The sequence below is a fragment of the Bos indicus x Bos taurus genome, chromosome 12, assembly GCF_003369695.1.
Source record: "Bos indicus x Bos taurus breed Angus x Brahman F1 hybrid chromosome 12, Bos_hybrid_MaternalHap_v2.0, whole genome shotgun sequence".
In the NCBI taxonomy this organism is placed as follows: domain Eukaryota; kingdom Metazoa; phylum Chordata; class Mammalia; order Artiodactyla; family Bovidae; genus Bos; species Bos indicus x Bos taurus.
The window spans coordinates 68,683,443-68,827,621 of NC_040087.1; the positions used below are offsets into that span (position 1 = coordinate 68,683,443).

Here is a 144,179-nt window from a genome sequence, read left to right on the forward strand (position 1 = left end):
AACTAGCCATGTGGATTTTGCACGATGCCTTAAAGGCCAGAGAACTTGGACTCCAGAGCTTGAGTTTCAGAGGCTTGGCCATGCTTTAAATAATTGTCGGCTTGTCTTGTCTCCTTTCTTGATGAACTGGGCCAGCCTCCCACCTGCGTCCCTGCTCCATCTCCCTACTCCACCCTATTCAGCGATTAAGGAATAAGACCTGGTTATTCACCCAAAGAAATAAGGCAGAATAAACAAGTCAGGACTTCCCTAAATCCCTTGTTTAAAAAAAAAGAAAGAAAGAAAGCCAGAAACAATAAATAAATCTGTCTCTTCCTTTGCCCCACTGAAGATGCACGAAGTGAAAGCGTTTGTTGCTCAGTCGTGGATGGTAGCAGACCAGGCTCCTCCGTCTATGGTATTCTCTAGGCAGAATACTGGAGTAGGTTGTCATTCCTTTCTTCAAGGGATCTTCCCAGCCCGGGGATCAAACCCAGATCTCCTGAATGGCAGGCAGATTCTTTACCATCTGAGCCACGAGGGAAGCTAAGGATGCACAAGGCAGTGTTAAATGACCAGAGGCTCAGAAAAGGAGGACACAGAAACACCTGTGCTATTTGGTCCTGATGCTTCTCCAGCCTCCCAGGTGCCCAGCACTCTTGACTCTCCCCTCTGCTTTCATCCACCACTCTAGCTCTGTCTGTTGCATCCTTACACCCTCAACTCTGTGTCCCTCCACTGGCCACTTCCTGACCCACCTCACTTTTCCTTGGGACTCTTGGTGACAAGTCAGTGCTTCTCTACCCTTCCTCCCTGTCCCCCTTGCACACACAGGCCAGAGTTCCTCTGGAGGACATTTTTGCTTGGAGGGATGGGGTGAGACGGACTGCAGAGCTAGCTTTGCTGCTTGCTGTGCTCAGGATCTGCAGTGGGAGGCAGAAGCCTCCTGGAACGTGGTCTCCTCTGTCCTGCAGGGGGAGTTGTCAGGGCAGGTGTCCAGGGCGCTCCTAGGTTATTCAGAAGGTAAAGATCTGCCTGCAATGCAAGAGACCAGGGATCCCTGGGGCAGGAAGATCCCCTGGAGAAGGGAATGGCTACTCACTCCAGTATTCTTGCCTGGAGAGTCCCATGTACAGAGGAGCCTGGAGGGCCGCAGTCCACGGAATCTCGAAGAGTAAGACACAACTGAGCGACTAACATTTTCACTTTTTTCGGGTTACAGGGACAGTAAGCAGAGCCCTGATCCCAGACTCTCCCACTCAGCTATCCAGCACCTTCCCTTCATTAGCAGTTGGGAAACATTACACTCAGTTTTCTCCAGCCACCAAAGGCTGCATAGGGTTCAGAAAGGGCTGCAGCTCCACGCATTTTCCCATAGATGGTTGGGTGTCCAGAGCTTCCTCGAGGGACAGGAAGGAAGCCATCATCACATCACAGATGGAAGTGTTCAGACGGTTAATTTATTGCCCTCTTGATGATTGGGTGGTTGGAAAAAGGAGAATGCTTCAACTTGGGAATGACTGGGGCTTCCCTGCTGCCCCATAAGGAATGGGAGGCGTAAAATCAAAGTATTTTTTCCTGTCTCCGTGAGACGTAAATACAATCACATGTGAGAGACATGCAATCACACCGGTGCTTGTGTAATATTTACAGGTGATCTCACATTGATCAGCTGGGACAGTGGCCTCTGCTTTGTGAGTGAGTCAATAAAAGCCCCAGAGGTTAATGATTCCGTGAGTCATACAGTCCTTTGGTGACAGAGCTGGGACCAGAACTCAGTTCTGAGCCCCAGGCCAGGGTGATCACACTGCACAATGTCTGTCCCTGTATTAGACCAGCTTTACTGAAATATAGCAGTGGATTTAAATCTATAGTCCACATGCACATTGGGGGCATTAGGTTTTGAGGCAAGCGGTCTTCTTGACCTTAGCGAGGAATCTTGCTGTTTACATGAACCTGGCTCATTTCCCCAAGCACAGGAGCAAAGTTTATGCTGATGTTGCTCTGAGAATCTTGAGGCCTAATTGCTTTCGATTCACAGTGCTCTGATGAAACTCTGGACTCAGAAAAGGACCTGCTAGGAATCGTTTATACCTCAGTGTAAATGGAAGTCCTTCAGCCCATTGTTATGGGCTTCCTAATCCTGCAATATAATCGTGCCTAGGCATCACCTATGAAGTTCATTTCAGTTCAGTCACTCAGTCGTGTCCGACGCTTTGCGATCCCATGGATGACCTATGAAGGCTTCTTGCCGAGAAATGTTTGACCCGAAACTACTCAGGTCTCTAGGTAGACCTAACTTTCAGTTTGTAAGAAATTCAGAAAATGGAGAAATAAGTAAGATGACACATGAAAAAAAAAAACTAGACAAATCCGGAGAATAAGACATTCTCTAAGACTTCTGGTTTGCTGTCTTCAAGATACCAGCGTTATGAAAAAACAAAACATCAAAAAGATGGGGATAGAGTTCTATATGAGATTATTAATAAAAGGACATAACCCACAGTAATGTGTGGACTTTTTTTGGAGCCTGGAACAGAATATATACATAAATAAAGAGAATTTGGGGGATAGAGAGGGAAAAAATGTTTTCTTTCTACTCATTTTAGGTTTCCTAGATGGAGTCCTGTAAATGTTTCTGACAAAAGGTAGATTAACAAGAGAAAAACATTTTGTTTCTTAACCTGTGCATTGCACATACTCATGGAAGCCCCCAGTGATGAGTAACTAAAAAAAGTGATCAGAGGGACTTCCCTGGTGGTCCAACGGCTAAGACTCTGCGTGCCCAGCACAGGAGGCCTGGGGTTTGATCCCTGGTCAGGGAACTAGATCCCACACGCCACAAGTAAAGATACAATGTGCCACAACTAAAGCCAAATAAATAAATAAATATTTTAAAAAGAAAAGAGTGGTTAAAAAAATGGTATTGTCATTATGCAGGAGAGTGCTATGGTTTTAGGAGATTTATGCTGAGGTATTTAGGGTTTAAATATCACCAATGTCTATACCTTACTTTTATGTCTCAAAAATACACATATATAGATAAAATCAAATGGCAAAATGTTAATGATTGTTGAATTCTAAGTGGAGAAATTTATCTCTCAATTTTTCTGTATGTTTTACATTTTTCATAGTGAAATTTTGAAAAAGATAAATATTAGTCTTATAGATCCTAGAAATTTCCAAATTCTAATGCTATTTTTTACTAAAGATGTAAGAACCTGTTAATGGAATCTTAGGCATCAGAATATAGCTAAAAATCTATTTTGTGAGAACAGAGAAGCCCTTTCCAAAATCCATGATTAGTCTAAGTAGCCCCTTAGTCCATCTAGTGCTGGTGCTTGTCCTATATATTTCTGGAACATATTTTTAGAGTCACCAAATTGGGACATATGGTCTTACAAAGAATATTTCCCTCCCCCCACTTCTGCTTTTACACACATAAAAGCCTCGCTGCTGCTGCTGCTAAGTCACTTCAGTTGTGTCCAAATCTCTGTGACCCCGTAGACAGCAGCCCGCCAGGCTCCGCCATCCATGGGATTTTCCAGGCAAGAGTACTGGAGTGGGTTGCCATTGCCTTCTCCAATGAAAGCCTTACAAAGCTGTAAAAATCAAAACATGTGTAGAAGTGATTTTGTTTATTGAATGTATAGTGAATCTCCTTTCTGGAAAAAGAAAAATAGCACAGTTAAGTGAAATTATGCTGTTTCAAGACTTGGAAAACAGTTGCATACCTTGTAGTCAACTCCAATGTGATTTACAGCAAAATCTTTAACTTTACAAGGTCAACTTAATAATTTATCATGACATATGTTGGGGATTAAAATGTCTTCCTTGTCTTTTATTCTTAACTTTTAATTTCCTTTTTGAATCAGGCTTTCAGTTTTGACCTTCATAATTACTAAGGAAAATCAGATTGCAGTAATTAGAATATTGCAGAAACATCATCTAAAACTATGGTTTGATTAGTCCATTAACTTCCGCAACCACAATTTCAGCTCCTAAGAATTTTAAACTGATTTAATTTTAGCTATGTAGTATATTCTTCTTTTTTTTTTTTTTTTTTTTGATAGCTGAAATATTTGTAGAGTAAGTCTAAGGTAGCACACTTACTTATAAAGTTAGGAGGGCAAAAGGAAAACCTGCAGAATAGCTGATTAGGTAAAGGGAAATGTGTAGTTTCTAAACAGTAGTACATAGAATTTTCGCTTGATATGTAACACTCAAATAGCTAACATAATTTTACTTTGGAAGCTTTTTTCTGGACAAAGAAAAATTGCTTCACTTAGGTTTATTCTGTTGAAAAATATGTGAAGGGCTGAGCTCCAGAGCCATTAATCAAAGTTTAAAAATTTGCTAGAAATAGGAAGATGCTTCTCAAGAGGCTTATTTGGCCTCTCTTATTTTAAAAAATTTCTTTTATCTGTATATTCTAGTCAGCATTTTACCCTGAAAATGTGCTTTCCCTTCTGTTCTTCCCCTATAGCAGCTAATTCTCACAACTGTTGCTAGAAAGGGAGTAGTGTTTTCATTCCAAGTCAGTAGATGAGGGGCCAAGCAAAATATAGAACTGTCATTAGACTTTTTTTTTTTTTGGCTGCCGCTTGGCATATGGTATTTTAGCTCCCTGACCAGGGGTGGAACCCATGACCCTTGCAGTGGAAGCACAGTCCCAGAACTGTTGTTATCAGACTTTTGATTGGAGGGTTTTCCATCAGTTTGGAGTCAAGAATTGCTTCCTTTGCACCTCAAACTTGACCTAATTAAGTCAAGATGATGAAAAGGAACTTTCCTACTTTCTGCATGTGGGATAGAAGGATTCCACTGGTAAAGTAGAATATTTTCTGCCCTTGGGTAAAACTCGTCTTTTTAGGAGTGTGTCAATTTAAACATAATGAGTTTGGTTATAAACACAACAATATTAGCAAGACTGGCTAGTAAAGCTAAGAGATCAAAGAAGAATTAGTCAAAGAATTAGTCACTGTAAGTTTCTACAGTGAAGGACCAAAGTGAGGATTAAAGAGCAGTCCTTCTAGACAACAACAAAGTATAAGTGAAATCTGTAGCAGCTGCAAGACGCAAAACTGGCTTACCACTTAAAGTGTGAGGTTTCAAGGAAAATGTGAGCTTTAGGTGGTAAGTGGCATGTGAAAAAGCAAGGGGTTCTGAGTGGAGTGGGGATATGTGTGTGGAGAGAGAGGCAGATAGAGTCCAAGAAAGACAGAGACAGCGATGAAGAGCCTGCTCCTTTAAAACGCCCGCAATTGAATAGAGATGCTGCATGTCCAGGTCATGGAATACAGAAACAATTGCACCACCAGGAACCACAGATCTAGCGGGGCACACGAACACAAACCTATAAACAGATGTATCAACCAAGTAATATGTGATGGTAATACAGAGGACAGAACCTCACCCTCTGCAGGTGAGGCCAACTTTGGTGAGTGGCTGACATTTAAATAAGGTTTTCAGGGTTGACCAGAAGTTCTTCAGATGGAGAGGCGGTTGCATTCTGGCAGCATGGACAACTATGCTAAGGCACAGGGCCTGAAAGGGCCTTGCATCCAAAGGAGACCAGCATGGCCAAGTGTGAGGGCAGCTGTGGATGGACCTGAAAGGCAGGAGGCAGCCTGGGGATGGGCCACTCTTTGGAGATTCATGCATTGGGCAACAGGGAACCCAAACATATTTTCTGCATCAGGGACTGGTTTGATTGATATCCTCTTTTCCAGTAGGTCAGTGGGCAGGGCTGAAAGATCCCAGTCTCTAACCATGCGGCCTTTCTAGGGACCCGCCCCATCCCTGGACTAAAAGCGCCACCCTAAGTCACTCAAGTAGCATAAACAACTATGATCAAAAGTTGATCAAAAGCTCCTTAAGAAAAACAAAGACACTCCTGTCATTCAAGAAATACCAAGGGTTTTTGGAGCCTGCCAGGAGCCTGGGACAAAGACCAGATATATTTATTTATTTTTTCAAATATATTCCTTATTTTACCATTTAAGGCTTCCTGGACCTGGGTCATCCTTACGCAAGTATGTGAAAGTCACTCAGTCATATCCAACTCTTTGGGACCCCATGGACTGTAGCCTGCCAGGCTCCTCTGTCCATTGGATTTTTCTAGGCAAGAATACTGGAGTAGGTAGCTATTTCCTTCTCCAGGGGAGTCTTCCTGATCCAGGGATTGAACCCAGGTCTCCTGCATTGCAGGCAGACTCTTTATTATCTGAGATACCAGGGGCCCAGATGGTCCTTAGGGTTGGCCCTAACCTACCTTTACTCAGCTCCTTGGAAAACTGGTCTGGAATTCCATTTCTCTATTTCTCCAAACTTAATAACTACTCAATTCTTTATTATCCTCATGCTCTCATTCTCCCTCAACCCCACACTCCACTAAAATGACTAGAAAATTTGCCTGTACAAGGCTGAAGCCAGTGGGCCCTTTTTAAGTCTTTGCTTTACTGAACTTCAACTTGCCACCTGCTTGTTATTATATATCTGTCCCCTTGGTGTCTGTGGTATAATTTCCTCTTGTTCTCTTCCACTTTTCATTTTTATTTTTTTTTTAACCACTCCTTCTTAATCTCCCTGGCTTTCCTGCCTGCAGTTAAAACCTTGGTATTTCTTATGGCTTGTCTGTGAATCACCCATCAACTTTGTTATTTTGTATATTCTCCTTGTGGAGATTTACCATTTAACTCCTAAATACGTTTCTGTAGATCTCAAACCCTGCCCACCAGTTCAAACATCAGGTTCATGTTTGACTGTTTGCTAGATATCCCCAACTCAGGGTGGCTCAGGCCATAAAGAATCTGCCTGCCATGCAGGAGACCTGGGTTTGATCCCTGGGTGAGGAAGATCCCCTGGAGAAGGGAATGGCTATCCACTCCTATATTCTTGCCTGGAGAATTCCACGGACAGAGGAGCCTGGAGGGCTGGAGTCCGTGTCCTTGGATATCCCACAGATCCCTAAAACTCATACACATGTGCTCAGTCATGTCCGACTCTCTTGCAACCCCATGGACTGTAGCCTGACAGGCTCCTCTGTCCATGAGATTCTTCAGTCAAGAATACTAGAGTGGGCAGCCATTTCCTCCTCCAGGGGATCTACCCGACCCAGGGATCAAACCCATGTCTCTTTCATCTCCTTCATTGCAGGGGGATTCTTTACCTCTGAGTCACCTTGGCTTCCCTAAAGCTCACCATCTGTGAAATAGAATTTACCATTCTCCACTCTTTCCAATTCAACATTCAAAACCTTAAAATACCACCTAAGAAAGTGCACCTCCCACGTATAATCAATCAATGAGTTTTTTAATCTAAAGAGTTCTCACTGCTGTCACCAGTGCAATGTGTTTGGGGTGTGGTACTTCAGGCCTTATCATCACCGGCCTGATTTACTGCCACGGCTTCATAACTTGGATCCCTGCAGGAGCTCAATCTTGCTTTCCTTTAAATTCATCTTTCATCCTGTTGCCAGAATGAGCTATCAAAAAAGTAATTTTTCAGTCAATAAAAATGGCAAAAGATCTCATAATATGTAAAAATGTTCATGATACATTGCTTAATGAAAAAAAAAAGCAGGCTCCTAAACAGTAAGTTCATTCGAATCCCATTTTGGTCTTTTAAAATGTGTATATACGTTCCAAGAAATGAAATGGAGAACATACATCTGAATATTAGCCAGAGTCTTTGTCCAGTGGTAGACCCTGAGTGGTTTGTGTTTTTTATTGATTTAGTTTTCCGAGTGTTCTGCAACGAGCACGTTAGTTTGAAATTAAGAATTAGATAAATCTCACAAATCCAATGATGTTGATTTCTTCCTTAAAATCCTGAATTAACTCTCTGCTGGTGCTGGAATAATGAGGTATGAGTGAGTACTCAGTCATATCTGATTCTTTGCGATCCCATAGAATGTAGCCCACGAGGCTCCTCTGTCCATAGAATTGTCCAGGCAAGAATACTGGAATGAGTTGCCATTTCCTTCTCCAGGGAATCTGCCTTTCCAGGGATTGAACCTCCATCTCCTGAGAGGCCTCCTGCATTGCAGGCAGATCCTTCACTGCTGAGCCACCAGGGAAACCCGGAAAAATGAAGTAAAAGCACTTTTTTCATGGCAGACAAGCCCCTCCACGGCCCAATCATGTTGCTGTCTGGCCTCCTCTCCCAGTTGTCTCAAATCATAGAGCAGAGGTTCTGAAACATTAGTGATCAGAATCACTGGGCCCCATCCCCAAAGTTTCAGATTCTGTAAGTTTGGGATGGAGCCCAGGAATTTGCAGGTCTAACAACAGATAAAAATGCTGTTGGTCTGGGTACATATTAAAAAGATTTTTATTATTGTGCTAAAATTTACATAGCAAAAGATTTACTATGTTAATTATTGTTAAGTGTACAATTCAGTGGCATTAAGTACATTCAGGATGCAACCATCATCCACATTCAGAACTTTTTCATCATACCAAATAGTAACTCCGCACCCATTAAGCAATTATTCCCCTCTTCTCTCAGCCTCTGCTCAATCTCTGCTCTACTTTCTATGTCTATGAATTTGCCTACTTTAGGTACTTCAATTAAGTGGAATCATACCATTCCATTGTTTGTATTGACCACATCTTTTCATTCATTTATAGATGTATATTTGGGTAGGTTCCAGCTTCTGGAATGTTCTTTAGAACATTGGTATACAAGCACCTGTTTGAGATCCTGTTTTCAATTCTTTGGGAAATATACCTAAATTGTTGGATCATATGATAATTCTATGTTTAAGTTTTTGAGCCCTTAATCAAATTTATTTCAAACTGGAGATCAGTTCAGTTCAGTGACTCAGTCACGTCCAACTCTTTGTAACCTCATGGACTGCAGCATGCCAGGCCTCCCTGGCCATCACCAACTCCCAGAGTTTACCCAAACTCATATCCATTGAGTCGGTGATGCCATCCAACCCTCTCATCCTCTGCCTTCAATCTTTTCCAGCATCAGAGTCTTTTCAAATGTGTTGGCTTTTCGCATCAGCTGCCCAAAGTATTGGAGCTTCAGCTTCAACATCAGTCCTTCCAATGAATATTCAGGACTGATTTCCTTGAGGATGGACTGGTTGGATCTCCTTGCAGTCCAAGGGACTCTCAAGAGTCTTCTCCAACACCACAGTTCAAAAGTATCAATTCTTCAGTGCTCTGCTTTCTTTATAGTCCAACTCTCACATCCATACATGACTACTGGAAAAACCATAGCCTTGACTAGACGGACATTTGTTGGCAAAGTAACGTCTCTGCCTTTTTTTTTTTTTTTTTGTCTCTGCTTTTTAACATGCTGTGTAGGTTGGTCATAACTTTCCTTCCAAGGAGTAAGTGTCTTTTAATTTCATGGTTGCAGTCACCATCTGCAGTGATTTTGGACCCCCAAAAAATAAAGTCTGACACTGTTTCCCCATCTATTTGCCATGAAGTGATGGGACTGGATGCCATGATCTTAGTTTTCTGAATGTTGAGCTTTAAGCCAACTTTTTCACTCTCCTCTTTCACTTTCATCAAGAGGCTCTTTAGTTCTTCTTCACTTTCTGCCATAAGGGTGGTGTCATCTGCCTATCTGAGGTTATTGATATTTCTCCCAGCAATCTTGATTCCAGCTTGTGCCTTATCCAGCCCAGCATTTCTCATGATGTATTCCTCATATAAGTTAAATAAGCAGGGTGACAATATACAGCCTTGACGTACTCCTTTTCCTATTTAGAACCAGTCTGTTGTTCCATGTCCAGTTCTAACTGTTGCTTCCTGACCTGCATACAAATTTCTTAAGAGGCAGGTCAGGTGGTCTGGTATTTCCATTTCTTTCAGAATTTTCCACAGTGTACTGTGATCCACACAGTCAAAGGCTTTGGCATAGTCAATAAAGCAGAAATAGATGTTTTTCTGGAACTCTCTTGCTTTTTCCATGATCCAGCAGATGTTGGCCATTTGATCTCTGGTTCCTCTGCCTTTTCTAAAACCAACTTGAACATTTGGAAGTTCATGGTTCACAGTGAAGCCTGGCTTGGAGAATTTTGAGCATTACTTTACTAGCATGTGAGATAAGTGCAATTGTGCGGTAGTCTGAGCATTCTTTGGCATTGCCTTTCTTTGGGCTTGGAATGAAAACTGACCTTTTCCAGTTCTGTGGCCACTGCTGAGTGTTCCAAATTTGCTGGCATATTGAGTGCAGCACTTTCACAGCATCATCTTTTAGGATTTGAAATAGCTCAACTGGAATCCCATCACCTCCACTAGCTTTGCTCATAGTGGTGCTTCCTAAGGCCCACTTGATTTCACATTCCAGGATGTCTGGCTGTAGGTGACTGGAGATCAGAAGCTCAGAAGAGATCTTGGGTAGGGATAAGGAACTGGAAAAAAAAAAAAAAGATAGTAATTAAAGCAGTGAGAGTAGATGCTATTTCCCAGATTTTTAAAAGTATTTCTCAGTTTACTGGCTACATTCATGGCATCTGGGACCTTAGTTCCTCACCCAGGGATTAAACCTGTGCCCCCTTCATTATTGGAAGTGCAGTCTTGACCAGTTGACCACCAGGGAAGCCCCTTTCAGCAAGATTTTCGAGGCTGATGACCCAAAGGAGAATTCCTGCCATGGAGGCAAAATGAAAGTCAGCAGTAAGTTGAATACACAGCAAGGGGAAAAGGGAGGCAGATTTTAAAGGGCTCTTGGAGACAAAAAGTTTTCATGTTGATTCTTTTCTAAAGTTGTTCTTTTTTGTTTGTTTTTAAATATTTTACCTATTTAGGTTGCTGCTGGCTCTTCGTTGCAGTGCACAGGCTTCTATTGTGGTGGCTTCTCTTGTTGCAGAGCACAGGCTGTAGGGCACAGGGGCTTCAGTAGTCGTGGTACACGTGCTTGGTTGCCCCGTGGCATGTGGGATCTTCCCTGATCAGGGATTGAACCCAGGCCTCCTGCATTGGCAGGCAGATTCGTAACCATCGGACCACCAGAGAAGTCCCAAAGTTGTTTTTTTTAAGATGATTTTTTAGAGCAGTTTTTGGTTTACCACAAAACTGAAAGGGAGGAATAAAGATTTCTCATATACTCCCTGAGCCTACATATGTATAGCTCCCTTATTATCAACATGATTCATCAGAATGGTGCTTCTATTTTTTTTTAACCAAGGATGAATCCAAATAGTTTATCTTAAGGTTCACTCTGGCTCTTACACATTCTCTGGCTTTGAAAGTGAAAGTCGATCTGTCGAGTCCAGCTCTCTGTGACGCCAGGGACTATACAGTCCATGGAATTCTCCTGGCCAGAATACTGGAGCGGGTAGCCTTTCCCTTCTCCAGGGGATCTTCCCAACCCAGGGATCGAACCCAGGTCTCCTGCATGGCAGGCAGATTCTTTACCAACTGAGCTACAAGGGAAGCCCTTGGATAGATATAAATTGACATATGGACATCATACCATCATACAGGGTATTTTCACTGAACGAAAAGATCAGAAACATACATGCAAGAACAAAGGACACGGAATAAGTGTTTTTATTTTGTCATCCACCCTTAATGACCAAACTCCATCGAAGACAATTTGCTCTCAATTTGTTCCATTTTCTGCCTGGAACTTCCTACAGCCACTTCCCTGAGCTCTTACCCCAACTCCATTTTCTCCAGAGCTCCAAGAAGCACTCCTTCCCTACACAACTAAGACCAGAGGACCACCATGTCGGTTGTTCTCACTCAACTCTCTGGTCCTTATGCCTCAGACTATGCCCAACTCTGGCTCAGTCTATTCTTACAGCTCTAAGAATTCTGAAATGACAGTGTTTTAACTTCAGGTCATGTTTCGTTCTTGTTTGGCAAGTGAAAGTGAAAAGTGAAAGTGAAAGTCACTCAGTTGTGTCTGACTCTTTGCGACCCCATGGGTTTAGTCCATGTAATTCTCCAGGTCAGAATACTGGAGTGGGTAGCCTTTTCCTTCTCCAGGGGATCTTCCCAACCCAGGGATTGAACCCAGGTTTCCCTCATTGCAGGTGGATTCTTTACTTGCTGAGCCACAAGGGGAGCTGTTTGGCAAGTCCCCTAACTAATTTTGGATCTGCTTACTACTCTTTTCCCCAGCTTCATGTTCTACACTCCTATTACCCATCCTCGACCACTTCTGAGTTAATAACCTCACTTTCACTCCACAGAGGAAATAAGCCACCACTCATACACTGAAGCCAGAAAGTTGGGCATAGCCTTTGACTCTTCCTTTTCTCGGTGTGATATCCAATCAGTTACCTTTTCCAATCATCTTAAAGACTTTAGGGGAGAGAGGAATTAAAAATACATGATAATCAAGTACTTTTAAAAATTCTGTACAGCAAAACGAAGACATACTTTTAAAAAAGCCACATGATACATTAAATACATGAAAATATTGATAATTTTATAAATAAAATCATTTTAAACAGTTAATACATGGTAAAATTTCTCTGATACAAGATGACTTATATAATTCCATGATCGATTTTGAAACTATAAAAACTACCTCTTTTATAACTTAATTTTATAAAAATTATCAAAAGTTAAAAAGTGCTAGATATGCTTCCATTTGTTCCATTTTTAAAGCAATTGTAGCACAACATCTGACCTTAAAAAGATAAATTAGGGCATAAGGTTCATCCTATATTGCCTAAAAGACTTTAGAGACTTTCTAGGCAGTGAGAAAAGCTGGAGAGTTCAATGTCAGCAAAGGCTGTCATCTGCCCAGAGCTACCTGTCCTTGTTCTCAGAAACAGGAAATTCATCCTTCCCGACCCACATCTACCAAGGAGTCTTTCTATGCATACTGGTTCCTAATTTTCAGGATAAAATGTTTCTGAGAGAATTATGATTATTTAAATCCTATGCTGATACTGAACCTCTTCTAAAGATTGAGGCATTTTACATTTGAATTTTATACACAAAGTCATAATCTAATTCCAAATGAAAAAGAAGATGCTTCATTTGGTCACTTGATTTCATACTACTTGTCGAGGTAGGTAGGATAATTTCCTTCTTTCTCTGAAAACTGTCCCGGCTATACAAATGGTGGTTGTACCGGAAAGGGTTCTAATGCTTTTTCTGCATTCTTCCAGTTGTGAAAATTCTCTCTGTACCACTCAACTGATAAGACAAAAGACAAAACAAATAAAAAAAACTAAACATCAGTTAACCATATTTACTGAGTTCCTACTAAATAAGAAAAGTCTTGCCCATCAGCTAATGTGTAGGCAAAGATTGCCTAATGATGAAAACAATTCAATTTTGAACCAATGATGTTAATCAGGAGATGTTTCATCACCTGGAAACTTAGATTTAAGAATCAACAATTTTGGGGGGAGAATGGATACATGAATATGTATGGCTGAGTCCCTTCGCTGTTCACCTGAAACTTTCACAACATGGTCAATTGGCTGTACCATACAAAATAAAAAGTTTAAATAAAAGAAAAAAAAAAGAATCAACATTTCTTTTTCTCTTTAACTTCAAAAGTCCTTCAATGCTGAATTTGCTGGTTAAAACATTCTGAATTTAGACAATTCAGGGGAAAAGGTAGCTAAGTCACTTGTGCTGGTTTTAAAGTCACAGGAAAAAAGTGTAGTGTTTTGTTCATGTAAATAAATGTCACAATATTGCATGATAGGCATAGTGAGATGACATGAACTTCCTTCTGTTAATATGCAAAATTACTTTATGCTGCTATCTATAACTTTATTAATAAAGTTTTTCAGTTGAAAAAAATGATAAATTATCTTTGAATTTGCTTTTTAGAACTCAATATAAGTATTTTCTATGTCCAGTTCTGAACCAAGACTTTTTTCCTACACTTGGGTATCTTTTTTCATGAGTTCATTTCTAAACAGAATTTAACAGATATACATACATATACACAGATTTTATATAGACTTATTTTAATATATTTCTGCTGCACACATTAAATTTGTTTCCTATTTGTTTGTTTCAGTATAAAAAGACTCAAGAGACTCAAAGACTGCAACTGTCTCTATTTTACCAAATCTCAGATGCCTGATCTTAAGATGAACCATTACTTTACAGATTAGTAAGAAAGAAAAAAAGTTGAAACAAGAATTATCAGACACTGCTGCTGCTGCTGCTGCTAAGTCACGTCAGTTGTGTCCAACTCTGTGCGACCCCATAGACGGCAGCCCACCAGGCTCCCCCGTCCCTGGGGTTCTCCAGGCAAGAACACTGGAGTGGGTTGCCATTTCCTTCTCCAATGCATGAAACTGAAAAGTGAAAGTGAAGTCGCTCAGTCGTGTCTGACTCTTAGCGACCCCATGGACTGCAGCCCACCAGGCTCCTCCATCCATGGGATTTTCCAGGCAAGAGTACTGGAGTGGGGTGCCATTGCCTTCTCCGTTATCAGACACTAGTGACTGTAAAACACATACCTCTGAAGGAGGTGAAAAAAGTGAAAAATGTGCATCTGAGAATCAATGAAATAGGTATCTGACAAATGCTAATAAGAAGCCTGATCAGAAGTTAGTCTGTGAAGTTCAAGACACTTAATTACTAATGTTAGAAATACATTAAATGCAAAAATTTGAAAAGCGAAAGTGATTTACCATAACATTCTGCCAAATTTGTAGTGTCCTAAAAAACAAATTATTGTGCCTTAAAATTTTTCTGAATCTCCCCCTACCCTCAAAGGATCAATTTATAACATACTTGTTTTTTTTATTCCTTCTTTCCAAGGTACTTTAGGTCTCCATCCCAAGCCATGTATTTTTTCTGACTTCATTGGATATCTCATGTCATTGGTAGGTCTTAGAAAACAAAACAGATTTAAAATGACACTGTGGATATATATTTACAAATCTAAATACTTAAGAGAAATGAGTCCATAATTTAAATTTTTTTCTCAAAAATTTTCCCCTGATGACCCCATTATAGAAAATTTATAAAATAAAGTATATGTTAAAAACCATCTATAATTCAGATGCCTAACCCTCTGTGGCTTATCCTTTACTTATTTCAACCACATATAAACTTGTTAGGACTCTTTATGTTACATGTCCTGGGTCTGGTAGTTTATAGACATTAGAAATTATATTTTAAAATACTGACATAGCAAGATGTTATTATCCCTATGTCACATTCAAAGAAATCTCAGAGTTGGAAAGGGTCAATAAACTTTAAGTCATACCAGTAATAACGTTATACTTTATTCTTATTACATTTATAGTTAGGAAAAAATATTTTAGCAGAAAACTGAAGAGGAAAACTTTTCTGGGTAAGGACATACATTTATAATCTTATAAGTACCTAAGACTTGAAAACTTTCCCCCAATTTTTTAACTTGTTACTCACCTATCATCAACATAATCAACCCAGTTTTCCATTTCAGACTCTGAATTGGTCTCTTTGATCTGTCAAAAAGGAGAAGACGTTTAAGTCAAATTATAAAATGAGATCAGTGAATAAAAATGGTATTCAACTGATTCAAACTACAAGAAAAACAGCCTCCTCCAAGTGGGGAAGGCAGCTAAGGTGAATAACATTTTTATTAACACTTTCTATACTTTATAATCTAAATTCTAGCTGAAGCTCAGAAAGATTACACTTTATAAAAACTATAGGAAAAAATGAATTTTTTGGCTTTTGATTATTACTGAGTGTGATATTATGATTTAAAATCAGAAACGTCTATTTGATGTTCATCCCTGTTCCTGGCACAGAGCTCCTAAAAATACCTAAGTGATGAAAGATAAAGGTGTTGTTTGCTATTTATAACAAGTCCCTTTCAACTACATCCAGTTTATGTTAATGAGTGATTTTTGGAAAGCCCCTAAGAATGAAGACTGGTTGCCAAGGGAACCAACCCAGCAATTAGAGGATGGAACTCAGCTTCCCTGCTCCCACCTCCGGGAAGGAGAGGAGACTAGAAGTTGAACTAATCATCAGTGGCCATGATTAAATCCATCATGCCTACTTAATGAAGCCTCCATAAAGACCCCAAGAGGAAAGCTTCCAGGTGCTGGGAGGGCGGCACACACGGAGAGGGTAGGAAGCTCCATCTCCTTTCCCTCGTATCGTGTGCCCTATCAGATCAGATCAGTCGCTCAGTCATGTCTGACTCTTTGCGACCCCATGAATCGCAGCACGCCAGACCTCCCTGTCCATCACCAACTCCCGGAGTTCACTCAGACTCACGTCCATCGAGTCAGTGATGCCATCCAGCCATCTCATCCTCTGTCGTTCCCTTCTCCTCCTGCCCCCAATCTCTCCCAGCATCAGAGTCTTTTCCAATGAGTCAACTCTTCACATGAGGTGGCCAAAGTACTGGAGTTTCAGCTTTAGCATCATGCCTTCCAAAGAAATCCCAGGGCTGATCTCCTTCAGAATGGACTGGTTGGATCTCCTTGCAGTCCAAGGGACTCTCAAGAGTCTTCTCCAACACCACAGTTCAAAAGCATCAATTCTTCGGCGCTCAGCCTTCTTCACAGTCCAACTCTCACATCCATACATGACCACTGGAAAAACCATAGCCTTGACTAGATGAACCTTTGTTGGCAAAGTAATGTCTCTGCTTTTCAATATGCTATCTAGGTTGGTCATAACTTTCCTTCCAAGGAGTAAGCGTCTTTTAATTTCATGGCTGCAGTCACCATCTGCAGTGATCTTGGAGCCCAGAAAAATAAAGTCTGACACTGCTTCCACTGTTTCCCCATCCACTTCCCATGAAGAGATGGGACCGGATGCCATGATCTTCGTTTTCTGAATGTTGGGCTTTAAGCCAACTTTTTCACTCTCCACTTTCACTTTCATCAAGAGGCTTTTTAGTTCCTCTTCACTTTCTGCCATAAGGGTGGTATCATCTGCATATCTGAGGTTATTGATATTTCTCCCCACAATCTCGATTCCAGCTTGTGTTTCTTCATGCGCCCTAAGGATCTCCTCTATTCTTTGTAATAAACCGGTAATCCAGTGGGCAAACTCTTTTCCTGAGTTCTGTGACTTCCTCTAACAGATTATCTCAGACTTATACCTGGCTGATCAGAAGCACAGGTGAGTCAGGTCTCGGAACTGACGTGTAAAGTGAGGGCAGTCTTGTGGGACTGAACCCTTAACCTATGGGATCTGACACCATCTACAGGTAGATAATGTCAGAATTGAGTTAAACTGTAGGACCCTACTAAGCTGGTGTCTGAGAATTGCTGGGTGTGGAAAACCCACACATTTGGAGTATAGAAATGTTCTGTGAGTAGTGCAAAGGAAAACACGCTTTTCCATTTGCTCAGTCACTCTTTCTACTGCATCTTGAGATTTATAATTGATGCTCACTAATACATACAGAACTATTATTTATATATCGTTGTTTCTTGATTCTAGGGCACACGATTTAACATTTGATTTCTTGAACTTGATTATGTCTTATAATGCATATGTACATTTAATATAGTGGAATTTTTTTTCCTGGAAAGCTGTGATTGAATAAGTGATACACTTTCCAAAAATGACACATCTCAGCACATAATTATGAAGTTCTTTCTCTTACCTTTCACTTTTCCAGTGAGTAAATGGTAAACTGCTGATTTTGACAAAATTTGTGATTATTGTCACTAATTCGGTGACTTTTGAAAATATTACCCTTTTATAATATATACATACCAGCTGTATTAGTTCTTTGGCAAGCTGGAGAACTGACATTTCAAAATTGGTTCCAATGTTATAAATTTCACCTGGTTTTCCCTTCTTGAGGACAGTGAGAAATGCTTCTACTACATCAGTAGCATAAAGGAAATTTCTTGTTTGAAGCCCTGTCCCATGAATGCAGCTAAAAAGATGAAATGAAAAAGAGAATCATAAAGTGTAAAAAAGTAAGCTCTCCCAAATCCGGGTAATGCAATGACAGTACAATTTCAGAGAAGCCAATTCCCATAAAGATCCTAGATATCTCTTACTGAAAATACAAATTCTCATGACTTCTAAATTTTATCCATGATTCTTAACACATCTCCAAATTGTCTGTGGGTACTCATTAGGAAAGTGGCAAACACCTAAGTGACCCCTGCAGAAATAGTTATTCATCAATTCTATACCTTAAGTTCATTTTGAAGTCTATCTATAGTTCTAGGAATTAAATACATCTTTTGAAAAAAATAAAATTACATAAAGATAGATGACAAATTGTTTAATGCCATAACTCAAACTTTTAAGGTAGATTATTTAAGGATTAAAATTATTTTAGTAACCAAATTATAAAGATGAATTAACCATTATAATTATTTTAAAAACTAAAACTATTACTACTAGTTGTAGAAGGCATTGTTAAATTTGTTGTGACACTAAACTCTAAGGCCTCCAACTCTACCGCTCTATGATTTTCAAGAAAGACTGACACTAAATACTCTAACATACCAGAAAAACATACATATAAAGGTAAATAACATACCATTTCCTGTTGTGTTGTAGTAAAGATATAAATTTTGGAATAACCTAAAAGAATATTTAAATATCATTTCAGACTTTGGAAATTCATTCATAATTATAAACTTGAACTCATCATAACATTAAAAGAATATTATTGTTAAGAAACACACGTAAGGATAAATTTTAATTATCAGTTCACAAAATACCTATTGTAATTTTGATAAGTAAAAGAACTCTAAGATCATTTCCTATTTCATAAAACCAGTTATCGCTAGATTAAAATGAAGATAAAATGATATAAATAGTGAAAAAGAGTTCAGGTAAAGTCTTCACGAACAGTTTATTCTCACTGTAAGCTCACTTTTGTGTTGGTTTTCTATCGGCATGAATCATAGCTTACTTTTTACTTTATATACAGTATCTACACAATAAGTTATTGTGAAATTAATATAAAGCAATTCCAGTGCCACTGTATACAAAGAAAATTCATGTTAAACATGGTGAGACAAGAAATTATTAAATTAATAATATGCATGTTAAGAATATTCTAAAAATTAAGCCAATTATATATTAATATCAGCAGATTATGATATGGCCCTTTTCTTTGGGCACACAGATCAATGCAATAGCTAAGAAGTAAGAAAATCCAGTTCAAATGTTTAGCAGTAAGACTAGTAGTTACTTAACATTGAGCTTTATGTTACAGAATCAACCATATATACATTTTCAGCCTTTTAACAACACGTTGTATTTGCTAAACTATTTTCTGGAAGACTCAGGCCTGCATAGTACAGAGGAGTTGGGGAACAGTTTATCAGTGGACTATAAGACAAATTTATGTACAAGCTTCCTGCATCACTCTCTAACTAGTGTCTACCTTTCTTTACAGCCTGACATATGGCCTGACTGCAGACTAGGAAGGAGTCTTCACCGGCAAGATGTTAATGATGGGAGTATTCTATAGTGCTTTAGAATCCTGCAACGTACAAGGCATGTTCACACACATCATCTCACTGGATCTTTCAAAATTCTTCCTAAATATTATCATTACCCATCAAGTTAAAGATGATGCTCAAAGGGCCTAACTGAGGCCATTCCAGCTTGTAAGTATCAAGCTGAGACTTAAATCAAGTTGTCAAACTCCAAACCTACTGAGATTTGCATGTGGCCTATATAGCATTTATAATTATGGTTAATTACAACATAAATTATTTTGTACAAATCACTGAAGTGAGATTATTTTAAATCAGGAGAAGTTAAAATCACTAAAACACAACGTGAATTCAAAGTAAAATGTACCTTTTCTGGATATTGATGTGGTCCATAAACGTTACTGCTTCGTGTGATGACAACTGGAAACTTAAAGAGTATTTGACATTAAGGTCACGGAAAGGTCCAATAATTGATTATCTAAAGACAAGTAGTTTTCTCTTTAGATAAAACTAAAAATATGGGCACTTTTGGCTAAATAATTCCACACACCTTTAGGACAGAAGCGAAGGGATTTTTTTCTAATGTAAGGTTCCTAAAAAGACAGGAGAGGATGAGATTCAGAAAAAGACAGAGGCTCCAAAAGAAAGTAGAAGTCTCTTTACTGGGACAAGGGAAGGATGAAAATAGATGGAGGCGGGTTTGTAGGTCTGATTGCAGGAAACTAAAGACATTTCCACCTGATTATTTCAAAGACCACCTGAGATGTTAAACTTCCAAGCTGGCTTTCTCTGTGGGACCAGCCCTTACAAATGAAAAGAGCTACAAGACCAACACTACTGGACCATAGGAGGCTAGAGAACCTGAAGTAATTCCTCGCTTCTCCTGTCTGACCCAGTCCCGAATAACTGGAAGATCAGTGGGAAGTGAAGTGCAGGGATTCGAGCTGTTGATTCATAGTAGGCAAGGCTCCAGCAGGGACACTAACGCAGCCAAGGGGACAAATCCAGCTCCATTCATGAGGGGCCAAGAGGAGCAGTGGCAGGTAAGGGAATCTCCTCTGCCTCTGTCTCCCTTCACTCTGAGGACTCCTTGGAATCAGGATTTTCCAACAGGGCTTTTCACTCTAGCTGTCACACTCTACCTATTAGCGAAGTAGAAACAACATATATATGAATTGCTCCTTTATTTTTTTATTTGCTGTTTTGGCCATACTGTGTGGCTTGCAGGATCTTGGTTCCCAGACCAGGGACTGAACCAAGGCCCATGGCAGTGAAAGCGCCAAGTCCTAACCACTGGACTGCCAGGGAAATCCCTAGAAATTGTTCCTTTAAATGATAGACTGGCTAAGAAGAAAGGTCAATGCTTTGTCCACAAAATGTTGAAAATTAGTTTTTTAGATTCCTTAATATATAACTTTTCTCAGTCTATGTCTTCTCATCTTAATTTTATTTTATTGTACTGGTTTTGCCATATATCAAAATGAATCTGCCACAGGTATACATGTGTTCCCCATCCTGAGCCCTCCTCTCTCCTCCCTCCCCATACCATCCCTCTGGGTCGTCCCAGTGCACCAGCCCCAACCATCCAGTATCGTGCATCGAACCTGGAGTGGCAACTCGTTTCATATATGATATTATACATATTTCAATGCCATTCTCCCAAATCATCCCACCCTCTCCCTCTCCTACTATGTCTTCTACTCTAAAAATAAAATGCTGGCTAATGATAACCTGGAGTTTTAATACCGAAGTCCAAAAAAACAAAAATGATTCCAGTTTCTGAAGCCAATTCTTACCTTATACTGTTCCCAATAAGACTGTACAAAACACTCAGCAGCTGCTTTAGATGATGCATAAGGATTTGTAGGTTGTTTGGGTGAAGATTCATCAAATTCCTAATTTTAAAGATATATTAAAAACTAAGTATTATGTACACTTGCTAAGTTGAAAAATCAGAGAACATATTACAAACTTGAAATGTTAACCACTTACATTTAAAAGACATTTATTGAAACCCAGCTATGTGCCTGGCACTTTTCTAAGCACTTTCTTTACATGTAATAACTTCTTTATAGTTCACAACAACCCTACAAGGAGGACAGGACAGCAAGTGCAAAGTCCCTGAGACAGAACTGAGTCCAGTGGAACTACAAGGAGGCTGGTGTTGGGGAAGAGAAATGTGAGATAAGGTTGGAAAGCTAGAGGCCAGAGCATGTGGAACCCTGAAGGCCTCTGTCAAAACACTGACGGGTTTTTGATCAGAATAACATCAAGATCTGACTTAGGTTTTAAAAAACATCCTGGCTACTGTGTCATATCTGATGTAGGTCGATGAGAGTATAAGAAGGAAGAAGCTTGCTGATAAAAATTGCAGAGAGATTTTGCAAATGGTTGATTCTCAGAAGTGGGATGGGGCATTAAAGAGAAACGGTCAGGTCTGCTTTTTTTCACTATAAGTCTTTTCAAGCTACTTTTTTTTTTTTTCCATTCTATATGTGTTTTGGTAAATAAATATATTTTAAAAATAAAATGAGGTCACTGTAAACACTATGAAAAATAAAGACTGAACAATGGAGCCACTTGTTGTGTAAAGTATAATGTTTACAAATGATTAACAGAGAACAGATTCCAGCTTCTATAACAATTTCACACTCACTCCTTGACAGTGCAATGTGCTTTTCTGAGCAGAAGATAAGGAAGACAGGCCTTACGTTGCAGCCTAACTTATACATGTGCTGGCCCATGGGAATGACATTCACGATGTAAGACTGGGTGGGCAGTAAGAGCTCACTTTCAAAAGACTATCAAATTATATAAAATCTGTACCAGACTAGGCTGTTGTTTCCTATGTGGGCTGGTATTACTTGATTTAAACAATGGAATAACAGTCTGAAGAGTCCCACAAGTGTGTAAAATCAGAGGATTAAAAAAAAGTCTAGAGTATTTTCATCAGACAAGTTTGTATGGTGGTACAGGGTACGTAGTTGAAACAGACATCTTCTAAGCTCACCTTATCAAGACTGCCTCCATAGACCTCATCCGTGCTGACGTAAATAAACTTCTCCACTCTGGCTTCATGAGCAGCACTTACCAACACATGAGTACCGTAAACATTAACATAGGTAAACTCAAAGGCACGGACAAATGAAAGGTCTAAAAAAAAGAAGAAAAATCCGGAACAGTTCCTTTCAAAGGACAAAGGAAATAGCAACCAGTAGACTCAGGCGTGGGCTTCCCTGGTGGCTCAGATGGTAAAGAATCCACCTGCAATGCGGGAGACTTGGGTTCAATCCTTGGGTTGGGAAGATCCCCTGGAGGAGGGCATGGCAACACACTCCAGTATTCTTGCCTGGAGAATCCCATAGACAGAGGAGCCTGGGGGGCTATAGTCCATGGGGTCTCAAAGAAGAGCTCTATTTACGTTTTTTCATTTACCATAACTGCAACAGTGGTAAAACTAACATAAAGGTGAAATGCTATTTATGACTTCTTCAAGCTTAAATTACATACTACATGTACATTCTTAGAACCTAGAAAACTATCAGTGCTATTTTTATAGGAAAACCTTTTTGTTTTTAATTTTAAAAAGAAAAAGAAGACATGATACAGCTAAAATCTTAAGTGCTCCTAAATTTTAAAGGTTTTGGACCAACTAAAAGGTAGCAGGGTTTGCTTTGCTGGTATCAAGAATTATTATAAAGTTACAGTACTTAGAGTGTGGTAATGGCATAAGGATAGACAAAGACCAGTGAAACAGAACAGGAGCCCAGAAACAGAACCATGTGTATATGGGTACTTGAAGCTGGTTTTAGAAAAGGCAGAGGAACCAGAGATCAAATTGCCAACATCTGCTGGATCATCAAAAAAGGAAGAGAGTTCCAGAAAAACATCTATTTCTGCTTTCTTGACTATGCCAAAGCCTTTGACTGTGTGGACCACAATAAACTGTGGAAAATTCTGAAAGAGATGTTCATACCAGACCACCTGATCTGTCTCTTGATAAACCTGTATACAGGTCAGGAAACAACAGTTAGAACTGAACATGGAACAACAGACTGGTTCCAAATAGGAAAAGGAGTATGTTAAGGCTGTCTATTGTCACCCTGCTTATTTAACTTATATGCAGAGTATAGCATGAGAAACGCTGGGCTGGAAGAAGCACAAGCTGGAATCAAGATTGAGGGGTGAAATATCAATAACCTTGGATAAGCAGATGACACCACCCTTATGGCAGAAAGTGAAGAACTAAAGAGCCTCTTTATGAAAGTGAAAAAGGAGAGTGAAAAATCTGGCTTAAAGCTCAACATTCAGAAAACTAAGATCGTGGCATTTGGTCCCATCACTTCATGGGAAATAGATGGGGAAACAGTGGAAACAGTGTCAGACTTTATTTTTTGGGGGCTCCAAAATCACTGCAGATGGTGATTGCAGCCATGAAATTAAAAGATGCTTACTCCTTGGAAGGAAATTTATGACCAACCTAGACATATTAAAAAGCAGAGACATTACTTTGCCAACAAAGGTCCATCTAGTTAAGGCTATGGTTTTTCCAGTGGTCATGTATGGATTTGAGAGTTGGACTATAAAGAAAGCCGAGCGCAGAAGAATTGATGCTTTTGAACTGTGATGTTGGAGGAGACTCTTGAGAGTCCCTTGGATTGCAAGGAGATCCAACCAGTCCATCCTAAAGGAGATCAGTCCTGGGTGTTCACTGGAAGGACTGATGTTGAAGCTGAAACTCCAATACTTTGGCCACCTGATACAAAGAGATGACTCATTTGAAAAGACCTGATGCTGGGAAACATTGAGGGCAGGAGGAGAAGGGGACGACAGAGGATGAGATGGTTGGATGGCTCAATGGACATGGGTTTGGGTGGACTCCGGGAGTTGGTGATGGACAGGGAGGCCTGGAGTGCTGCAGTTCATGGGGTCGCAAAGAGTCAGACATGATTGAGTGACTGAACTGAACTGATCTCCAATAAAGGGGCAGTGGGAAAAGGCTGAGTCTTTTCAATAAACTGTGTTGGGTCAAACCAATATTGACATGCGGGAAAAAATCTGAATGTAGAAGGCAAAACAATGACTTTTATGAATAGAATATAAGAGAATATCTCCATGACCTTGGAGGTACGAAAAGAATTCTTACACAGATAACAAAGTGAACTAACCCTATAGGAAAAGGTAGACAAATGGACTACACTGAAGTGAAGAATTTCAACTGGTCAAAAGATACCTTTAAGAAAATGAAAAGGCCAATCACAGACTGAAAAACAGTAGTGGCAAAAGGCTTGAATTCAGAGTACATAAAGGACTTATAGAGGAATTCCCTTGTGGTACAGTGGTTAGCAGTAGGTGTTTTCACTGCTGTGGCCCCAGGATTCGATCTCTGGTCAGGGAACTAAGATTCCATAAGCCATGTGGTGAGGTCAGAAGTAAATAAATAAATATATGACTAATAAAAATCTTTAGTGGAAAAAACTGATAATTCTTTAGAAAATGGTATAGAGACTTACACAGAAACTTTCTAAAGACATATACGAATAGGAAAGGGAGGAGAATATTCCAATAAACAAATGCAAAGGTTTTAACCTCATTCATAATCAAGGAAACATATAATAAAGTCACCAAACGCTGACAAGAGGAAGTAATGGTAAGCATCTCATAAACTGCTGGAAGGAAAACTGCTTTGTCATTAATCAAGTAAAAGAATTTGTTCTAACAGATATGAAAGATTAGTCAATATATTGTGTAATCAGCACAGGCACAGACAAATAGACAAATGGGGAGTTGAGAAACAGTTCCTTATATAAAGATACTTGATATATGACAGGGCAGTGAAAACTGATGAACTTTCCCATAAACAGAAGAGGTCCAATTAGTATTCAAAAATAAAACCGGATTCTCATCTTACACTGCATATAAAAATCTATTTCAGATGGATTACAAATCGAAATGTGAAAGGCGAAACTGCAAACCTTTTCAAAAATAATACAGGAGAATATATTCAAGACCTTGGGGTGAAAGAGAATTTCTTAAGACCCCCAAAACATTAACAATAACATAAAAGATACATAAATTAATTAAGAATTTATGTAAGAATATCTGTTCATCAAAACACACTAGCAAAAACATGGAAAGAAAAAAAAACATGGAAAGATAAGCCACAGAGTGGGAGAAGATATCTGTAGTACATCCAACAAAGGACTAGCATCCCATCTATACATGTGTGTGTGTGTGTGTGTGTGTGTGTGTGTGTGTATACATACATATATGTATGAACAAACGTGAACGCGAACGTGAAGTCGCTCAGTTGTGTCTGACTCTTTGCGACCCCATGGACTGTAGCCTCCTACAGTCCAGGCTCCTCTGTCCATGGGATTTTCCAGGCAATAGTACTGGAGTGGATTGCCATTTCCTTCTCCAAGGGATCTTCCCAACCCAGGGATTGAACCCGGGTCTTCCGCATCGTAGACAGACGCTTTACCATCTGTGCCACCAGGGAATATATATGTATATACTCCTACAAATCAGTGAGAAAAAGGCAACTAACCCAATTTAAAAATAGGCAAAAGATTTCAATAGGATTTCACAAAACAAGAAATTTAAATTATTAAGAAACCTATAAAAGGTACACAGCTTCATTAGTAATCCGGGAAATACAAATTAAAACCATAATGAGATATCACTCTGCACACTACTCAGATCAACAAAAATGGAAAAAACTAACAAAACTAAGATTTGGTGACATCTGGAATAACAGGAGGTTTCCTATACTCCTGGAGAAGAAGAAATTCGTACAGTTTCTTTGGGAACTAACTGGAAATTATCTCTACGTTGAAGTGTGCAGATCTTATGATGCCAGTGCTATACTGAGAGAAATGTGTATTAATGTGTACCCAGATGCATGTGTAAGAATGTTTTAATGGTAGTACTGTTCAAAATTCCCCCAAGTGCAAATAATCCAAATGACCAACAAGAGTAAAACAGACACAGGAAGTGTTATATACTTAAAGAGATGAATACTGTATGTCACTGACAGTGAAGAAATTATACCTCCACCTAACTGCAGGGATGAATCTACCAGAATGGAATATCAAGACCAAACACACCTCCATGTTATTTTATGTATGCCTTTTTATAAAATCTAAAAACAGGCAAAACTAACCTAAACTCTGTAGAGATAAATACAGAGATATTTAGAGATAAATAGAGATAGTAAAGCTGCAGAGAACACCAAGGGAGATTGTAACTTAAAAATCAAGTACTAAGGCAGTAGGAATACTACTCCCAAAGAGGGCTCGGCAACATTCCACCTTTTGTTTAGGTGATGGCTACCTGGGTATTTTATGATCATCATTTATTTAACCTTACTTCTAAATTCTTCTGAATATACGTTATATTTCACAATATAAAATACTAGACAAATTATTAGAAGATATCTCAGGACAAAACAGTATGGATAAAAATATAAGGTATCAACCATCCACCTTAAGAAAAACAATATAAAAATACAGCTGAAGGCCCATTTCCCCAGAAGGAATCACTGTTCTGGATTTGGTTAAACTCAGTTTTCAGATAGTGCTCAAGGTTACATTTTACCCTACACTAACACAGGTAATCTGGAAAGCACCAAGTATCCTGATGACAGAGTGACCATGGGCTTTTCTGATAAACACGGTATATGTTCCTTCACGTACGCTGAGTACCTATTTGTTGGACCCCATTACTGGACCTTGATTTTGGCTAGACACTGGAAAAAACTTCGCCTAACATAGCTGCAACATAAAACAGTGCTTACCTACATGTGTTTGTGCGGCAAAATGTAGTACTATGTCTATTTTCTCTGTTTCAAAAAGTAGTTTCACGAAGTGAGAATCACATATGTCACCCTATATTAAAAAGCAAACATGAAAAAACTAAGTTTCATCGAGCACTCTCCATCATAATAACCATTTTATTTCATGAACAAAAAAAATGATAAAAAAAAAAAGGTAATCCCCACCCCAGGCGTAGAAAAGAATATCTTGAAAATTCAATTGAAGGGTGAAGTACAGTAATGGGGTATTTCTCCTGCATTTTAGTATACAAGATATTCAATGCAAAATATGTTTTTGTAAGTAAGCATCTAAAACAGTATTTTTTTGAGCACCAACTACTACTATGGACTGTGGTAGTTTTTTTTCCTTAATATTCTTGCCAACCTGAGGTAACTATGTTAGCAGGAAAAAATGTAAACATATTTTTAAAAGTTTGAGATAACCATTATTGAAGTATATTTAAAGTAAGTGTAACAACTGGAATTATGGATTTCACCATAAGTAAGTAAGTAAGATTTCACCATAACTAAGTAAATATTTTTAATGTTATATGTACATACTAGTTCTTCTAAAAATATGTATTCTTAACAATTCTTCAGTAACTGAAGGAAACAGTTTCACACAGGAGAAAAAAATTATGAAATGTTTGCCTAGTATAATCTTTATGATCTGCTGTTAAAAAGAGAGTTTGTACAATTACTTAAAAAACATAAATCACAAGGCAGTTCCATTTGACATTAAAATTTCCCTTTCTGAATTAGTGACGGGGTTTATTCTTTGGACTCTTCGAAGAGCGGCTAATAAGAATCAGCCTTCCAGGGCCAATTCATCAACTTCATGGGAAAAAACTACCATGGGCTGTAAGCTGGGCTTTTGATGACTCACTGACCTAAGTAACACCCTACTTTGTATCAATCTCTTTAAGTCCTAGCAAGGCCTTATTTAGAAGGCTAGTGAGGACCTAAAAATTACATACCATGGAAGTTCAATCAGCTACTCATAGATCTGCCAAGGCACCAAAAATCAAATGTAACTATAATGCAGTATCAGTCTACAAGTATCAGTAATATTCTCTATAGCACATGTGCTTCTGAAATTAAAAAGGTCATTAATAACATGCTTTCCAAGCCTATATCACACAGGTTTATAAAGTATAAAGCTATAGTAATGTCTGAATGACTAAGAGGCACAGTACAAAATAATTATATAATTATAAGAACACTTTCATACCTGTATAAATTTATAATTTTGTTTATTAGAAATGGTTTCAAGATTCTTCAAGCTTGCACAGTAATCCAACTTAAAATAAGTAAGGGGGGCAAAAACAACACAAAAAGTGATAATAAATAGCTTTTCTTATAAAATATCAATTTATTTTAAATACTATAGATCTTCTAACCATAACATTATTAGCAAATCAGTGTATACCAATGGGGGAAAACTTACTGTCTGTGGTAGGCAGGCAAAAATAATTAAGACTTAAAGATTATTTTTTGTCTTTATATTTTTTTACTATTATGCTTTACGAAATTATAGTAACTAATTGTATCTTGTGCTTAAAGTCAACAATGCAATGATTATGAATCGTGGCTTTCAGAATCTCCAGGGAGATTACAATTATTACAGAAATATTCTCAAAACTAAATTAACTACACTTTAGTTTTTAAAATAAATATACAATTTTCAGGAGGTGGCAGTTATAAAACCATATAATAAAATAAAATAATCAGAATACCTTAATGCCAAAAAAGGTTAACAACCACAAGATTACACTAAATATTACACCAAATGTTGAATTTAGAGTGAAGACTTTCTTACAGTAAAAACACCATAGTTAAAACCTTTACATTATGGGCTATGATAACAAATTTAAAAGTATCAAGACTTTATGTAAGATTAAAAACTTGTATGCTCACATGACTAGGTAGGCTAAGTTGCTAAAAATGACTAAATACAAAACTAAAGTATCAGCATGACAGGATTCTAATACTTTTTAAAAATATAAATAAGTTTCAGTACACAGAGTTCATTTTCTTTTTACATGGAGCTCATTTTTGTCAAACTTACCTTATCTAGATTTATGATCATATAATTTGGATAATCTTCTACTAAAGAGACAATCATATGTGACGCTCTATAGAAAAAAGCATATCTTGTTAGTAGAAATTTAACCTTTTCCTTAAATTTTCAAATGTTACCCTAAGCTATTGAGTATGAGGAAACTATTCAAAGATGCCATCAAATTATTGCAAGATAACAGAAAGAATAACGATGCTGAATATATGATCCACACTTTTCATTAATCTTCTCAACAGTATTGACATACAAGGTCTTACCTTCCCTTTTACACTATGGTGAAGAGAGAATTCATTGGTCCTGGATATAAAAAAATAATTAGCCAAAAGATGCTACCATGCATGCTTTGAGTATGGGAGTAAAGCACTATCATAAATACAACAGGTGATGGTCAGTTTGTCCATGTTTAATGTAATCTTATTGCAATTTCTGCATGTCTACAGAAATCCTATTTCTTGATATAAGAATTTGATGGTGTAAAGTAGAATCCTGGGGGTGGGGAGAGAGGAAGGTCCTAGAGAAGTTCTAGGGTAAACCTTGGTTTCCAAGGCTAAGAACTGCTGAAACCATCCTGAGGTGAATATCCATAGTGGCATTATGGGTATCAGAGGACCCTGAAGTGGAGACAGAGGCATCTGTGAGATAATCCACCAGATTTTATCATATGCACCAAAACGTTGGGCTCCTAGGAACAAATTATGAATTCAGAGTTTGTACATGACAGCTCTTTCACATAATTTTCTAGGATGTACCTTTCCTGGGCCAGCACTTTACCACCCTTTTATGCCCACGCTTCCCTTTCACTAAAGAAAACTTGCCTAGTACCCTCCTCCAAGTCACTGACCCATTAGAAGAGGTGATCTAATGTACTAATGCAGTGGGAGCATTCTGCCAGGTGTTGAGGGAACCATAGTCTCTGCCTTCACCAGTTTACATCCTAGGATGCGAATGCAGACACTAAGTAAACACAAATATGCAATATTATTTCAGGTAGTGGTAAGTGTGTTAGTTGGGAGAAGGGCTACTTAGATAGGGTGGGCCAGGTGGAGGTGATGTCTGAGCAAATATCTAAACTGAGTTATGCAAAAACAAAGAGCATCAGCAAAGAGGAAGCAAGGACCAACGCCTCAAAAGAGCTAGCCTTCCATGTTTCAGGGGGTAAGGGTGGCAGGCACAGAAAAGCAAGAGGAAGAAAGACAGGAGATCAGGTTCCAGCTTGGGCCCCTGAGAGTCTTCTAGATGTAACTAAGAGTCTGGATATTATTTTAAGCCTGAAATGAACCTTTGGAGTGAAATGAGACACCTGTTTACTTAACAAACACAGACTCTGTGCGTGAGAACAAATTCTAAGGGAAAAGGGTGAAAGTGATATGACTAATCAGGAGGTTACAGTAGTAGTCCAGGCAAAAGCGGACAGTAACAGGGTTTAGGGTCAAATGGGGAGGAAGGTGAGATGTGGTCGCTTAGGAAGTAGAGAGAGGACTTGCTGATTAAATACGGGTGTGAGACGGAAAGAGGCTTTCAGACGACTGCTGCTGCTGCCAAGTCACTTCAGTCGTGTCTGACTCTGTGCGACCCCATAGACGGCAGCCCAGCAGCCTCCCTCGTCCCTGGGATTCTCCAGGCAAGAACACTGGAGTGGGTTGCCATTGACTAGTATAGGTCAAAACACCGGCAGAGGATTTTTAAGTCGGCTGCATAAATGAAACCTCCCTCACAATCCAAAAACCGTTTCATGAAGCCTACACGTACAAGGCCTGTGTTTCGAGGGGATGAAGGTAGGGTGGGAACCGGACCGGGCTTGGAGCAGTTGATGAGAAGCTTTCTGCAAAGCGGGAGTGCTCAAAAGAGAGACAGGTACATCTCCGGCCAGGTAGAAAGGGGGACAGTACCACGGCACTTCTGCTTTGATTGGGAGACATTTAAAAGAAGTCGTAGTTTCAAAGGAGCCACGTCTTCGCAGGCCAGGAAAGGAGGAGAAGGTGGAATGATCCAGGTCGTGCGTTAAGACCCTCCCCCTGTCAATCAGATCCCCAAAGCTGGTCCCAAGTTGCCAAGTGCAAGCAGAGGCGCAGGAAAGGCTGGGGTTTCTGGGGAGCCACTATTCGGCCAGCGGCGCCGTTACCTACATGAAACCAGCACCCCCGGTCACCAGGACCCGCTTCGCAAAGCTGTCGGGAGGACCCAAGGACTCGGCGCGGCCCGCAACCGACATCTCCCAGCTCAGCAGGGATTGGCACCGTAAAGTGCCAGGTCTGTAGATCGTAGGGAAGTTCCACCGCGACTTTTTGCGACGCGTCCCACTCCCCGCGACACGTTAAAGGAGCAGACAGCTGCCGCTTCCGGAGCTTAGACCGACTTGTCCCCGCCCACCGAGGGCTGGGCGGGGCCCTCCTGTGTGCGCGCCCAGGCACAGCGGAGAATCCTAGGACCGAGGAGCCTGGCAGTCTGCAGTCCATAGGGTCGCACAGAGTCAGACAGGACTGAAGCGACTTAGCACGCACGCAAGAAGAATGGGAATACTCAGTATACGTGGAAGGGTCTTTTTGTTACAGCCTTTTGGAGGGAAACAAGTAGTAATATATATGAAAATTTCAAACGCAGAGACGACTCTCAGTTCAGTTCAGTAGATCAGTCGTGTCCGACTCTTTGCTGCTGGACTGCCAGGCTTCCCTGTCCATCACCAACTCCCGGAGCTTACTCAAACTCATGTCCATCCAGTCGGTGATGCCATCCAACCATCTCATCCTTCGTCGTCCCCTCCTCCGCCCGCCTTCAATCTTGCCCGGCATCAGGGTCTTTTCCAATGAGTCAGTTCTTCATATCAGGTCGCCAAAGTATTGGAGTTTCAGCTTCAGCATCAGTCCTTCCAATGAATATTCTGGATTGATTTCCTTTAGGAAGGACTGGTTGGATCTCCTTACAGTCCAAGGGACTCTCAAGAGTCTTTTCCAACACCACAGTTCAAAAGCATCAATTCTTCTACACTCAGCCTTCTTTACAGTCCAACTCTCACATCCAAACATGACTACTGGAAAAACCATAGCTTTGACAGACCACTCTATGATCCCCAAATTTCATGATGTATAATATAGATATTGCAAAAAAAATATGTTCACTTCTATATTGCTTACAGTAACAAAAATATGGATACAATGTATATACCTACAAGTATTGTCTCACTTTTTAAATGTAATGGGCTGATACAATTTAATGCAATGGGCTCATAAAATTTAATGTAATGCAATTGAATGACACTGCTGCTGCTGCTAAGTCACTTCAGTCGTGTCCGACTCTGTGCGACCCCATGAACTGCAGCCCACCAGGCTCCTCCGTCCATGGGATTTGCCAGGCAAGAGTACTGGAGTGGGGTGCCATTGCCTTCTCCAAATTGAATGATAATGGCCTTTAAAAAGGATGTTCCAACATGGAATGAATGCCAAAATACATTGCAGTGAACACTTATGGTTTTATCTGACCAGACTTCCCTACCTTTTATCATCTTCCCAAGTTACTCACCCAGGCAGCCCATAGAATGTGCATCTGACTCATCATACGCTAACTGAATCCTCTTCCTGGGATTTGGAATTGGGCTAAGGTTTTAGCATAGTCTGGTTGCTCTTATTGAACTCTGATGACCTATAAAAATTTGCGACTTGTTAGCTATACTCATTCAAATGAAATGAGGAAGCAAGAAGCCTGTCTTCAATGAGAGAAATGAAGTTGATCATGAAGATTAGAAAAAGAAGAAATCTCGCAGTATTCAAGGCCCATGTTCAGATTTTTTTCAGGACCAATTTTATTCCTCTCCTTGGTTTACCAACACCACCAATTTGTAAATGTAAGTCTTAAAGGATCCACCCTGAACTATTAACAAGGAGTTACATTTGGTATCAGTATGAGCAGGGAAATGAGGAAGTGAGAACTTCCATTTTTATCTTATACTTTTTGACTGAATTTTTTCTAAGCTGCATGAATTACTTTTACAATTAAAAATAATGTTATTTTTTAAAACCTCATAATATTAATATCTCCAGTTTATTCCTAGTCGGCCAGAGTTCTAGAAAATGCCGGATACATGACATGAAATTTTCCCTCAAGGTTTCCTTTTCTAAATTATGAGATCTGTTGTGAGAACTTGCTTATATGTAATAAAAGCTTGCTGTCAAATGAAAATAATTTATATATCTTTATTCATGAAATGATTTTGAGCTTCTACTCTAAAGATATAGTCTCTGACCAGCTGGAGCTTACAATATATTAAGGTATTCAGATAAATCAGTAGATATTTACAATATAGTGTGGTTAAGCATCCAGGTAGGGTAGTAAGAGATTCTGGTTCTTGGGGTATCTAACACAGATCTGAAGGCTTGAGAATGGCTTCTTACTTCTTAACGTGCCTTGGGAAAGTAGAGTAGGAAAATGAGATCAAGTGGGGGTTAAATGGTAGAATATGTGAAGTATTGCAGCCAGAGGGATCTGCAAATGCTATAGGCCCAGAGGGGAGTATTTGGAGTGTGCCTGGCAATCTGACAGTGGCTCCGTATAAGGATGGACCTCAAACATTGAGAGGTGGAAATATGAGAGGCTTGAAAGTCATATTCTGAAGAGTTTGAGTTGTGTGCTAAGGAGAGCGCCTCTGAAGCAAGTGATGCAGTCATACAGTGTTTCCCAAAGCTTTCTCTGCTTCTAGGGTAGAGATGGACTGTGTGTAAGCACTTGAAGAAAACTGTTCTCAGATCAGTTGTCATAGACCAAGTAAATGATGGTAAGGTGGTGGCCTGGGTAGTACAGTGTCTAGTACTTCTTAACCTAATCGTCTGGAAGAGGCGCTAATAAACTGTTTCTTTGAACTGATTGGATGCAGGGAGCTTAGGGATGGAGGTTAGGGTTGGGGTGAGGGGTTGTTACAATTCTCAGCTGTCTGGCCTGCTGGATAATGGCATAACACAAGAAGACAGGAAACCTAGGAGGGAAAAGTCGGTTGGAGGTGCCGAGTGGCCAGGCATGAAGCTGTGGACAGGGACAGTTTCCTGCCTTTGAGACATCAAATTGGGCACATAGGACTTTCTTGGGTGAAGCATTCCTCACCTCACCAGAAATGGTGTTGTTGTGTGTTTCTTCTTTCCGAAACCCACACATCACGGGAAAACCTTGCCGGCCGATGCCACGGGCAGGCGCATGCGCAGTGGCACCACGCGCGCGGCGAAGACAATGGCACCCGACTCCAGTACTCTTGCCTGGCAAATCCCAGGGACGGGGGAGCCTGGTGGGCTGCCGTCTATGGGGTCTCACAGAGTCGGACACAACTGAAGCGATGCAGCAGCAGCAGCAGCAGCAGCAGCAGCAGCCACGCGCAGGCGCATGCGCAGTGGCACCACGCGCGCGGCGGAGAGGAGGGCAATAATTTTTCCGTAACCAGAAGCAACATCCCCCTGAGATTCCATAAAAAAGGCGGGAACTAGCCAACAGGCCAGGGAGTGATGGGACTCCCGTATCTGCAGTCCCGCCCATGTTAGCCTCTGATTGGTGAATATCCTAGGCTCGTGGCGGAAGGGCCCACCTCATTTGCTGCTAGTTTCCTGGGGGCGGGCCCGCGATGCCGGTCCTTCTCCCATCATCCCCCTTCCCCCCATCTCAAGCTGTCGACGTGGGGCCGCGGCCGCGGGCGGTTAGGGGTTGGGGTGTGGGTACCTAGCAGGAGGCGGGGATGCGGGGGCTGCGGCTGCTGGCAGTGGCCCTCACCTGCTGCTGGTGGCCACCAGGCAGCCAGGGTAAGACGCTGCGGGGCAGCTTCAGTAGCGCCGCAGCCCGAGACGCTCAGGGCCAGAGCATCGGCCACTTCGAGTTCCACGGTAGGTTCGGGGCCGGGGAGAGGGATGAAGGCGCGTGGGCCATCCCGCGGGCCCTTCTCTCCCCGCCTCCCTTGGGGAGCCTGGAGCTGGCAGCGGCAAGGCTGGGGACTTTAGCCAGCTTACCTGCGCTTCCCCTGTCGCCGGTTGTCTCCCCTACCGCGGCTTCCCGGAATCGTGGGATGCGTTTATAGCCAACCCCTCTGTTGCAGCTCCCCAGATCCTCGTCAGCTCCCTCCCCCATGAGGGATTGTATCCTGCACCTAAAAGACCGTTTCCCCAATCCTCTCTTGCTGACGAATGTGCTGTTCTCTATCCTGCTGCAAGTTTCGAGATCCATCGTTCAAAGAAGCATCGTTTATTCACTCCTGTCAGTTTGATTGTGTACACTAAGACACCGTAATTACATGTGAACATAAGTTTCAGAACTGAGATTTTCTGGGTTTTGTCCTTTTTGTTTTAGTATAAATTTGCTAAAACCTGCTTGCAGCACAGAAATTTAGGATTCCCCTCCTCAACACGTCTTACAATTGTCACAATTGTGGGAATAGTTTGGTTACTCCCCTAGCTTTACTGTGGACCACGAGGCCTAGAATGAACTTGACAGAAATACGCACAAGTGCGTCCTGGAAGCTTCTTAATTTGTATCCTATGTGACCCTTCTAAAATGAGATTGCATTTGATTCTTCACTAAGGGTCTCCCTCAAAAATCCATAGTTATTAAATGAATGAATCTGCTTTCATTCTAATTTTTGCTTCATTTGCACCCTCAAAGTTTGAGTGTTTTTCTTGATACTTACTCTTAGTACTCTTAATTTGACTACTACTTTATTTTAAAAAATTATTTGCTTTGGTGAGGTTAGGACCCTTGGCTGTGCCGTGTGCAGCATGCTCAAGTGATAGTAATGTCACTACAATAAATGGCACAATCTGGACAGTGTCGGAAAATCTGGCATGAATGGAAGGTATGACATGGCTTATTCATGATTTGCAAATAGGCTTAGACAGCCCAGATATTTCACTGACGGTTACCTGATAGATACAGAGGAGAAACAAATAATAAATCCAGATTTCTGAGAAAAGATTGAGGAATAGAGTGTTCCAAGTATATTAACATACACACTTTCTCTTTTTGTTTGTGTTTTTACTATTATCAGTTTTCAGTGAATTCGAATTCAGTAAAATAATAGTACCAAGACCATACTTAGGAATTGTAATTCAGAACATGATTCAAAATGTTAATAGGGGATAGAATCACTTTTAAGGCTGTTGATAATTTATAATGTGATGAGTTTATGTCAGAGACTTAAATGATTTTTTGATACACACTATACATATAAATTTGTTTAAAATGTTTTGTCAAAGTGATAATAGTATAAAACAATAACAAGAGAATTAAAAGATCTTAAGATGAAAAAATTGTCCCTTGCTTCGCTTTTCCTTACTCAGAGTCCCTTTCCCTAACTCAGAGTCTTTCCTTAGAGGGACCTACTTTTTGCCTTTTTACCTACTTTTTGCCTCTTCTAGGCCTTAAATGTAGTTGCGGTGTGCAACGCAAGGCTCATTGTATAGTTGTCTTACAACATATATTGTTCTGAAAATTCCTATGTAAAAGTGGCAGATGTCAAATGTATCTGAAATTCATTTATTTAAACTTTCTTGCTATATTATATATGTTTGCTTTTTATAGTAAAATAATAATTAAATATTAGCATCCATGTTATATTAAAAACCAAAAGAAACTGGCAGGACATTTCTATAGATAATTTATAAACAAGTGTTACAGATTTGGAGTGGTTGTAAAATGAAGCGAAATTCTATTACAGTGCATGTCTATGTACAGCAGATGTTGCTGTTTATTCAGTGAAATGCAATCAGTTATCAGCTGAAGTGTAAGGAAACACAACACATTGTTTTGCATAATTAATGTGAATAATCACTTGACTTGTGTCTGAATGGGATGGTCATTCTAATATGAAGTACCTAGTTAAAATGAGATTTAAGAAAAATTGTGCTCTTTCAATTGCCATTTTGATAAATAGAGTTATTGAGTTGTCCTACCATTTCAGTTCCATATAAGATCAAACAAGTTGATAATTTTTGTTTTAATGTCCCAGGTGACCACGCTCTTTTGTGTGTCAGAATCAACAACATAGCAGTAGCTGTTGGAAAGGAAGCTAAACTCTACCTGTTCCAAGCCCAGGAATGGCTGAAGCTGCAGGAAGGAGGTCCTGAGTATAGCTGTAGTGAAAAATTATCCAAAGCTCAGTTGACAAGTGAGTATTTCCCCTTTTCTTTGATCATTTTTTTTTTTTCCTCAATGTTAGGAGTATTTACATATCAAGATGTTTCATGGCACAGTATACACCACACTCTGCCTAATACATTTTAAGCTAAATTTTAAGGAAACTAATCTCTTTGGTCAAAAGATAGAATGCTTTTTTTCCCTCTTACTCAAAATCTTTGAAAAAAATATGCAGATAATTTATAAAGGTATACTTTCATTCATTCAGACTTCTTACAGGCCACATAATTCCTACCAATATGGCAGATGTATTTTGACCCAGTGGCAGCATGGAGTGAATGATTATATTTGTTGAATGCTTATTATCTGGTAGCTCTGAGCTAAAAACTAAGCATGCGTTATCTCAGTTAATTGTATAATTTACCCCAAGTGATGCTGTTTTGCAGTATGCTGTTGGCACACTTGGGACCTAGTCACACGGTGCCACAGTGTGTCATTTTGGACTATCCCAGGACCACATCATTTGTAAACCGCTGGAGAAGGCAATGGCACCCCACTCTAGTACTCTTGCCTGGCAAATCCCATGGATGGAGGAGCCTGGTGGGCTGCAGTCCATGGGGTCGCTGGGAGTCAGACACAACTGAACGACTTTACTTTCACTTTTCACTTTCATGTGTCGGAGAAGGCAATGGCAACCCACTCCAGTGTTCTTGCCTGGAGAATCCCAGGGATGGGGGAGCCTGGTGGGCTGCCGTCTATGGGGCTGCACAGAGTCGGACACGACTGAAGCGACTTAGCAGCAGCAGCAGCAGCAGGTTCACCTCTGGAGAGGCTCTGCTTTTATTGTTCTGGTTACCTGAATCCTTGATCTCTTCTGTTGTCATCAACATTGTCCTGTGGGTTAGGGTGTTTGCCATCCAGAGTGAGTACAGGTATTTTTAATGCAGAAATGAAGAGTCTATGCCATGCTACCCATCCTACCCCTTGGACGTTAACTGGTTATTAATTAGGAATGTGAAATATCCATGAGAAAAACTGGGAATTATCTTTCTCCCCTTTTGCCCTGTATTTCCTCTACCATGTTCTACATATTGATGAGCTTCTTTTAGTCTAGTCAGTCAAGAACTTCTATTTCTAAACATCCGTTCTTTATTAGATAACAAGGTCTTATTACACGTTACTAACAGTGATTCTCAGTTTAGCGGCCAGTCAGCAGATATGTGGTTCCCTCGTAGCCTGAGTAGGGATGAGAGTACAAGTCCCATATCATCGCTGCCTATTGTGGGGATCTCTTGTCTAGGTTTCTGAGACGACATTGATAGTCTGCTGAAGAAGCCTGAACGACTAGATTCAGATATCAAAGACACAGTTACTTATTTACCCCAACCCTGAATTATAGAACTTATCTGGGAAGTTCATACAAAAGGTCATTGTCAGTTTTCTTTGCCTTTCTACACCAATTTGCTCAGCTAAGTGTTCCTCACAAGTATAAGAAGTTCTGACCCTCAGTTCCCAGTTCTCGTAATGTCTGCCACCATGCCATCCAAACCTGGTCCTCTTCCAGTGTTCCCTGTTTGAGACACTGGCATCACCCTCTATCTAGTGAGTAAGCTAGAAACCAAGGAGTCTTCCAACACTCCTCTCTTTAACCTCTCTATCCCCTTCCTGTCTAGTAAGTTTCCTCTAAATATCCCCTTCCTGTCTAGTAAGTTTCCTCTAAATATCTCTTGAATTCATCTACTTTTCTTCATCTTAACCCCATCATATTATTCCAGGAGGCCGTAGTCTCTTGCCTGGCCACTGCAGCTATGTTGCTCCCCCTCTGTAACCAGAGTTACAGAATAGCAGGTTTGATCGTCTCACCTTTACACCCTCACCACACCCTTAAATACTGTAGAAGGTTCCTACTGCTCAAGGAGAGATGACCCTCCTAACCTGATCAGGAAAGCCATCTGAGTCTGGCTGATGACAACCCCACTACCCCCCAGCTTCATCTCACAGTATTGCCCACTTTGGCCTCATTTTCTTTGTAGTGCTGGTTTTGTTTCAGAGCTCCCCTGGGCCTTTGCACCGGCTTTTCCTCTGTTTGCTCTTCTTCTTTGACTCTTCCATCCACTAAGTTAACACTTGAGGTTTTATAGCCTATTTTTTTCCACAGCACTTGTTATAGTTACAAGTTTATATTTATTTGATATAAAATCAATCAGTGAGAGCAGAAGGACTCTTTTGCCTATTCATTCATTCATTCACAATACTTCCCATACTATGCTAGGCACTAGTGATAAATCAAAGGACCAAAATCCTGACACTCTCCACAGCGCTTAAGGCTGCTTAAGGGTATGGATCAGGTCACTGTGAGTAAATGCGAAACTGAGGTTGTGATAAGAAGTATGAGTGTTAGTTACTTTTATGATTGAGAGAGGGTAAGAATTTATAATCACCATAGGCTCAGTTAAGCATTGGCTAAGTATTTGTAGGGTGAATTGTCACGCAGCTTAGTGCTTGAGGGGTTTTTGGTTAGTAGGTCATTTCCTTTGTATTTGGCACCTTAAAGTCTTTTTGCTTGTCTGTTAAAAATTGATCGGACAGTTTAAAGCTTTGAGCTGTAGGAATCGATTTATTTTCTTATATTACGTGGTCAATGTTATACCATATTGTATATACACTTGCAAAAACATAATTTTTATATCAGTCAAATACCTTCAGTCACAGAACTTACGTATATGGAGAGACTTGGTGCACTGGAAAGACCGCTAAACTGAGAATCACTGTTAGTAACTTGTGATAAGATCTGGTTATCTTTCACCTGCACTTTACCTGTCTGGTCAACAAGGAAGTTGGACTAGTTTTCTCCAAGGTTCCTAAAAGTCTAAAATGCTGTGATTCTAATTATGACCCTTTAGGTGGAGTTGCATGTGTAGAGAGCTATAATTTATAAAACCTCTTGCTGTTGTTTCTTTTTCTATTCTCCCTTCCTCTTCCTTCTCTGTTATGTGAACGGTATTCTTTGAAATTGCTGGAACGAAAGATCTCAGGAAACAGGAATTTTTGAAGAATGAAGATTGTTTTGTTAAATTTGAAGGTCTGAAATAAATTAAGTACTGATGGCATATATATTCCTTTCTACATATTTAATCAGTTCTTTTTCCAGTAACGAAAGCCAAGTCTTAACAAAATCTGTATTCTCTTTCGCGTATTATTTTCATATTTATAGTATGTTGTTATCTAGAAGCTTTGATGTATTGAAACAAAAAGCATATCCTTAAATTCATGACAGTGTAGTAGTATCACATATTTGAAGATAATTCCTTGTAAAAAAAATTCTTATTTCCTGACCATTAATGAGACTTTTAAGTATTAATAGCCTTTCACCTGCTTGGTGATGAGCTCATTAACTGTGCCTGATTCCTATGTAAAACCTTATTGCTGCCATGAACTATGAAAAGATTAGTAGATTTGAAAAATCTCAGTGTTGAATGTTGCTTTGATTATACGTTTTCCCCAAATTAATGTTTGAAGAATTATTTTTCAGTCTTCCTTTTTTCTCTTTCAGTAATGACATAAACCATCAGATTTTTTTAAATGGTGAAAAGTATTTTGTAGGGTTTTTTTTTTTAGAGCAACCAAATAAGATATTTAAAGCACAGAAAATGAGTTTTATGCGAAAGAAATTTGCTGTCAGATAAGAATTAAATGTAATTTTGTATATAAAACATTTTCAGTATTGTCTTTTTATATCATATGCATATATTTCCTTTTGTACATTTGATATATTTTATTAATTGCTTAAAAGTGTTAGTATCTTATTATTTTGAGTAATTTTGTGAACAGTATTCATTTCATTTTATAATTCTATTGGGCAATTAGCCATTCAACACCATTCTCTGCAATTCAAGTTTTGTTAATATTTGAGGTACTAATTGCATCAGCATACAATAAGCGTGCTGTGCTGTAGTCTTTTGTTTCAAAAACAATGAACATGCAGTTTTGTCAAGAGGCTTATTTCCTAGGCTTACTGAAAAAGGCAGCAAGACAAAAACTCAAGCCAGTATCTGTTTATGATGTGATAATTTTAAATGAACACATAATTTAAAATGAAGCATCAAAAAGTATATTGATGAAAATATAATGGTTAAATTCTTATATTATTTTATCTAAGAGAAAAAATGGAAGTGATAAAACCTCAACACAGCAGAGCTTTTATATAATAAGCCCAGATTATATAATGGCAAGCTGCACATTTCAAAAGCCTTATTTCTGAACTGCTTATTGATCGTGTATTGAATTCTTATTAAAGGTCTTCAAATATTTAACAGAAATTTGAGTCCTTGCTACTTTTCCCCAGAAGCTGTGCCTTAAGAAAAACAGTATATATGTCAGCTAAATTAAGACAGCAAAAAAAAAACAAAACCAATGCTATGGTATTCTTAACAAAATCATCTTGTCCCTTTTAACTACTATTAGTGAAATTCCCAAATGTAAAGTTTTAAGTCCTCCAAATTTGAATCCTGTCTAGATAAGTCCCTGTCTCAGTGATAAAGACAACTTACAAATAATGTTTTTCCAACTTTTTATTAGGAAAATTTTCAGTTATACATACAAATTGAAAACAGTACAACCAGCATCTGAATATTCTTGGCTTAGGTTTAATAATGTTAATATTTTGTTACATTTGCTTTATGTTTGTGTGTGTGTGTGATTTTTGTTTTGAACCGAAATGAAAATAAGCTGTGGGTGTGTTGAGCAATTCACCATATTTCAGCAGACATCTCATAAGAGTAAGGACATTCTTCTCCATAAACATTACCATAACAATACCATCACTGCATCTAAGAAAATGAACGATTTCATAGTATCCTCTAAAATCTTTTCCATATGCAAATTTCCACAGTTATCTCAAGAAATGTCTTTTATTTATTAAGAAGTTTTGTGTTTTCACTTGAGGAAAAGATCAAGACTAGCTGGCATGCAGTGAGGGCAGTCTGGACTTGGGAATTGGGCCCATCATATATTTTCTATATTTTATGAACATACATATGTTCTATATTTTAAGAACACTTTGTGTAGAATCAGACTCTTCACTTAGGATTTTCATATACCATCTCCTTTGCTCCTCCCAAGGATTCTGAGTCAGACAGGGCAAGTGTCTTTAAGTTTTCTACTGAAGAAACACATGTAGAGAGGTTAAGTGTTGTATTTATATGATGAGTCCCAAGGTTATAAGACTGCTCCTCTAACTCTCCTACTGTCTTTATTACACATGGTGTTTGAGACTTCACTCTCCTACCACACTTACGGTGGTACTGAGTTTCTCTTAGGTCAGAATCATAGTTTTAGATCGAGAAGGGATCTCAGACATCATTTAGTGTTTCTCAAAGGGAGTGCTATTGGCATTTTGGGTAGGAACAAGTCTTTATCATGGGAGACTATGTTGGGTTGCATGAGATTTAGCACTGCCCTGCTTCAAGTACGTTCTCAACTGCTATGACAGCGAAACTGTCCCTATACATTTTCAAATGCTCTACAAGAGAGTACAAGAGTTAGGCACTCAGTCGTGTCCGACTCTTTCCGACCCCATGGACTGTAGCCCTCCAGGCTCCTCTGTCCATGGGATTCTCCAGGCAAGAACACTGGAGTGGGTTGTCATTCCCTTCTCCACAAATGCTCTACAGGGGAATAGAATTACCCTGGATTGAGAACCATTGATTAGTGTAATCACTTTATTTTAAAGAAAGGAAAAGGACAACTTGTATTCAGCAACCATGCTAAGTGTATAACTTAGTGCTTGCATTGGCTCTTTGCTCTAAGTATTATCTTCATTTTATGGATGGAGAAAGTGAGTGTCATTGCTTATGTAACTTGCCCAAAGTCATATAGAAGGTAAATATTGGAGGCAAGATTCAAGCACAGGTCTGTGTGAGGCCAACATTATGTAGATCTGACCCAGTGTAACAACTCTTATATTCCTGTAATTTCTATTTTTCTGCTTTGAGTACCTTTTAAAGAAATAACCAAACAGGAAGAGATTTTGGACAATCTTTTGAAGGTGTTTGTTGGCCATAGTTTTTCGATATAATAGTTTGCAAAGTTTAATGCTCCATATTTAAATATAACTCAAGTAATTTTCAGAAATGTCACCATGATGGTTCACACAGCATTGTGAATGTACTTAACACAGAGCCGTACACCTAAAAATGATTAAAATGATAACTTTTGTGTTGTACACATTTTACCACTGCAACAAAAAAATTTTTAGTATTGCTCACTGACTTGAAAACTTTGGAAATATTTAATAGAAATTCAGGATTTCAATGAAAGCTTCCTAGTCAGTTGTGGTATTTCATAGAACGTTTTGCTTTGGAGTATAGCCGATTAACAGTGTTGTGATAGTTTCAGGTGCACAGCAGAGTGACTCAGTGTACATATTTTCATATAACTTGTATAGTGATTCTTTTGGTTGGTTAAATACAATATTTTAACCTGCTTTTTGACTTACAGAATTTATTCCAGTACTACATCAGGGTTTGGATTGCTGAGGCGATCAGAACTAAACAAAAGAATTCTAATTTCAAATTGATTGTGTGACTAAAACAATGAATACATTTGAGAGTTTTGCTTTGAAAGTGCTATTTTTTTTTTCTTTGAAGTGGCCGTGAATCAGACGGAACATAACCTGACAGTGTCCCAGATTCCGTATCCGCAAAAGTGGCACGTGTTCTATGCAGACAAGTACACGTGCAGAGAGGGCGGTGAGGAGTCTCAGATGGAAGATGTCCCATTTGAAATGATGTTACTAAACCCGGATGCTGAAGGGAACCCATTTGATCATTTCAGTGCTGGAGAATCTGGTAAGAATATGTATTTAGATATCCTAAGTGTAGAAAAAGATTTATGCCCAAGAATCTTCATGTTGTGTTATTTGAATACCAAAAAATTAAAAACAACTTGTGTCCAACAGTAGAGAAATGGTTAAATAAACCTTCTTATGGAATTGTAACAGCTGTACTATTAAGTTTAAAAGCAGAACTGGAAATTTTATGTTGTATGATTTCAATTATGTTACAAAATGCAGAGAACAACAGAAAGAAGTACAAAAATATGAACAGATTGTTTCCATACTTTGGCTGGTAGGATTATGGATAGTTTATAGGTTCTGCATTCTAAAATCTGTTTTTATGATAAGCTAGCTTAATTTTTATAAACAGAAGAATGTTGATAAACTGAGCAGTCTAAATTGGCAACCCAGTGATTAAGTAGGATAGAAACTCCATCACTTCATATAGCTGTCCTTCACTAAGGTATTTGAATATTTTTAGGAGTTGCCTTCATTGGAGCTTGCATTCATTTTAGGAATGATCAAAATTGATGGAGTTTTCTGAAGTAAAATCTACTCCCATAAAATATTTCGTCAGAATTTTAGGTTGACAGAATTTGAAGTTCTGACTCAGTCCTTACTTAGTCCTGACTCCTTCTGATCTATCTTCTCCTGTGACTGATTTTGATTTGATACTTACAGTGTGTTTAAAATCTGTCTTTCTTTTGCTCAAGTGGGGAATGTTACTTTGGTCATGTCACCAAGACTATTTAAATGAAGGGGAAAAAAATCTCACTGTAATACGGATTTCCATTAAGCATGGGATTCTTTGCAAGGCTATTATGTGGGGATTGATTTTTAAAAAGTGCCGTAAGTACTCAAAAGTATTCATTGCTAGGTAGCTGGTGTAACTTCCAAGGATCTCATCATTTCTTTCTTTAAATACCTAGATACCTTAAAATCTGAATAATTCTACATTGAGGGATTAATTCATTAATTCTCAACCCACCGCTTGGGTTGTATCTGGAGAGCTTAAGGAAAAATATAGATGTCCGCCCCCAGAGACTGAGATAGACTTGATTTTGGAGTGGAAGTGAGGCATTTAGCTAATTCTACTGTGTAGACCCACTTATCTAGAAGTCCATAGTCCGTGTTGTTTTAGAAATGTGTTGGTTTTAACATAAAGCCTGCAGAAGGATTCTTCCTAGTCTGTAGCCTCAGGTATGGAATTTGTTTCCAGGGAATAATTCCCAATTAGTTCGGTTTAGAAACTTTTCCTCATTTGACTAATTTTCTGCCCTGAGTAGAGAAAATTGATTTGCTATGCTTTTTACTCAGAATAGACTGTTAAACCATGTATCTTAGAGGTTCAAATTAGAATACCCTGGTGCAAAAAGTGACAATTAATGTTACATGTTACTCTGATTAAATTTTATAGTTTCCTTTCAAATCAATTAGGTATTTTATATATCTACCAGACTTCAGTTACTCCTATATTTTACAGACATAGGAACTTAGGGGTTTTTTTTTTAATATTGACTGAGGCAAGTTTGATGCTATTTGACAAAACACTACGTAGGAATATCATGCCTCAAGGTAGAATAGAATAAAATCGCCTCTTAAAAAATTAGAATCCTTGTTAATTACTTGTAGTTGGTAGAGACCAAAAGAAGTGCACAGAGTCCTGAGAGTTAAATCATCATTGTCTAAAGTAGACTTGATTTTTCTTGGAATAATATTATAGGCTCTTCCACATCTGCCATCTCACTGTCTTTAAGACTTCAGATATGTTTATTTTCTCTTGTTCCTTTTTTTCTCTCTGTTATCGATCTTACTTTTAGCTCTGTAACTTTAATGGAAAACTCTACTGCAAGTAGTATAGACAGTGCTGCTAAGTCGCTTCAGACTCTGTGTGACCCCATAGACGGCAGCCCACCAGGCTCCCCCGTCCCTGGGATTCTCTAGGCAAGAACACTGGAGTGGGTTGCCATTTCCTTTTCCAATGCATGAAAGTGAAAAGTGAAAGTGAAGTCGCTCAGTCGTGTTTGACTGATCGTGACCCCATGGACTGCAGCCCACCAGACTCCTCCGTCCATGGGATTTTCCAGGCAAGAGTACTGGAGTGGGGTGTCATTGCCTTCTCCAAGTATAGACAGTAAGGAAATTAATTCTCTTACATAACAATAACATCTGAGATTTCTTCAAAGCAGTTTATATAGCATTTCTCTACCCTCATATCCCCTGACTGTCAGCTTTGTTAGCTCCCTCATATTCACGGTTAACTGCAGTTATCTGGTCCTTGTATCTAGACAATGGCCAAATTTAGTGTCTCTTTGTTAAGAGCAAGGAAACTTTTCCCAGAAGGTCCCTCATCACATTTCATTGGCCAGAACTCTACACATGACCTTGTTATAACATGGTAAGAGAAATGTTAAGTGAAGGTATCAGAAAGGAGATAAAGGTAAACCAACAAGTCAAAGTAAAGGGTTAGGGTTAGGCGTACATATTTGGGCAAAGAGAGTATTGAAATTTCTCTAATTGGTTTACACTCATCAGGAGGTATCTTGAGACCCTGCGGGTGGGATGGACCTTGGGTTCTGAGACCGCAGACATCACTGGTAGGCCAGACTGTTCCAGGGGCTGCCCCGTGACCCACTGACTCTCTCCTTCTCTTACCCTCTTTTTTCCCATCTCCCATCATTTAGCCGGAGGTGAATTTTTTTAAAGCTGTCCTAAAAGTTTTCTTCCCACTGAATTTTACTAATGCTTCTTCCCATTAAGTTTGCCTTAAAAGCTACTCATTCTCTTATAAGTCTTTGTCACCCATTGCATGGTGATTTAAGAGTATTTTTCTTCTTTTGTGTATAGGCAAGACTTAATACCTAGTATCCACCTGTTTTAAAATTAGATTTTAGTTTCAAGGTGAACATAAATTGCTCTCCTCTGAGGGATGTTGGCAGAACAAAGTAAAGTTGAAGAGGAAAGAAACAGACTTTTTTCCTCGAGGTGGTTTGTTTAAAAGAAGCCTGAGTGCAAAAGCAGAGTTTTGTCTTTAAAGAATTAAAGTCAAGGTAAATAATTTATGCAAAATGCAATGAGCAAAGTATAGGACAAATGTCCTTGTTCAAGTTACTTAATATATTATCTCAATGAAGTAATTTGTTGGTTACAGTGTTAGCTTTTTATGGAAAATACATTTAGTCTTGAATAATCTGAAAACATTTTTTGCTAGTGACATGTCTTATTTTTAAAAGTCCTTTCCTCTATTATTCTGGTCGCAGTTGTTGTTTAGTCTCTGAGTCGTGTCCAACTCTTTTGTGACCCCATGGACTGTAGCCCACCAGTCCATGTTTCTCAGGCAAGATTTCCCATTCTTGCCTGGGAAACCCCATCGGATTCTCCAGGCAAGACTGCTGGAGTGGGTTGCCATTTCCTTCTCCAGGGATCTTCCCGACCCAGGGATTGAACTTGTGTCTCCTGCTTGGCAGGCAGAGTCTTTGCCACAGAGCCACCTGGGAGGCTCACTGTTCTGGTTACTCAATAAATAGTCTGAGAATGTTCTTTTTCTAGTGCATTTCTAACCTAACAGAGCCTGGAACCTTAACTTGTAATGAACATTCTGTAAAGTATTATAAATAAATAAAAATTTAAGTAGAATACCATATTTAATTCTTTATACTAAGAAGGAAAGACAAAAGCAGATTCAGAACACAGGATAGCATCAAGACTTTTACTGACCCACAGTTATAATGCTGTGCTTAGTTGCTCAGTCGTGTCTGACTATTTGCAACCCCATTGACTGTAGCCCACCAGGCTCCTCTGTCCATGGGGATTCTCCAGGCAAGAACACTGGATGGGTTGCCATGCCCTCCAGGGGATCGTCCCAACCCAGGGATCGAATCCAGGTCTCCCTCATTGCAAGTGGATTCTTTACCAACTGAGCTACCAGGGAAGCCCACAGTTATATGTTTAGCTTATTTTCTGCCTTGTTCTATCTATTAGTCTAACAATCGCAGGCTTATGGTCCTATTATTTCTAAAACTAGAATACTCTACTTCTCTATGTCAGGAATCTTAAAAGAACATACACCCATTCTGTTATTTGATATTCTCTTGCTGAAGTCTGAATGTGCTTTCTCACCTGGACTAGCGACGTGGACGATCAGCATTTATGTACGAAGAGCAGGAGAGACACCCAGTGGCTGAAAGACTTTCTGTTTTCTCCTAACCATGCCTAAAACATGATTGAGATTGAACTGTTTATTGAGTATTTTTCCTACTATTTGTATCTCCTGAATTACTTTTCCAAAATGATTTTCCATATAATGGAAACATTTCCTTCTGTTGTTTCAAGTTTATCCCACATGGGAAATTGGAGCATGTTCAGGGGTCATAGCTGGGTAAAAGTGAGTGCAGTTTAGACTGTTCATTCACAGATTCAATAGAGACAGCTGTCTTCATAGCCACTGTCACGGTGTCCAGTGTTATTTAGATAGAATATAAAAGCCCTAATGTTAGGGACTAACTTTCAGTGTAACCGAGTAAATGTAAACTGTTAAACTCAGAGCTTGCCCTGGTTTGGTATAGAAATTTTCTGAAAGTTCTGAAAAACGAAGACACAGTCAAAAGATTCCACGTAACGCAGAAAAGGGGGGTGTTTATCTTGAGAATGTGTGAAGACCGTCCTGAAAAGTTGCTGGTAGAAACTAGAGGTCGCTAAATGCCTAGCACCTGTAAAAAATTCTGCACATTTACTTTGTTCTTGTCTTTACCAGCCAACTCCCTTTGCTCATTCAAAATTTCTGCTCACTGAGAATTTTTATTTCAGTGTGGCCTGGCTTGACTCCTGTGACCTGCCCTAGCATCAGTTCTTTCCAACTTCAGTTTTTCTTGCTTCATCCTTTCTGTGTTTTGTGGTTTGATGTCCCAGGAGAACGTGCTTAGCCTCTTTGAGAACCAAGTGGTGCTGTTGGCCAGTGACCAGTCTTTGGACCGGTAGCCCTTTGGTCAGGTGCTTTAGTCTCAGTCGCCTGTGGAGTGGAATCACGTGGTCTCCACAGGTTTTTCTCTTTGACAGAACGAAAGCTCTTTGCTTCAGAAGGAGGCTCTGGTCATGACACATATTGTGACACTTTGTCCTAGTAGGAATTTAAGGCTTCCATCCATACCAGAGCTGTGGCTCTCAGGCTTTAGCTGCATCAGAGTCACTGAAGGACTTTTTCAAACCCAGAGTGCTGGTCCCCACTCTCAGGGTCTCTGAGACCTAGATACAGGATGAGTCCCAAATGTGCATTTCTAACTAGGTCCCTAGCGCTGGTGCTGCTCCTGGCCCAGGGCTCACACTTCGAGAGGCATTGTCAGGGAATGTAAACTATTATTGACTGACTAAGTCTATTTTTAAACGTCTTATAGAAGAAACCCATTTTGGGGGTAAGAAACATATGTAACTGAATGTTGAAATCATTGTTTTTTCGAACAAAACTATTATTTTGTGGTTAGCCTGTGGGCTTATTTCCTGACAAATATTTTTTTTTTTTAATAGATTGACCTTAGTTTAAGCTGTGCTCTTACAGTTAAGGCTTTATTCCAGAGTAGAAGATTATTTGAGTTTCAATGGGTTTTTCTTTTTTTCTCTTGCAAAAGTAAATAAAGGCTATGACTCCAATTAAAAGACAAGTTCTGCAAATATATTGATGGGAAGATTTGAAAGCAACCCAACACTGTAACTGGCTTGTTCCTTTCTTCTCTTCACAGGGTTACATGAGTTCTTTTTCCTCCTAGTCCTAGTGTACTTTGTGATTGCTTGCATTTATGCTCAATCATTGTGGCAGGCTATTAAGAAAGGAGGACCCATGCACATGGTTTTAAAGGTTCTGACAACTGCATTGCTGTTACAAGCTGGTTCAGCTTTCGCTAATTACATTCATTTCTCCAGGTAACTCAAAACCATTAAAACTGTGTTCATCATTATGTCTAATTAATCCTAATTAATCCACCAAAGTTATGTTTGCTTTGATTATGAATAATTTTGTTCACATTTGTAATTTATGCTAATATTCTCCTCTTCAATTCCTCAGTTACTCCAAAGATGGAATAGGGGTACCTTTTATGGGAAGTTTGGCAGAATGTGAGTATCTTACTAAGCATTTCTTTAAAACATAAACTTACTATCTGCTTCTTGTATGTTTTCCTTTTTCATCACTTATTTTCTGTCATAATACAGTTTTTTTAATCTGAGGTTGATTAGATTTGGCTCAACTAAAAATAAGATTACAGATTTAGTTTCCACATATCCTGTTTAGTTTCTGTAGGGATAGATAATGTGTTTAGCTATTCATTGTCTTTAGAGCATATTTATGCCCTTTCTGTCATTTTTATCCTCAATAAAGACTCAGTGAAGTAGATATGCTTATCCCTATTTTGCAGATAAAGAATCTGGGCTCAGTGACAGGAAATACATTTCCAAATGTCAGTCGTCTGGTAGATGGTAGAGCCAAGACTTAGACCTAATTTTCTGACCACAAAGCTAAAGATTTTTTTTTTTCCCTTTTATCATCCCCTTTTTGACTTTTTCTCTATGTTTCTAACCTGGAGCCATAGAATAAACCTATAATTGAGCTGACTTCTCAGCTTTGTTCTTTGATTTATAAGAGGAACTCTTATGAGGTAATTATTCAATTAAACATGATGGTGAAAAAATAAAATTTCCTATAATCATAACTTTTAAAAGAGAACTTAAGAGGTACATCAGGTCATATGCCATTCTCAGTTCTGAAAAACAAGTTAAGATTTGCTCTAAAAAAGCAGGTCCTGAATACACAGCCATTCTAGGATTTACTTTCCTTATATTTTCCATGTTTCTCTTCTAGTCTCCTCACTCTTTAATAGGGTGTCTTACAGTAATCTCTGTAATCATCTCAGGACCCGCTTATCCTGATGCTGCCTATTTTAAGATTCTAAAACTTCTGTAGCCTCTCCTTTTCCTTGTGAAGAGGATGTGTATACTGTTCACCTCTTGGGCATGAGCAAAAGTTGACTCTCTTTCTTTTGACACTACCAGAACCCTTCTTTGTCCCCCTGTTTTCTCTTAGATGACTCAGGATGTTTATAATAGAGTCCTAGAGTTTTAAAGCTGGACAGAACATAGAAATAATTTAGCTCATGCATTTTAGATGAGGAAATTGTGGTCCAGAGAGGCAAAGCATACAGAGGCCCATCAGTAGCAAAGCTATTACTAAAATCAAGGACTTTTGAAGTTTTGTGAGTATCTACTGTATACAAAACAGTTTCAGGTTGTCTGGCATCTTCATGGTAGGTTAAAAGCAAAAGTCTTTTTTAAAAAAACTACAGTAAATCAACATTGATCATTTTTGGTAGTTCTGACAACAGGTTTATTAAATGATAAAATTTCTTTTTAAAAAAAATTTTGGCTGCCTTACATGGCATGTGGGATCTAATTAACAGTTCCCAGACCAGGGATCAAACCTCTGCCCTTTGCAGTGGAAGTGCGGAGTCTTAACCACAGGACCACCAGAGAAGCCCCTAAAATTTCAAGATTTTTAATTAAATTCCACAGGATGGGGTTTTTGTGTAATCTGTGTACTTTGTCTATAATTAGTTACTTTTCCAAGAACAGATAAGCTGTGTTCTGCCTGTCGTCACAGTTACAGTATATTATATCAATATGTGCATTAGTTAGTACACATATAAATGAACCAGAAAATCTATGTACCCCCCCACACCCTGTATTTGTAAAAACAAATAGCAAAAGCTAAGTAGCAACTTATGTAGGTATATTCCTTTGGCTGACTTCTTTAAGTAACTGAATATGTATTTGTAAAATGTTTAATAAAAATAATTAGCATCACAGTCTAAATCTCTGGTGAAAGTAAAAAAGTTTATACTTTGTATAAAAACAGTAAAAGAAGACATAAAAGTCATACATGGCAATTGAAAGGAAGTTTTATTTTGTTAAATTGTGATCAAACGTTTATTCCAAAATCCACATAGAAATATACTTTGATGAAAGGTTATATTTTTTAAAATCAAAAAATAGGACTTCCGAAAAAAATACACGTGTAAGTGGAGGTAAACGACTGATGGTTGTTTACCAGTAGCGCTGAACTAGACGCCGGGCGGTTTTGTTGTGTCCTTTCCACAGCAGCGGACCTCCCTGAAGTGTGAGTGATGGCCGCCTGGTGGCGCTTCACACCAATGCATGGAGCACTTCGTCTGACTTCAGGACTCACACTAAGGCCAGCATAATTGGATGCTACAGTAGCTCTGTGTTTCTTTATTGTCATGCTATTTCTTACTAATAGTTTCAGCAACTTTTCTTCACATTGTGATTCAGCCATCAAAAAACATTAACAACCCAGAAATATGTAGTGTTCTCCACACTGCAGAAGTTATATTTAAAATGGTTTTCGTAAGTGGTGAGTTATAGATTGTAGTTAGAAAAACTAAGAAAAATAAGGAACACAGATTTAAAGCTGGCCTTAAAAATATGTACAGGTATATATATATTTTTAAAAATAGGAGTTTTGCCATTATGTTAGCTATTTTCAGAAATGTTTACAAATTTAATGGCAGAATTCTTTAGATTTATTATTGAATTTCTGTAGTTTCTTTTTGAAAGTGCCTGTCTTTTGTGCTTAATAAGATAATTATGTTCTCAATGCAAAAAGGATAAAATTTGGGAATTCCCTGGTGGTCCTGTGGTTAGGACTCTGAGCTTTCACTGCCCAGAGCGCGGGTTCATTCTTCAGTTGGGGAACTAAGATCCCACAAACTGTGTGGCATGGCCACAAAAAAAAAGGAGATTTGTTGTATTGCAAAAGCTCAGCTGACTTTGGTTTTCATTTCCCATTAGTTTTTGACATCGCTTCCCAAATTCAAATGCTATATCTACTTCTGAGTCTGTGCATGGGTTGGACAATAGTCAGAATGAAGAAGTCTCAGAGCAGACCTCTCCAGTGGGACTCTACTCCTGCATCTACTGGTATTGCTGTATTCATGGTCATAACACAGGTGTGTAGTGAAACCAAATATTTCTGTTCTATACTATTCAAAAATGCAGACTTGACAACATCTCCTGTCAAAATTGAACCCCAGGACCCATGAGAAATTTGTGTCGTTTTAAACTATGAGTTTAAAGTGTGATAGATCATAAGTGAAGTAAATCAGAAAGAGAAAGACAGATACTATACGGTATCACTTACATGTGGAACCTAAAATATGACACAAGTGAAATTATCTATGAAGCAGAGTTTATTCTCAGACATAGAAAACAAATTTATGGTTACCAAAGGGAAAAGAGGGTGGAGGAGGGATAAATTAGGAGCTTGGGATTAGCAGATACACACTGCTATGTATTAAATAAACAGCAAGGTCCTACTGTATAGCACTGGGAACTATATTCACAATCCTGTAATAAACCACAATGGAAAAGAATATGAGAAAGAGTATGTATATATGTGTAACTGAATCACTTTGTTGTACATCAGAAACTAAGACAACATTGTAAATCACTTATAGTTCAATTTTTTAAAAACACAGAAAAAAAGAGTGATGGATCAAATAACCTGTTAATTTTCTGAGTGCTAGTATATGTAAATTGTAAAATTTCATTGTAATTTACCTGAATCTGAGCTTCCTATCAGCTTATTTAAGCACAGTATGTTTAATATTCAGTTAGATTCTCATTTTCTAATTAAGAGCTTTCTTTCATATTTTCTAACACTTTGTAAGTACTCAGTATTAAATCAGTCAATGAATGAAGATTCATTCATTGGCAGGAATCTACTTTATACATGAAAGAATTCAAGTGAATATCAGATTAAAGAAAAAAACAAAATGTAAAATAAAAAAGAAGGGGATCTTGTTTTTGAAATCAAATACACCCATGGCAACCCACTCCAGTGTTCTTGCCTGGAGAATCCCAGGGACAGGGGAGCCTGGTGGGCTGCCGTCTGTGGGGTCACACAGTCGGACACGACTGAAGCGACTTAGCAGCAGCAGCAGCAGCACACCCAAAACAAATTTGGTCTTTTAGAAGGGTCCTCTCTGCTCTTGTTTTGTTTTCCTCTGTTGTAATATGTAGACATTCTAGACTCTCTGTGTACTTATATGCAATGGATTTATAAAAATTTAGATGAAAGATATAAACATAAAAATCTGTACTGAATTTGTGACCAGTATAAGTTACAGATGAAAATGAAATATACACTTGGGTTCTATGTAGGACATCATAATTTGTTTTAATGCATTAAATAAATGGAAAAACTCAGTAGTGGAGGGTAAAGCCTGTGCTTTATTCATCTCTGTACCTCTAGTACTTATTTAGGACTGTAAGTGCCGAGTGACGGTCTATTGAATTTACATGATTGATTTAGAAAGGGGCCATATCATAGGTATTTATATTTAAAAAGAAAATAATGCCAGGAAGGGAGAGCTAATGAGAAAGAACTGAATTGGAGGTGATTAAAATAAGGACAAGATCCTACCAACTTAACATTTCTGATCCAGGGTTTAGGGAGAATAATGTTACATCAAGTTCAAGTCTCATTTCTCAGTAGCCTTTTTTAAAAACTGAATTTTCATTATTTCACTATAATTTAAATTCATTATCATAAACATACAAATTGAGATTATAACTACATTAGACTTTCTGTGAACATTTGTGACGACTGTGTTAGACATGGCACTGATCCTCAGCAACAACCAGACTAGGAGGACGAGACAGGCAAACAGAGATCATGTAAATATGTACACTGTATTCCACAGGTCACACATTAGCATATGTATGTGAAAATATGGGAGTGCTGTGCTTAGTTGCTTCAGTTGTGTCTGACTCTTTGCTACCCCATGGACTGTAGCCCAGCAGGCTTCTCTGTCCATGGGGATTCCAGGCAAGAATTCTGGAGTGGGTTGCCATGCCCTCCTCCAGGGCATCTTCGCAACCCAGAGATTGAACTCAGGTCTCCCACATTGCAGGCGGATTCTTTACTACCTAAGCCACCAGGAAAGCATTTGTGAACAATGTGTTAGACATGGCACTGATCCTCAGCAACAACCAGACGAGGTGGATGAGACAGGCAAAGAGAGATCATGTAAATATGTACACTGTATTCCACAGATCACGCCTTAGCATACATATGTGAAAATATGGGCGTATGAATATGTAAAAATGTGAATCATGGGAAATGGTTATTTTTTTCTGCTTTGTTGGATTATAATTGAAAACCAGAAATTGTATAGATTCAAGCTACATAAGTTGATGTTTTGGTATATATACATTTTGAAATGATCACCAAAACCTAGCCAGTTAATATCTATCACCTCATGTAGCAGGAGATAATAGTTCTATGATAGCACTTTTTTGTGGTAAAAAGTCAAGTTTAGAAATGCATGTTGAGGAATCAGATGGGTATAATTTGGTGGGGTAGAAGAATAACTTTAAGTGAAAAAAAGATCGAATATTTGGTCCAAGAAGGAAATTCATCTGTGCAAGAGGAGAACAGAGTTCACCTAGCAAGAATGTAGCAGGAGTAAAATTAGGGTGGAAGATTCAAGAATGAGGAAAGGAGGTGGTTGCTGGTAAACCCCATAAAGCCTAAAATTAGATTTAGTAATGGAGTTTTCATCTAAATCTTTTGGAAGCCACTGAAGACTCAATTCTGAGGGCTGAGTTGGTAAATGAAGGGAGAACAGAGGACCAATGACTTGTGTGATGGTAAAAATTATCATAATTTAAGTGATTGATGTTTAGTAAAGATGGAGAGTATGTGGGCACTGATTTCTACTGAATAGCAATAAACAACAGCTTAATCAGGAACTTGCTGAGCTTTTCACTGGTGTAGTAATCATGGGGGAGAAAAGGTGAACAAACACATAAGGAAAGTAACTCTGCCCTGGGTGCCATAATGAAGATTAAAAATCCACTCTCCTTGGAACTTCCTTGGTGGTCCAGTGGTTAGCACTTACCTTCCAATGCAAGGAGTAGGCCTTCAATCCCTGGTCAGAGAGCTAAGATCCCACCAGAAGCAATATTGTAACAAATTGAGTAAAGACTTTAAAAATGGTCAACATCAAAAAAAAAAAAAAAAAGAAAATCTTAAAAAAATCTACTCTCCTTTAACCAGAGAGGTTAACATGGGAAAAAAGAGTGCAATCAACAATTCAGACTTGCTAGTTTGTGGATTATAAAAGATACTGAGATATTTGAAACTTTATCCTGAGATAACAGGCTTGAATACAGAACAGTTTGATTCATAGTAAGGTGTTGAAGTAAGAAAGAGATTGATTTAGAAGAAACTTTGTGCTTATTCTGTGCCTCTTTTCAACTTATTTTCATCATAAGAGATGTGTTACTTGAATTGTGGTAGCAGTAGTATTTTTTATCTCTGATACATAGTCTCATTTGATAGCAAGCCCCTTCCTCCAGCTTCTGGGTGTCAGTGAGGGGAAAAACTGCCCATATTTTATCAACACCTTATATAGTTTGATAAATCTTAGAACCTCTTAGGAATGAATGTACTGTTTAGGGGGATATATAAAAGAGTTGAATAAAGTACTTTATTGTAAGTAGATAAGACTTTTTTCTCTAAAAATATGTATTTATTATTATTATTAATTTTTTTTTTGCAGAGTATTTTGCTACTTTGGGAACAGTTTGAAGAAACCAGTTCTCACAGCCACCATTCGCACCACAGCTTAGCAGGGATCCTTCTTATCGTTTTAAGAATTTGCCTAGCGTTGTCCTTAGGCTGTGGACTCTACCAAATCATCACAGTGGAGAGAAGTACACTCAAAAGGGAGTTCTACATCACCTTTGCCAAAGTATGGGTTTGCTTAGAAAATGACTTCTTTGCATTGTCAACTTCATTCTGCATTACTGGGAAGTTAGTATGCAACCCTACGCTTATACTTCATAAACTTTTATTATGTGCCAGGCACCACTCTTAAGCCCATTATGTGCTTCAGCTCATTTAATCTTCACAATTTATGAGCTGCAGATGATACTATCCCCATGTTACAAAGCCCATGGAACAGTAGTTTCCATGTAATCTTTGGCAGGACAGAATTGTAATTTCTCGATCAATAGGGATTTTACATTCTTTTCTATATTATCAGAACTTTTTAATAAAAAAATAGATTACTGTTTGCATTTCTCAAAAAAGCAGTTTGTAATTGACTATGAACTGGTTACTCCCAGAATTATGCAATGTTTTATAACGAATCATGAAGAGCCATCCTTCAGCGTAAGCAGAGGGAGCCAGGAGACTGAGTACACGCCACACTTCAGCCATTTCATGGCATCCATACGAGATCGCGTTGACTTCATTCCCCCTTTCCATGTCCTTCCTATGCCAGTGAGAGCCAAAGGCAGATGGATTTTTTTTTTTTCTGTACCCATTTAATAAAGGAAAAGATCAGGAGAGAGGTTGGGGCAGTCACATTACAGAAGCCTCCCTCCCTGGAAGGTAATACTTTTGGTATACAGGTGGAGAGAATCCATAACCTATCCTCTTGGCAACTCTAAACCGCATTCTGACAAGCTGTGTGGTCACTCACCCTAGTCCACAGTCTCAGAAGAGTGAGGCTGCTATGGACAGAGGGCCATGATTCCTTCTTTATTCCTGAGGTGGAGCTTTGTCAAGCTGCTGCCACAGGCCTCTCGTGTATCAAACAGGCAAGGATATGCCTTTCACTTTGGAATTCTTCACAGATACAGTAGTGCCTGTTGTCTGAAACGTTAGTGTATACTTCAGTTGTATGAAAACTAAATTTTTTCTTTTCAATGTTATAAACAGTACCAAAATTTTTCTTAAAGTGAAATTTTTATATGTTTTCCTATAACTATTTGAATAGGTTCAGACATCCAGAAGCATTTAAAGAGTAGCAAACACATTCTCACCTCTCTCCCATCTATGCAGTTATCACCTCCTTACATATTCACAACTATTAATTCCTAATTTATTTTTCAGAGAATTAAAAATATATATTATTAAATATTTTATATTTCCTTTTGCATTTATACAGATAGTAACATACTAAACACATATTTATACATCTTGTTTATTTTTCTTACAACATCAAGGTACTAACCCTGTCAAGAGCTAGTAGTATTAACCTATTATTTTATTTCAAATTTAATTTTGGAAAAGGATATTTTGCCATGTTCTAGGAAAAATAGAAAATATATATTTGAAAATATAAGTGTTAAAAAGTTTCCCATTCCTACTTAACTAATTCCAGTGTCTTTTGTACTAAATCTCAAACAAGTAGCCACTGTTAATCAGTTTTTTGTGTTATTCTTATAGAATTTCTTTGTGTATCTGTATGAAACTATAAATGAATATTCTTATGTCTTTTACAGAAATATTGCACATTTGTACCTCGATTTTCTCAATTATCAATTTGTTACTTGTTTAAACATGTTCTGCTGCTGCTGCCAAGTCGCTTCAGTCATGTCCGACTCTGTGCGACCCATAGACAGCAGCCCACCAGGCTTCCCGTCCCTGGGATTCTCCAGGCAAGAACACTGGAGTGGGTTGCCATTTCCTTCTCCAATGCATGAAAGTGAAAAGTGAAAGTGAAGTCGCTCAGTCGTGTCCGACTCTAGCGACCCCATGGACTGCAGCCTACAAGGCTCCTCCATCCATGGGATTTTCTAGGCAAAAGTACTGGAGTGGGGTGCCATTGCCTTCTCCGTTAAACATGTTCATAGTGTATCAAAATGTGTATATGTGAAAGATGAAGATTTTAAATACTCCTAAAAAACCCATTTGATTAGAAACGAAGTATCATTGTCACAACAATAGCAAACTTATTTCTATTTTTTATTGCAGTTTCTACTGTACAGGCCAATTGAGATCAATCAAGACCTCCTAAATAGGCTAGTAATGTTTTCTCTCTGGTACATTATGAAAACAGAGCTTTCACAACTGCGCTTATTCAACATATTTTTCATTTGTTTCAGGGCTGCATCTTGTGGTTTTTGTGCCATCCAGGTCTTGCGTGCATTTCTGTCATTTTTGATGACTACCAAAGAGATAAGGTAAATAATATATGTGATCAAATAGTTTTATTTGTAGTCTTTATTGGGAAATTAAGTAGGAAAAACCTATTTATCCACTCAGTAGTTTCTTTGGATTCTGTGAAATAAAACTTGGAAACAAAATATTAAACCAGTGAGTATTTCAATTTAGTTTATAAGCAAAATGATGGAAAAATAGCTTTTGTTATTCCTATTTTAACCTATCTTATAGTACTATTTTATAAATTAACTTTTAGAATGTATAAACACAGCTTTGTTAAGAAAAAATGATTAAAAATGTTCACTACATAATGTTAAATATCAAGATTGCTTTAAAAAAAAATCAGTCTGGTTGCTTTAACACCCTGCAGACTGGAGTGCCATGCTCACGTATGTCACATTTTGGTTGCATTGATACCTACCATCTTAGGTGAATGACTCCATCATTTCAAAGTGGAGTTCTGCCAGGAGCTGTTTACAAGCAATGCCATATGTGCTTGAACACAGAAGTGTGTCTTGAACCTGAGGTATTTACAGAGGGTAAATAGATAGGAAGGTAGTCTACAAAGACAGAGAAGCGACCTGAGAATTTCTGAAAGGGCTTTTAGAGTACTCGTCAAGATTCAGGTAGGGGCACTCTTTATTCCTATTACTAGATTAGCCAGGAGCCTGATTTTTCTTATTACTTTCTTATCACTTATAACTTTTGTCAGTACATGCACCCTGAGGAGAGAATGGTTTCGTAAATTATTCTTTTGTGTCTTGTGGCATCTATAAACTGCTAAAAGAATTTTACTTTTGAACAATTACAGTCCTGAACATTAGTTGTATTTTTCTATTGAAAATTTCTTTTTAAAAATTTACCCTCAGTAAAGATGGGGAAGATATAATTTTTTATTTATATATATTAAAGTATATATAAGTTTATGTATGATGTTTATGTATGTATAAAGCATATATAGGTTCATGATAAATTGAATACAATTTCTCTGTTTTTGCATGCAGTAAAGCATTCCCTTTCTTTTGTTTTCAGGTCATTACAATAGGTGTTATCCTTTGCCAGTCTGTTGCCATGGTCATTCTCTACAGACTCTTTCTATCCCACAGTCTGTACTGGGAAGTTTCTTCACTTTCCTCAGTAACACTACCACTGACCATATCATCTGGACACAAAACTCGGCCTCACTTCTGATACTTGCTTTTCTCTAAGGAAAAGTGAATTGATTCACCAGAGTGCAATAAGGATCCAAATACAGTGACTTTTTTTTCATACTTGTGGTATGAAAAATTGAACAGAGAAGGCAGAGCATGTTATATATATATAACTGCATTTAAGCAGTACCAAACTGAAAACTGAAAAAAAGGTAACAAATGTTTTGAAATATACTTAATAAACTTTCAAGAAAGAGCATTGTTATAAGGTGATTTATACAATTTCCATATGGAAATAAAGCTGAAAAGAATTGTATAATATTTTTATAAGAGACTCACCACTTACAATGCCTCATCCTACATCAGTAGTTAACTCAGGTTTGATAGTCCAAAAAAAGTGATCAGTTAAATGATTACTTACTTATATGTATCTAAACTAAGTCCAGTTATGAAATCAGTATAATACACTGGTTAAAAACTGCTTCTTTTTATGCTTTAAGGAAAATGCATTTCATATTGGAGTTTAAAGATATTGAAAATTAAGTTACTTAAGAAAATTAATATAAAATATATTTGTAGTTAAGTGAATAAGCTTTTGTTTATTTGTGGATGGGGTTATTCTCCATTTTCTTCTATTACTTTTCGCTCTCTAGTTAGGATTTAGCTTGATTAGCAAAGGGTTTTTGGCAGATAATTTATGAAAACTTAGATACATTGCAGCGGTTATACAAAGGATTTTAAAATCTGAGCACTTAGGTGAAGGGACAAGCAGGTTAACATGTTTAAAAAGAAAGAAGGAAAAAGTACTCTATGATATGGTTACTAAAATTTTAATCCTGATATAATTCATTTCTCTTACATTGAATCCCCAATCATAATTAAGCTGTATACACAGATTAAATTAACAGAAGCATTTCACATAAATGTTGGTTTCAGTCATCAACTACCCATGAATTCCTGCCCAAGGATACTTAATCAGGATTAAATTTTCTATGAATAATTGGAAAACAAAATACTCACTGGATTTGTTATAATCCGTGTTGGCACTGGATTCTAAGTGGTTGCCATCTTGAATCCTTTGTAATAAAGCCATATTTTTTGCGAATGATGCCCTGGTATTGAGTATTCAAATACTCTATCAAGTGCCTGTTAAAAAAATTGCTACATTGTTGTTGGTACTTGCAGTCTAAAATGACTATTCCCATTAAGAGTCACTGATCACAGATTATTCTGTCTTGCAAGTCCTTCAGGCCTTTTCATTTTTACCTCTGGCTTATTTTAAAGATTTTTCTTTTTTAATCTACTTTCAAAGGTGTTATGTTTTTAAGCAAGAAATAGTGCACTGATCTGGTAATTTACCTTTTTTAATTAAATGTAGTTAAAGTAACATAGCAGAACTTTAAAAATATCTATTTTGTCTTTGTTTTTCCTTTGCATCTAGTCTCATTGAAAGTGAATAGTATTCTGCTTCATTTTAAAGGCAAAACACATGTGTTCGTGACTAGCAAAATGGCAGAATGACAAAGTTCAACCTGCTCATTAAATCATCAACAGCTCTTTGTAAATTATTTAATAAATGAGAGCTACAGGTTGAGACTAGAAAGTCGACAGTATGTTTTAGATTTATGTGATCTTCTGAGTGGTCATGACCTTTTATTTTACTACATCTCACATCTAATAACCCCAGTTATTGTCTGTTGTATTCAACTGAAGTGCAGTTAATTGAGCTGAAAAAAAAGACTGAAGCCTTTTCAAAAGTTTTGTTAACTTGCAACAATGGGAAGAGAATAATCTTTGTGTTACCTACACAAAGAACATGGAAACTGTAATCAACATGTATGAAATATATTACTGTGCTTGCATTTATGAGGCTTGAGCAATTTATTTTTTACTTTTATTTTTTAATTTATGGTTGAATTTACTGATAATTTATTTTGTTATTCAAGAGCCATTGTTAAATGAAGGAAGACAGTTTGTTAATAAATGTATAAAACAGCTGTGAATAATTAGTAATCCAAGTTCAGAATTCATAGTTTGTAAGTCATGACATGGTATCCTCTGTTTTTTCTCTTCCTGAGTGTTTACATGGAGATTTGTTACCACAGATTACAGAAAGATAACTGTATACTGCAAACTCTAATTAAAGATCAGAACTTTGCTACTTTCTTTATTTGTCAGATAATGCGTTTTGTTTTTTTTTTTAATCTATTTTACATTTTTTCTTGGAGAAGTTGAATGGTCTTTCCACAGCTTTTTTTTTTTTTCCAGAAGCATTTTTTTTCTTCATGTACTAAGGTATGTGTGCTCAGATGCTCAGTTGTACCTGACTCTTTGTGACCCCATGGACTGTAGCCCGCCAGGCTCCTCTGTCCATGGGGATTCTCCAGGCAAGAATAGTGGAGTGGGTTGCCATTTCCTTCTCCTGGGGCTCTTCCTAACTTACAGATCGAAACTGTGTCTCCAGTCTCCTGCATTGGCAGGCAGATTCTTTTCCTCTAGCACCACTTGGGAAGCGCTATATAGGAAGGTATATGAAGGTGTTTTTATTGATATGTATAATCAGTACATATCACTCTAAGTGCTAGTGTGATAATCATGCTCCCCTGTAACTTGAGTATGAAACAGAGAATAAATGATTCCCCATAGTCACCTGACTTCTCTTTCACTTTTCTACTTTACCCTCATGATTTAATGAGCACCTATTATGTATTGTGTTAAATTTTAGTGAGAAAGAATGGCTAGCCATAGTTAACTTTCACTGTTGGTTTTTAACAGTAAACCTGAAATTGTGCTGAAAGTTAGAAATGAGCTTGAATATCTCTGTGTACCTCAGCTCACTTCAATATTTGAACCTTGGCTTTCAGCCAGATAGTGTTGCTAGCAGGGAGAGATAATCCAGGCAGAAGAACTTGCTTTAGGAAAAAAAATTTTCATGATCTCAAGTAAAGTAAGCCATGTCTGATGAAAATGGGAGATATACGAGTCTAAGGCCGATTCTAACATAAGGAAACTAGAATCTATATATCAGCATGAACATTGGCCCCTTCAACGTTTCCCTCAGGAGGCTGTGCATGTTCTCTGAAAATTCTTTGGAAATCTGGAATTATTTGTGAAACATTCATTTTAAATAGCTTCAGTGGTGTCAAATCTTTGAGGTTCTTTGTTTTTGAGAAGTGAAATGATACAGCCAATCAGTTTGAGACTAGATCTGAAGGGGTAGCAACTGATTTTTGTTTCAACGTGTATTTATAAATTGAGACTAAAATAATGACATTGGTTTTCCCATGAGATCTGAAAATTAGTGCATGAACTCATGCAGTGGTTTTCTAATAGTGCTGCTTCCACACTTGGGCACCTTCTCTGCACAACTCCAAGGGCATTGTGCTATAGGAGTGATATGAGTCCCTTCAGTTGTGTTTGGCTCTGTGCGACCTTATGGACCATAGCCCGCCAGGCTCCTCTGTCCATGGGATTCTCCAGGCAAGAATACTGGAGTGGGTTGCTATGCCCTCCAGGGGATCTTTTCAACCCAGGAATCAAACCTGCATCTCTTACGACTCCTGCATTGGCAGGCGGGTTCTTTTCCACTATAGCCACCTGGAAAGTACCCTAGGGATGACAGTTACATAAGAATAGCAGGAAGCCTGGAGTTGCAGAAGGAGTGATCCTGCTCTCTACAGCCCGGTCTCCACATAGCAAAGGGAAATCAGCTGGATGATGGAATTCTTCATGCTAACTGTATGCCTTTTGTATATTTGAAATTATTTTAAAATTTAGAAATGTAAATGAGCTCAAAGTGACTGTCTTATTAAAACTCTATTTGCTTCCCATTGCACTTGGGAAAAAGTGACTCATGCTCATGACTATGTTTTACAAGGCCCCACGTAATCAGGGCCTTTTCTTTATGTCTAATCTCATTTCTAATCTCTTCTCACCATGCCCCGGCCTTATCCTCCCAAAATACCTCATTTACGTCACTGCCTCAGAGCCTTTGCATTAGCTATTTCTTCTGCCTGCAATATTCTCTTCCAAATCTTGATGTGGTTCATGGTTGAATTCTCATCATTCAAGTTCTCAGAGAAAATATCTTTCAGAGACCTCTGACCATCTGTGGTGAATTTATACGGGGCCAATATAGCTAAGCTGCTCATAGGTTCCTCTGAATTACATCTGCATAATTCCAGAATAGTGTGGGTCAAAGAGATGTTTGGCATGAGACTTAGAGGACTAAGGGAAAGTAACCAGATCCAGATTCTTTTGATAATTGAAAGGTGAAAGCAAGGCATGCACTGTTGTTGCCCACCTGGTTTTTTGCTTATGTGCTGGTTCACCTTCTTGGCTTGAGGACCAACAGGCAGGCCCACAGAACACCAGCTCCAGGTGGGTCACCTCCTTCAGCTTCTTTAACTCCTGGGCCAGATGTGTGTATTGTTCTGTGACAAAGGGTGCTGGGTTCTGCAGGACAACCCCGTCATCGAGGTTGGAGACTTGAAGGCAATGAGACTGGCCTGGGTTCCGGTGCACCCTCATGAGTTCCACTCACTTCTTGTGGGTCTCCTCATCCTGGCAGGTCCCAGTGCATCATTGCTTTCCCCACTTCACATCCATCTTCCCTTCTCAATTCAGTTCAGTCGCTCAGTTGTGTCCGACTTTTTGTGACCCCATGTACTGCAGCATACCAGGCTTCCCTTTCCTTTACTATCTCCCAGTTTGCTCAAACTCATGTCCATTGAGTCAGTGATGCCATCCAAACATCTCATCCTCTGTCGTCCCCTTCCCCTCCCACCTTCAATCTTTCCAAGCATCAGGGTCTTTTCGAATGAGTCAGTTCTTCGCATCAGGTTGCCAAAGTATTGGAGTTTCAGTTTCAGCATCAGTCCTTCCAGTGAATATTCTGGACTGATTTCCTTTAGAATGGACTGATTGGATCTCCTTGCAGTCCAAGGGACTCTGAAGAGTCTTCTCCAACACCACAGTTCAAAAGCATCAATTCTTCTCCGCTGAGCTTTCTTTATAGTCCAACTCTCACATCCATACATGACTACTGGAAAAACCACAGCCTCGACTAGACGGACATTTGTTGGCAGACTAATGTCTCTACTTTTTAATAGGCTGTCTAGGTTGGTCATAACTTTTCTTCCAAGGAGTAAGTATCTTTTAATTTCATGGCTTCAGTCACCATCTGCAGTGATTTTGAAGCCCCCCAAAATAAAGTCTCTCACTGTTTCCACTGTTTCCCCATCTATTTGCCATGAAGTGATGGGACCAGGTGCCATGATCTTCGTTTTCTGAATGTTGGGTTTTAAGCCAACTTTTTCACTCTCTTCTTTCACTTTCATTAAGAGGCTCCTTAGTTCTTTGTCGCTTTCGGGCCATAAAGGTGGTGTCATCTGCATATTTGAGGTTATTGATATTTCTCCCAGCAATCTGCATTCCAGCTTGTGCTTCATCCAGCCCAGCGTTTCTCATGATGTACTCTGCATATAAGTTAAATAAGCAGGGTGACAATATACAGCCTTGACATACTCCTTTTCCTATTTGGAACCAGTCTGTTGTTCTATGTCCAGTTCTAACTTGCTTCCTGACCTGCATACAGATTTCTCAAGAAGCCAGTCAGGTGGTCTAGTATTCCCATCTCTTCCAGAATTTTTCACAGTTTATTGTGATCCACACAGTCAAAGGCTTTGGCATAGTCAGTAAAGCAGAAATAGATGTTTTTCTGGAACTTTCTTGCCTTTTCCATGATCCAGTGGATGTTGGCAATTTGATCTCTGGTTCCTCTACCTTTTCTAAAACCAGTTTGAACATCTGAAAGTTCACAGTTCACATACTGTTGAAGCCTGGCTTGGGGAATTTTGAGCATTACTTTACTAGCATGTGAGATGAGTGCAATTGTGCGGTAGTTTGAGCATTCTTTGGCATTGCCTTTCTTTGGGATTGGGATGGCCTCCTATAAGAAAATCCCTATAATAAATACCTTATTTTGTATATTAAAAATGGAATGTGTGTGTTGAGGGGGGATGTCCTAGTGGTATTCGTTTTGTGACTAGACCCTACAGATACACCATCCTATTTAATGCTGTTCCCCATCCTAATATCTATTACATTATTTTCTTTTTATAGTACTGCTTTCTCTTTGCCATCGCCTCTCTCCTCAATTAGATTGTAAATTCTGAGGGAGTTTGGCCCATTGTATTGTTTATTGCTGTATCCCTAGGACCTAGAACATTCTTTGATTGGTGTACTCTAGATGCTCAAAAATACTTTTGAATCAATGGATAAAAGAAATTCTGAAAAAGTTTTAAACATATATTTAGCAATTGTGCTATTCTTTGAAAGTGAAAGTAAAAGCCCCTCAGTTGTGTCCAACTCTGTGACCCCATGGACTATACAGTCTATGGGCTTCTTCAGGCCAGAATACTGGAGTGGGTAGCCTATCCCTTCTCCAGCAGATCTTCCTGACCCAGGAATCGAACCAGGGTCTTCTGCATTGCAGGCAGATTCTTTACCAGCTGAGCTACCAGGGAAGCCAACATGCTATTCTTTAATAAGTTACTAAAATATGGAACTGAGAATGTGTAAAAATCTTGAGTAGTCAAGTAGTTATTAATAAAGTCTAATCTCTAAAATTCATCAATTGTAAAAGGATTTTTCAAGTTATCAGAAAACCAGTTTCTCCCTCTTTTAAATAGAGAGACCATGTGACCCGCATCTTAGTCCACCACAACTAAAAGCATCGATTTAAAAGATGTTTAAGTTAACTAGGGGAAGGAATGTTGACAGTAGTCTGAAGCATCTGGGAGAAGACAGAAAAAGTATAAATGACCCTAACACTCAAATTCCAGCAGCCTGGGGTCATTTAGTGTGGGTGAAAACAGCCCTGCATGCCTTGACAGACACTTAGAGCTTTGTTGTTCAATATAGCTCATGACAGGAATTCCCTGGTGGTCCAGTGGTTAGGACTCTGTGTTGTCACTGCCAAGGGCCTTCTCTTGATCCCTGGTCAAGGAGCTAAGATGCCACGAGTTGTGCAGCCTGGCCTATATATAAATATATATATATACATACACACATATATCATGGTAATAATCCTTAATATTCAAAGATTAAATAATGTTCAGTATTCTCATAGAAATGTTCAAGTACACTGTTAATGTTTTATCCTTGTTAAATTGGTAATACATGTACACTTATTGTACAAAAATTAAAAGTTTGAAAAGAGTAAAAAATTAAGAAATTAAGTCCCTATGGCCACTTATTTCCCTCCCCTGGATTCAGCCTCTACTACCAGTTTCTTGTGTATTTTTCTAGAGATGGCCCCATGTATATGTAAACATATGTGAAACGTAAATTGGAGCATCCCATACAGATTGTTACGCACATTCAGCAGTTTGTTTTATATCCCTACTTACTGCATCACCCCATCTTTTCACTGATTGCTTAGAATTTCATTATATGAATGAATCTTTTTTAAATTAGTGATTCAATTAGTGATTTTGAATTAAATGAATTTTTAAAAATAATCCTCCGTTACTGGAATCTGTTGGTTTCAAGCCTTTTGCTATTACAGGTAGCCCCCTAAACTTTTGGAATAAAAAATTTGCCTGGCACTCTTCCCCTATTCCCAGACCCTCCCTGCCCTCCCTGTCTCACTTTCCAGGATCTAAATCATTGAAATTTCCAGAGTGATAGAAGTGTTTTTGTTATTCATGGTGGAAACTGATATTTTGTGCTAATGAGATGACTCAGTATGAGGGTTGACCACACCAGAAAGGCCAAACATGTGATTAGAGGGCTGGGGCTTTGAGTCACGAAAACTTCAGCCTGATCTCCAAGGAGGGAAGAGGCAATGAGGATTAAGTTCAGCCTTGTGGCCAGTGAGCCAATCTATCATGCCCATGTAGTGAAATCCCAACAAAAACTTTGCACACTGAAGTTCAGATGAGCTTATAGATTTTTTAAAATACAGGTAGAATTAAAAGCATTTGATTAATGGTCACTGTGTTCTACCTGTGTCATAGGTAGAAAAGCCTTACCTTTTGGAGATTATGTTTAAACCCCCATATTTTCCTCTAGCAGTCTTATTTTTTTATGTTTAAAGTTTTGATCCACTTGAAATTAATTTTGCTGTGAAATATGAACTAGGGATACAACTTAGTTTTTTTCAGATGGTTGCCCACTTATTACAACATCATTTATTGTGTAATCCACCTTTTATTTATTGATTTGTAGCTAGTCTATTTTGAAACTTTTAGGCCTTTCAGTAAACTCTATTCATGGTCTAATACCACACTGTTTTAATTATTGTAGCTTTAAAATATGCCTTACTGGTTGGGATAATTTCTTGCTAGTACACTTGTTTTTCATCATTTTTTATTATTCTTGCCATTTTTTCCATATGAGCTTTAGAATCAATTTTTTTTCTGATTTTTTTCAAAAGAAAAACAAATCTGCTTTCAGTTTTTAGTGGAGTGAATTAAATTTCCATATTAATTTAGGGAGATTTGACTTACTTAACATGTTGGATGTTGATTTCACAGATGGTAGCTCGTCCTTGTGGCTCCTTAGCCAAGCATGTCATCAACTCTGAATTGTGGTTGCTTCCATAGTGATCCAAGAAACTGGTATGAAATACCTTTCTATTTCTTTCTAATGTGAGCATTATTTGTCATCACTTTTTAAAGCCTTTTTTATATAGAACTTGAACGTTCCTTGATAATCCCTAGATATTTTAATGTTTTCTTTCACTTTATGTTGCATATGACTGTTGTTTTATATGTGAAGACTGTTGGTTTCTATATTTTAATTTTGCTCCAATCACCCAACTGAAATCTCCTAACAGTTGTAATAACTTTTTAGTTGGCTCTCTGGTACTTTCTAGATAAACAATCATGATATATGCAAAGAATGATCATTTAAATTCTCTTTTCCCTTTGTACCCCTCATTTTCACTCCTTATTACTAGTATCTCCAGAACAAGAATAATTAGTTTTGGTAATGTGGTGTTACTGTTCCTACATGCCACATTAGGTGGTTCCAAGAGACTTTGAAAAATTAAATATGTATACTGTAATGCCTAGAATAACAACTAAGAAAAAAACCAAGTTATATATTTTGTCAAAATGCATAGGAAAATTGAAGTAAAATAATAAAAAATGTTCCAAAAAAAAGAGAGGAAAGAGGAAACAAAGAAATTAAAGACAGAGAAAAAGAGAAAAGCAGAAAACAACAAAATGATAGACCTAAATACAGACACATCAATAATTACATTAAATGTAAATGTTTAGAATACACCAATTAAAAGAGAATAGGCTTTTTAAAAATGTCCCAACTATATGCTATCTATAAGAAATACTTCAAGTATGATACAGGTGTGTGTGTGTGCATGCTCAGTCACTTCAGTCATGTCCGACTCTTTGCAACCCCATGGATGTCACCCACCAGTCTCCTCTCTCCATGAACTTTTTCAGGCAAGAATACTGGAGTGGGTTGCCATGCCCAATAATGGGAAAGATATATACATGCAAACAACAATCAACTGAAGATTGTTACTACTGTTGTTGTTTAGTCACTGAGTTGTGTCTGATTCTTTGTGATTCCATGGACTACAGCATGTCAAGCTCCCCTGAGCGTGGAGTTTTCCAGGCAAGAATACTGGAGTGGGTTGCCATGCACAATAATAGAAAAGTTACACACGTGCAAGCAGCAATCAATTGAAAACTGGAATTACTATTGTTGTTGTTGTTCAGTCGCTAAGTTGTCTCTTTGCGACCCTGTAGACTGTATTGGACTTCCCTGGTGTCCCAGACGGTAAAGCGTCTGCCTACAATGCGGGAGACCTGGCTTCAATCCCTGCGTCGGGAAGATCTCCTGGAGAAGGAAAGGGCAACCCATTCCAGTATTCTTGCCTGGAAAATCCCATGGACGGAGGAACCTGGTAGGCTACAGTCCATGGGGTCACAAAGAGTCAGGCACGACTAAGCGACTTCATTTCAGACTGAATGCAGCTTGTCTGGCTCCCCTGTCCTCCACTATCTTCCCAAGTTTGCTCAAATTCATTCAAGTCCATTGAATTACTATATTAAGATCAAAGTAGACTTCAGAGTAATGAAAATTGCCAGGGATAAAGAAAGGATGAAAAAATAAAAGGGTCAATTCACTAAGACAACATTGCAGTCTTAAGTGTATATATCAAACAATAGATCTTCAAAATACATATTTCAAAAACTGGCAGAACTGAAAGGAGAAATAGTCAAAGCTCAATTTGGAGACTTCAACACTCTTCTCTCAGTGATCAACAGAACTAGTAAAAAAAAAATAATCAGCTAGAATATAGAAATGAACACCACCACCAATCAAGCAGATCTAGTTGATATTTATAGATCACTCAACCCAACAGCAGAAAAATATACATTCTTTTCAGGTGCACATGGACCATTCATTAAGAGACTATATCCTGGTTCATAAACCATAACAAATCTAAAAGAATTGAATTTATACAAAATATACTCTCTGATCATAATCAGGAACAGACAGATAACTGGAAAATCTACAAACACTTGAAAACTAAATACTTTTTAAATGAACCATGGCTTACCAAATATATTTTGAATTGACAGAAAATGAAAATACAGCATATGAAAATTTGCGGGAAGAAGCAAGTGTGTTTCTTAGAAGAAAGTTTATAAAAGCTTGTGCATAAAAGAAGAAAAGTCCCAAATTAATAACTTCCGCTTCCAACTGAAGAAAATAAAAAAGAAGTGAAAAATAACCCCTCTTTTTGACCCTATGGACTGTAGCCCGCCAGGCTCCTCTATCTAAGGGATTCTCCAGGCAAGAATACTGGAGTGAGCTGCCATGCCCTCCTCCAGGGGATCTTCCTGACCCAGGGATCTAATTCACGGTCTCCTAGGTCTCCTGCATTGGCAGGCGGGTTCTTTACCCCTAGCGCCACCTGGGAATCCCATTTAGCCATTTGGGAAATATAAAGGGCACAGTGATAAAAGAATCTGCCTGCCAATGCAGGAGACGTGAGTTTGATCCCTGGGTCAGGAAGATCCCCTGTCCATGGGCATGGACAGAGGAGCCTGGAAGGCTGCAGCCCATGGGGTAACAAAGAGTCGGACACAGCTGTGCATGAGCATGCACACCAGATATGCAAATTGAAATTGTGGTGAGAAATACCACTAGATACCTATTAGAATGCTAAAATAAAAATAATGAAAATAACAAGTCCTACCAGGGATGTGGAGTGTCTGTTACTCTCCTATATTGCTGATGGAATTGCAAAATGGCACAGCCGTTCTATTGCAGTTGCTTATAATGTTGAATACATTACTGTATCACACAGCAATCCTACCTCTGAGTATTAACCCTAGAGAAGGGAAAACATACTTGCATAAAAATCTGTACACAGACTTCCCTGGGAGTCCAGTGGTTACAACTCCACCCTTCCACTGCAGGGAGCACAGGTTCTATCCCTGGTGAGGGAGCTAAGATCCCACATGCTATATAGCACAGCCACAAACAAACAAAAAGTCTGTACACAAATGTTGGTAGTAGCTCTATTCACAGTCACAAAAAACTGGAAACAACCCACATGCCCTGGATTTACAAAGTAGGATATATCCATGCAAAGGAATACTGTTGGTAATAAAAAGAAACAAGCTGTTGATTCACACAACTTGGATGAGTCACAAAAGCATTCCAGTCTTAAAAGGTTATATACTATATGATCCCATTTAGATGGCATTTTCAAATAGGGATTCCCTAGTGGCTCAGTTGGCAAAGAATCTGCTTGTAGTCACGGAGAAAAGATCAGTGGTTGCCAGGAGTTACAGGTGGGAGAAGGGTATGACTGTGAAGGGGTAACACGACGGAGTTAATTTGGACGTGATGGAACCTTTCTGTATCCCAGTTGTGGTTGTGGCTACATCAGTCTGTACACGTGTTAAGATTCAAAGAGCTGCACACTGAAAAGGTCAATTTTACTGGGTCATAATTTAGAGACAAAAATAAATTTTACAAAGTGGATGTTGGATGTTGTCTAATGCCTTTCAGCATTTAAGAATATGATATGATTTTCTCTTTTGTTCTATTAAATAGTGAGTAGTATTAACAGATTTCCTGAAGAAGAACCGTCATTCAGTACATTTTTTAAAGTTTTACTATCCCAAACCAATGAGATTTTTAAAACTGGGATAATTAACAGGGTATAAACTTGAGCAGTTTGAAGAATGAAAATATTCAGATTCTCTTATTCTTTGAGGATGTCTTAGAAAGACAAGACTCATATGTGTTTGTTCTGAAAAGTGCATTTAAAATCAGTTGATTTATTTTGATTTTTTGCTTTATGCATCACTTATATTTCAGGGGTTTTGCCACTAGATGCTTTATACAGCTGGTTAGTTGTAAAAGATGCCAAAATCTGTCATATTTAGAAAGTATTATTATCTACTAGAAAGAGCAGAGACTTTTTGACAAGACAGTCTGATTTCAAATCTTGGCTCTGCCAGTTTTCAATCATTTTCTTGTATGTAATCTTGTTTTGGAATGAACAGTGATTCCTTTAGTGTGGCAAAGGGGTCATACTGAACAAAGTGAGGAGTGTTCAGATGTGAGAGATGGGTTCTGATGTTACTGACTCATGGGACTGGTGTAAAGATTACGTATTGTGCCCGCACGGTGCATTGTTCTTTATTTATAGGCTTGAAGGTTGTGTGCAAAACTTTCAGTGAACCAGAGGTTCTTCCTAATCTATTCACTCACAAAGATAATATTTAAATGTCCATGAGATGAAAGTGTGTGTTTTAAATAATGGTACATATGTGGTTAGAACAGAAAGTAGGTGTGATTGGAATATATTCAAGATTCTATCTAATTCACACACGACTACATTCCAACATACACCCACACAAAATAAACTTTTAAATCTCTTGCCTAGCCTGTGAGCCTTAAAGATCTTTCAGAAGATTAGCTTTTAAGACTTACCCAGAAGTTAAAGCATTTGTGAAAGATTTGGTGGTGGAGGGGGGTAGGCAGAGAGGTGTTGAAGTGCAAAGTGGTTTATTCTCAGATATACCAATTTCTGTGACCAAAGTTCCTTATCAATTTAGTAAATTATATTATTCTTTTGTTCCTTTGTGAAGACATCAGGTTCTGTAGAAGTAAATGACATTCCATAGTTTGTTAAAGTTTACTATTTCCAAACTAACAATCTTGTTAAACCCCTGTAAATTCTATCTTTGTTCCCAAATGCATAGAGAGTGGTTCATACGCTTCATTTAAGAATTCAGGATGGAAGGCCTTCTAGATGTAGTAGAGTTAGGTTTTACGAACAGTATCAAAAGTCACGAATTACGGCTGCTATGTAGATTTCAAGGTCATAGGTATCTCACCTTTTAAAATATGAATTCCTTTCCAGAGAGCAACATTTCACTGCCTGCCCTTCAGCTTCCAAGATCCTGTCTCTCTCACTTTATCCAGTAGGACCCCTTCCTTGTGCTGAAAGAATCCCTTTGCTCTGAACCAGATGTTTTCCCCCAGGGCTCGGCTTTAAGTCGGTAAGGCAATATTTCCTGCCCTTTGTCTTCTCATTTCTTGTGCTTCTACTCTTTATCATAATGTTGTTTTGGTGTTTCTAGTTCTTGATGATACACCACTGTCAGCCCAAGCGCACGCTATGAGTTTCAACAGCTGTGACATGTCTAAACTGCATTATCTTGAAAGTGTTGGCACCAGTGAAAAATAGAAAGGAGCCAAATTAATAAAACAAAACATTTCAAAGGGTTCCTATGGATACACCCTGAAACCGGGAAGTACCCATTGGGCTGAGTTGACTCATTCCTCCTGTAATCGCCTCTCCTAGCCTTGCTGCATCATTTATGTCCACACCGTATAATGCATGCTTGAGGAAAGTCGGAGCATCTGATGATTGCAATCACATCACCAAAGGTGTGCCTCTTTGCCTATAAAATCCATTCTTAAATGGGTTATTGTGTTTGAAGTGATTGATTACAGTCTTTAGAGATAAAATATGAATACTGTACAAGGGGTGTGGAAACCAAGGTACAAAAATGGTATGCTTTATGTAAAGGAGTAATCAGAAAATAATGAGTATGCATTCTAATGAAGGTAAAGTCACCGCAGCAGATTGAAAAGACTTCCTTTTATTGCAAGTAGAACCTGTGCAGAGCCCGGCTCAGGCAGTAATAACGCGGTGTTACGTTCCTTTATATCTGATTTTATGAGACCTTTAAGTGTCGGTGCTACTCTCCTCTTTATGTATTCGTATTTTAGTTTTAATATATTTGCTTAGAGTTTGATTTTTTTTAATGAGTTGAAGCTTCAGGGTATAAATGTGAACGCCTCTGTGTTATGAGTGGCAGGAGAGGAGTCAGGAAAGGAAGAATATAGTCTGAAGTAAAGATCAGTTTATTTTTCATTTAAAAAGGAAATGCTTTTTATCTCCATATGTGTAGTGACTTTTTTTTTTTCTGAGTGATTTACCTATACCTGACCTTTTCTATTTAGTTTTTCATCATTCCCTTTATACTTTCTAAGAGCTTTGCCTATAATGCATATTGAAAATTTTTCCTTGTTTGTGATTTGCTTTTCCATTTAGTTTGTGATTTTTTTGGCATTTGAAAATGCAGTTTTCACATAGTTAAATATGTGAATATTTCCCTTTGATGTTTCTACCTTTAGTGTTCTTTAGTACCCTAAAGATTATATATACAGTTATTTTTTTATTCACTAATTCCATGGTTTGTTTTGTTTCGTTGCAATCAATTTCTTATCTACTTGGAATTTATCTTGATGTAAAACAATACTTCTCATCCGGGGCTGTGCATTAGAATTACGTGAGAAAAACATTTGTGTGTCTAGCTAGATGCCGTCCAGACTAATTCATTTAGACTTTCTGAGGGTGGGGTCTGGCCATTGTATTTTTCTTAGAATTTCTGCAAGTGATTTGTAATTTATAACCAGGGTCAAGAAACACTGTTTAAAGAATCAGGTATGGATGCAACGTTTTGTTTTCCATATTGTTTCAATACACATTACAAAGATGTTTTTGAAGACTATTTGCGAATATGAAAATAGTGATGATAAAATGTGCGTAAGTGAAAAAAATTGACATAAACTTTATACATGTGTGTCGAATATACCAATACCCCCTTATTCCAACTTTACACTAATGTATATAACATTATACAAAAAACTGAGAAAATACATTTAAATCTTTAAATACATCTAAATCAGAGATTTAAATCTCTGATGATTGTCTCAGAGTGGTGGAATTCAAATGTTCTTATTATTCTTTTCTGCATTTTCCAAATTCTCTACAAGGAGAATTATCATAAGAAAAATCAGTTGCAGAAGGACTTTACTTTTTTAAAAGATTAATTTCTAGTCGTTCTTTTTAAACAGTACATCGAAGAGTATGGGAGATGTTTCGGCTGTGACAGTTTACATTAGATTAGATCTGTGGCTTGTGAGATAAGGACATTGCACTTGCATACCTAGGTTTTACTGTTTGCTGCTTTTATTTTATAAACAAAAACATGTTTATTTTATAGACATATACTGATTTAAATTATAAGCGATTTTAAGTTTATGAAATGTTTGCTTTTTAGCATTAATTTATCTCTGAGAATAAAACACAATTTTGGAAAGACTGATAAAAATAATCTGTAGAGTTCAGCATCTGATTTCTTTGGCCAGTAAGGAAATCACAGTGGCCAGTATGGTTTTATCTTAGCTTGTGTTAGCACATTTCCTCATTCTACAGAAGAGATTCAATTTAACTAAGATCTTGCATTCATGTAGGACTTCTGTAGATATTAGAAACTAAGAACTTTAGACCATATTCAGAATATTTAGAATATTCATCATTTAGAATATTCATCATTTAGAATATTCAACATTTAGAATATTCATCCATTCTCCTGATGACAAAAACAATATCTTTAAAATTGAAGTGTAGTTGATTTGCAATATTATGTTAGCTGCAAGTATACAGCAAAGTGATTCAGCTTTTCAGAATCTTTTCCATTATAGGTTATGTCAAGGTATGGAATAGAGTTCCCTGTGCTATACAGAGGTCCTTGTTGTTTATGTTGACAATTGAGAAGACTGTTTGAAGGCCATTTATTTCACTGGAGCCTTACAAAAGTTCTTGTATTTGGTTGGTGGGATTTGATGGCGTGTAATTGAATCTAGGGTTTCATTGCTTTTAAGATTTACCATTAATTTTACCAAGAAGCAAATTATAACAAAATGTTTTCCAATCACATTGACTATTAAATACATTCAATTTCAGGATCTTAAAATCTGAAACACATATGCATCTTAGAATCAAAACACAAGCATTTTTCTCTTTAAATGAGAATACAGGAAGATGAGGAGACTTTCTTTTCCAATAAATCCAGGATTTAAACTTTAACATTTCTATGTTCTATACCATACATACAATTAATCTGTAGATGTTATAACAGATTAGTGAACAAAGGATGTGTATGATCATTTTTTGAGGAGATGTATTTAGTCCAAGTGATAACAGTATTATTGTGGGAGGTCAACCTAAGAAGGATCAGAAGCCACGTCTTCCTACCAATCCAAGGGACACTGGATTTCTGCCATATGAAGTGTGATATCTTATGGCTAGTGAGAGTTCTTCTACACAAGTTTTCTAATTAGCTAAATGACTCAGGCCCTACTTTGCTATAGCTTTGGCATCTTCCCTAAGTGCTAGAGGGGAATGAGGGGATGCATAAGTATTTAACTAGTTAGATCTGAGCAGAGTAGCAATTACATGACTCAGTCAAATTTTACAGTTATAGTTTTGAAAAGAAATCTTAAAGATTCTCCTAAAACAGTCCCCTCATTTTGAAGAAAGGAATCTAGAGGCTCTGGACAGAGGCGAGGGGGTGTAAATAATTTGCTCAAGATCACATGGTCACATAGAGGCAGACCCAAGCCTGGAATCCAGGCCCCAGGCTCCCAGTCTTATACGCCCTTTCCACTGTTACACATTCCCCACATTCAAGGATATGAAGATGGTGTGTTTTAAGTAATTTTAAGCACACTGAATTTATAAACTATGTGCTGATTTTGGCATATTTGTTTTGTAAGTGTTTGCTTCATCTGCTTTGGGAAAATCCAAAAAGGAAACTGGCAGTGATGACTTATTTATCACTCACAGAGTTCAAGGCAGGGCCAAGTACTTTTTCTAATATAATCCTCTCAACAACCTTGAGAGGGAATGAGTTCAAACAGATAAAGTAATTTACCCAAAGTTACACTGTTAAGTGACAGAACTGAGAGTGTATCAGGCTCTAAAGAGTATTAACTGCTACACTCAACTCCCTTCTTTTGATAAAGTCAAACTTCAAGTGAAGTATTTTATACTGCACAGAAGGTGGACACCCTGAGCCTCTCATATTTGCAGAGGATACTTTGACAGACTTGCCAGAACATTCATAGCCCCAGCTGGGAGAGGAGTAGGAAAGGCAGCTTCTGTTGGGAGAAAACTTTCACTGATGCGTTGTGTTATATTTGCGGGGATGGGAAAGAAAAGGCCTTCAGATCTCCCAGATCAATCAAACTGATAAGCTGATTTTTTGTTGGTAGCATAGCATCTTTCTCATCAACCAGATTATCACTCATTTTTATTAAATAATATGGATTTGCTGAAGTGTATTAAAGAAAATAAAAATCTTTATATTTTTATTACAAGTTGTAAATTTGCTTATCCCATTATTAAGTGTAATTTTTAAGCATTTTTTATCCCTTTGCAAATATATGCCATAAAAAAGTATTAAGCATGACCTCAAAAATAGGTGTGTCCTTGGTAAGAGCTGTAAAATGCTTTCTTCAGGAATAGTAGTAGCATTAACACATTGCTCTCTCATCACAACTTTTTCTTTAAAAATTTTTTTTAATGAAATTCTAAAATTTGAGTCCAAGTTTGTTCTCTTCACGCACATTCCTGAATGATTTTTTTTTCTTGGTTTATTGAGATATAATTGACATGTAGTACTGTATAAGCTTAAGGCGTACAGCATAATAATTTGACTTACATATACTGTGAAATGATTACCATTACCATAATAAGTTTAATTAACCTCCATAGATACAAAAGAAAAAAGCAAGATGGCAAATGAAAAAAATCATTTTTTGCTAATGAAAACAGCAAAATGTTGAAGAGAGCTCTTAGGAGGTACTCTCTTAACAGTTTTCAAATATAGCATAGAGCAGTGTTAACAGTGGTCATCATGTTGTATGTTATGTCTTCAGTACTTACCTATCTTAAAACTGCAGGTTTGTATCTTTTGACATCCAATTCCCTGTCTCTCCATCCTCCACCTCTGATAACCACAAATCGGATCTCTTTTTCTGTGACTTTGGTTTTATTGTCATGTTATTGTTTTAGATTTCACATATAAATAAAATCATACAGTGTTGGTCTTTCTCTGATTTATTTCACTTAGCATAATGCCCTCAAGGTCAATCCTTGTTTTCTGCAAATAGCAAGATTTCCTTCTTTTTTATAGCTGAATAATATATATATAGGTAGATAGATAGATGTAGAGATATATATAGATATATATATATAATCGCCATTCATCTATTGATGAACACTTAGGCTGTCTCCATGTCTTGGCTGTTATAAATTAAGCTGCTGTGAACATGGAGGCATAGAAATCTCTCCTTGAATGATTTTATGTACACTTGTCAACATAGGGTATAAGACTACTAATCTATTTAAGGGGCTTCCCAGGTGATGGTAGTGGTAAAGAATCCACCTGCCAATGCAGGAGATGTAAGAGATGCAGATTCGATTCCTGGGTCAGGCAGATCCCCTGGAGGAGGGCATGGAAATCCACTCCGGTGTTCTTGCCTAGAGAATCCCATGGACAGAGGAGCTTGGTGGGCTATAATCCATGGAGTTGCAAAGAGTCAGACATGACTGAAGTGACTTAGCTCACAATCTAAACAGACTTCTCAAGACCCTCATGACAAAGAGGGATTGTGTTGGCTATTGTTTTGTTGGCCAAAAGCTGTGTCTTGAAATGTTTTGTTTTAGAAAAATTGACTTTTTCCAAAAGTTACATTTATTAATATTAAACAATATATAATTTTAAAGGTACTGGGAGTTAGCATCCCCCATGCCTCATGGCCAAAAAACCAAAACATAAAACAGAAGCAATATTGTAACAAATTTCAATGAAGATTTTAAAAATGGTACACATCAAAAATCTTAAAAAAAAAAAAAAAAAAGGCAGAGGGGACTTCCCTTGTGCTTCAGGGGGCTAAGACTCCACAGTCCCAGTGCAGGGGACCTGGGTTAGATCCCTGGTCAGGAAACTAGATGCCACAACTAAAAAGTTCACCTGCCTCAACTGCTCAACTCAAGATCCCTTGTACTGAAAGGAAAGGCTTCCCAGGTGGCGCTGGTTGTAAAGAACTCGCCTAAAGAATGCAGGAGACTCCAGATACACAGCTTCGATCCCTAAGCCAGGAAGATCCCCTGGAGAAGGAAATGGCAACCCGCTCCAGTATTCTTGCCTGGGAAATCCCATGAACAGAGGAACCTGGTGGGCTATATTCCATGGGGTCATAAAGAGTCAGACACAACTGAGCGTCTGAATACATACATACTGAGACTAGAAAGATCCTGTGTGCTGCAACTAAGACCCAGAGCAGCCAAATAAATAAATAAATAAAATAAAAAAATTTTTTTAAATCACAGACAAAAAGGATGTAGTCAAAATATTCTTGAAAAATAAGAATAAAATTAGACTCACATGACTTGATTTTAAGACCTATATAGTTACAGTAATCAAGATGAGATGGTTTTGGTGTGAAGATACAGATCAATGGAACAGAATATAGAACCCAAAATTGACCCACACTTACATAATCAATGTTTTACATTGATTATTTTGATTTGATTATTTGATTAATACATTTGATTATTACATTGATTATTACAATGTTTTACAACAATCATGTCAGGCAATTAAATGAGGAAAGGAAAGTCTTTGCAACAAATGATACCAAAATGACTGGATAGATATATGTAAATAATAATGAACTAATGAAACTTGAACCCCCTACCTCATACCAAACCTCAAAAATTAATTTGAGAGGAATAATAGGTCTAAGATATAAAAACTAAAATTACAAAACTTCTAGAAGAAAACATTGTGACTTTGGGGCAGGAAAAAAATTTCTTAAGACACAAAAAGCACTAAGCATCAGAGAGAGTGACTTCATCAAAATCAAAACTTTTGCTTTTCAAAAGATATCATGAAAAAATGAGTGGCAAGACATAGATCAGTAGAAAATATTCACAATGCATGCAGCCAAAAAAGGACTTTATCCAGACTAAAGAAGCCTTATAATCAAATAAGAAAAGCACAACCTAATTTGTAAAAATGGGCAAAAATCTTGAACACAAAAAAGATAAATGAATGATTAATAAGCCCATGGAAATATGTCCAACATCATTATCATCAGAGAAATAGTAATGCAAATCAAAGCTGAATACCACTTCACACCCACTAGAATGTCTGAAATTAATAAGGCTGTTTCCAAACAATGAGGCTGTGGAGCAGTTCAAATTCATATACATTAAATTACTATTAGGAGTATAAACTAATACACTCCCTTTGGAACATTTATTGCCAGTTTCTTATATGGTTAAACAAACATACATTGATCCTAGAACCCAGCAATTCCACTCCTAGGTCTTTATCTTGAAGAAAAAATATATGTCCACAAGACATTTGGTTTAAGTAAGAATGTTCAGAATGGCCAAATCCTGGGAACAACCCAAATATCTGTAAATAGGGGAATGAATTAATAAACAGTGCTAGCTTCGTGTAATCAAATATCACGCAGCAATAAAAGAGAATGAACTATGACATATGCAACAACATGAATGAATCAGTAAAGCATTATGTTAAACAAAAGAAGCCATACATGAAGGAGTATGCCCAAATTCATACGAAGTTTTAGAGCAGGCAAAGCTAATGTACAGTGATGGAAACATAAACAGTGAGAACTGATTAGAAGGAGACAGAGAACTCTGTGGGGTACTAGACATAGCCTTGGACTTCCCAAGTGGTACAATAGTAAAGAATCCACCTGCCAATGCAGAAGACGCAGCTTCAATCCCTGGGTGGGAAAGATCCCCTGGAGAAGAAAATGGAAACCCACTCCAGTATTCTTGCCTGGACAATCCCATGGACAGAGGAGCCTGGCAGGCTACAGTCCTTGGGGTCACAAAGAGCTGGACACAGCTTAGCAACTGAGCACCAGACATATCCTTATCTTGATTGGATGTTTGTTACATGGATATGCAGGTTTATCAAAATTCACCAAATTGTACACTTAAGATCCATGCATTCTAGTCTGTATAAATTTTACCAAGAAGTATTTTTAAAAGATGCCATTGTATTCATAGCTATGAAGGTAGCTAACAAAATTGTTTCTCATAAAATAGGGGCATAGTTAAGTATACACAGGGTATAGAAGAAAAATTCTTATTGGACTGCTACTGAATATTACTAAGCAATGGAGTATATTTTACTCTGCAAAACCTATATGTACTAAATAGAAACATCACACGGAAGAGCTGGAAATGTGTTATTTGTTACTGAAACAGGTTTGATTGAATTGTAGTATTTTGAGAGGACTATGGATATATTGGGGCTTCCCAAGTGGCTCAGTGGTTAAGAATGTGCCTGCCAGTGTAGGAGACATAGGAAATGCAGGTTTAATCCCTGGATTGGGAAGATCCCCTGAAATAGGAAATGGCAACCCACTCCAGTATTCTTGCCTGGAGAATTCCATGACCAGAGGAGCCTGGTGGGACAGTTCCTTGGGGTTAAGAGTCAGACACAAACTAAGTGACTGAGCAGCAGCATGTATGTATTGAAGAGGATAGAAGACAAAGCAAGGTGAAATAGATTCTTTGAGAAAATGTGAAATGAGTGAGAGTTACAGGATTCAAAAAATGGCAGAAAGGGCTCTTTAAAAAGCAAACAAAAATGTGAATAAAGGAGCATGTGGAAGAAATACCTCTTTTTATTTCACAGCTGACATTATATGTAATAATTCAAAACTATCATAAGAGCAATTTAGTTTAGACTTTTAGAAAGAAATTCGTGATTGAACAAGCTCACACCAGCCAAAGGTCAGACACTGGAGCCTTGAAAGTTCAGTGTTGGTGCTGCCTGCAAGTTCATGGAGAACTACCAGCAAGTGGAGAGCCCCTCTTGCTCCTAAACTGGAGAACTCAGGACATCTGGGCTCAGTCAAAGGAAACCCCTAAGCCAGTACACATCCTCATTCATTTCAGTTCTCATGAACTATGGAATAAAGGAAGATGTTTGTTAACATTTTTCATTAAGAAGAATCCCCCAACTTTTGATCTTTGGGATTCAGCCAAAACATCAGCTCCTATGATGTCAACTTCCCTATGGGAAGCCTCTCTGGTTCACCCTTCTCCCAGGCTGTATTAGATGTTCCCCCTTTATGCTCATGCTTATGGGTTCTCACCATAGTATACTGTATCGAATTTTCTAGTTCTCCCATTAGCATGAACTTACTGGCCTAAAAACAACATACATTTATCATGTCAGTTTCCGTGGGTTGGCAGACCAGGTGTGACCTAGCTACGTCCTTTGCCCAGAGTCTTATAAAGCTACAGTTAGAAATCAGCTGGCTTGTCTTCCTTCCTGCAGCCCAAAGTCTTACAAACTCAGGTGGCTGCAGGCAGTCCCTTGCATCTGTAAGACTAACTTGCATCCCCACTCCCTTGCTGGCCAGGGGTCACTCTCGTCTCCTACAGGCCATCTGCACGTGGTCCTCCCACAGGTCCTCTCCCAAAATAGGAACTTCCTTCTTCAGAGCTAGCAGGAGAACCTCTCTGACTTCTAGACCTCTTTTAAAGGGCTCACCTGATTCAATCAAGTCCATTCAGTTTCATCTCTCTCTTTTTTTTTTTTTCTTCCATCTCTCTTTTGATGAAGCCAAGGTAAACGAATTAGGGGCTTTAATTACATCTGCAAAATCCCTTCACCTTTGTCATTCAGTGTGACATAGCCCCGGGAGGGCTGTCCTACCATTCTCATAGGTCTCGCCCACAGTGTGGGGGGTTATTGGGGTGTCCTTAAGGCAATGGCACCCCACTCCAGTATTCTTGCCTGGAAAATCACATGGACGGAGGAGCCTGGTAGGCTGCAGTCCATGGGGCCGCCAAGAGTCGGACACGACTGAGCAACTTCACTTTCACTTGTCACTTTGTTGCACTGGAGAAGGAAATGGCAACCCACTCCAGTGTTCTTGCCTGGAGAATCCCAGGGACGGGGCAGCCTGGTGGGCTGCCGTCTATGGGGTCACACAGAGTCAGACACGACTGAAGTGACTTAGCAGCGGCAGTAGGGTTCTGTCTACCACTGATAATGTGTCATGAGTTGAAATAGAAAATACATGAAGATGGGCAGTTTTTATTGGTGTTAAATATTGAGTTTAATATTGGAGGGGTTGAGTTTGAAATGCCTGTGTTACCTGGGTATAGAATATTGTGTTTGGTGACATTCCCCACAGTGCCTATGTGCTTTGGTAACCATTCCACTCCAGCACAAATACTACCAAATCATCTTCTGAATAACTGTATCCATTCAATGGGACAGAGGGCTTCCCTGGTGGCTCAGATGGTAAAGAATCCGCCTGCAATGCAGGAGATGTAGGACTCTGCAGGTTCGACCCCTAGGTTGGGAAGATCCCCTGGAGGAGGGCATGGCAACCCACTCCAGTATTCTTGCCTGGAGAATCCCCATGGACAGAGGAGCCTGGTGGGCTACAGTCCCTGGAGTCACAGAGTTGGATACGATTGAGCAACTAAGCACAGTATACAGTAATGGGACAGAAGTAGTACTTGCACGAATGATAAGAACACCTTAAAATTTCTTTTGACTGTGTCATTACCACCTTGATGTAAATTTTCAATTTTATATACTTTATGGTTTTGTGCACATGTGTTTGCACACACATATCTTGAAATAACATAAGTTCTTTCCCATGATATATGTGCTTCCAAGCAGTGTGAGATATATTCCTATGAAAGATGGCTACACAAACCACCTGTTTCATGTATTCCATCAACAGTATACATTTATTTTCTAATATTTCCTAGGTTCTCTGGCTTTAGGATAGAAACTAAAACACATTCTCTCTTGAGCTTTGAATTCTAAGAAGAAGCATCCTTATAATGATATGTTATTATGTCCTTCTGCAGAGTGTGATCTCATGCAATAAAATGTAGTTTATGTGATACCTGATATTACACAGTTGATGTCCATGAATATTGTTGTATTTTGCACTTACAGCGTGTGGGTTGGCATTTTATGGGAGAGTCTGCATTACAGCTGCACAGTGGCCCCACAAAGGTTGAAACAGCTGCCAACTGAGAGTAGGCACTGCCCGAGGCCTTTCAGAGCTCCTTTTAACTACAAGCACAACATCAAACAAGATGGCGGATGGCTTCATTAGCAGCCTGTTTGAAAAGCGCTTTCTCACTTTGAGATAAAAATGTTCTGAAGAGTTTGTTTTGGTCTACTAGTGAACATTTCATCCCCAGTGGAGGGAACACACCGGGGAATGCGATGCAAACAACCCTACCATGAACTCACCCACACTTCGTGTTCAAGTGGTGTGGGTATCTGGAGAGGAGCGCTGACTCTTTTCCAACGTGGTTTTCCTGCCATTTGGTTTGATTCGCTATGTGAAACAACTGAGTTCTCACTTGCAGTCTCCAAGTGTGGTACATATGTGAGACATTAAATGAGAGCAATATTTGTTTAGTAAATATCTAATTTCAGGGTTTTAAAACCCTCCCTCCTAAAGATTTTTATTAGGGTGAAACTTCACATGGAATATAAAATTAAAATGTTTACCAATAAGCATGTTTTGCTGTCTTGCATGATGACTTTAATTTTTGAGTTAAAAAAAAAAAATCTTTGAAGTGTATCAGCCCTTACATGTTCACGAGATCTGGAGGATGAGGCCCTTCATTTGCATTTTTGTATTTTCTTTAGCTCAAAATAGATTTGATTAAAAAACAAAATTTGGCACAAGATTAATCCATAATAGGATTTTATTGCTTCTGTTATTTAAAAGAAACAAACAAACAGTGTTACTCTTTGAGGTGTGATTAGCACATAAGTACAGCTGCTACTTTTTGGATATGTCTCATTTCATTTTATTCTGTATTCACTCACTGGATTCCACATTTGTGGAATGCCATGTTAGAAGCATACAGTTTAGTTCACTTTCCTTACATCCACCAAGAGACACAAAATATAATACCATTTGCTTTTCCCTGGTTGTAACAAATGAGTATTCACATTTACTAGGTGTGAGGTCTAATTTATTGCAAAAACTAATAGGTTTGCCAGGGCTTCACAGTTGGCGCCAGTGGTAAAACCTCACCTGCCAATGCGGAAGATAAAGAGACGCAGGTTCCATCCCTCAGTTGGGAAGATCCTCTGGAGGAGGGCATGAGAATCCACTCCAGTATTCTTGTCTGGAGAATCACATGGACAGAGGAGCCTGATGGGCTATGGGCTATAGTCTCCCGGGTTTCAAAGAGGCAGACACTCTGAATTGACTTAGCACAGCACACACAGCACAGTAGGTTTGCCTAGAAGTAGATTTTTTTTTTAATTTAAAAAAATGTAGATTTTTGAATTCTGAGAAATTTAAAGTTATGGTTGAAAGGCTAAAATGAAATTGCCCCACCCTACCTCAGGGGCCAGATTTTGCACCATTAAACATCTGCATGGGTAAGGGTTTCAGAAATCAGTACACTTCCTGTAGTGTAATCTACTTGGAGCATTGTTCTTTTTTCTTATAGTCTATTTTGGTTAGGAAAGTTAAGATCACAATGACTGCTGCTTTTCCATAAATGGCCAGTTTACTTTTTTTCTAGACATGAACATGACCTTTGATTTTGAATTGTTAACTTTGTTTCCTGTAACATTATGATCATAATTTATTCTTTCTTGAGCACAAGCTGAGAATTAAACAAGGTTCAAGACTGGAGGGTAAACTTGGTTCTTGGATTTATGATCTAACTTAGGCATATATTTCAAAGACAAGCTGTTAAAGTATGTAGTTAACATAAAAAACTCATTACCTGAAGAGGTGACTCAGCTTGTGCTTCAGGTTGGCCCGATGACACTTGATTTCACAAGTTTTGCTGGCAGTTTGGGGGGAAAGGAGTTTTACCATTGTTGTTCGTTTTTCTGTCTTGTTTTGTTTTTACTTTAGGGCTTCTGAGCTAATAGTGTATATGCTTAGAGGCTCTGAAGGCTACTACATGGATTAGACCTGCCTGAGAGTGAATCCAAGACAGAAGATAGTAGAAGCAATGGAGGAAGAGGTTGATGTCCAGCTCCTGCCCATGCCAGAAACCAGTTAAATTCCCCTGCTTCTTCAGTGATAAACCAGTGAGTAACAGGCTTCACCCTTCACCCCCAGTCCTGACTTACAGATGACTTAATCAAGAAGTGTTGATTACCCACCCATGCTAGGTTTAAAGATGCAGCAATGAACATGCTCCATAAATGTTTGCTTATTTTGATTTTTATTTGAATGACCTTGGGATTGGACAGTTACAATTTTAGCCTCTAATGATCTTTAATGTAGATACCTATAAATGAACAGTTGCCAGCTTCCCCAAAAACAGTCAAATATTCATTCAATACGTTACAAATGGGCTTCCCTGGTGGCTCAGATGGTAAAGAATCCGCCTGAAATGCAGGAGACCAGGGTTCAATCTCTGGGTTGGGAAGATCCCCTGGAGGAGGGCATGGCAACCCACTCCAATATTCTTGCCTGGAGAATCCCCATGGACAGAGGAGCCTGGTGGGCTATAGTCCATAGGGTTGCAAAGAGTCAGACACGACTGAAGCAACTTAGCGTGCACGCACACACACTACGAATAGCGAACCAACACATTGATATTCTGGTACAGAATGTAAAGAAGAGACCATCTCTACCGTGGAGTCGTTCACTGGGTCATCTGATAGAAAAGAGAACATTATCACAGGGAAAGCCCTCGAGCTCCTAAAACCAACAGTGTGTACAAGCAAGACATGTAGTTCAGAGACAGGAGAGGCTGGCCTAGGTCCTAAGAAGGTTCTGGACTAAGTGAATGCTCACATCCAGGTTCAGTGGTAAGAGACTGGGAGCAGGTACCAATTTTGTGGAGCCTGAAACTTACCTAATTTGGTAGAGAGGGAGTCCTCTTTAAGAAACACAGGCAAAATTAGGTGTAAGTTCTTAGAAATGACCCATGAGATAGGTCCTGAGGTCTAGGCTTCATCAGATTGATGGTGAATTTGTCTGTGCAGGAGGGGTGTGTGTACATGTGAAAATCGAAGTCCTGCTTCGAGGAAGAGCAAACTGGTTTATCCAAGTATGGTCTAGCAGATAGAAGAATGTCACAGTTGCATTACTGAATGACTGAAAAGGCCACATACCTTTGGGGGGCCTCAAAGTTCAGGACATGAAATTTCAGGGTAATATCATTGGGGCCTAGAGCTCACTTCTGAGAAGGGAAGTTGCATGTTTAGGTAGATCTTTCTTGCCACTGGAATTAGGATGAATTAATTAATAAATAAAAAGGGGCTCTGGGGCTCCCAGAGATGTTTCTGGCAAGAAATTATGATTTTGTAAACCAGGATGAAGACTGCAGAAACTGAAAGGAAGGAAATGAAGCCAAGTCCAAGTGTTATTGAAAAAATAAGTCTAGACATTTGGGAGAAACCCAGACTTAAAATAAGTCCAAGCTTTCAAGGCTAAAGTGCAAGGAGGTTGGCAGTGGGTTATCTTGTTTTTGGCCACGCCATGTGGCATGCAGGGTCTTACCTCTCCCACCAGGGGCTGAACCTGTGCCCCCTGCGTCAGGAGCACGGAGTCTTAGCCATAGGACCACCAGGTAAGTCCCAAAGGATTCATTTTGTGATGTCACTATTTCCTAATGTCATAAGCTTCCTGTGAGTCAAGCCTTAGGGTTTTAGAATTATTTTGCGCTGCTTTTGGTAGATGCGTTTTTAGCAAAGATCTAAAATTCTTCTTCTTCCACGTTCCACCGCTGTGCTCTAAATATTTGTGTGCCCCTCCTGCCAACCCTGACAAATTCATATGTTGAAATCCCAATGCCCCCCCCACCCCCCCACCATGTGATGGTATTAGGAAGTGGGGCCTTTGGGGGATGGTCGGCTCTGTCCTCATGAATGGGACTAGTTTCCTCAAAGAGACTCGAGACCTCCCTCCCCTTCCACCCTGTAAGGACACAGCGAGTCTGAGTCAGCAGTCTGAAGAGGGCCTTTGCCAGAACACAACCATGGGGGGTGATGAGTAAATTTCTGCTGTTTCTAAGGCACCAGCCTGAAGTATTTTGTTGTAGCAGCCTGAACAGACTGGAACACCCAGTCATGTAAGAAATCTTGATACTCTCCCCATCTAAGCCGTCCAGGGCGATGCTATAGAGCCTCTTCCACAATCAGTGGATGTGCTGGATTCCATTTCTATCTGGTCTGTAAAAGCAGCAGGACTGGGAACACAGCTGAGGGAAGGGAACCGGCACTCAGGGGAGTAGGGTGTCTCCTTTTCTCAGTGTTTAAGGCTTGAAATGTTCGGCTGGCCTCAACTCGGGGAAAGCAGGCTTCCTGTGTAGGCAGAACCTAGAAGGAAGCCGCGGAGGGTGTCATCTCACCTTCAAACACTGAAGGAAGGAGGACTCTTTGTGCAGAGTCAAGAAAAGGATTGAACACTGGATGGCAACGGTGACCAGACACTTTCTGAGTGGTTACACTTGAGAGACAGGGTTCTTTCATCATATAAAAGTAATTCTGTCCTAAAGGATTGAAATAATCCAGTTTGGGCCAAACCTTCTTGAAAGAAAGGTGCAGGCCATTTCCATGATTTACTCCTCTTCCCTTCAGAAACCCAAATCCAGTATTTTGAGTGCATCACACCCCTGGTCTATTCCTTGATTTCAGCGAGGGGAATTGTAAACACCACAGCTCTCAGGTTATTTGTCAGTTTTGAGAAAATCCTTGAAAAAGAAAGCTGGCTTTATGGTAGGATTTAGTCCCATCAGTTTTTGAGAAATGAGGCTCTGTCTGAGCATAGGAAAGGAGGACTTCAGGGAAAGCTCATCTCAACTCTAAATAGTCTGACTTTGTTTGTTTGTTTTTTTCTTCCAGTTTCTTTGCTATGAGCCTATAAACACACCAAGTGGGCAGTTTTGAAAAGGAGAGTGTTCATAAATCACAGGAACAGGAAACGGACCACTAGGGGGGATTGTTAGGCCATTTTGTGCAAAAAAGAATGACTCGTAACTTTTGAAAATGACTGCAGTTTCTTTCTTTTAAATTGTCTTTAGTCAACTTTAAGCAGGCGCCGCACACCAAAACTGGAATTCAATCTCAGGAAGCAAACTCATATCTCCCCCCATCCCACAACCACCACCCCCGAAAGCGATCGAATGCCTGTGAACATCCCTTTCTTGTTTAATTGCAAAAGGATTAATGCAGGCTTTGAAGAAATAGCTGTCCCCAGTACCTGCTTCCAGAAGCAGCTGTTCCCACAGCATCTCGGCAGGTGCAGCCCAGAAGCTGGCCCTGCCCTTATCATGTGGCAGAAGGTATATTTGCAGAGTCCAATGTGCGTTCAGCTCTGAATTAGTCAACTTTGTTATCTAAATTCTCCTAAACCCAAAGCCTAACAAGAAAATAGCAGAGAATAATTCCGCCACAATGATTACAGAGGGATGGGGATCAGAGAGGTATGGAAGAGGCTGGACTGAAGAAAGCATTTTTCAGACAAAGAGGCAAAATTCTAGATGAGAGAGAGAGAAATGGAGAGAGAAAGAGAGAGAAAGGCAAAAACACACATGTGGGGATTGTTTATAGGAAGTATCATGTTTTTAGAATTACTTTCCCATAGGATAGGATATCTTGCTTGCAGTGTGTTAATAATCATTTTCAAATCGGTAGCTGGAAGTGGCTCTCGGCGGGTGGCAAGTCCCGGGTTTGGTGTCAGTGCAGAGTCTCTGGGAAGATATTTTGGAAGAGAGCGAATTAGGTAAAGGTGCCAGAAGGCGCCAAGGGACACGAAGGGGTACATGCAAAAGACTCACGATTGTTTCAGTCATTAAACACTGATATTTAATTTCAGTTTAGTAATCCAGGGCACTATTATTTGGACTCAAGCAAAAAAAACGGGGGGGGGGGTAGGAGAAAAGGAAATTAAATAAGTATAAGAAAAGATTGAGGAGGGGCCAACCTGCTTTGGGCCAAGAAGGGCAATAAAGGAGTCTTTATAAGCGCCGGATGGTGGAATACGCTTTTCTCCCCGCCACCCCACCAAGCAGAATGTCAAATTCTGTCCCCCTTTTTTTCCCCTCTCAAAGCATGCTAAAAGGAAAATTCTTCACAGAATCTTAAAGAACTTTTTTGACACAACAGCTGCAAAATCTATTTTCTAAACAAAGATTTATACATATTTATATGAGCTTAATCCAGATTTTTTTTAATAAATCATCCTCAGAACTGCAGAGGTAAACTATATGTAAATACCTCAAGTAATAGGCTTGTAGTGTAAATCACATCATTTTATCTTCAATTTTGCATTCGTTTTTCTGGCTTAAAGGTGCATCAGAGATATGCATTTTAGCATATTCAGAACACGGGGCGTGAAATTAAATGTTTGACAGAGTGAGAAAAATATACAGACTTTGGAGATGCCTTAAAAATAGTAATTTATGCAGATCTAGAGGAGTGAAATCATTTGCAATGGAGTGACCTCTCTCCAGGAATTTTGTGCTCAGTGTTCTTCCCTAATCTCCCGCTGTATCTTCATTTTTCATTGAACTAGCCAGTTTTCTGCGAAGCCGTCTTGTAGATAAGGGGAGTGCTAAAGAAGAAGAAAGAGGACGCTCGGTGGGTCCGTTTCCATTGCACTTTTACCCAAGGCAATGGGCAGAATTTAACGGATTCCTTCCAACATATGTTTTTGCCAGATAAGTAAACAGTGTGTGTCGGAAATGAAAAAGCATTTGCAATTTAATGACATTACAGCTCTCAGCTTAGGCTGGCGTGCTGCGAGGCGAAAAGCAGAAAAAGAGAGGAGAGTAGAAAGAGAAAAAGAACAAAGTTCATCTTCCCTTTTGTGCATTTTTATCAAGGAAAATATTACTTCTTTCCCCCTCTTGTTCTCTTTTTTCTTTTTCGTCTTTTGGCTTTTTTGTCTCACTCATTTACATTTTTTTTCTTTTCTGCCTTTCTGTCCTCTGTTCACTTCTGCCTTTTTCTCATATTGCCATGGACTCATTTCTTTTTTTCCTCTCCATTGTGTGTCCTTATTCATCTATTTTGACCATTCAGTTTTACCTTCTAAGAAGCTGTTTATCCTACAATGTATCTTTTTTCCTGTGTTGTACTCCTAGCGCTATAGCTCATAGTCAACAGGATTGTCAGAGGGATTATAACGTTTCATTTCAAAGCACTACAAATCTGCTCTCTTGCCTTCAGTCTCTGCCCCTGTTTCCTCTGATACTTGTCATTTTATTTCACATTCATTTCAGTCTTTAGTTTCACCCCCAGACGTCACAGCACCCCAATGTCTAACCACTGATGCTCACTGTCTTTGCACTGTATGTTAGTATCGCAAGGTTCTAGAACCTTCCCCTTGAAATGGCGGAGCCCTTCTCTCACACCCTCGCTCAGGTTCAGAAAGGTGCAGACGGTGAACGTGTGGTCAGAATGGGTCCTCCCAGAGGCTGGTGGCCATGACAAGGCATCCTGCGGTCTATGCTTGTAATGAGCCATCTTCCAATAGAAAATGAGTCCCACCGGGTCCTGCAGCTACGTTTGCTGCTACTTTTCCTTTGTGTGAGGGCAATTACTGAAATATGTGTAGATCTGATTTCTGTGATTATGTAATCAGGTGTGTACGTGTGTGTTCATATGTGTGTTTGAAACCTGACTGTGATAAGCATGTACAGATTGTTTAAGGCAGTACACTGTAAGTCTTTGAATACAGACATATAGAAAGACATGACTAATATTTCACATCTGATTCTACCGTAAATTCCAGCAGTAAAAGTTGAGTGCAGAAAACAATATTTTCTCCCCACTCAGGTCCACAGCACTTTTATTTCTAGGGTTATTTTGACTGCCCCTTTTACAAGGAGGAGTAAAATTTGGCACCTGGTTTCATTTTTGTAACAGACTAACTATTTAAAGGACCAAGCCACCCTATTTAAGAGAAGGAATGTGTCTGAGTCACTGTTGCCCCTTTGAGTTGTCAGTCTGTCAATCTAAGCAATTCCTGAAGAAACAACTTTTAACATGAAGATTAGTATTCAGGGTTGCTTTATATTTTTGCAAAACAAGTTCACATTATTTTAGATACTGTTATCACAGCATTTGAATATTAGTACCCCCAATGTTTAACATAGATTCCATTCCAAGAATACACTTGAAAGTCACCGATTAACCTGCAGGTTGAGCGTAATTGAAAGACTCCGTAATCAAATTGTAAGCTCTATCACAGAAATACTCTACAGACTTTAAAAAGATGCTTAAATAAAATGCTCTTGTCTAAAGACATGTGTATGTTTTTACCATAAAATTACATCTTCAGCATCTTCCAGATCCAGCACTTGGTAAGTAAAAAAGAAAATCTATTTGGACAGAAGGATGTAAAGTAGCTGGAGGTGGTAATTTAATCAACCAAGGATATATTTCAATGTTTTTCTGGTCTTCCAGGCATTAGCACTTTAAATTCATTATGTCGGTTTGACAGATATATGCAGCCTTAAGGATCTAAAAATGAAATCCTAGAAGTATAGCCTGCTAGAGGATATATATTGAACTTAAGAGATTAAAATGGTATAACCATTGCAACAGAATGGAACATATCACGTTTCTCATTTTTCCCCCACTAAGCATGAGTCTTTTGCAGATGTAAAATGCAGTCTTGTCTAATTATAAAACCTGGCTGAAGAGCTGCAGCTTTCTAACTTTTATACTGATGAAGTGGATATTAGAAAGAAAATATTGGCTTCACATACAGTCTGAAGAAGTCCTCCGTTTGGGATTTCCCATATCAATAATTTATTAAGGAAAAATGACACAGGTAGTTACATGCAGCCCGCTGTTAAAAGGCTCGCTTGCATGCTTTCCCTATTTAAGGCAAATAACAAAAGAGCCAAATTATCAAGCAGGTCTTAACATAACTGGGACGTTAAATCTACTATGTCATTATGCCAATTTAGTAACATTAATGATCTGTAATATTAATTCATCATCCTGGAAAATAGGGAAGGTTTGCCATAATTAACTATATTAAGCCACAATTAAAAAGTCATCCAAGCTGTTGTAAAGATTCGAGTGATGATAAGGGTGTTCGTTATATTGCAAACCTTTCTGACCATGGACATTTTGAACATAAGACTTTGTTACCAACAGCCCCCCAACCCTGCTTCAAATTCAGATGCGTCAAAAGAGCAGCCACCCACGGAGGTGGTGACAGCGACCAGACGCCTTATCAGCCATTTCCATCGCCTTCTGTGGTTTAACACTTTCTTACAGGGAGAATCAGCTTTGAAAGAGGTACAACCTTTTAGCATATCTACTTTAATTCCTCACGGGGGAGCAAAAATGGGCTGTCTAGCGAAATTCACATCTGTGGGACAGACTATCTACTCCCCTGAGATTAGGGTCATCTTTGAAATTCACATTTCAAACTGCACAAAATGAACATTTTGATGTTTTAAAATGAAGATCCTGTAACATCTAAGCCTAAATCTGAGTCGCCTATCACCAGATGTCTACAAGCTCCTAATTCTCCTCCCCACCTATTTGAAGTCTTTATCGTGGATGGGAGTCTTTGAGTCATAGACAATATTGGGTGAAAGATAAATGGGACCAGGAAAGGGGTGAGCTGCCGCCCAGACGATGACTGATGTAACCGTCCAGCCCAAAGGACTTCCTTTATCAGTGACCCCCAACCTTTCTGGCACCAGGGACTGGTTTTGTGGAAGACAGTTTTTTCAGGGACCGGGGATGGGCAGGGGTATGGTTCCAGGATGATTCAAGCACATCACATTTATTGTGCACTTTATTTCTATTATCATTACATCAGTTCCTCCTTCAGATCATCAGGTGTGTGTTAGATCCCGGGGGTTGGGGGCCCCTGATGGGGCAAACCAGCGGATGCTAAAGGACTATTTCCTCCCACACCCCAACTTTTCTTTATACCCACTGTTATTAGCCTTGCCATTAGTGGTCATGAATTCTTCCTCCCTAAAGCAACATTTAGGATGCTGCTATCTGTGTACGAACACCCCCCCCTTCAGTTGCATTTATAATCACTGTCACTGCTGTGGAAAGCTGAGGCAGGAAGGAAGTGTAAATGGTAACTTGCACACATGTGTAACTGAAAGTAATTTAGGACAACCGAAGGAGGAGGCACATCACCAACTTGGTCTGAAGGAAGGACTGGGGTTGGTGTTTGCAGAGATTCATAAAGGACTCCTGTGTATCTCAGTGTGGCTGTTCTTTTTCCAGTGAAGCCTAGAGCCGCATCGGAAATCCAAAAGCCTGCCTGACAGAGGATTGCTCAACGTCTAATCAAGATTTTCAAGGAAAAGAAACTGCACTGAGTCCCCTTACACCATGTGCCTTTCTTTCCTTTTTTTTTTTTTTTTTTTTTTCAGTTTCTGGAGGTACTGCAATACTAGGTCGATGCATGGAGTGGACAGAGCAAGCTCCTATTCCAACTCCCTGCTCCAAAAATCCATAGAGTACATTTTCCTCAGTTAGAAGACATATCAGATATTAAACAGATAAGAGCAGATACTACACTTGATCTTAGCCAAAAGACCAGGAAGATACACCATGTACCTATCCATCCACATTATGGTGTGTGCTTTTGTGAAGATACACGTATGCTCACCACTCTGATTTCTGCAACTCTGATTTGTGTCATATGCCAGAGAAGTCCTGACAGTGGTATTGATGCTCTATCTCGGTGACAGGGGACAAATCACTTGACAATCTTAGTCTTACTGGTTTGAGTAGTGACATTCCATTCCGGTGTTCTCACTCAGCAGGAACCAGTAACTCGTTCTCAGAAAGAAAAAAAAAATCTCTGCTCCATGCTTGTAAACCAAGAAGCCAGTCTAAACTTCCAGCCAAAGAAGATTCATATCCCTTCATGGAATGCTGGAAGCTTTGTCACTGTTGGCTTAAAAGTGTGGTACTAGATAGGAAAACAGCAGCTACTGCTTCCGATATGAGAGCGCTCCAAAGAACCTGTCTTCCAGTAGACATTGCCAAATGGAAAGCAGGGCTGTCACATTACCTCTCTGAAAATTCCAAGAAATTCACCACACCAAACCTAACTTCACTCCTACTTCTCTGTAGTAATTGCCACCAAGAAGCCTGATTTGTCCTTCCTCGGCAAACGATGTTAAGGGATATAAAGGTGAAAAGACACAGTTTCCTGGACAATTTTACAAAAACCCTAGCCACGATGTTGGAAAGACATTCTTGCCAAGCCTTCATCCATAGATATTCCTGGTTTCCATTCTCTTCTGTGTGTTTTGAAGAAGTGTTCAAAGATTCAAGTGGGAGCCAGATTTGCAGTACTTTTCTGAGGCTCTCAAGACACTTTCTAGTCAATATGGATTGGAATCCTTGTGGAAACCAGTTGAAGTGGTGTCTCAGCTAAGGTTGCCAACAGTGTGTTCATGGTCACAAAAACATGCATGTGTTAACAACTACTCTATAGAATCCTGGTTCCGAAAAGACAAAAGTAAGTCTCTCAACCTCGCCATCAGGCGTTTCTGAATCATCCTGGTGAAGGTGACTGGTGTCCCCAGACATGACCACTCTATAGATCGGCCCTTCCTCTGCACTTACGTGGACAATTCTTAATGTGCCCATGATCCTTTTAGTTCTCGGATATCTAAGCCTGTTAAGCCTGTTGACCTTCTACATAGGTCAACCCACCTGTCACAGGCAAAGCCCTCAGCTCCCATTTCCCCTGTAGGACTGTCCACAGAGTAACTTCCAGTGCTGTTAAGTGGAGAGGAAGCTACTAAGAGACGAGAGGAGCACCTTGCCATGCTGACAAGTAAGAGTTCCTCTAAATTTCTCATTTCCTGTTATCAGTGCCTTGATATTTCCAGGACCCCATCCTTTCACTGTGAGTGGGAGTGAATGTAGCGTTTATTGGCAGGTAAGAGTTGAATCAGTGGAGCATACAGAGTGCAGACAGCATGAATTAGGGACTGAGGGTCTCACCTTGGAGCACTGGAAAGAACTACTTCCTGTCCTGTCTCAGGAATGATGGGTGTATCTCACCAGGTCATTCAGTGTGCAGTGGTGACGGATACATTAGTCTGGGAAGGAATTTAAGGATCATTTGCCCAACCCTCTTGAGGATGCTGGGACTAATAAATGCTACAATCATCGTTCCTTATCCAAGGGGGATTGGTTCCAGCTCACCCTGCCCCCTCCACCCCCACAGATACCAATATCCGTGGATGCCCAAGTCCCTTATAGAAAATGTACAGAGTTTGCTCATAACCTATGCACATCTTCCAATACACTTTAAATCCTCTCTAGATTATTTATAAAACTGAATACAATATAAATACTGTGTAGATAGTTACTGGCAAGTGGCAAATTCAAGTTTTTCTTTTTGCAACTTTTCTGAAATTTTTTCCCCTGAGTATTTTCTATCCATGGTCGGTTGAACTCACAGATATAAGAGCTGCTGTAGTTATCTTCCTAAAGCTACCAGTCGGGGATTTCCTTGGTGGTCCAGTGGACAAGACTCCACACTCCCAATGCAGGGGGCCCAAGGTCCATCCCTGGGCAGAGAACTAGATGCCGTGTGCTGCAACTGTGAGTTCATAGGCCACAACCTAAGATCCCACATGCTGCAATGAGGACAAAGATCCTGGCTGCGGCAACTGAGACCCGGCGCTGCCAAATACAAATGAATAAATATTAAAAATAGCAAAGCTACCGGCTGTCTGAGGAGACTGTGCCCAAAAAGCAGAACTCTGACTTTGCCTGGGTCTCTTTTCACCAGCTGACTAGGCAATCTGTATTTATAAGGAATCATGACTTATCAAAATCAGACCTTACTAGTAGCTTTCTAAATCAATCTTTTTGAAGCTTTTGATAATTTATTTTTGGTCATTGGGTCAGGAAAATGAGTTGCAATCATCTCCTGCCCAGCTCTCTGATCTAACAGCATCTTGTGGTGTGGCACTTGCCTTCCTGTCACTGTCTAAATTAAGAGGCTTTTGCATTCAAACATCCACTGTTCATGAATCAAAATTGAAGCTGAGGAAATCATACCAGCTTATCATGGCTTCCTGTTTTGAAACCCAAAAGTATTTGGATGGTTGTCCAGTACCTCTTAATCCGAGTTGAATTGTGTTCCCCAAAAAGATGCTAAAGTCTAGTCCCCAAAATCTGTGAATGTAGCCTTATTTGGAAATAGGTTCTTTGCAGATAATCAAGATGAGGTCATTAGGGTGGGCTCTATTCCTTTTTTTCTTTGCTTCATATGCAACTATTCCCTATTGTTGTTTAGCCCCCAAGTCGTGTCCAACTCTTTTGTGACTGCATGGACTGTAGCCAGCCAGGCTTCTCTGTCCATGGGATTTTCCAGGCAAGAACACTGGAGTGTCCTTATAAAAGGGGGAACTTTGGGCAGGAAGAGGGTGTGAGGACAGAAGGAGGCTGCCAAGTTAAGACAGAGGATGGGCATGATGCATCTACAAGCCAAGGAAAGCCAGCGATGTCTGGCAAACCACCAGAAGTCAGGGGGTCAAGCCTGGGGCAGATTCTCCCTCACAGCCTCAGAGGAACAAACCTGCCGACAACTTGATCTCAGGCTTCCAGCCTCCAGACTGTGAGACAATATATTTCTATTGTTCGAGTCACCCAGTCTGTAACTCTGTTGCTGCAGCTTTAGGAAGTTAATATATCTCCCAAAAGAAATATGAAATGCAGATTTCTTTTTGTGGGTTACTTCCTATGTGTTTGGTCTTTTCTTTTGCTGAAGGCAGTCTTGAGGTTACTGGCCTTAAATGTATTTGCAGAAAGGCACCCTAGACACCCTTGGTGTGATGTGAAAGTACGGATGTGAGAGTTGGACCATGAAGAAGGCTGAGCGCCAAAAAATTGATGCTTTTGAGTTGTGGCACTCTTAGAGAAGACTCATGAGAGTCCTAGAGATAGCAAGGAAATTAAACCAATCAATGCTAAAGGAAATCAACCATGAATATTCATTGGAAGGACTGCTGCTGATGCTGTAGCTCCAATACTTTGGCCACCTGATTCGAAGACCTGACTCATTGGAAAGCACCCTGATGCTGGGGAAAATTGAAGACAAAAGAAGAAGGGGGTGGCAGAAGATGAGATGGTCAGATAGCTTCACTGACTCAATGGGCATGAATGTGAGCAAACTCCGGGAGATAGTGAAGGACAGGGGAGCCTAGCATGCTGCAGTCCATGGGATGGAAAAGAGTCAGACACTTAGATGCTGAACAACAATCCTTGGTGATCTTAAAAGGAAATGAGATTTGTAACCCTTAGTTTGTAACTATTTAAACTCTATTCTTCAGGGATTCTTTGACTTTCCAGTATTATTTCCTTTTTATTTCTAAATAGGATTCATTAAGTACTCCTAGGATTTGTCACTGTGCTGGGTTTTTAACTTGATAGACCCTCAATGCCTGATTTACTTAATACACTTAATAAGGCTCTATTTGACCTTCCGTGTTAAAGTGCTAGAAAACACTTTGTGTAGCACACAGGAAGCTTATCTAATACTAAGTCAGTGAATTATGGAAGAGGCATACATGCACACGTAGGACAGGCCAGGAGACTTTGTGGCGGCTAGATCTGACATCACTGTGTTTTAATTCTTTGACGAGTAGAGACGGTTTTGTTCTTTGCAGAGTTTTCTGTTATTTTCTAGAATATTTCAGGGTTGAGGCAAAGACTTTGTGATATTATTTAATTATATATGGAGAAAAGCTACCCGCTAAATATTAATAAATTGGGAACATATGATCAACTTTTTGACATTCATACATGCTTTTAGGGGAGTGAGGGAAAGATAGCAGTGGAGGTTGTATAGTGATGTAATTTCTAACACCAGGTAGAAAATTGTAAAACAGAAGCTAGCGTGTTTACTTGACTCAGAGATCTAAGAAGACCAAATTACATCTGCTACTCAGAGAGGTTTATGGAAGACTACCTAAAGGGACTGAAATTGACAGCATTTAACAGGCAAGAGTTGAATCACGTGCCTCCACAGGATACCTCGCTGGCCAGTGCAGTAGGTTTCCCCCGGAGAGGATCTTTCAGGACCCCCTGCATGTGCCATGACAGGCCCGGCCGATTCAGGCTGAAATAACCAAGAGGAAAGCAGAGATTGAACATACACAGGCTTTATCCGCCAAAGCCTTATTTAAGCTTGTCTTTCAGAAAAAATAAGCAAATCTTTCTGGAATTAACAGCTCATATATTTCCTGAGAATCTTTCTTGGGTTTTTTTTTTTTTTAATAGTAATTGAAAAATGATATTACATTGAAATTTAGCCTCTGGTTAGTGTACTGCAAAAACTTTGCTTTAGGCAAGATAGAAGGCATGAAATATGATACCTACAGGTCATGCAGGGGCCTGGGGCTCTTGGCTCTCCTATCTCAACTCATCCACTGCCCTTCCATTGCCTCCTGTCAGCCACCTGACCCCGTCCTCCTGAGAGGTGACAGCCTGGCCCGTCTCAAGGCCTTCCCACACGCTTTGGGCTCAGGCCCCACCTGGGATTGCCAGATAAGAGACCCAGTCAAATTCAGATTTCAGAGAAACAACAAATACTTTCTTTGTGGAAATGTGTTCCACGTATTGCGAACTTCTACTACAAAAATTACTTGTTTATTGAAAGCCTAACCCACTTCACTCATCACCTGGCTGCCTCAGGTTCATCCTTCAGGTGATTTAAATGTCACTCTCTCAAAGATACCCACTCCAGGCACCAGATAAAGTAGGTTATTCTATTATTCTCCTCCAGACAACAGAATTAGCCCTCACCTCATCTACATTCCTTCGTAACTAGATTCTTATTTTTGTGTTTATTTGATTCAAGTCTGTCTTCGCCATGAAGGCAGGGATTTATGCCTCTTGTCTGCTGAAATAATGTCCAGTGCCTGGCCCTTATTAGACAATAAATATTGAATCATTGAATGGATGAGTGGATAAATGAATGGGGAAGGGAAAGTTAAACTGAGACAATGCCCTTGTCTTGCCTTCCTTCTAATCTGTTTAATAGCATAGCTAATGGTTTAAACAGGTTTGCAGAAAAAAATGAGATTCTTCAAGAAGTAAATGTAATTTTCACAGGGTATGTTGAAAGTAGTGTTGAAGCAGATCATGTCGTGTGTAATTACATGTTAGAAAGTAGATGTTCAAAGTATTATATATGAACCAGGGCTTCATCTCATTCATATAATTTTGCTAATAGATCTGCTGTTTGTTCTAAGATAGAATTCTGAATAGAAAGGTTATTAGCTCCAATTCAGTTGTTAAAATGGTCAAATTGAAACCATCACCATTTCTATCCATTCATTGGAGAGTGAGCTGCAAATAGCTCGTTCAGTTGGACTTGTAAACCCATCTAGTAAGTGGCAAAATGTGTCTTATACAAGACTTTTTGAAAAAGAAAATAGTCATAATGTTTCATGGAAAATGTCAGCTTCTCCTCAGCTACAAGAACTAAGTAACCAAAATGGCTCATGCTTTTAGAGGAAATAGCTTCAAAATCACGTACACAGAAAAACAGCAAAGATTTTTCTCCTACTGCCGATAGCTCTAGCAAGATGCAGATTTTCTAATTAAGAGTCCAAGATCAAGTTCTGACTGTTTTGTGGGGTTTTTTCCTTCTTAATGACTCGTTACTAAATATTGGATTGCGGTTGTTGCTTGAAGAACAGTTTCAGAACTGACAGGTTAGGGTTGGATCAACTCAGAGGAAATGAAGAGAATGGTTGGACCAACAGTTTTGATGGAATATTGGCATGAGTTTAATTTACTGGAGGATGGTTCAATTTCACTTCTTCTTAGCTTTGTAGTCATGTGACTAGGACTGTAAATTGGATATCATTCAACAGTTGCCATTTACATATTCCCCCCTTTTTAAATAATACCACAACCAGCTGTCAGTTAAATAAAAATCTCTTATTTTAATCCATTTTTACAGGATAATGACTTCATCACTGACTCTACCTATTTTATAGTTTTTTGATAATATCACAAACTTATACAGTAAAAGATAGAAATGCATGTATCTAAAATTTCCAAACATATTTGCTTTACCTTTTTTAAAGCTGTCAACCTCTATTCAGTGTAATTCTTGAAGGAAATAGGAGTAAGGAAAAATTATGAACATATGTCACAAATAATTGCTGAATATTTTTATATAGTGTTATATATATACATATATATATACATACAACACACATATATACAAAAGATAGCACTTATACTTGGCATACAACATATATGGTATATGGCACATAAGGTATACCAAAAAGTACTAATAAGATTGGATTATGAACTGATTCACTTTGCTGTACAGCATAAACTAACATAACATTGTAAATCAACTATATACCAATAAAAATTAATTTTAAAAAAGGAAAAAGTTAGATTATGTTTAAGCCACAATCTGTGATCCGTCTAGTTAAAATACGCAGAATCCCAAACATGTATTTTTATTTTCTATTCAGTTCATTTCAGTTGCTCAGCCATGTCCAACTCTTTGCAACCCCATGGACTGCAGCATGCCAGGCCTCCCTTGTCCATCGCCAACTCCCGGAGTTTACTCAAACTCATCGCCATGGAGTTGGTGATGCCATCCAACCATCTCATCCTCTGTCGTCCCCTTCTCCTCCTGCCTTCAATCTTTCCCAGCATCAGGGTCTTTTCCAATGAGTCAGCTCTCCACATCAGGTGGCCAAAGTATTGGAGTTTCAGCTTCAGCATCAGTCCTTCCAATGAATATTCAGGACTGATTTTCTTTAGGGTTTTCTATTATTATGCTTTAAATAGGGCAGAATTGCATTTTTTCCAAATATTCATCCAAAATGCATTGACATTGATATGGTGGTTCTGTGTGTCTTAATTGACTTGAACAAGCTGGTCCAAAATTCCAAAATGAACTTGAAAAAATTGCACCCACTTGTGGGAGAAGGCGATGGCACCCCACTCCAGTACTCTTGCCTGGAAAATCCCATGGACGGAGGAGCCTGGTAGGCTGCAGTCCATGGGGTCACGAAGAGTCAGACACAACTGAGCGACTTTACTTTCACTTTTCACTTTCATGCATTGGAGAAGGAAACGGCAACCCACTCCAGTGTTCTTGCCTGGAGAATCCCAGGGATGGGGGAGTCTGATGGGCTGCCGTCTATGGGGTCACACAGAGTTGGACACGACTGAAGCGACTTAGCAGCAGCAGCAGCAGCAGCAGCAGCTTAGCCGAAGCTGTCGAGTTTGCTTATGTGTAATGCTTTGTTTCAATATTGTGGAAACAATTGTGGAATCTCCAGGGCCTTTTACTAAATCACAAGGTGGCTCAGTGATAAAGAATCCGCCTGCCAAGCATGAGACACAGGTTTGATCCCTGGGTGGGGAAGATCCCCTAGAGAAGGGAATGGCTACCCACTCCAGTATTCTTGCCTGGAGAATCCCATGGACAGAGGAGCCTGGTGGGCTACAGTCCATGGGGTCGCAAAAGAATCAGACATCACAATGAGCAAGCAACAGCAAAGTGGTCTGTAGACAGAAAAAATTAAATCACACATAGAGGCAGAAAGCCTTCAGGACTACACGATATTTTTCACATTTTTAAAACCAGACAGTTCAACTGTTTAGAAAATGACCTCAAAGCAAATCATCATACTTTTAGGGCTGTGATGGAAGGCGTTACCCTCTCTGCCACCCTGAACACACTGACGGTGGCCTGGTATCACAGGAACATTGATAAGGTCAGCCTGGCATTTCTGGGTTCCCGTCTTTGTCACCACAGTAAGCGGCTTTGGGCTCAGGATTCCACGCGTCTTTTCTCTCCAAGTTGCAGGAGATAAATGGAAGTCTTCTTTCAGCATTGTGGCAACCTGAAGGACATGTTCTTTGAGCTTTGCTTTGTAACTTTTAACATCCATTTACTTTTTAGTTAGTAAGTCCAAGGACCAAATTAGGTGAAGTACTTGGTAGTGCTTGTTCAAGGAAGTTGAGGACCATTGACATAAGTGTTTTCTGAAAAATCAATAGTTGAGATGTGTCTCCACATAAGATGTAAGCAACTCAGAGGAGGGGAGTGTGTGTGTCTTTGTGATTGAGATGAAGTTTCTATGTATGCCATCTATGTTCAGCAGACAAGTACTTTCACACAGAGAAAACTCTTTAACCTCATGACGAGGACACATTTTTCTTTGCAAATTAGCAAATAGATTTAATGTGAAAAGTGTTACTGTTTTTGCTGAAATGACACAGCTGCTTGCAAAATGAATAGATGCTGACTTTTAAAAATCTTTTTTAGTGATTAACAATACATTCATATGGTTTGAAAACAAATAACATAGTATATAATGAAAGGCCTCCTTTCTGTCCCCGTGCACCCTATTCTCACCCACTCATCCATGCCTGTTGTGTTTTTCTTCCTGAGTTTTGAAAGTGTTCCTTATATTTGAAAAATATATCAGGACTTTTGAAAATATGTTAGTCTCTCAGTCGTATCTGACTGTTTGCGACCCCATAGACTGTAGCCCATCAGGCTCCTCTGTCCACGGGATTTTCCAGACAAGAATACTGAAGTGGGTTGCCATCCACTCCTCCAGGGGATCTTCCCCGCCCAGGGGATCGAACCCTGGTCTCCTGCATTGCAGGCTTTGAAAATACGTGAAATCTTAAATTGTGATAAAAAGTATTGGTTGGATTTTTAAATTTCCTGACTTGGTATTTTGACTTCTAAGTTATAATTCTTTGTTAAAATATTTAAAATTATGTACCTGTGTGAACTTAAAGTAATCTTTTTCAAAGGGAAGTGAAATGAATCCAGTTGGGCTTGTTTTATTTGGAAAGTATTGAAGTGGGATTTCCACTAGGTGGCACTCATGTGCCTGGAGGTCAGGGAGCAGTCACCCTCCCCCCCCCCCCCCCCGCCCCCCCCATCTTCAGACACAGTCTGCTAATTAGCACAGTTACTATGGAGACTTCCAAGGTCACACAGAGGGAAAGCCCTCCTTATTTTTTTCCCTCTAAAGAATGAGTGTCCTGCTCATATTTCTGCTCTATGCGCTATGGATGACCTTCCAAGTGGAGTGAAATTGTTGTGGTCTTCTGTTCACACTGGGAGGTTATATTATATGAAGTTTGTACACAGATTAGACAGGATCATGACAACTGTTACTTTGATCTGGGAAAAAACCCTGGGTGAGTTGAATTTTTTTATAGAGAAATTCCCTATAGAACAAAAATGATCTGGAACGTGACTGGTAGGTCTCTCAGGATCTTAATGTCCATCCAATAACCAAAAGCTTTTAAACACGCTTTACTGATATTATCTCTCTTAAGCATTGGTATAGCCTCTCTGCTATGGAGGGATCAAAGTGCATGAGGCATTCTGATTTCACACCCTCCATGAGTCAAGTAGAGCATTATAGATGTGTGTATAATAGTAATCTAGGCATTTCCATTTGCCACTCAACCCTGTCACAAAGTCAAAAAGATGAGCAGCAGGCAATAGGAGAAGGAAAAAAGAAACTTATGCTGAGATAGAAGAAAGCTAGAAATACACTCACTAACTTTTAAAAAATATTTATTTATTTGGCTAACCTGGATCTTAGTTCCCGTGTGTGAGATCTTTAGTTGGGACGTGCAAGCTCTTAGTTGTGGCATGTGGGATCTAGTTCCCTGACCAGGGATCGAACCTGGGCCCCCAACAGTGGTAGCAGAGAGTCTTAGCCACTCGACCACCAGGGACGTCCTACACTAGTTAACTTTTTATTAGATGTATTTGATCCTGCAATTAAGTAGTTTCTTGTGCATTAATTTATCAGCCATTTGTTGCCCATTTATTGTGCCTGGCACTGTGCTGGTTGCCATGCACATAAAGCTAGATTAGATTAAAACTGTGTTTCAAGCCTGATGAGAAAGTGAACTTTCATCCAGAATCCTTTCTTAATCAAACTCCTGTCTTCCTTACAGGGATTACTCTGACTCAGCCATGTATCATTTTATACACCTCTCTCTTCCACTTTCTCTCATCTGCATCAAAATCTCACTCAAATTTACCTCTTTTAAGACACCGTCTAGGAATCCACCTGCAATGCAGGAGACATGGATTCCATCCCTGCATTGGGAAGATCTCTTGGAGGAGGGCATGGCAACCCACTCCAGTATTCTTGCCTGGAGAATCTCCATGGACAGAGAAGCCTGGAGGGGTAGGCGAGGCGGCTAGAGTCCTTGGGGTCGCAAAGAGTTGGACATGACTGAGCAACTAAGCACAGCACAAGACACCTTCTAACACAGAATACTTCCTTAAGCCACATACTCTATTGCATTTGTCATTTGTAAAAGTGTTTACATGTCACCTAAACCTGGAGATAGGTCACGTGAGTGTCAGTTCACCTGCTCAGAATGATTTCAAGCTCTTGAAAACGATGTCTTCTGGGTCTCTTGCACACATAGTATGACCTCAGGTCTCATTGACTGAAATACCATTTTTGATGATTTATTAGGAGAAACAAACAAAAGCCCGCATGGTAAGACCCTTTGGGGAATGAGACTAGTGAGTCAGAGGGCATCATCTCATCCTTGGGGGCTCCTTCCAGTGACAGCCGTCCAGTGGGACGCGGATGACATAGGAAGGCTTCAGGCTAGTGCCCAGGTCATGCCAACTGTAGAGGTGATCATTTGCGCCTCTGGCTTTTAGAAGTAATGATAATGCTCAAGTGGCCCAGATTCCTGTTTCCCAGTGAAATGTGTTTAAAGAGAAGTAAGAGGGTTGGGGAGATAGAAAAAGGAAAAGAAAAAGAAGACCCAACATCCTCAACTATCTGCTACTGCTTTCCTTATGAAGTTGTTGGGGTTTTTTTGTTTGTTTGTTTGATGGTTCTTCCCCCAAAGTGGGAGGAAAGTGAGAGAAGACAGGTAAGAGGCATTCTCTTCTCAAATGACTCTAAGGAAAATTTTCCCTCCCGTGATGCTGGCAAGTGAGTTCTGAGTGCCCGTTCTCGGGACTCCGCGGAGTCAAGGAGAGCTCTTCATCCCTAGGGGATACCATGAGTCAAGGTGAAGCGTTGGAGGGAAAAGCCCTTGAGATGAAATGCACTCCTGGCTGCAGAGAACAGGGAAGATACTATAGGGTTGTTTTCTTTAAAAGCACCAAAGCCTCTTCATACTGTTCATGGGGTTCTCAAGGCAAGAACATTCATTGGAAGGACTGATGCTGATGCTGAAGCTGAAGCTCCAATACTTTGGTCACCTGATGTGAAGAGCTGACTCATTGGAAAAGATCCTGATGCTGGGAAAGATTGGAGGCAAAAAAAGAAGGGAGAGACAGAGGATGAGATGGTTGGATGGCATCACTGACTCAATGGACATGAGTTTGAGCAAACCCTGGGAGATGGTGAAGGGCAGGGAAGCCTGGCATGCCGCAATCCATGGTGTTGCAAAGACTCGGACATGACTTAGCGACTGAACAACAACAAAGCCTCTTCAGGACAAGCTATCAGTATTGTGATCCAAGCTAAAATGTAAGAGAAAATCCAAAGAACTACCTGATGCTTCTCCATGCCTGGTGGACTGTGCCTTCCTCGGGCGAGTGTAGCAAAGAAGGGGCAGAGATATACAGTTCTGAACACGATTGTGCCTGCTTCTGCTTCAACCTCTTCCATTCTTCAACTATGCACGAGGGTCTCCTCCATTGTATTCTTTAGTCCTCATAGGTGGAGAAGAGTGCAGTCTTTCCTTGCAAATGATTTCCCCAGCATTTCTTTTCCCTTATTATATCTCTCTGGGCTTGGTTGAATTTAACCAAGCACTCGTCCACACCAAGTGAATTCCTTTTATAATCTGATATGCCAGGCATGCATAGGGATTGATCACAATGGATACACTATAACAGTTATTTCCTTTGGCCATCAAACTGCAAATATCTTAAAACCAAATCCCATCATAATTGGTGTTTACTGGGGATGACAGGCAGTAAGTGGCGGTGTGATTCTAATGAATGAAGTGAAAGTCACTCAGTCGTGTCCGACTCTTTGTGAACTCATGGACTATACAGACCATGGAATTCTCCAGGCCAGAATACTGAAGTGGGTAGCTGTTCCCTTCTCCAGGAGATCTTCCTGACCCAGGAATCGAACCCAAGTCTCTCACATTGCAGGCAGATTCTTTACCAGCTGAGCCACAAGTGAAACCCAATTCTAATGAGAGGGAGATGTAAACATGCATCTGGAACTATCCCTGCTCTTAAGACACATATTGTCAAAGTAGGGGGCTTCCCAGATGGCTCAGTTCTAAAGAGTCTGCCTGCCAATATAGAAGATGCAGGGGACGCAGGTTCGATCCCTGGGTCGGGAAGATCCCCTGGAGAAGGAAATGGAAACCCACTCCAGTTTTCTTGCCTGGAAAACCCCATGGACAAAAGAGCCTGGCAAGCTACAGTCCATGGAGTCTCAAAGAGTTGGACACAGCTGAGCATGCACACAGTCAAAGTAGAACTAAATAATGCCTTGTGGTAGGCTGTGACTCGAGACACTGTGTATTCTAGAAATTTTGAGGAAGACTTAGTTACCCAGGTAAGAAACCTCACAAAAGGCAGGAGAACTTGGCCTGAGCCTCAAAAAATGAACACAGATCTCAGTGACAGGCTGGAAAAATCATTCCAGGTGGATGAATGGTGTGACTAGACTGGTTTTAGTGGCGTCTACAAAGACTGTGGGGAAATAGTGGGCAAGAAACTGGAAACGTGGATTGAGGCCAGATAGTGGAAGGAAACTAAGGCGCTTGGACTTTATCCTGGTGGTAATGAAGAGATAATGAAGATTTTTAATTAAGGGTTTGGCATGATTAAATGGTGTTTTAGGAAGATTACTGTGGCAGCGGTGAATTGAAGGGGGAGAAACAAGTAGGCGATTAGTTAGGAGGCTATTATAATCACCCAAGCTTGAAGCAGCAGGGGTCTGGAGGCAATGGGAATTGAAAGAAAGGGTGGAGTGTGAGAGATAGTGCAAGGGAATGTCCAACGTGCCTTGAGGACTCATGAGTCTTCAGGACAAAAGGAAGGAAGGTGGCTGTGAGCACCAAATCAGGGAATCAGGAGGGGGAGTCATTTAGTAGAAGAGGGGAGGTTGGAGCACTGAGTTAGCCGAGCCTGGGGGTATCTACAAACGTCCAAGTTCAGGTGTCCAGCAGGTGGGTGGAGATGCAACACAGTGTGGCTCAGGAGAGCGGCCAGGCTGGGGACCTGCGTTTTCTCTTTTATTGATTCAGTCTGACTTCTTTCTCCAGAGAGCACTGAAATTCAATGCCTAAGCAATTAGGATAGACAGTGTGTCTTATAGGATGTGTGCCTACATATCAATAGGAAGGAAGAATTAGGTCATTCTTTGAATATTTTAAACTTCTGGGAAAGCACTTTTTAAATAAATCACCCAAATATTTCAAATGAATGTTTTTTTTAAAGCTAAATTTCCCAGATAATATTCCCAAATGTTCACAGTTCTTCCTTCAGGGAGGCTCAACCTTAACGTCTAATAGAGTTCAATTACAGAGTAATTTCCATGTTGAACGTGGTGGCGATTGCGCTATCTGCGTGGAGCTGTGTAGCAGCTCTGTGATGCCAGATGAACGGCACAAGGGGCCCGTAAGCCTTGTAGGCCCTCTGCCTAATTCTCTAATGCAAATTATAGAGAAGAGAGGTTCCCAGGTTTCATTTATCAGGAAAGTGCGTCCTTCTAGCAAAAGGAATCAGAGGGAAGAGGCACACCTGTCCTTTAAGGCGTGCTGTGCAACCTGCGCAGCTGGCCGCCCAGAGCTCCAGCAGACCAAATGCCAGCCAGCCCTTTCCTTCAACAAGTAGGACGTTCTGGATAAAAATGTGACCAGGGCATGGTCCAGGGGTTAAGAACCACCTGTCTGAGCAGGGGCCACAGGTTTGATCCCTAGTCTGGGAAGATTCCACATGCCTGCAGACAACTATGACTGTGCCCCGCTACTAGAGAAAGCCCGCTGGCCATAACAAAGACCCAGGGCAGTCAAAAATAAAAATTTTAAATTAAAAAAAAAAATGTGACCAGGGCGGAAATAAAACAGCTTTGGACTTCATCCTTGGGTATGTGGACTCAGCTGCCAAAATCCTCCCCATACAACTCAGACCTTAGTGGTCATTGTTTGAGTTTTGCTATGAAATTCAAGGCACTGAACAAGTCAATCAAATCAGTCACTCTCTGTAAATCAAGGGAAAAAGTTTTTAAAACCTGGTAAGTGGTAAACAATTGGCTTTCAAATCCAGAAGAATGGCTCCTCTTAGTTCACAAATGCATCTGAATAGCACTTGCACGAGACTTCATGAGACTTACAAGGGGTAATTTGAAGGCTCTGCTGCCATCTGTGAGCCCCTGGTGTTTTTAAGATGGGGGCGCTCATGAGTGGGATCCCTGAGTTGTAACTCCATGGAGTTATAATCACCATGTCTGGTTGTCATCTGTCCACAAAGAGCTTAAACTCCTGTCCACTGCCTTGATTCCACCATTGGAGCTCGTTCCTGCCCTCGTGCAGAGGTATGCTCCACTGACGTGCTGGGAGACTTTGCCAGCATTTTGAATCATTTCTAGTTAGACCACGGCAGTGATGACATGAATTTTTAACTGAAGCCCAAGCAGCTGCCCAGGACCTGCCGGAAACCTGGCAGAGGATATTGAAATTTCTTGGGTATCACCATTTCCTCACCCCTACTCCTCCTTACTCAAGAAGCATCTGACTTTAGCAGACACTCAGATTTCTCTGGCATCCCGTCTCATCACTTCATGGCAAATAGATGGGAAGAAAATGGAAACTGACAGATTTTATTTTCTTGGGCTCCAAAATCACCGCAGATGGTGACTGCAGCCATGAAATTAAAAGATGCTTTCTCCTTGGAAGATAAGCTATGACAAACCTAGACAGCATATTAAAAAGCAGAGACATCACTTTGTTGACACAGGTCTGTATATTCAAAGCTATGGTTTTTTCCTGTAGTCATGTGCAGATGAGAGAGTGAGTGAGTGAGTGAGTGAAGTCCCTCAGTCGTGTCTGACTCTTTGGGACCCCATGGACTGTAGCCTACCAGGCTCCTCCATCCATGGGATTTTCCAGGCAAGAATACTGGAGTGGGGTGCCATTTCCTTCTCCAGCAGTTGAGAGAGTCAGACTATAAAGAAGGCTGAGTGCTGAAGACTTGATGCTTTCGAACTCTGGTCCTGGAAAAGACTCTTGAGAGTCCCTTGGATAGCAAGAACATCAAAACAGTCAATCTTAAATCAGTCCTGAATATTCATTGCAAGGACTGATGCTGAAGCCAAAGCTCCAATACTTTGGCCACCTGATGTGAAGAGCCAACTCATTGGAAAAGACCCTGATGCTAGGAAAGATTGAAGGCAGGAGGAGAAGGGAGTGACAGAGGATCGGATGGTGGGATGGCATCACCAACTCAATGGACCTGAGTCTGAGCAAACTCTGGCAGATAGTGAAGGACACGGAAGCCTGGCATGCTACAGTCCATGTGGTCACAAAGAGTCAGACACGACTGAGTGACTGGACAACAGATTTCTCAATCTTAGGTATTGTTCAGCAATTAACAAGGGATTCCATCTAGGCATTCTGCTTTATTTGTGGTCAAACCTTTTCACTGGCAGATAATAGATAATATTAAGTAATCAAGAAGTTTACCACATACCCCAGACAGACTGGGTCAGTTCAAGAGGCACTCCTTCCTTCTCCACCCTCATAAGATAATGCATTATCAGTAGAGCCATGTTTTAAATACAAGGTGGTGAGATTAGATGACTTTAAGGGCCTTTCCAACGCTGAGATCTTCTGTTGTCTTTTGATTAAGATGAATGTAGTTGCACATTGTGCATGATTCCATGGATCTCTACTCAACTCAACATCGCCTTTGACCTTCCCAGTAATGACCTCAGTCCTTGATTTGGGGAAGCCCTTATCAGTAAATGTCTGCTGGTTACTACAACTTTCAACCAAATAGGGGAGGCACATACATGAACACACACATTTAATTTAAATTTTAGCTCAGTTGATCCCAAATTTTCTGATATCCCTAAGATTTATTGTTCTCCATATTTAAACAATGACTTTTATATTCCAGTATTAAAGTACATACACCTGTATATGTCTTTGCTTGCTAACAATCATTCCTAAGCATTCCTAATCATTCCTAAGAAGACATTATGTAAAGAAATCTAATCGTGGTTAATTCAAGTTTGCTAAGGTTGATAGTTTGGTCTTAGTTCCCCTTCAGCAAAAAAAAAAAAAAAAAAAAAGACAAAGGTCAAAAAAATAATCTTTTTTACAGTAGTTCTTAGTTGTGTCAACTACAAATGAAAATAAATTCTGAATTTCTCTTTTATTAATATGTTGCCCTTTTTTGTGTGTCAGAAATAGAAATGGGAGAGGGCTGGAATGTGATCTTGATATATGGGTTTACTGCTCTTTCTACCAACTGCTGAATTATTATCATTTCACAGAAATTACATCTGAAAGGGAGGCATGTGTCTTTAAATCGAAAGATTCCAAATGAATAACCTTTGCTAAAACGATTAGTAATTTCTCCAAGCGGTGAGCTTATAAATACTCAGTTCCAAGGATCTATATAACCCTTTCATTCTTCTTTAGTACTGTCACACGCTGAACAGAAAACACAGGGGGGATGTCTACAATGCAGGAAACACATTCTGTTTTACTAGGGATCAAGAAAAAGAAAAGGGGGGGAAAAAACCAACCAACTAGTTACTGGGGGGTGAGGGGAGAAGAGTGGAGGGTGGGGGTGGGATGGAGCTACTGTTAAGTCCTTAAATTAACAAAAATGAATTCCCCAGTGGTGCCCCTATCCATTAACTCTATCAGAAAGCTGCTCCGCAGGCAAATTTAACTTCAGGAAGTGACTTAGGACTGGGAAGAATAGGCCACAATATTTCATCAAATGCAGCAAAAACAAATTACCTCAGACTCAGGAACCCTGAGACCACTCTCTGGGAGTGTGTGTGCTTGAAGGGGAAGGAAACTGCTTTCTCAAGGAGCGGTGGCTGGCTTCCCGGCTCCCTTACACTCACCTTGGGAGGGGACCTCATAAATCCCAAACTGGCAGCCACTGGGCGTGCCCCGCTGGCTCCCGAAGGCGACTCAGATACTCCTGCTGGGAAGTGGACCTGGCTTGCTTTGAGTCTGATGAAGATGAGGGTGATTTTCGTGTCTGCTCGGAATCCCTGGGAAACCTTGATGAGCAGGTTCGTCAGAGTCAGCTGCAGGCTTTAAGGTTCCAGCAGGATAGGAGTGGATTGCAAATGGCTCTGGAAGTTCCCCCACTGTTCCACTTTCTAGTATTTAAGGGGGATTCCCTTCTGGCTCAGACCATAAAAAGGTAGATAATATGCCTGCAATGAGACCTGTGTTCAATCCCTGGGTCAGGAAGATCTCCTGGAGAAGGGAATGGCTACCCGCTCCAGTATTTAAGAGACTCCTCTAGGTTGTTTTATCGCCTTGTATTCCAGGAAGGGTCTCCCCTGGACCCAAGACAGAAGAGCCACCCTGCATCCTCCTGCCCTCCCAGTCTCTAATGATAACCAGGTCATCGCCTGCTGCTGCTGCTGCTGCTGCTGCTAAGTCACTTCAGTCGCGTCCAACTCTGTGCGACCCCATAGACGGCAGCCTACCAGGCTCCCCCGTCCCTGGGATTCTCCAGGCAAGAACACTGGAGTGGGTTGCCATTTCCTTTCTTCGATGCATGAAAGTGAAAAGTGAAAGTGAAGTCGCTTAGTTGTGTCTGACTCTTAGTGACCTCATGGACTGCAGCCTGCCAGGCTCCTCCGTCCATGGGATTTTCCAGGCAATAGTACTGGAGCAGGTTGCCATTGCCTTCTCCGGTCAGCACCTAGTGGGTGGAGAAAAGCAGGATGTTACGGTGGTTAAGGTCATGGACCCTGAAGACTGCCTGTCTGGGCTCTAACCCTGGCTCTATGACTTAAGAGTCATGGCACCTTGGCCTCGGGACTTAACCCTGTGCTTTGGTTTTCCCATCTGTAAAAGAGATACATTCATTCATTCATTCATTCATTTTTCTAAGTGTTTGTTCAATATTCTTCCCTGGTGGTTCAGATGATAAAGAGTCTTCCTGCAATGCAGGAGACCAGGTTTGATCCCTGGATCAGGAAGATCCCTTAAAGGGGAATGGCTACCCATTCCGGTTTTCTTGTCTAGGAAATCCCATGGACAGATGAGCCTGGCAGCTTACAGTCCATGGAGTTGCAAAGTGTCAGACACAACTGAGCAATTAACACTAACTTCAATATTCTAGGCACAGGGGTAAATAAAACATATGAAGTCTTTGCTCTCATGGAGTTTGCATTATCGTAGGGAGAAAGGCAATAAACAAATAAATGAAGATGTATCAGATAGTAATAAGTGCATCAAAGAGAATTAAAATAGGTTTATGAGGTAGAGTGTCACATGGCTGCTTAGCAAAATCCTCTCTGAAGAGACGACCAGAGTGAGAAGTCAACCACGAGAAGATCATGGGGAAGAGCTCTCCAGGCAGTGGAAACAGCAACCACTAATTCTGATGCAGGATGAGCTTGGTGTGTCCAAGTTAGAGAAGGGCCAGTGCTCCTGGAGCATGTGGGCAAGCAGGAGAGACAAGGAAGTCAGGCCAGAGAAGAGGATGCTAGTGGCTGGCAGAGCAGGGCATGTGAATGAATATGACATGATATTTCTATCTGAATATGGTAGAAACCATGATCTGATCTTCACTGACTGTGCTGTCTGCAGGACAAGAGTGGAAGCAGAGAGCCTAGTCCGGACACTGCAGCAGTGACTTAGGTAAGAGGGGAGAGGAGCTGGAGAGAAGTGGGGAGATGCTGGGTATGTTTGGGGAAAAGAGGCTGGAGAAGTTAGGGGTTTGGAGCTAGAGACTGAAAGACAGGGTGCCTTCTAGGACTCGGGGCTTGAGCAACCAGGGACTGTAGGTGGTAGTGTCTTTCATTGCGATGAGAAGGACTGGAGGGAAAAGCAGGTCAAGGTGGGAGAGGATCAAAAATTTGGTTGGAACATGATGCTTGAGATGCCTATTAGATGTGCAAAGAGAGAGAAATACCGGGCAGAACGCTGGATAAAACAAGTCTGAGTTCTGGGGACTTATCTGGGCTGCTGCCTTGAGGACCGCAAGAGTCTGTGTGGATTCCTGCAGCTTGGGACCGGATGAGGTCATCTGAACAGGGACTGCAGAGGGAGAAGATAAGAAGGTAGAGGTGGGAGGGAGGAGGAGAAGCAGCCTGGAGACGGATGGAAAGGCAGGGTGGGAAGAAAAAAGAAGGGTCTGGAGTCTGAAAGCCCAGAGGAGAGAGCGGGCGGCGGTGTAAAATGACACCGAGGGCTGAGCAGCACGGGGACTGGGAGCTGACCTTTGCTTGGGTGTGCCACATTGAGGTTGTGGGTGATTCCTGGCGAAGCATCAGTGGAGGGGGGAGGGCACCTGCTAGAGTGCAGTGGGCTGGGGCAGCAGAGGATCGGGTCTAATTATAAGCAAGTCTGCAGCCAGTGGGGAAAGGCAGAACGTGGTGTTGGTAAAGATCACTGTGGGAACTGAGGCTCTACAACAGGGGGTTCTTTTCATGAAAAATCATACAGGGCTTCTCTGGTGGCTCAGTGGTAAAGAATCTGCCTGCCAATGCAGGAGACACGGGTTTGATCCCTGATCCGGGAAGATCCCACATGCCAAAGGGCAGCAAAGCCCATGCGTGCCACGACTATGAGCCTGTGCTCTTGAGCCCCAGAACTGCAACTACTGAAGCCCATGCACCGAGAGCCCGTGTTCTGCAACAACAGAAACCACTGCAATGAGAAGCCCGCGCCCTGCCACCAAGACGAGAGAAGGCCCACGCAGCAGTGAAACCCAGAGCGCCATAAACAGAAATCAATAAGTCTTTTCAAAAAAGAAAAATCACACAGAGTTAATACAAAGGAGGTGTGACTGTAACTATCTATTTAGAATGAGAAATCATAAGTTATAAACTTGAAAAGTCTGACAAATCCCATATACAACAAAATACAGACAAATAACATTTTTATAAACACCAGATGCACCTCTATATTTTGCCTTCTTTTTTGGTCTAGATACACTTGTTTATATGATAATGATTTTTATATAGAATATACACATACACACACATACAAGTCAACCTCTTCACTTACCCTCTATCAATACATATTTCATAGTGGCTAGAGTTCACTAAAGTCACTGGTGGATTATTTTTCTTTTAATTTTACCGGTGGGATTTTGAGTACTATTTGTTAATAGGAGTATAAAAATCTGTTCTCCACTATCACCTGGGGCCTCAACTACAGAAGTTGAGTCAAAGAGGTCAACCAAAGCCTTCAAAATACGCTGCAAATCACAGCTCGGGAGAGTCCTCTTTGATACCCTATTACACCAGGGTTTCTCAGCCTTACAGTCCTGACAGTGGGGGCCAGATAGCGCTTCGCTGTCGGAAGCTGTCTTGTGCATTGCAGGATGTTCAGTGAGTCCTGTTTTCTACCCACTAGATGCCAGTAGATGACCAAAAATGTCTCCAGACATTGCCAAAAGAAAGCCACTGTGTCACACTGATTGTGTGTGGTCCTGGGCTGATCTTTCCCTGTTGTGAACGTGTGGCCCAGGATTATCTGGCTGAGGCTTGGCCTTTATCTCTAGGAGAAGTTGTGTAGGGATGACGATGCCATGGCACCTCTCTGCCCTCTTGGCATCTCAGAAGATGCAAAGCCAGAGCACATAGCACACAGAAAAACTCAGATTTCTTGGTAGACAAACCCTAGAGTGACATATATTATAGCCACAGAACCTTGACGAGTAAGGCGTTGAGTGTAAAAACCCTCAGCTAGTGGATGATTAGGACTAAGGTATAACTGGTGAAAGCTGAACTAATTCTTTTTTTTTAAATAACAAAAGCAAACATTATTTTAGGCAGAGAGTGCATTTAACAAACTTGTTACTCTAAGAAGTGTGTGCAAGTTGAAAACAAATTACTTCTAAGAACTGTTTAACAAATGTATGACTAGTGTTAAGATAAAGAGGTTGATATGGAAGGCAATGGCACCCCACTCCAGTACTCTTGCCTGGAAAATCCCATGGATGGAGGAGCCTGGTAGGCTGAAATCCATGGGGTTGAGAAGAGTCGGACACGACTGAGCGACTTCACTTTCACTTTTCACTTTCATGCATTGGAGAAGGAAATGGCAGCCCACTCCAGTGTTCTTGCCTGGAGAATCCCAGGGATGGGGGAGCCTGGTGGGCTGCTGTCTATGGGATCGCACAGAATCGGAAACGACTGAAGTGACTTAGCATGGACATTTGAAGGGAGTATCTTAAAACTTCCTGACTTAGAAGAGACAACCAAATCAAATGTCATACGTACCATTTCACACTCACTAGAATTGCAAGAGAGCTTCCCTGGTGGCTCAGACAGTAAAGAATCTGTCTGCAATGCAGGAGACCCAGGTTCTATCGCTGGGTCAGAAAGATCCCTTAGAGAGGGAAATGGCAACCCACTCCAGTATTCTTACCTGGGGAATCCTATTGACAGGGAAGCCTGGCGGGCTACAGTCCATGGGGCTGCAAAGAGTCAGACACGACTGAGCAACTAACACTTTCACTTTTTTCAACATAGCAAGAATCAAAGAAACTGAAAATAACAAAGTGTTGACAAGGCTGTGGAGAAATTGGAACCTTCATACACTGATGGCAAGAATGCAAAATGATGCAGTCACTGCAGAAAGCAGTTTGGAAGTTCCTCAAATGGTTCAACACATAGTTACCCTAGCACTCATCGATTCCATTCTGGATACCCAAGATAATTAAAACATAAGTTCATGCAAAAACTTGTACATACATGCTCATACAAGCATTATTCATAATAGCTTGAAAGTGGAAACAGGCCAGATGTCCATCAACAGATGAGTGGGTAGATAAAATATATACATATGGTCGGTTATTATTGAGCCATAAAAAGGAAAACATGTGACAGGGATAAACCTCGAAAGCATTATGCTGGATGGAGTAAGCCAGACACAAAAGGCTACATATTGCATGATTTCATTTATATAAAATGGACATAAGAAACAAATCCAGAGAAATAGAAAGTGGATTAATGGTACCCAGGGCATGGAAGGATAAGGGAATTGAGATCAACTGCTAATAAGTATGAGTTTTCATGAGATGATGGGAATGTTCTGGAATTAGATAGTGGTGATGGGTGCACAACTCTATGAATATACAAAATACCGCTGAATTATATGCTTTAATTGATGAATTCTATGTCGTGGAGGTTATATTTCAATTTTTTAAAAAGACGCAACAACTAAAACCTAGAATTAGTAGTGTCCTTAAGAATCATGCACAAATGTCATGTTTTTTATTTGAGAAATCTTGAGGGTATTGTCTAAGAAAGTGGATTTCTACTTACTTAGAACCCATTGAGACTTGAAAAGGACAAAAAAAGTGTTAGTCACTCAGTTGTGTCCCATTTTCTGCGACCCCATGGACTGTAGCCCCCCAGGTTCCAATGGCCATGGAATTCTCCAGGCAAGAATACTGAAGTGGGTTGCCATTCACTTCTCCAGGGTATCTTCCTGCCCCAAGGATCAAACCTGGTTCTCCCGCATTGCAGACAGATTCTTTACAATCTGAGCCACCAGGTAAAAGCAGAATGATGCCCAGAACAGGGTCATAGAGGCCACCTCTGGAGATCCCTCATTTAAATAAATGAATATTTATTGAGGGCCTACTATGTACCAGACACTTTCCCCGGTGCTGGGGCTGCATCATGAATTTAACAGGCAAAAAGAGTCCTGCCTCCATGGAACTTAGCTTCTAATGTAAGTCTTTCCTCGACAGCACATCTTAGAAGCTATGTCGTCAAACCCTGTGCACGTTTGGAAGTCAAAAGCAGTTTTCATAAGGAATGGTTGAATGAACTGAGCGTTTTCACCTTTAGAAAGAGAAGATTCAGGGAGAACATGATAACTGCTTCAAAAGCCGTTTGGAGGAGAGAGCCGTTTCATTCTCCACTGCTCCCTGAAGCAGCACTCGGCTCAGAGGTAAATATTACAGGGAGGTGGATTTGGGCTCTCAGAGAGGAAGGGAGAAAGCTCCCTTAGGTTCACCTCCTGAGCAGCAGGCATTCCGCTGGGTATTTCACCCGTGTTATCTCATTTAATCCCTACTACAAGGTGCAGTGATTAGCACCACTTAAAGAAGTGGAAATGGAGGCTTAGCAAGGTTGTGTAAAGCACCGCAAGGTCACACAGCTGGTCAATGGCTGAGGCTATGGTCAGACCTTTCCCTGGCTGTCTCCACACTCTTGCCACTTGCCAGGCTGTCTTCCCAACAGTTAATGCTTTTAAAAACATGCACATTTGTGGAGGGGAGGCCTCCTAGGATGCAGGGGTGAACCGAATGACCCCTCACGACATACTCTCATACTATTTCATTTGGCTCACTCTATGAAGAGGGTTGGGCTTCCCAGGTGGCGCTAGTGGTAAAGAACCTGCCTGCCAATGCAGGAGACATAAAAGATGTGGGTTTGATCCCTGGGTTGGGAAGATACCCTAGAGACGGAAATGGCAACCCACTCCAGTATTCTTGCCTGGAGAATTCCATGAAAAGAGGAACCTGGCAGGCTACAGTCCATACTGTCACAGAGTCGGATACGACTGAAGTGACTTAGCCCACAGCACGCGTGAGGAAGGTTAAAGTGGTAAGATGAAATGAATGATAATCCACAGGTGTGCAGGTCATTTGAAATAATGTACTTGCAGTCTAGCACGGCGACATCAGCATTGTTGTTGTTTAGTTGCTAAGTCGTGTCCAACTCTTGCGACCCCATGGACTGTAGCCCACCAGGCTCCTCTGTCCATGGGATTCTCCAGGCAAGAATACCAGAGTCGGTTGCCAATTTCCTTCTCCAGGGAATCTTCCTGACCCGGAGATCAAACCCTTGCGTCTTGTGTCTCCTGCACTGGCAGGCAGGTTCTTTACCACTGAGCCAGCTGAGAAGCTCACATCGACATGATGCACCCAGAATTTTCTGTGAATTTGCTTTATGCCAGGTCCTCTGCTGTGACATCGGTCTGATCTTCATGGAGATGACTGTTTTGTCTGACAGAGGGCACACCCTGGGATGTAAGATCCAAGCCTTTTTGCCTAGCCCCCAACCCTCTATGCAGGGCAGGCTGCTCTCCTCATTTTATACTCCAGTATTCAGTCAACTGGAAAATTTTACTGGGTGATGTCTGTGTGTCAGGCACTGTTGTAGCCATTGGAGATAAAGCAGTGAGCAAAATGGACTGAACAAAAAAAAAAAAACAACTCTATTTTATGGGGCTTGCTTTGGTGCGTTCCATAAACAAATATAAATAAAATATGTACTACATTCAAAGGTGAAAAGTGCTGTGAAGAAAAATAAAGCTTGGAAGGGGATTAAGGGAGTCCTGGGGAATTTGGAGGCTGCAGTTTTAAATAGGGGGTCAGGAGGGACCTCACTAAGTTTGAGTCTCGGCACTGACATTCAAGAGAGGAAGGGTGAGCTACGCAGCTATTGCGGGAAAGAGAACTTGGGGCGGAGGAAGGCCCAGGGCAATTGTCTGTAACGGGGAGCCTGCTGGGTGTGAGAGAGACAGGGCAGGAAGGTAATGGGGATGCAAACTGTATAGGGCAGGTGGGGCAGGTGAAAATGCGGATTTGCTCTCAGTGAGACGGGACGTCCTGGCAGCTCTGTCCGCTGGGCTGTAGACAGGCTGGATGGGCACAAAGGTGTGAAGCAGGAAGCTGAGGAGCCAAGGCAGGTAGGAGGAGCCCGCCACATTCACGCCCTAATCCCTGGAACGTGAGAATCTGTTATATTACATGGCTGAAGGAACTCGGCAGATGCAATTAAGGTTACAGACTCTAAAATAGGAAGATTATGAGACTTCCCTGTTGGTCCTATGATTAAGAATCCACCTTGCAATGCAGAGGACTCAGATTCAGTCCCTAGTCCGGAAACAGATCCTACAGGCCTCGGAGCAACTAAGCCTATGCACTGCACCTCCTGAGATCTTGTGCCTCAAGAGAGTCCATGCACCTCAATGAAGGATACTGCACGATGAAATGAAGATTCCAAGCACCGCAACTAAGACCCGACACAGCCAAATAAATGGGAGATGGGTCCTGGATTGTCCAGATGGGTCCAGTCTAAACACATGAACCTTTAAAAGCAGAGTTTTCTTAAGTGGGAGTCAGAGAAATGCAACAGAGAGGTCAGGGAGATACAGCGCATGAGAGGGACTTGATCTGTTGCTGATGGGAAACCTGGGCTTCCCTTGTAGCTCAGTCAGTAAAAAAATCTGCCTGCAATGCAGGAGACCCAGGTTCGATTCCTGGGTCAGGAAGATTCCCTGGAGAAGGAAATGCCACTCCAGTATTCTTGCCTAGAGAATCCCATGGACAGAGGAGCCTGGCTGGCTACGGTCCATGGAGTCGCAAGAGTCGGACATGACTGAGCGACTAAACCACCACCATGAGAAGCAACTGAATCCTACAAGAGTTTTAAGGAAGCTGGAAGATGAGAGCCCAAGCCAGGTGACACCTTGATTCCAGCCTCTTGGGACCCTGAACAGAGAACCCAGCCAAACCCTGAAAACTCTGACCTACTAGACCTAGAACTGACTAGAACTCTGACCTAGAACTGTGAGATAATAAGTGCATGTTGTCTTAAGTTGCTACATTTGTGGTGATATGATAGGGAAGCATTAAAGCAGGGGTTGTTGCCATAATTCACCTCAGAGATGCTGATGGCTTGGACCTTTTATCAGGGAGCAGGGTTTAAATATTTATTTGACTGTGTCACACCTTAGTTGCAGGCCATTGCAGCATGTGGGATCACAGTTCCCCGATCAGGGATTGAACCTGTGTCTCCTGCATGGGAAGGTGGATTCTTAACCACTAGACCACCAGGGAAGTCCTTGGTTTAGACCTTTGCTAAATCCAGAAGATTTCCCAATAGGTGAAATGAAGGGCACTAGAAAAAGGAAGGAATTGAACCCAGGCCCCCTGCATTGGAACTCAGAGTTTTAGCTACTGAACCACAACATAAGTCCCCATCAATACTGTTTTTCTAAGAAAAAAAAAAAAAAAACTTTTGAATTGAATTGCATATTGAAAAGCAGAGACATTACTTTGCCAACAAAGGTCTGTCTAGTCAAGGCTATGGTTTTTCCAGTGGTCATGTCAGAGTTGGACTGTGAAGAAAGCTGAGCACCAAAGAATTGATGCTTTTGAACTGTGGTGTTAGAGAAGACTCTTGAGAGTCCCTTGGACTGCAAGGAGATCCAACCAGTCCATTCTGAAGGAGATCAGCCCTGGGATTTCTTTGGAAGGAATGATGCTAAAGCTGAAACTCCAGTACTTTGGCCATCTCATGCAAAGAGTTGACTCATTAGAAAAGATTCTGATGCTGGGAGGGATTGGGGGCAGGAGAAGGGGACAACAGAGGATGAAATGGCTGGATGGCATCACCAACTCAATGACATGAGTCTGAGTGAACTCCGGGAGTTGGTGATGGACAGGGAGGCCTGGCGTGCTGCGATTCATGGGATCGCAAAGAGTCGGACATGACTGAGCAACTGAACTGAACTGAATTGAATTGAGAGGCAAGATATTTGGGGTTCTGTTTATTTATTTGCCAAGACAAATTTATAGACGTTTACTCCAGTATAGAACGTTACAATGATCTGACTCTGGGTCTTAACTGACACTCCTTTCTCAAGTCTGAACAGTCATTTTCAATCCTGGGTGTACACTAGATCACCAAGGGAAAATTTTAGAGATATATATGCCTCAGCTCTAGTTCTGGGAAGTTCTAACTCAGCAGATCTTCATGTATGGATGTGAACATTGGACCATAAAGTAAGCTGAGCACCAAAGAATTGATGCTTTTGAATTGTGGTGCTGGAGAAGACTCTTGAGAGTCCCTTGGACTGCAAGGAGATCAAACCAGTCAATCCTAAAGGAAATCAACCCTGAATATTTATTGAAAGGACTGATGCTGAAGCTGAAGCTCCAATACTTTGGCCACCTGATGTGAAGAGCTGACTCACTGGAAAAGAGCCTGATGCTGGGAATGATTGGAGGCAGAAGGGGATGACAGAGGATGAGATGGTTGGATGGCATCACCAACTCAATGGACATGAGTTTGAGGAAGCTCTAGGAGTTGGTGAAGGATAGGGAAGCCTGGTGTGCTGCAGTCCATGGGGTCGCAAAGAGTCGGACATGACTGAGTGACTGAACAACAAGATCTTCAGATAGCCTTGAGTGCCCCTAATGGTTCAAAAGCTCACATCAATTCTGGTGCTCTGCTAGGACAGAGAGACATTCTTCTACAATATTTCTTGGTGGTGCAGTGGTAAAGAATCCATCTGCCAATGCCAAGACACAAGAGATGCAGTTTCGATCCTTGCCTTTCCCCTGAAGAAGGAAATGGCAACCCACTCCAGTATTCTTGCCTGGGAAATCCCATGGACAGAGGAGACTTGAGATTTTCGGGCTATAGTCCATGAGGTCACAAAAGAGTCAGACACAACTAACCAACCCAGCGTTAGTCTCAAGGAGAGAAGACTATCAGATGGATCTCTGCCTAGTTATTTATTTATTTTTTCCCTAGAGAGTGAGTGAATTATGAGTTTTGTAGGAAATAGAAAGATGTAGGTATGTAGGTGCTCAGTTGTATCTGACCCTTTGTGACCTTCTGACTGTAGCCTGCCAGGCTCCACTGTCCATATGGTTTTCCAGGCAAGAGTACTGGTGCGGGTTGTCATTTCTTCCTCCAGGGGATTTTCCCAACCCAGGGATCAAACCTGCATCTCTGGCATCTTCCGCTCTGGCAGGTGGATTCTTTCCCACTGAGCCACCTGGGCAGCTCCAGGATTAATTGTTGTGGGGGAACTCACCAAACCTTCTGTGTATGGATTTGTATCTGTCTGTTCAGAAAAGTGCTGGAGCAGTGTCTGGATATTGTAAAGTGAAGAAATGACTTCCTCCATCCTTTGGAAGAAACAAGTTAGATGTTTACCAACCTTCTTTTCTTTGTTTTAGCACAGCAATAATTTATATATCCAAGCATTCTTTATAATCAGGTTGACACACTGGCTATGGAAATAGGGGCTAAGAATGGCCATTGGTCCCAGGAATGGTTGTATATCCCCTGCAAGAGCCATGGTCTGTGGTTGTCAATCAGCTAAATGCAGAGAATCTAGAAGACTCTTAGGTGATGGTTCTGAGACATTACTTAGAGTGGGGCCCCACGTCTTGCCTTGGACTGTGACACATATGAAAAATAAACTTTTTTTGTGTTAAGCCATTGAGATTTGGGGGTTGTTGGACATAACAGCTCACAATAAACTTCTGTCGTGTTAAGACATTGAGATGAAGGATTTATATGTTGTTTCAGCCTACTGTTGCTCACGTGTGTGTGTGTGTGTGTGTGTGTGCGCTAGTCGCTCAGTTTTATCTGACTCTTTGTGATCCCATGGACTATAGCCCACCAGGCTCCTCTGTCTGTGGAATTCTCCAGGCAAGAATCCTGGAGTGAATAGCCATTTCCTTTTCTAGGGGATCTTCCCAACCCAGGGATCAAACCTGGGTCTCCTGCATTGCAGGCAGATTCTTTATCGTCTGAGCCACCAGGGATAAATATACTCTTGCTCACAATGACTGATAAATCTATATTGTCAGTTAAGAAGATATATAATTGACATCCTAATGGTCTCCTACTGAAACTATTACAGAATATCAGAAGACAATTGCAGTTTGTTGGAAGATTGAAGAATGTCTTAATCAGGTGCAGCTGCTATAACAAAATATCATACCCTGGGTGGCTTATAAATAACAAATTTATTTCTCACAGATCTGGTGGCTGGGGACGTCCCTGGCATTCCAATTGTCAAGACTCTGCAATTCCAATGCAGGGGCAAGGGTTCGATCCCTGGTTGGAGAACTAAGATCCCACATGTCACATGGCAAAAACAAAAGCAAACAAGCAAAAACAAGAGAAGTTCTGGAGTCTGCAAAGTCTAAGATCAAGGTGCCAGCAGATTCTGTATCTGCTGAGACTCCACTTCCTGATTCACTGAGAGCCAACTTCTGGCTGTGTCCTTACATGGCAGTAAGGGAGCTCTCTGAAATCTCTTGGCACTTAATCATATTCATGGGACTCCACCCTCATGACCTAATCACTTCTCAGTGGGCATCAGGATTTAACCTATGAATCTGAAAGAAAAGTGAAAGTGAAAGGCGCTCAGTCATATCTGACTCTTTGAAACCCCATAGACTATACAGTCCATGGAACTCTCCAGGCCAGAATACTGGAGTGGGTAGCCTTTCCCTTCTCCAGGGCATCTTCCCAATCTAGGGATCGAACCCAGGTCTCTCGCATTGCAGGGAGATTTTTTCTACCAGCTAACCCACCAGGGAAACCCAGATATTAAACTGGGAGGGACACAACATTCAGTCTACAGTAGAAAATATGACTGTGTTCCTATCTTTCCTAACAAAACTTGATTAAGAGGTTAGAGAGATGTAGAACTAAGGAGGGGAAATGGCAGAGCATCCAGTGAGGAAGTAGGAAACCCAGATGAGTGTGGTACCTTTGTGGCCAAGTAGCTTTTAGGAGGAGAGAGTGACCAGTTCTGTCAAATGCTGTATATCAAGGTAGATGAGAACTGATCGATCAATTCAGGAAGCACTGGGGACCTGGATAAGAGCAGATTTTGGTGGAGTGGTGTTGGCAGAGGGGGACAAACTCCCAACTAGAGGGGGTTTAAGAGAAAGGAGGAAACAGGGAATTAGAGATAAGGAAGAGAGATATCTTTTGTTTTTTAATGAATTCACTGTAAAGAGGAGCAGCGAAGTGGTAGCTGGAGGAAAAATGAAGTTGTTTTTTTTTTTTTTTTAATGGGAGAATAGGATTTTTTTGTACTGACAAGAATGATTTAGTAAAGAAAGAAATTTTTGACAAGAGAAAAGGGGAGAGATTTTCTGGAGCCATATCTAGTATTTTCACGTGGTGTATTAGTCACATTATGCTGCATAACAAATCATCCCCAAACCTAATGGCTTAAAATTATACGCGCTGATTATCTCATGATTTCTGTGGGTTAAGGTTCCAGGAGCGCCTTGTTGAAAGTTTCTGGCTCCAGTGTCTCTCCCAAGGCCATAGTCACCCTGTCAATGGGGCTGCTGTCATCTCAAGGCTCAATTGAGTGAGGGTCCATTTCCATGTCACTCAACTCTACAGGTGGCAGATTTCAGGACTCCTTTGGATTCTGGCCAGAGACATCAGTTCCGCCCCTACCCACCAGCCTCTCCTTGCAGCGGCTCACAAAATGGCAGCTGGCTTCCCACAGAACAAGAGCTGAGAGGAAGAAAGAAGGGGAAGTCATTGTTCTGTAACTTAACCAGGAAGTGCCATCCTATCACTTTGCCATATTTTATTTGTTAGGAGCAAGTCACTAGCTCTGGCCGCTTCAAGAGGGAGAGGTTTACACAGAGGCATGAATTCCAGGAAGTGGGGACTGCCGGGGGCATTTGAGAGTCTGCCTACCAGAGAGGGGAGGGAATGTGTGTGAGTAGAGAAGCCGGCCCTAGTCGGGAATGGGGACTGTTCACCCCCAGTCACAGGAGGACAGGCAGCGTCCGAGGGCACACAGAGGCTAGTAAGTAGGCCGCTGTGTGAGGGTGGAGTATTTGCCCATTAGCCCCGAGACCTTGGAGAACGGCAGGAGATAACCTGAGAAACCAGGGCTCATTTCCTTTGTTCCTCTGTTGGATCCTCCCGCAAAGCCAGAAGGAGTCTAAATTCGGCACAACACAGCTCTCACCCCTCTGACACCGTTAACAAGGAAGCATTTAAAGCATCACACCAGGACTTGCGAACAATTTTACTTACCTGGACTTAGAAAACCCACAAGGAACTATGAGCAGGAGAAGGAAACAAGAAAGTGGGGAGAAAAGAAAAGGTGAGGCATCGCCTGAGGAATCTGCTCCTCAGTTGGGTTTTCATGCATGGGTTTCTCTCACTTTTCAAAAGTCATATTAAACCAGAAGTCTTTGTCATTGAACATTCGTGGTTCGAGGGAAAAGGCTTTTTGATGATTTGTTTTGTTAAAGCAGAAAAGTGAGACAAACATATTCTTTTCAGTAACAGCATCCCCAGACCCAGCTGCCTGCAGTCATGATAGAGTGGATTTCTTCTTGGAGAGTGGAATACACCAGAAAGAGCAAATTATCAAGGGACTTCAGTTGTGATTTTCCAGGCCGTCAGGGAAGGAAAACTGATTGCTGCTAAGACTGTGGAAGTTTGCTTCCTTAGTGGGTGGCAGCAAGGTGAATGAATGAGTTTGGGCTTTGGGGCCAGCAAATACAGTCTAGAACCCCACTTAACCTTGGGAAAGCCCTACTCCCCCTTCTGTAAATAGGAAGTTCTTATCTGGAAAGTCAGAGAGAAACGGGGCAAATGGCTTCCAGGGGGCGCCATTCACACAGAAGACGGTGCTTCCTGGCCTAGGGCAGCTGAGAGGCTCAGGGACACAAACCAGGAGATTAGGAAGAGCAGTGGTTACTAGTGGTTACTGTGTCTGCTCAGTCGTGTCCGACTCTTTGCGACTATAGACTGTAGCCCACCAGGCTTCTCTGTCCATGGGATCCCTAGGCAAAAATATTGGAGTGGGTTGCCATTTCCTTCTCCAGGGAATCTTGCTGACCAGGGATCAAAACCATGTCTTTTGCGTCTCCTGGTTACTAGGTTACTAAATTTGAGTAAACTCTAGGAGTTGGTGATGGACAGGGAGGCCTGGTGAACTGAGGGGCCCATTGCCATCCCTGAACGATTTAGGGTTCTCTGCCTTGCTATAATATAGTCGAAACTTACCCAGATGTGTTCTGCCCATCTTTTAGGCCAGGATCTCAAGGGCCTTATCGCCCACTCCACACCCTCTCCTGAGATTTTCCAAGTGGGGAGCATTCCTTAGCCAATAGAACCATCCAGAATACCCTAGACCTCCTCCAAGTCTTGCTGTACCTCCTAGAACTACCAGCCCCTGTTCCTCCTTTAGAAAAGGAGCTTCCGGTCGCGGACTAGAGCAGCCTTTTACATCCACTTTACTGATGAACATGGCCAGGACCTAGTCTGAGGTGAGCAGTGACTAGATGTCCCAAGGCCTTCAGTTCAGTTCAGTCACTCAGTTGTGTCCGATTCTTTGCGACCCCATGAATCGCAGCACGCCAGGCCTTCCTGTCCATCACCAACTCCCGGAGTTCACTCAAACTCATGTCCATCGAGTCAGTGATGCCATCCAGCCATCTCATCCTCTGTCGTCCCCTTCTCCTCCTGCCCCAAATCCCTCCCAGCATCAGTCTTTTCCAGTGAGTCAGCTCTTCACATGAGGTGGCCAAAGTACTGGAGTTTCAGCTTTAGCATCATTCCTTCCAAAGAACACCCAGGACTGATCTCCTTTAGAATGGACTGGTTGGATCTCCTCACAGTCCAAGGGACTCTCAAGAGTCTTCTCCAACACCACAGTTCAAAAGCATCAATTCTTCGGCACTCAGCTTTCTTCACAGTCCAACTCTCACATCCATACATGACCACTGAAAAAAGCCTTAGCAGTGGACAACTCAATATTTTCAGGGAACACTTTTCAAAAAAGTTTCCGGCCTTGCCATCGAGTCGGAACTGGGGCTTAATGTCGCCAAAGTTTTATCAGGATGATCCGGGCCTCATACTCTTGAACTCGGACAAGCTCTAGGGGAAAAAGACTACTAGGAGCGCCCTCGTCCTGGCGAGAACTCACCCCACCCACGGAAACCACCTGCGCATCCTTGTCCTGCAAAGTGCGCTTCTCGCCCTCCAGCACTTCTCTGCGCCCTGCAGCGACACAGTCAGAGCTCGTGGCCATGGGGGGTGCGGAAGTCAATTTTGCGTTGCTTACACACGGAGTCGGGACGAAGCTGGCAGCCTGGGTGAGACGTGGGCCGCTGGAGTGTCCGCCGCTGCGCTAGCCTGAGACTGGAGGACGGTCTCAGGCCCATCGAGGCCTGGATTCAGCTAAATTCCGGGGCGCTGGGTCAGGGGCACGCCCAACCTCCACCGCCCCCTAAACGCGCGGGCTGCTGGCGCTGATTCGGACCCGGCCCAGGCCTGTGGCCCGGTGCGTGCAGGGCATGAATTTGGGGCCAGGGGCTTCGAGGCCTAGACTCTGCTCCATCACTTATAGTTGCCCAAGGCAAGACACACTGGATACAGGGAAACAAAGAGGCCAAGGGCGACTTTTCCGAGAGGGAGGTGGCGGGTCTTTGGAAGTGCACTGAGTAGGCCATTATCCCCTAAGGCCAGAAATCCAGTGTCTTCGGCGACTGGTCCCCTCCCTCGAATCCGCAGCTCGACGTTTTCCTTCCTGCAGGCGGGTCACGGCCTCCCTCCGGAGCCCTCGAGGGCGAGTCCCGGGTCCCCCAGTTTTTCTCAGAGACTCGCGCTGGGTAACGCCCTAAGCGTGAGGACTGAGGTGAGCCTTCTTCACACCTCCCACCTCCAGGTTCCCAAAGCGTGCGCCTCTTTAACAGAAGTCGAAGCAGCTTTCTAGAAAGAAAGGGAACCTTATCCAAAGACACCCCTACCCCCCAAGGAGTGGGTGCGCGCAGAGCCTTGCCATCCGCAGTGCACCGGGCGCCCGGGCGGGGGTGGAGGGTTCCGAACCGGGCGTGGGGGCTCAGAATGATGGTTGGCTCCGCCGACCTCGGTCACATTTCTGGATCAGAAACGCCAGTTTCGCCTGTTCCGGCTCCGCGCGCCCAGGAGAAGCGAGCGTGAGCCGGTGGGCGCTGCCGCCGCAGCCGCGGGCTCATGTTTATTCACTCGGTCATAAACATTCCGTTTGAATACTTACTAATCGGCCGCTCTAACTACTTACTCTAGTCTAGGTTTGCAGGAGAAAAAAAGAGTCCCTGGAAAGAAGGAATATAGCAAGTTGGGATCCAGAAGAGCAAGGAAGCCTTGGTCTGGGGCAGGGCAGTCGGCGCCTGTGTCCCGCCGACACGCGGGAGTGGGGCGCGAGCTGAGGCGGGGATGGGGCGATTAGCTAAGGGCCTCATTTCTGCCCCTGGCTCTCGTTTCACTGCTGGAACTGGGAACGAGCTAGCTCCCCTGGCAGTTCTGAGAGTCTATCGGGGCAGATTTCCCGGGAAGAAAAAGGAGCTTCAGTTTCACAGTCCCTCGCTGGCACCGACCCCTCTTCTAAAGTCCTACCCTAATTGTGATGCAATTTTCTTAAGTAAGTTTCAGGCTGCACAAAACTTGTTTTCCGCGTTGGGTTTGGGCTTCCCTCGTGGTTCAGACGGTAAAGAATCCGCCTGCGATGAGGGAGACCCGGGTTCGATCCCTGGGTTTGGAAGATCCCCTGGAGACAGGAACGGGCTACCCACTCCGGTATTCTTGCCTGGAGAATCCCATGGGCAGAGGAGCCTGACTACAGTTCATAGGGTCACAAAGAGTCGGACACGACTGGGCGACTTTCACTTGCAGGAGTTAATATGATGGGGGGAGAGGCCAGCCGCACTTTTAAAGACTCTTTCTCACGTGGCTCCAGCTGCAAGAGGAGTCCCCGAGTCCAGAGGACTTTCAGGATCCTCCCCCCCCGTTTCCGGAACCCTCGGTGGTGCGGATCCTTCCAGAGCCCGCGCGATCATCGCCTCCCGTAGCGTTCCCTTCCCGACAGGGCAGTCTCTGGTCTTAGTTGGGGTGAACCAGCGGTGGGGGGTGGGGGCGAATGTGCGGAGGAGTTAGGGTTGGAGCACGCTGAGGTCTGCGGTCCTTCACCTCCTCCGCGGTGCAGCTCGTCTCGTGGCACATCAGCCCTGGCAGTACCCTCCCCAGGTGTTGAACCTGAGGGCAAGAAGGAGTGTCAGTAGGAAGGCGGTTCTTTTTCTCGTCCTGATTTTTTTTCCGCCGCCCTTCATCCTCTCTTCCTTCCTGCCTTCTCTCCCGAAACGCACTTTTCCTGTGCTTCCCTGAGTGGTCTTCTGTGTCCTCTCCCGGGCTCTGTGTACGCTGTCAGTCCTCGTCAACCAGCGGGTCCATGCAGGCAGAGGGAGGCCGTCGAGGCCATTTAGATGGTCCAGTTCAAAACATACCATAACCCAAACTTCAGCCAAGTGGGAGAGAGCGTGGGAGACCGGGTGCGCAAACGTTTGCTGGGCAGAATTCGCCTGTGTTTGTGCGCGATTATAACCCCACCAAATTTTCCCCGACTTCTGATGTCCGCGTAGATCTCAAGTCTGTCGGACACTACTCTCAACCTCGGGGGTTAGCATTTGATGACACATAAACCGAGGTCCGCTCCCAACCGTGTGTGCTGGTGTTCTTGTTCCCATGTGCCCGTAATGAACTCCTGAATCCAGTGGCAGTACCTGTGCGGGACTCCACGGAGGACAGGCTGGGCTCCCTGCGGAGTCGCGGTGATGACATTGTAGGAAGCCCTCCCACCGCCTGGGAGCCCTTTTAAACGTATTTCCTCTTCTGCAAACATACTTCTCTCCACTCCTGACCTTATGAAAAGATGGCCCCCGTGGAGCATCCGATCTGAAAAGCCTCACTTGGTCTCTGTTATCCTAGGCTGCTCCTCTCCTTTCGGGATTTCAAGCTTTCTGCGAGTGGCTAATTACCTTGGGGTGATCCCGAAGTAAAACGGTGGGATGAGATGTGTAGGGAGGAGGGTGCTCGAGTGAAATTGACAACCCAGTAATATCGTTCCACGAAGAGAGTCTGAAAACGTCCTCGTAATTTCCCCTAAGAAATCTGGTTTTACTGGTCGATCTTAGTAGGAGAATTCTTTGCCTAGAGGCTTGAAATGAGTAATAGGCCATGAGTCTCCAAGTCCTCATGTATGATAATAAATACATTCAAGGAGAGCAACCGGGTGTTTACAATTAGCACCTCAACTTCTTCTGTTTGTCAAAAAGTCCCTAAATAACCCCTCCCCCAATCAAGCGAGGAGCCCAAAGGAGGTAGAAATCAGGTGGAGAAATCTTCAAAAGGAATTAAAAAGCCAAAGCCGATTTTATTTCCTTCAGTCGAGTGTGAATGATGGGGCTGCCTCAGCAAGGGTGATGGCTCCTACCTGACAAAGCGTGCAGTGAGGGGCTGGGCGGAGGAGGAAGGGGTCACAAAAAGGAAGGCATTAAAGCTATTGCCTTGTGGGTACCACTTCTCTGCTCTGCGCCTGGGTGGTTGGCAAAGGCCCGGTGGCCACCTTGAACCTGGAAACCCAATCCAACAGGTCACTGCCTCCACCAATACCCATCACCCCATCACTGTGAGTTTTATCGCCTCAAAGTGACTCCCAACCGGTTTATCCGAATAGAACGCTTCGAAAGTTTTTCTTTTTTCTTTCTTTCTTTCTTTTTTTTTTTTTTTTCCCCAGGTTTGTCAGTTTCTAGGAACTTGCATGTTTTAAATGAAGCTGAAACCGCGAAAGCTTGGGTTACACTTTAAAATATGCGAGACTTCCCAGCGGCCCCCGTCACTTGGAAAGGCTAACTAGCTTTTTAAAAAGAAGGGGGTGGGGGAGAACACTGCTTTTAAAGCTCGGGACACCTCCGCTTTTATCCCAACAATTCAGAGGCAGTTGTCATCTCTTCTCAAAACCCAGCTTCCCGGCCGCCGTCGGGGAGGTCGGAGCGCTGGTGCTGAGTGCCCTCAGAGCCTCCGCTTGTTGGCAGGGACTTGTCAGCCCGGCCGTCTACACTTTGTCTTGTTCATTTAAGTTAGGGCAGGGTTGAAAGCCGCTGGAAGGTTCGACGGCTGGGTGGCCCAGAAGCCGGGCCGGCCGCCTGGGGAGGCCGTGGGGGGAGGGGCGGGGGGCAACGCCGGGAGCCCGAGGACAGCCGAGATCTCCGCGGGTTCGCGCCCTGCCTCCGCCAGCAATTTAGGCAGGAGGTCCTCTGTCCCGTGGGGTTCAGTTAAAGGCTTAGAGGGGAAAGGGGAACGGAGGCCAAAGGGAGAGATCCGCGAGAAAGAGCTAAGCTTTAAGTGTATTCTAATCCTTTCAGGAAGTGTTAGTCGCTTAGTCGTGTCTGGCTCTGCCATCCCCTGGACTGTATAGCCTGCCAGGCTCCTCTGTTCGTGGAATTCTCCAGGCAAGAAATACTGGAGTGGGTAGCCATTCCCTTCACTAAGGGGATCTTCTAGACCCAGGGATCGAACCCAGGTCTCCGGCATTGCAGGCAGATTCTTTACCGTCTGAGCCACAGGGAAGCCCAATTCTTTAAGGGGCTACGTAAAATGTTCTTCGCTCTTAGGGATGGATTTGGGGACAGAGAAGGAATGGGGGAGGCAGTAGTTGCCCGTCGCTTGTTTGGTCTCCCCATTTTTTCCAGCGGCCCAGATAGGCTGAAGACAAAAGCCTCAAAAAGCTTGTGGCGACCTTTCCTCTTGGACGGCTCCCCTAAAAAAGTGAAGGTGGGGGCGGTGAAACTCGAAAGCGCTCCTTGGTATTCCCTTCCCCCACATCCGCGAGAAGGCTAGGGTTCCTCCATTTAATTTACGTGCCTTCATTCATTCCATAACTATTCATTCGACACCTACCACGTACCAGACGCTGTATTAGACTCTCAAAATGCAGTATAAAAGGAATGCAGGCCCCAAACCCAGAGTCTAAGGATCGGCTCCCTGGAATGTTCTAAAATCAGCATGCATCTTGGAATGGCCACACTCGCTGCTCCACGGATTCCAACGCTGGGCAAATGGACACGAGGAAACATAACTTCTGCATAACTTTGACTTCTCCTTTCCTTTATTCTTTTTTTTTTTTTTTTTTTTTTATGTAGCAAAGGACCATTAATTAGAAGAATAATTACTGCTACCCGACATTATCCCAACCTGTTCAATTTCTATCTGTTGCAGACAATGCTAATAATGGCAATTATTGCTTCTATAAACACCCCGAGGCAGCACTCTCCTCCCCGCAGTGTGTGTGTGTGTGTTTAAAGAATATATATAAAAAGTTCCCCCGCTCATTTGCATAGCTTCATCTTTACCTTTTCCCATTCAGCCCTTGCAAAAAAAGCATATCTATTCAAAGCCCTTGCAAAAAGCATATCTATTCAAAGGGCATTTAGTCCATTTCTTTCTTGGCCGGTAAACCTATTCATCAATTGTTCTGCCTTGTAGATCGCATTCTAATGCTAATCTAGCGTGTTAAATATCTTTTTGTTCCCCTTTCACCGTTTTGTCATTCAGTTTATCCAGTTTTGGTCACCCATTTTATTTATTTATGCGCCTGCTCCTATTCAGGGGCTCATGTATTTTTTATTATGTTGTTTCACTGTCACGCAGTGTCAACTTAGTCTATTCAATGGGGGCTACTTGAAGGCCGGAGGGACAAAGCGTGTACACATTGCGCCGCTATTCATTCCGGCCAGCTGGATCGGCTGAAAAAAAAACCTTGTGAAAAGAAACGCCTCACAATGGACACAGAAGAAGTGCACAATGCTAACAGTTTTCCAAATACCACTGATTGGTTTCTTCACAATGAGGAGAAAGCCGCCGCTTTTTCTTAGCTCCACTTCAACAAACAACACTCTCACAAAACCTCCCAACCCTGCGTTTTGTTCCCGGACAAAACCTCCTCGACTGTCTAAACGCTCCCACTGAAGGACAAAAAAAAGGATAAAAAAAAAAAGCCCTCTTTTCACTATCCCCCCCCCCCTTTTTTTTCTTGCAAGAGAGAAAAAAAGAATTGGGGGGGGGGGTGGAGGGATTGTCAGTGAATTAATAATATCAGTCTTTTAAAAGAAGAGCGCTGACCTTTGAGATGCACTGGGCTGAGGGAGAAAGAACGGGGAGAGATTAATAAAGTTTGGTTGGCGCGCTCTCTCTGCCTCCGCGGGGCTGCGGGCGCAAGAAAGACAAGGACTCTTGCGGCGGGCGAGATGCGGGAACTTCACTCGCCGGGAGGGTGCGGCCGAGCGGCGCTCTGATTGGCTGGCGCGCGCGGGTCCCTATCTGCTGGGGGAAGACGGTCAAATCTTCTCTCCATCTTCTGAGCCCCTCGCCTAAGGCTACGCAGAGCCCGGCGGTGAGAGAAGATCCACGCTGTTTTGTTCTACTTTCTTGCGGGGGCGGGGGAGGGGGGGACGGGTAGGGGAGAAAGGGAGGAGGAAATTGTCAAATGAAGTGACAACAGCGGCCAGCCCCATGGCTCCCTGGAAGGCGTCCCTCCCCTCCGCACTGCAGCATCCCCCCACACTTCACCCCCCAGCTAAGTCCTTACGGTTCCACAGAACAATTCCACCTGTTTGCTCAAAGCCTGAGGGCAACACCCCTGGCCCCTTGGGTGTGAGGCTTGTTTAAAGCCCTTAGGCAGCCGTGACTACCTAAGGAATGGCGTCGCTTTTTTAAACCTTAAACGAAAGTGTTAAAAGAGCAAAAAGAAGGAAGGAAAGCAGGAGAGGAGAGAAGAGAGGAAAGAGACACAGATGGTTAGAGAGAGCGCGAGAGATCTGGAGCAGGCAGCAGCTCTTTGCCTAGTCCCAGGGCTCTATGTATGGGTCACTTTCTAACTCACACACGCACACCCGGCCTTTTCTGCACGCCCTCTTGCCCTTTAGTCGCACCCCCTTTCTTCTGCACAGTCTAATTCAGAGAGAGACTTTCTCTAGGCGCAACTAGTTAGCAAGAACACTGGAGTCAGAGGGGTGATAAACCAGTCACCCCCGTGGACCTATGGACTACTCAAACAGCCGCACAATCTGTTGGCGGTGTGACCCTGTGGGCTCACCCCCAGCATCCTTCCCCCCCACCCCACAACGCATCTCTCTAGTCCTATTCTCATTCATCAACACTCTGGAGCGCTGCTCCCAGAAAACGCAGATCATTAGAGAAAGGGGAGGAGGCGGGAGCGGGCGGGGAACTCTTCGGGCCGGTGGGGCCGAGCTGGAAGGCTCAGGGAGGTAACTAAGATTTAGGGCTGGGGTGATTTCCAGCGAGCCGCAGGAAGTTCCGTGTTGAGAAGTGATGGGCTGCTACAAAAGGGAAAGACGGAGCCTTGAAAGGATTTAATTAACCGTGTCAGGGATAATTACCCCTGGACAGTCCAAATTAGTTTTGCATAATCGCTCAGAACCATATGAATTAACTTATAATATTGCAAAGAGCTCGGGGAATAACAGGAGAAGGATCGTTTTAATTAGTGAATCAGGGTCAAACCAGCAGAGCCTATTTCTCACATTTCCAAACTTTTCATGGTTCTTAAAATATTATTCCGTAGGGGGAAAACAATGACTTTAAAGAGTTGGGTAGCTTATAAAAACGTGGAGCTCCAGAGACTGTCTCTGTTGGGGAAACTAGTTTAGGACTAGTTGAGTCTTGTATCTTTAGAATTTCTATCTTGGTGGGGCGAAAATAAAGATCTCCCTCTAGGTATTTTTTTTTTTTTTCCTCCTGATAGTCTTCCTGGCATCTTCTAATTTCTTTTCTGAAATTAAAACCTGGTATGATTTCAAACCTTTCTCCAGTGTAAACTTGTGCAGCCTTGGAAATTCAACCCTTTCCATTAGAATTTGTTGTTTCTATTTTAATGCCATTAGCATGACAGAATAAAGCCTTAAAGAGGTCAAAAGTTGTACAAAGTCTTAATTCAGCGATCATCCTTACAAATAAAATCTTAAGGTGTAAATAAGGAATATACCAAAGATACAAGAACAAATTACACTGATTTAAGCAGTGGGGCTCTCCTGCTAACAAGATAAAGTGGTCAGGCAACTTTCTCCTCTTAAAATGTTACTGGAAACTAGTGAAATGCTTTAAACGGTCTGGATGTTTTCAATGGGCTCTGTTCTACTGGTTCATGAATGCCTTTTTTTCCCCCCAAGATAATACAACTACTTGGTTTTTTTATCTTCTTTCCTATTCACGATTAAAAATGTGATAAATCAGGTTTTTGGCTCTGAATAACAATGGCTTGATTTAGATTTCCTAGTAAATCTATTCAAAAGTGAAACAAAGACTGCCTTTGGAGGATACCTTACACTTCACCTGGACCAGGCACGTAAGGGCAATTCAGATAAAAATCTTGTTAGGAACTCAACAAGAAATAGAGGATTTTCTCTTTTCCCTGGTTCAGGCTTTATTTAAACTCTTTGTTCAAAAAAAATGAACAGAGTGATAGTCGGGTTCTAATTTACAGATATAGTTTAGATGTCTAATATTAAATTAGAAGATCACACAAGAAAAACCATTTACACATAAAGGTTAAAACCAATACTTAAACTTTTAAAAACTTTATATTACATAAAGCCAAAATGAAACTAAATACATGTTAGCCAACTTCATTCACAAACAGTAGTCAAAATATATACACTTAAAAAGAAAAAAGCTACAAATGAGGTTCTTTTCTCTAAAATGTGTTTTATCATCATTTGCAAATGAATTGCAGGTGATCTAAAAAATAAGCTAATTAGGGAGGGAACTCCAAAACACATTTAAGCGGTTTGAGTTGGTGGAGAAATGCTAGCTGAAAGAAGAGACATCTGTCAAAACAATTCTGGTTTTTGTTTTGTTTTGCTAAATAATAAATATATAATTACCACTCAGACAAAAAAGTCTGATTTAATCTTAGATAAAATTGCGGGTCTGAAATAGTCCCGCAATTTTTAAAGTTAACTTTGACATTTGTTCAAAATGTTTGAGAGTCGCAAACTGACTCAAATTTAGGGCAACGCAAATAACACATTTTCAGACTCAATGCTTTCACGGACATATACACATTTACAATCATCTGAAGGTGAAACTCAGCCATAATGAAAAAATAGGAACAATGCCTTTTTCTGTGTAAACTGTGTCAAAAATTCTAGCAAGTGGACTCAGGGAGACTTGTAGTAGATTTTTTTTTTTAAGGGAGAAAATCCAATTGACAACTTTTCATTTCACACACATTTCTTGTTTGCGGTCCTTGCTCTTGAGAAAGAGCTCTTGGTCTGATTTGCATATGGCAGGATAAACAAAAGAAACCATGATCGTCTCACACACAAAAGGCCAGATTCGAGCCGGTCACTGGTCAAGAATGGATCCGGTCTAGGGGTTCTGCTTGAGAGAACAGATATTTGCAAAGTTCAAATAGTACAAATAGGGAGCAAGGCTGCTCGGAGCCATCCCGTTCCGAGAAACTAATGACACAGATCAGCTTTTCCCTTGTGCCAACCATTTCAGACCTAACGTTTGAACAGAGTGCATGCAACACAGACCGGGAGAAAAGAATAATAAAAGAAAAACAATGGGCAACAAAAGCAAAACCGACAGTAAACTTCCCACAGAGAAAGCTGGAAAGCCCAACAAGTCAAAAAAAGTTACTCCTCCACCTCTGTGGGCCAAAACGCAACAGGTTCCGAAGTGCAAAGCAAACAGCCACCGCTGCCGGATACAACTGCCCTCTTGAAAGTTGTCTGCGGGGTGCAGGTCTGAAAGGGTCCTGTCGAATTCACACGCACACTCGCCCGCGCACTCGCGCGCTCGGCCACTCGCGCCCTGACTGGCAACTATATACCTTATGTACACACACACCGGGGGGCCTCCGTCGCGGGAGGGCGCGTGGGGAGGCCGCAGAGCTCGTACCTATACATATGTACACGTGGGCACATCGGTCCCGGCGAGGCCGCCCCTCGGGGGTCATAGCGCGGCGGCGTAGGCCGCGGGGTAGGGGTCTAGCTGGGGCTTGCCCATGCCAGGCAGCAGGATGTAGGCGAGCGGCGGCTGCAGCCCGGGGCTGGGCCACGCGCTGCAGTTGCACGGGATCATGTATCCCGGGTTGCCCGGGCTGGGGTGCGAGTGCGTGTGCCCCCCGGCGGCCGCGGCCGCCGCTGCAGCCGCCGCCGCCGCGCCGTGGAAGGCGCCGGCGCCCGCGGTCGGGTAGCCCAGCGACGACGCGTATGGGAGGCCGGACGAGGACGACGAGATCTCTGCCATCTTGGAGCCCAGGTCAAGCAGCGAGTAGGGGCTGCCGGCGGCGGCAGCGGCCGCGGCGGCGGCGGCGGCGGCAGCCGACTGCGGGAAGAAGACGCGCGCCGCAGCGGCAGCGGCGGCGGCGGCCGCCTTCTCGGGGTTGGCGAGCAGCGACTCGGGCACCAGGCCGCCGCTGCCCGCGCCCGCGTGCAGCCCGGCGCCCGCCTTGAGCGCCGGGTGCTCGGCGTCGGCCACGCCGCCCAGGCCGTAGGGCACAGGGAAGGCGAACTTGTCCTTCTTGAGCAGTGTCTTGGGCTTGCGCCGCGGCCGGTACTTGTAGTCGGGGTGCTCCTTCATGTGCATGGCGCGCAGGCGCTTCGCCTCGTCGATGAACGGCCGCTTCTCCGACTCGGTGAGCAGCTTCCACTCGGCGCCCAGGCGCTTGCTGATCTCCGAGTTGTGCATCTTGGGGTTCTCCTGAGCCATCTTGCGCCGCTGAGCCCGCGACCACACCATGAAGGCGTTCATGGGCCGCTTGACGTGGTCCACCGGCTTGGACATGCTGTCGCCCTGCCGCGGCTGCAGCCCGCCGCCGCCGCCGCCCGGGCCGTCGCTCTCGGCCCGGAGGAAATCAATGTTGGCTGTTGGCGGGGACCCCTTCGGCCCGCTGTGCCCCACTTTTCACCCCGGCGTCGCTCCCGCCGGGAGGAGGGGGCCGGGGGACCAGCCCCGGGCCGCGTCGCGCCTCCTGGATGTCCTGCTGTCTCCGGCCGGCCAGGCGCTCGCGGGTGGGGGTGGGAAACAAAATCCTCCCCGGGCCACGAGAACTTCTCTGCGGTGTCCCCACCCCCACTGTGGCAGTTTGCCCTTTGCTTTCTTTGTGTCCTTCCTGTCCGGTGGTGTCCGCTCGCGAACTCCCCGCAGGTGGCCGCCACCCAGCAGCGCGGTCCCCCTCCTCGGTCTTTCCCCTGTTAAATGCACAGCAGCCCCGAAAGTTGCGTCGCGGAGGCGCCACCAAGTTGAGCGGAGGAGTCAGCCGCCGCGTGCTGCCAAGTGCCAAAGGGGGCTCTCGGCGGCTGGAGTGTTTGGGTTCTCCTCGGTGACTTTCTCATTTGACAGTGGCAGATGGGGGTGGGGGAGGAGGGGGGCGGCCGGGAGGAGGAAGAGGAGGGGGGTCCGGGCCCACCGAGGGAACGCAGAGCGCCGCAATGGATATAAATACAAATACCGCAGCACCGGCCGGTCTTCCTCGCTCGCAGCAGGCGGGGTGCTGATGGGAACCCCCCTGGTGGGCTGGGGTTTAGGGCGGGGTGGGGGAGCTTTCCGCACCCCAGCACCTGCCTCTTGGGTCTTCCTCTCCGGCTGCGGGTCGGGGCAGGAGGTTGGCTGAGGATTCAGAAAGCCTGGGATCGATCGCCGGGCCTCAAAGGAAATCCTCCCGGCTCGCCGGGGCGGCGCGTCTCGCTGTCCATCGGGCCATGCCGGCTCGGCTCTCTCCAAGCCCCTCCTGGCGCGTCGGCCGACTCGGGCACCCGGAGCGCGCCGAGCGCGGAGCCCGGGCCAGCCTCCGCGCGGCGCGGCGGGCCAGGCACGGGCCGCTTCCCACTCCTCGGTCCTCTGGGCCTCCGCCCGGGACTTGCAACTAACTTCGCCCAAGTTTCCTGCGCCGGCGCCGCCGCGCCCCTGTCGGCGCGCTAGCTTCGGAGCGTGCGCCCGCGTGTGCTCCGCGGCCAGAGCCCCTCTGGGCCGGCTTCCTCGGCCGAAGCCGAGCGGGCGGAGGTGCAAGAGCCAGGAGGGGTGGGAGGGTGGCGGATGAGTGGGTAGGATTTAAAGAAGGCGCGCCATCACCTCAGTTCGCAGGTCCGCGCTGGGGCTGCTCCCAATTGCCCCTCTCCTGCAGCACCGTGGGCCCCTTTCCAGCCCAGGCCGCCAGCCCGCCGCTCCCCAGGCGACAGGAGCCCTGTGCACGGGCTCAGGTGAGTGTCGCTACCTGCGTGTACACGTGCCCGAAGCCGGCGCTGGGTGTGCATAGCCGGCCGCCGCTGAGTGTTGTATATCTGGGGGCACGCGGAGGAGGTGGAGCCCAGCACTTGGGGAGGGAGGAGGGACCAGCCGAGCCTCCTCCCGCTCCCACACCCTCAGGACCGCGAATTAAACAGGATCCCCGCCGCCTCTCCCCCTCCTCGCCACCCCCCTACTCCCACCCCCGTACTCCTCCTCCCACCCGCTTTTCACTTGAGAACAGGTTTAGGCGAGCGGAGACTACGAAGCGCGCCGCCGAGTTTGCGCACTGTTTGGCTTCCGCCACCCCTGGGGTCGTCCCGGCAGCCCCGGCCGGGCAGGGCAGCGGTGGTCGCGGTTCTGGGATCCTCTGCCCTGGAGGAAGGAGGCGCGCACGTGGAGGAGAGCCTCACGCGCTTCGGAGGAAGAGGGGACGCAGCCCAGAAAATGCTGGAGACTTCCTAGCAAGAAGGTGCTTCCTTGGAGGTCCAGATGTTACTTGCCGCAGATGCTTCGCGAATTTTCTTGCACTGGTGATGCAAGCCAGTCGGAGGTAGTGGAGTGAAAGATAACAGGAGGGGCTGAGCGTGCGCCTGGCAACCCTTTCGAAAAGGAACTAGCCCAGGCTGAGAACTGGCGTCCTTGGCCGACTCATCAGATCTTTTAAAATTCTGGGGGTTTGTTTTTGCTCTAGTCGCTAGTCATCCATATGCTGATCGGTTTATGGTACAGTTAGCCTCACAGTATCTCACGCACAGATAGGATGAAGGTGTTCAAAATCACTAAGAAGTGTAAAACGTTTCTCTGAAAGACAAAAGTGAAACGTACTAGTCACTCTGTACTGGAATATTTTTATGCTGTTAAGCACAATTTCCTTTAGTAGGAGCAGCTTTTTCCTTTGTATTTGACAATGCAAAGATCAAACAGCATATTTTGTTTGCAGATTTTCCTCACTTCTTGGTATGCTTGCAGCACATCTTCTAACACGATCATTCTGAAATTTCATTCACAAGTTGGCCTGCCCTTCCGGGGAACTTGCTTGCCTCTTTGGCAGTGTGGATTTGTCCTAGCCATGTGGTGTGTACAAGTAGGAAGTTCTACAGTCAGTTAACTCTTTTAAGTTTTCCCTGCAATTCATGTCCAGTTCGAACACAAACACATATGCAAGTATAAAGAACTGATTGAACTTAAATAAAAACATTTTTAGGCCATCAGTTTTATTTAAAAGTTAGGCTTGTTTTATTGTTCATTTACATAAAAGAATAGTGATTGTTGCTTTTCCCCCCTAGTTGCTGTGATGACATACAGAAATGCAAATCAGCAGTGAAATGTATGGGAGTGACATTCTTTCTTAAGATACCACACAAATGTTTACTTTGCACCAGCCCTTGTATTGCTGCAACAATTGGACTGATTTCTTTAGAACCATATTCCTTTACAGGCTCTATAAAGACACTCTGTTCACAGACTGGGTGGAGCAACTGTTAAAACCCTAGCAGGAGTAATTACATAGACTAGAGTATTAAATATACTGTTTTGTGATGATAAACTATGAAACTATCATCCCGGAGCTTTTAACCTACTAACTTATATAATAGGTTTGACACAAAATATACACTGTCATACAAAGGACATATATATGTATAGGGGCGCAAGATGTGAAAATTGTTACTAAGATTATTGTGAATAAAGTTTAATCTTGAAAATTATTTTGATATATACAAAAGGATAAGGACTGAAACATTTTTATATTGGTGAGTTAAATTATTGTATATTTTCAAATTTAAGTTTAGAAATAAATGGCAATAAATTATTACCATGAAATGTTTGCATATATGATTGAAATATATGCCTGTATGTGAAATATCTTATAAAAATAAAATGTATAAGCTTCCTAGTATGATATGGTTTTATGAATTGTGTGGTATTGCCTGTTTAGTGATAGTAAATGAACCAAATTTGAAAGTTCTTAAGTTCATGAATGTTGAACTGTGGGGGAAAAAAAAAAAAAAAAGATGTTCCCATACCTAAAAAGAAAATGGTTGTTTGTGTGCTTGTTTGCTATTCACCTAATACAATTTCACACTAGGAGAGGTTTGGCTTTCAGTTTTGGTTTTTAGGGGATCAGTATTCTTGGCCTAGAGCCTTTTCATCCAGGGAGAGGCCCCCAGGATGAACCCTCATGGGGGACAGCAGCAAATCACGGCTGCTATTCATGGGCCTTCATGCCTCTTGACTGAGTCTGGTTAAGCTTTTCCCCATAAGTTTTCTTGCCATTCACTTTCATATGTACTGAAATGACGATTTAGTTTTAATGTCCACAGAGCTTATGTTTGAACTCGTGGAACCTTATATATTTGTTCTTCTACATTTCTCTGCCTGCGTATATGCTCGGTGGCACCTGACTTTTTGCGACTGCATGGACTGTAGCCCGCCAGGCTCCTCTGTCCATGGGATTCCCCAGGCAAGAATACTGGAGTGGGTTGCCATTTCCTTCTCCAGGGGAATTTCTCAACCCAGGGATCGAACCCAGGTCTCCTGCATTGGCAGGCAGATTCTTTACCACTGTTCTTGTACATTGTGATGTAAAAGTGAAAAAATACCAAGATATAGGAAAGAGAGTAGTCTGTGTGAGTGAACAGTGAAGGAAAAATACATTGAAAGAGAATTAGAAGTTCTGTGGGCTTTATATTGCCAAGTGGATGGCAAGCACCCACAGGACCATGTACCTCCATCCGTGGAGCCTATACAGGCTCTTTATTTGCCTTGTGGCCAAGGAATACCCGTGACCACAAATATATCTAATCTGCAGCTGAGAGGCAGACACTATCTCAGACAAAGTTTGGGGAAAAGTCTGTGCAAAGTCACTTTCTTTTTTTCCCCTTAGGTCCTCCCTGTGAATGGTCTTTTTTCAATTCTAAAACTTTCACTAGGAGGCAGCAATGAGATTGTTGGGGTTGTTTTTTTTTTTTTTTTTTCCAATACCTTGGCAATGCCAAAGTAACTGGCTTTCTTCTTTCTCTTTCTCGTCTATAAAAGGGAGGGAGGATATTTGGATCCAACCAAAGACAGGGGCTCAGAGTGAACTGAATCATTTTTCTCCCTTCATCGATTCCATCTCTGTGCTCTCACTGGATTATCACCCAGATGGCTCATCGTTACATTTTTCTAGAACCATGGAGGTGAAACCACAGCAAAGAAAGCAAACTGGCAGGGTACGGAGAGGTGCCCGGGTGGAAGTGACAGGGTGGGAGAGGTGATGCCTTCAAATGCAGAGGCCAAGTCATGACACCTGGAGCACTGGGAGCAGACAACTGGAGTTAAGTGGGGCTGGTGCACTGGGACGACCCAGAGGGATGGTATGGGGAGGGAGGAGGGAGGGGAGTTCGGGATGGGGAACAC

General features: G+C 41.4%; 3 protein-coding genes, 1 long non-coding RNA gene and 1 other non-coding gene across 8 annotated transcripts; 2 read left to right on the top strand and 3 right to left on the bottom strand.

Moving 5' to 3' along the window:
* Positions 1-10,245: 10,245 nt before the first annotated feature.
* On the bottom strand, positions 10,246-31,550 carry TGDS (TDP-glucose 4,6-dehydratase). 3 transcript variants are annotated; one of them, XM_027557806.1, is made up of 12 exons: positions 31,329-31,550; positions 29,191-29,257; positions 28,354-28,422; positions 27,105-27,195; positions 22,317-22,459; positions 21,103-21,201; positions 19,674-19,733; positions 18,397-18,440; positions 17,613-17,778; positions 15,312-15,370; positions 14,670-14,767; positions 10,246-10,357 (listed from the first exon to the last, which is right to left on the bottom strand). In XM_027557806.1, exons 1-12 carry the CDS (start codon positions 31,412-31,414, stop codon positions 10,320-10,322), a joined length of 1,020 nt encoding a protein of 339 aa, XP_027413607.1. In that variant the 5' UTR covers positions 31,415-31,550; the 3' UTR covers positions 10,246-10,319. The 3 variants fall into 3 exon arrangements, with proteins under 3 accessions (XP_027413607.1, XP_027413606.1, XP_027413608.1); XM_027557805.1 differs by lacking the exon at positions 10,246-10,357 and adding an exon at positions 11,468-13,103 and having other exon boundaries at positions 31,329-31,546; XM_027557807.1 differs by lacking the exons at positions 10,246-10,357; positions 28,354-28,422 and adding an exon at positions 11,468-13,103 and having other exon boundaries at positions 31,329-31,546.
* A 3,268-nt stretch (positions 31,551-34,818) lies between these two features.
* Positions 34,819-62,467, top strand: GPR180 (G protein-coupled receptor 180). 2 transcript variants are annotated; one of them, XM_027557809.1, is made up of 9 exons: positions 34,819-35,054; positions 37,169-37,327; positions 43,944-44,144; positions 49,864-50,044; positions 50,187-50,236; positions 52,982-53,139; positions 56,758-57,011; positions 59,093-59,170; positions 60,183-60,281. In XM_027557809.1, exons 1-9 carry the CDS (start codon positions 34,910-34,912, stop codon positions 60,193-60,195), a joined length of 1,239 nt encoding a protein of 412 aa, XP_027413610.1. In that variant the 5' UTR covers positions 34,819-34,909; the 3' UTR covers positions 60,196-60,281. The 2 variants fall into 2 exon arrangements, with proteins under 2 accessions (XP_027413610.1, XP_027413609.1); XM_027557808.1 differs by having other exon boundaries at positions 34,828-35,054; positions 56,758-56,949; positions 60,183-62,467.
* A 6,371-nt stretch (positions 62,468-68,838) lies between these two features.
* LOC113902478 lies at positions 68,839-87,146 on the top strand. Its single transcript, XR_003513841.1, has 3 exons — positions 68,839-68,925; positions 73,725-73,863; positions 86,645-87,146. It is a non-coding gene; the product is annotated as an uncharacterized LOC113902478 (long non-coding RNA).
* Positions 87,147-95,095: 7,949 nt separating this feature from the next.
* LOC113902642 lies at positions 95,096-95,286 on the bottom strand. The gene has a single exon (XR_003513900.1). It is a non-coding gene; the product is annotated as a U2 spliceosomal RNA (small nuclear RNA).
* Positions 95,287-136,940: 41,654 nt separating this feature from the next.
* Positions 136,941-139,646, bottom strand: SOX21 (SRY-box 21). The gene has a single exon (XM_027557810.1). The coding sequence runs from the start codon at positions 139,335-139,337 to the stop codon at positions 138,504-138,506; it is 834 nt and encodes a 277-aa protein (XP_027413611.1). The 5' UTR covers positions 139,338-139,646; the 3' UTR covers positions 136,941-138,503.
* Between the last annotated feature and the right edge of the window lie 4,533 nt (positions 139,647-144,179).

Bases quoted from the DNA above. Each gene is read 5' to 3' on its own strand.
- GPR180 (XM_027557808.1), top strand. From the start codon at position 34,910: ATGCGGGGGCTGCGGCTGCTGGCAGTGGCCCTCACCTGCTGCTGGTGG. The intron at 44,145-49,863 runs GTAAGAATATGT...TTCTCTTCACAG, and splicing joins TTTCAGTGCTGGAGAATCTG to GGTTACATGAGTTCTTTTTC. The intron at 50,045-50,186 runs GTAACTCAAAAC...TCAATTCCTCAG, and splicing joins AATTACATTCATTTCTCCAG to TTACTCCAAAGATGGAATAG.
- SOX21 (XM_027557810.1), bottom strand. From the start codon at position 139,337: ATGTCCAAGCCGGTGGACCACGTCAAGCGGCCCATGAACGCCTTCATG.
- TGDS (XM_027557805.1), bottom strand. From the start codon at position 31,414: ATGTCGGTTGCGGGCCGCGCCGAGTCCTTGGGTCCTCCCGACAGCTTT. The intron at 28,423-29,190 runs GTAAGTTTGACA...ACTTATTTTAAG, and splicing joins TGATCATAAATCTAGATAAG to TTGGATTACTGTGCAAGCTT. The intron at 13,104-14,669 runs GTATGTTATAAA...TTGTCTTATCAG, and splicing joins AGAAGGAATAAAAAAAACAA to TTGAGTGGTACAGAGAGAAT.